The sequence below is a fragment of the Chamaea fasciata genome, unplaced genomic scaffold (genome assembly GCF_029207755.1).
Source record: "Chamaea fasciata isolate MVZ Bird 193981 ecotype frontalis unplaced genomic scaffold, bChaFas1.0.hap1 SCAF_2, whole genome shotgun sequence".
NCBI lineage: Eukaryota > Metazoa > Chordata > Aves > Passeriformes > Sylviidae > Chamaea > Chamaea fasciata.
In genome coordinates this window covers 24,499,725-24,621,620 of record NW_027094087.1, presented here as the reverse complement: position 1 = coordinate 24,621,620, position 121,896 = coordinate 24,499,725, and the positions used below count along the sequence as shown (strand labels likewise).

General features: G+C 45.5%; 3 protein-coding genes and 1 long non-coding RNA gene across 6 annotated transcripts; 1 reads left to right on the top strand and 3 right to left on the bottom strand.

Annotated features, from left to right (window-relative positions):
- The first annotated feature begins 6,343 nt into the window (after positions 1-6,343).
- On the top strand, positions 6,344-67,055 carry ARHGAP31 (Rho GTPase activating protein 31). Its single transcript, XM_066175271.1, has 12 exons — positions 6,344-7,262; positions 42,748-42,850; positions 43,340-43,484; positions 48,067-48,149; positions 48,753-48,860; positions 50,541-50,686; positions 51,989-52,187; positions 53,994-54,118; positions 56,510-56,569; positions 57,403-58,023; positions 58,352-58,674; positions 59,579-67,055. The coding sequence occupies exons 1-12, from the start codon at positions 7,163-7,165 to the stop codon at positions 62,036-62,038; spliced, it is 4,473 nt and encodes a 1,490-aa protein (XP_066031368.1). The 5' UTR covers positions 6,344-7,162; the 3' UTR covers positions 62,039-67,055.
- On the bottom strand, positions 46,859-71,440 carry LOC136284840 (uncharacterized). 2 transcript variants are annotated; one of them, XR_010719315.1, is made up of 6 exons: positions 71,421-71,440; positions 61,005-61,093; positions 60,145-60,303; positions 59,655-59,786; positions 48,787-48,943; positions 46,859-47,946 (listed from the first exon to the last, which is right to left on the bottom strand). It is a non-coding gene; the product is annotated as an uncharacterized lncRNA (long non-coding RNA). The 2 variants fall into 2 exon arrangements; XR_010719314.1 differs by lacking the exon at positions 71,421-71,440 and adding an exon at positions 69,733-69,924.
- Positions 71,441-72,326: 886 nt separating this feature from the next.
- UPK1B (uroplakin 1B) lies at positions 72,327-84,175 on the bottom strand. The gene is made up of 8 exons (XM_066175270.1): positions 84,113-84,175; positions 78,733-78,820; positions 78,032-78,232; positions 76,464-76,538; positions 75,613-75,723; positions 75,150-75,329; positions 74,289-74,372; positions 72,327-73,659 (listed from the first exon to the last, which is right to left on the bottom strand). The coding sequence occupies exons 2-8, from the start codon at positions 78,799-78,801 to the stop codon at positions 73,609-73,611; spliced, it is 771 nt and encodes a 256-aa protein (XP_066031367.1). The 5' UTR covers positions 78,802-78,820; positions 84,113-84,175; the 3' UTR covers positions 72,327-73,608.
- A 12,097-nt stretch (positions 84,176-96,272) lies between these two features.
- Positions 96,273-99,843, bottom strand: TEX55 (testis expressed 55). Of its 2 annotated transcripts, XM_066175268.1 has the most exons (6): positions 99,603-99,843; positions 98,440-98,914; positions 98,108-98,170; positions 97,397-97,461; positions 96,593-96,680; positions 96,273-96,356 (listed from the first exon to the last, which is right to left on the bottom strand). In XM_066175268.1, the coding sequence occupies exons 2-5, from the start codon at positions 98,602-98,604 to the stop codon at positions 96,614-96,616; spliced, it is 360 nt and encodes a 119-aa protein (XP_066031365.1). In that variant the 5' UTR covers positions 98,605-98,914; positions 99,603-99,843; the 3' UTR covers positions 96,273-96,356; positions 96,593-96,613. The 2 variants fall into 2 exon arrangements, with proteins under 2 accessions (XP_066031365.1, XP_066031366.1); XM_066175269.1 differs by having other exon boundaries at positions 96,273-96,680; positions 98,440-98,860.
- Between the last annotated feature and the right edge of the window lie 22,053 nt (positions 99,844-121,896).

Genomic DNA, 121,896 nt, shown 5'->3' with positions numbered 1-121,896 from the left:
ACAACAAAAAAATATTATTATGAAACAGCCCTTATCTTCTACAGAAAGTGACTGTAACGGATGACTGCTGGAGTGAACACCAAACCCACTTCTTTTCTCCCTCCCAGCTTAGTCCTTACAATAAAGATTAATTCTCAGCCCTTCTCAGCTTTGGATCACCATTAAAATAATGCAAAGCTGCTGTTTTTATGCAGTCCGGTTAACCCACAACTTCCTTTTTCTGTGGCAACATGATTAGCAGAATGGATGACAAGAGAGGAATATCTGAAAGTGGAAATACAGGCTGTGGGTGCTGGTTTCAGTGTCCTCTGCATGGTGGTGAGATGAGCTAATCAGAAATTGTACATGTGGAGTTTTTTACAGAGTTCTACCACTGCTCTTGTTTGGCAGAACTGAGAATAGGAGAGACTAAATAGTTTCTTTTTTTATTTTATTATAGGCCTCTGGCTCAACATATTTTTCATTACTGTTAGAACAGTGTTTATAGGCTAAAGGGCTGGGGAAACTGAAACACAACCAGTGGGCTGCAAATGTGGAGGAAGATATTGATACTTGAAACTCTCCTTCTATCTCTTAAGCTGTGGTAATCAAGATCCCACATAGTGACAAACCAAGGGGTGTTTGATGGGATAGATAGATAGATACATCAATAGATCTCCTCAGGATTTACTTACCTAGTTGAGTTTTCTCAGCTCCTAGAGACTTCATCTGTGCTTGAAAATTCTGATTATCAGTTGTATTCACGGGCTGGTAAGACATGAGAAAAAATGGCCCTATGGTTAAGACATTCCCCATGTTCAGGTGTAGCTGATTGGGGTTTTTGCTGGGCTATAGAGTCACAATGTAGTTTTAAGCAACTATATTTTTACTATTAGTTTCAAGTGTTTTTGTTTTTTTTTTTTTTTTTTTTTTTTTTTTAAATTTCTGTGGGCCTCTTTGGTTAGCTGATCAGGTGGAAAAAAGAAGGCAAAAACATTTCCTGGTTTGGTGGGAATCCTTATTGATATTTGCAGTGAGGCAGTGTGTTGAAGGAATCACCTCTGTGACACACTACCTTGCTTGTACTCAGCATAAAGCTGCCAGCTGTCTCTTCGAAGATATTAAAAAATTTACTGGCAGGATGCTCTCAAAAAGGCCTGCGTGACTTTGGAATGTTTCCATCGTGGAAGGTTTGTGGTCTCCCTGCCTCACCAAATGGGTCATCCTGCTGGTAAGATGCTAGGAGGAGGTTCAGACCATGCCACTGAAATGAAGGAAGCTTTTGCTAGCTGTGTGGCTTGTCTGATAGATTTTTTTTCTCTGAATGTTTGTTTTACAAAACTGCCATGTATTACTGAGCTATCAATAGAGTTTTACACAAGGAGACATAAAGCCTTTCTATAATGGTCTTTATGTTGTTTAAATAACAAACAGTTTGAGTCCCCAGTCAAGAATTAGAGATCCACTGTGCTAGATGCTGAACAAATACAGAATTAGACAAATGTCATGGCTGAAACAAGTTTGTGCTCAGAGTAAGCGAATGGAGATATGTTCCTCATCCTGTTTTCTGAATCCAAGACATCTCTGAAAGGACTGTGGACAGTGAGAGCAGGCAATCTGACTAAAAACGTGGTTGCATGTTTTGTAGCTGCGCTCTGTGTGATCAGTACTGCACATCATGTTATATTGGGGTCCTTAGAAAAATTTAGGCCGGAAAAGACCTTTAAGATCATTAAGTCCAAATGTTAACCCAGCACTGCCAAGTCCACCACTAAACCTTGTACCCTTGGTTACACTCTCATGTCATGGGCAGGCTGCCAGCAGCAAGGAGACTCAGTAGCATGTGTGGGGTGCCTCCTTCGTTTGTACTCGAGGTGCTGGGATCTGCAAAGTAGCTGATAAAACAGTTCCACAGGGCAGAGAGACACACAGAACAAGGTATGTCAGGGTGTAGGTCAAGAGGGTGGAAGGCAAAAAGGGAAGTGAGAGCTGAGGAGACAGGGCTTGTGTGGCTGGGAATGGGCAAAATTAGGAACCATGTGTGGTAGGTGCCCTGTGACAAGGATCAACCCCATAGTCTGTGGTCCATAATGTACTCAGAAAAACAAAAGACTCCACACCAGCCTTTGGCTTCACAATACACTCCAGCTTTGGCCACAGAGATGGGAGTAGACAGGAAACTGCTCTGGAGAGGGGCAGGAGAGGAAAGAGAGTATGCTGAGGGGTGGGGAGGGAGGGTGAACTGGCGTGTCAGAGTCTAACAATGAACCGTCTGTGTCAGGAAAACAGACGTATTCGGCAGGGCTATTTTTAGGGGTTCAGATCTCCCCTCCGAGTCTGCCTCCCCCCCTCTTCTGTGCTGAGTGGCGTCTGGCAGATTGGTGGGGATTTAAAGGCCACAGATAGGAAAGAGCTCAAACACAATGAAGGAAACACAGCAGGGAGGGGAGAGATGGGTGCCCAGAAATAGCCTGTGCAATGCCTCAGCCACGGCCCCCAGCTCTTAGTGGAAGGGGAAGAAATACTCAGACCTAATGGCCAAAGCTTGTTCTGCAGGCTCTCAGTGCTTCTGGTGTTACCAATACCTTGTCTGTGAGAACGGAGAGAACTGTAAAGAACTGTAAAATCATTATCTGTGCTGTGTTCATTCACACAGGAGGCTAGCTCGCCACATCCGTTCTCAAGCTGAAGGGCTGGTGAGGCATTGCCCATCAGCAGCGAAGCGGGGTGGGAAGGTGCCCTACCTTCCTGCATGGCCCTCAGTGACAGAGAGACCTTATAACTGATTTTAAATCCTGACTTATATTTACAGCTTCAAAGGGAAGGAATTAAAGTCATTGTCGGGGGTCATGGCTTCCAGACTTGGGCTGTGGCACTGCGGGGCCACTGGCCATCACACTCTGCATATGCTGGCAGAGATGAGGAAGGAATCTCTGTGGAGAAATGGCTGCTATGAGAACCCTGCTTTGGCTTGGTGTTGCTCCTATTCTGCACTCACTTTTTTCTTTTTCTGTTTGTTGTTTTTTGGGGGTTTTTTTTGTTTTTTTGGGGTTTTTTTTTTGAGGGAGAGAATTTCCCCCTTCTTTTCCAGCTCTTTCAACCTTGAATTCCATTTCACTTTCCATACTTCTGGCCTGAGAACTTTTCCTCTCCAGGTTTGCCTGATCTCGTCTGTGAAAGCTTTTCCAGGAGGGGCACTGGCTTACTCCTTAGCCCTGCTCACTCAAACTAGTTCAGAGACTTGCCCTGCCTCCTGGGTTACGCAAATCCAGACTTCGTATTTTTTCCTCTCTGGAGAACATCGCCCCTTTCCCTCAGAAAAATCCCTCGGCTCAGCACTGATTTCAGGCTCTGATATGAAGTGCTTTATTTGTAAAGCCTTCCTTGTTTGGCTCCCGCTCACCTTGCCTGACCTCCTCCTCCTCCTCCCTCTTCTCCTCCTCCTCCCTCTTCTTCTCCTCCTCCTCCTTCTTCCTCTCCTCCTCTTGGCCACAGGCTCCCTGGGCAATCCTGTAGCGACCTCCCCTCTGTCCTCTTGCTGAACCTTATCCTGGCATGGGAAGAGCCACCCCTGTAGCCCAGCCTGCCTGGCAAGAGTTCTCCTGGAGCTCCTCATGTCTTCTTTCTCTCACTGCAGCACACGCCTCTTTCACCCTGCTTGCCATGCCATTTCATTTCTCCAGCTCGCTTCCCTCCATGGGAACAAGAAACTGGGCAGCAGCACAAGGCAGCAGGGCAGCAAACCTACAGCATCTGAAAGATCTTCTGTGAATAAAGTGGGAATATTCTCTGTTGTGTTTCTAGCTTCTCATCCCTGTACTTGTGCTTCAAATACCATTTTTTCTTGTCATGGGGGTGGCAACCTCTCTTCTTTCCCCACTATGGTACATAGTGGTGATGGCTGCTGGTGGGTCCTGCAGCCTGGAGCTGGACACTCAGAGTCCAGGGTCCTGACTGGGATCAGGGCAGCAGACCACAGACCCCAAACAACCAAAATGAGATGGCAGCACTTAATTTCTGTCATCTTCATCAGACAGGAGGAACCATGGCTTCCAAAGATGGCACCAAGAAATGGTGCTTCCAGCTGAAAATGCCTACTGGCCTGTAAATAAACACCACAGGGTTAGGATGACGTGCTGACCCAGCAGTGCTGCTGAGTGCCCATGCTCTGGGACTGTGAGCCTTAAAGCAGTGCTGGGCAAGGGAGAGGAGGGGGTCCATGCTGCACAGGGTTCTCCCCCACCCCTGGAGCCAGAATTCCCTTGCTGGTGACACAAGGAAGCTTTACTCATGCAGGGGTTAATTTTATTTTTTGAATTTATTTATTTATTTAAAAATGAAGGCATCCTCTTTTGAAGACATTCTGTTTGGATAAACTTGCAAGAGAGTAATGGAGAAATCATATCTAAGATAAGGGAGGGCAACGGAGATGGGGCAGGAGTGTGATGTAGAAAGTCACCAGATGAAAGTATAGGCAGACACAGAACCTGTTAGTGATGTCACCTCCATCTGATGTAGAGCAGTGGAGGAGACTGCCACAGTGAGATTAAACATCTTGTTTAGTTCAGGGAGGGAGGGGTCTGCTGAGGGGAGTTCAGGACTTCAAAGAAGATGGTGTGGTTACTCGTCGTGGTGAACCTGTTCTCTCACCACTGGTCTGGTGTGGGGACTCAGCCACAGAAAGGGGAAAGGTGTGGGAAAGGGCTGGTGAGCGCAGCAGCACATGCCTCCTCCCTAAGGGGGCTAGGACAGGGCTTTATCTTCCTACAGAAGGCAGCCAGCCCCCCAGACAGTGGGAGAATGGCCTGGCAAGACATCCAGGTCTAAGCGTCCTGTTGTCTGTGCTAGCTGTGTGAAGTGTAGCCCTTGGCAGGCAGGCAGGATGCACGACGGCACGCGACGACTTTGGCGGCACGCTGGTGCAGGGAGGGATCCCGTGCTCTGACTCCACATCAAGGTGCTGTGAGAAGCCCAGGATAAATTCAAGGAAATTCTGAGTGTTTCATAAGGACTGAGGGTTCCTGAGAACAACCACTGGTCTGGTGGTGAGAGCTCAGTTTTCCTCCTTAGCCTGCGAGTGGGAGCAGAAGGCAGGGAGGTGACAGGCCAGACATCTCTGTGACACATCCTGAAAATCATTTTCCCCTCAACCCGTTAGGCATCAAGCTGTAAAATGGGGATAATGATGATAATTGCAGTGATGAACTGCACAATCGGAGTTCTAATTGCACAAGGTCCCTCACTAGGTCTCTTGGTGTTTTTTCTTATGTGTGAAGTGGTAACATCCAACACTTTTAAAGGGAAAAAAAAGTCACCATGCCAAGAGAACCTGAATTGATTTTGGCACTGGTCAGATCTTAGACAGAGGCTTGATTTCTCAGAAAAATTACTCTCAAGTGAGTGAGGTGGTGAGTTTGCAGATGGGTTCCTCTGCCCCATGAGAGTGCAGAGCCAAGGCTTGTGAAGGGGGGTGGGTTAAGGGTATCCTTTGCCCCATTTCCTGGCCAGTTTTCCTCCAAATCAAAACTACTTCCCTTGTCTTTGGCCTGATTTTTGGTGAAAAGCTGCAATATCCTGTTTTTCATTTGTTTGTTCATTTTTCAACCCAGACCCATACAGCTACATTTGGCACAGACTAAGAGGAGTCAATGAAGCCTTAGGAGAGAATTTTGCCTCCCTGGGTATGCTGGCTGGCATACCCACTCCTGTAAAGCAATCTGAATTTCTGGGGTAAAAAAAAAAAGTGAAGTACATGCAAGAAACCACTCTTATGAGCTGACATATGTGTGTACTGATAACTGGACCAGAAAAGCGTTTGTGGGGTGAAGGGGGCAATAATACAGACAAGGCCCTGAAGGCAGACCTGTCCCATTTCCCCTCTTGCTGTACTGAGTCATTTCAGCTCCTTATCTAAAACCCCTTTGTTGGTCAGGGGAACCTTTTTTGGGAGCTGACTCAAAAGTATGTGAACTTAGATGCCCGGACAGCATCTGTTTCTGCTTGCCGGCGAGGAGGGAGCTGAAGGTTTCCCTCCTTCCCCCTCCCTTTAATTTCCCAACTCTCTGTCCCCTTCTTGCACTTCAGCAGCTCCAGCCTGCATCTCCGTAGAGTAAGGCAGGTCCTGCAGTGACGGAGTCATGCTGGAGGGCAGGAAGGCGCCTTGCAGCGAAGGACTCGGCGAGCAGAGGCAGAGATTTCTTGGAGAGGCTCCTGGTCTCTGCGCTCCTCGGCGGACGCTGCTCGGCCTCTGCCGGGCTGCAGGCTGGTAGAGCAGGAAGCGCCAGGGGCTGCGCCGCCCCGCAGTGATTTCCTCGCAGGCAGCCCCGTTATCTGCCGACTGTCACGGCAAATGCTCCCTCTTCCTTCCCCGATCCCCATCCCTGTTCCCCAACTCCTCTCCCCGCCTTCCCTCAGCCTCTCGCTCACACACACACGCACACACACACACGCACTTTGCTGCCAAAAACCGTCCTCCGCCCCCCTCCTCAGCTAACTTCCTTTCAGCATTTTTGTGAGCTGGATAATCCTAGGATTTGTAAAACGGGGGAAAGGAGAGAGCGACTGAGCGGGAGTCAGGACAGGAAGCTGGTTTCTCATTCCTCCAACTGTCCAAAGCAGGAGGAGGGGAAGGGGGGGGAGCCAAAGAGGAGCCTTGTACAGACTCTTCCCCAGTCCCGTTTCATTAGTCCGTTTGAACTTCCAGTCTCCTCCGAAAGCCAAGAGGAGGACGACCAGCCTGGGACGCCTTCTGCTGGAAGTGGCGACAGCGCGACTGACGAAACCCAGAAGGTGGCTGTGGAGGGTCCCGGGATTGCGCTGAGGGAAAAGACGTCCCCCCACCATCTCCTGTCCCCAACTTGCCAGCTCTGATGCGGGCACCCATCCACCACCCACTTGCCTCTGATGAGAACCTTTCTGGGCTCAGGCTATGATCGCTGCTGCTGCGGGCTGTGGAGCCTCCCATCGCCCTGACCTTCTTCTGCCACAGGAGCAACCCAACATCTGGTGGGGATTAATGTTTCCTTCTCTGGCTGGACGCTGTACGGGACCCCCGATGTTGCTCCCTGGGAGCGGGACACGGGCGGTGGTCTGAGGAGAAGAGCAAGAATTTTGTCGCCCAGCGTGAGGCCGGGGGGAGGGGGGCAAGGCAGGAGGGGGGTGAACCTCTTTTGGGACTAACCTCATGAAGAACAAGGGAGCCAAACAGAAACTCAAGAGGAAGGGAGCCGCGAGCGCGTTCGGCTGCGACCTGACGGAGTATCTTGAGAGCTCTGGGCAGGATGGTAAATGCTTCTTTATTCTCACTCTGGTTGCAGAAAAGCCAAGCGCGTGTCCCCCTGCTCTTACTGGTAGGACTGCAAGCCAGAGCTTTCCAAAAAGCTCAGGGTTAGACAACCTGGAGCTGATTTATCCCCGGGAAGTGGAGTCACTGCCCCATTACTCACAATGAATGAACGATCAGAAGATCGCTTTGGTGATGCATCTGCATGACCCTTGCATGAGTAGTGTTGTGTGTGTGGAAATGACTGGGCTGGGGTTGTCGGGCTGCCTAAGTGTGTAAAAAGACAGCCTGACATCAGTTGTGATGTCCTCTCCCACTTGCCTGGCTGTGGAAGGGAGTAGCAGGCTTTTAGGGAGTCAGGTTTGGAAATCTGAACTGTGCTTCAGTGTTACCTCCTCCAGGATTTCAAAATCCAGCTTAAGTCTGTGAGACTAGAATTTTGGAGGACTCTAGGGAGGACCTGGATTCCAGTACAGTTCCCATGTTGTCCTTGGACTGCTGGATGGAGACAGGACAGGGACTGGGTTATGGGGTGGAGTACAGTGTGTGGTGTCGGAGGCATCTGAGCTAACGTTCACCACCCTCTCTGTTGGATTTCACTCCTTCTCGCCAGTCCCAGGTATTGAATGAGAACACAGTAGCTCAGACAAGAGGTAACTCCAATAAAATAAGGGGGTCCTGAGTTTGAAATGGTCAGTCCTTGATGAGGGAAGGAGCAGAACCTTTTTTCTTAAAGTGCTTTGGATGACAGGAGAAGTGGTTGTGAGTTTGGCCAGCAGAAGAACCTGCAGTTTAGCAAGAGGGAAAAGTAAATACACGCCTGTTACCATCCCTGATGGTAGGTAGCATTATGATCCAGGTTTAGCATTGTGTTCCTGTTTGAATTAACCAATTTTACCAATGTCAGGTTATTTTGAAAAAAAGAAAAGAAATTACTTCTAGCAGCAAAGCCAGCTTTGTACAGGGAGAGCTGTACAATCAGGTCTTTCATTTGCTGATGAGCATGGCTGATGAAGTGCAGTGTGGAACCGCACTGGCAGTGGGATGGACTACATAACAGGAGTACTTTCCATTGCGCAGTGAAGAGGGCAGTAAATGTATCACTAAAATAAAATATCATATATGTGTGTTTATTTAGGTATGGGGGAAAAGCAGCCATTTAACTGCATTGTGGGTTGTCTGTGACAGGTACCGGATCTTTTAACTTACATAGCTCTTAACGGCAACTGAATTGAAATGTCAAAAAAATAACAGACTTAATAAAATAATAGTGCTAATGTTTCTTTACCAGTGTGAGGTGCAGACAGATAAGTTCCATTCAGTGCTACCATGAACCTCTGTGGTGGAGGAGCTATTTACAGCTGTTTACAGGAGCATTGGAAAACAACACAGGTGGGCACAGGCAATATATTCACTTGAAGCAGCAAGGGGAATTTTAAAGGCAAAAACATAGTTGCTGCAGTTGAAATTAGGCCAGAGCAACAAAATCTATTACTTAAAATCCCATAGGTTTTTTTTTTTTTTTTTTTTTGTGTTTTTGTTTTTGTTTTTTTTTTCTTTTAATAGTCTTTTGAGAACAAGAAGGAAAGACATTTTCTCAAATCTCATTTGTGGCATGGTTCACAGTTCCAATGTACTTATCTCCATGCTGAGGAGCAGCGGGGAAGAATAGGAAGTTCCTTTCCTTTATGCAGTACTGTTGTTTGTTCAGTAGCACATCCCATTGCTCAGTGCTGTGGGATCCAGAAATGAAAGACTCAGTTGTTATAGGTTTATTGGTAAGGGTGTAGTTAGATTGGAAGTTCCAGTTATTCAGGACAAGGGGAAAAGAAATGAAAGTATTAGAGATATTAATTTTGTTGGTAGTAGGACTCTCAGGATGAATAGGAATGACCAAAAATGCTGAAGTGATGTCTTGGGGAAAAAAATGAAAGTTGAGATGTCACCAGGACATCACAAACTTGCAACCAAATTAGAAGAGCATTTAGGGTATGAGAGATGGTTGATTTGGGGAGAGTTGAATTGTCCATAAGAATTATTTTCAGTGAGAAGTCAGTGCTCCTGTAATTAGTAAGTTTTATAGAGACATAAAGCTGTAGCTTTCTCTCTGCTTTACATAGTGCTGTGTGTTAAACTGGTGGCATGCAGGATCAGGTTGTTCCCTAGTAGGAAGCAACGAAGTTCTAAGACTGTTCCTGGTATCTGAGAGTGATGAGGAACAGGAGAGCACTTTGGCTGCTGTCCAGCAAACCCTTTGTTGCGGACCTTTCTGAAAGCAGGTTTTAAAATGCACCTGGAAGTGTTAACTGGAAAAGAAGATGCTGTGGGCCTGGCAGGATGTGAGTCATATTGGTTGTGCTTTCCATGCTCAGGTTTGCCTTGCACCATCCTGCAGGGCCTCTGTGTGTGACCAGAGGTGCACAGGCAAGGAGAGGCTGAGACCTGCTCTGCTGGTGCTGGCCAAGGGGGCACAGGGGATGATGGCCAAGGCTAGTGAAGACGATTCAGTTTGGAATTTTCCCCTCTGGGTTCGTTCATGAGCTTTGCAGTTAGGGGGTGCTGCACTGCTTGTGCGATGCATTGTGGAGAAGAGGCACAACTTGAGTCCCTACATGCTTGTGGTTGTTGACGAGCAGCTTGTGCTTTCTGCAAGGACCTTAGTCCCTGTGATGTTGCCAAATTCCAGTGGAGAGAATTATATTCTGCTAAAGGTATCAGCATTTCCTCTCTTTCCATTTAACTCTTTAATAACTTGCTATGGTTGGCTTCAGAGACAGCCAAAGATCCTTCTGTCCCCCTTAACAGATCTGTGTACCTAAGCCTCTCTTAGAAAGAACTTTATGATAATACAATAAAAGCTGCAGCAGAACTACAAAGTATTTAAAAATGGTCAAATAGGAAGACTTTAGCAGGTACAGTGAAGTAGCTCAGGAGACAAAAATGTGATACAAAGCCTTTAGCCCTAAAATGATTCTTCAGATCTGACACAGGTCAGTGTTGATGGGCAGATGTGGATGTCTGGTGGCTGGTTAGAAACTCAGATGTGTTGAATTTACTGTGTTTCAAGTCAGTTCCTGTCAGTACCACATTTGACCCTACTTGGCCTTTTCCTGCTGGCAGTCTCTACACAGACACTGGTCACACTCCTTATGGGGGCAGACTGCTATCAGTGTACACAAGCATTTGAAATCCTGACTCAGGCCACAAAAACCATGACATAAAATCAATGCTGGGTTCTTTGTCCGCTTTCTCTGTTTTCCAAAACTTCAGTGTGCATCTGGGTTATGTTTTCAAGTCTTTCTTTGGTAAGAGGACTAGAAACTTGGAGAAAAAGAAACTTCTCTTCCTCCTCACCATAATTATCAAACAACGGCTTAAATAGCAGCGTGTATGAGGACAAGCTCACATCAGACATAAAAGAATGATGGCTGGCAATACCACTGAGGAAAAGTCTAATTTTACATAGTCCCTCCTGTGTCACTTCCAGCACTGAATCCACACTTGAAGGCAAGTGATCTTTTGGAATATAAAAGCTTAACTAGAAAGCAGTGTCCATGCCCAGACTTTGGACATGGATAGGCATCCATGCAGAAGGAAGTGAGTACTAACGCCTTCTCCTAAAACGTTTTACTGTGCCAAACTTTATTGAAATGTATGAGTACAACAGGGCTAACAGATAATAGTCTTGAAGGATTAACATTAGAGTCATGTTTTGGCCTCTTAATAACCAGCTTGGTTTCCAGGGGAGAAAAATGCACTCTGCCTCTGCTGAAGTCAGTGGGAGCTGCATATCAGGCGCTCAGTTCCTGTAATAACAACAGTATAATTTTCTGGTGACGAATGGGCCAGCAGAGAAGACAAGACACAAATTTGTGCACCATCTTTAGCTGAGGCAGGACACTCTGAACTGCTTAAGAAAACAGTCACAAAGAACTGTCTTGCTTCTAGTTATATCACAGAGTGTTGTAAGAGGAGGGTGTTGTAAGAGTCAAAGCTGTTAAAGTGAGAGGAACTAAATCAATAGGGAGTTTAATATTATTCCCAGTGCTTCTAATATGGGAGATTCAAGCTGGGATTTCAGGTATACAGCCAGGTACAACTTCCACTTTTTAGAATGGACATGCACACAGCATCTACAGGAATTGGATTGTGATGGTAAAGGATAATCCAGTCGTTTGCATAGGAAGTGCTACAGACCTACCCTTGCTTCATATGGTTAGAGCCAGGTAGAACTTGGAAAAAGGCTGAATTATTTCCTTTGTTTTTTTTGTATGCTGGTGTCTAGATGTTGGGCTAGGAGGTGCTACCAGGTCTTCAAAGCCAAATCTCAGACTTAAGAACATCAGATGCCTTGTTCTTATGGTGCAGGTCAGCTCTGTGTGTCTGAGATTCCCCTATTTGCTGGAGAGTTAATTCTGCTGTTGCTGTACCCCTCTGTGGTTTCTTCCACATCTGTTTCCTGCCTGATGATGTCTGGTTGGGTTGCAATGAGCTCAGCTTTTCCCCTCAACCCCCTCCCACACTCCCCAGAGCTCCCTCAGTGGCTCTCATCCTGAGCATGTAGCACCCAAAACACTTTCTATCTTTTCATCTAATGCAGCTTATTGGTTTTGTTTGTTACTTGCTTTAGAAAAAGGGCTACTTCGTTTGAGGTTTGAAGCCACCAACTCCCTTGTTCTCCCCACTTGAGGCTCCTTCTTGCCATGGCAGAGAGAGCAAAGCCTGCTAGCAGCACTCCCTGAGGTTGGGGGGGAAGAGGAGCTATTGTCTTCAAATGTAGACAGGGAGACGTGAGGAAACCCTTACAAGTCCCTTGACTGTAGTATGGGAAAGGAGACAACAACATGGCCAGCCCATGTGACACTCTTCTGTGCTGTGTGGCTGTACAGTGGCTGCTTCTGCCTTGTCACAACTGCATTTAAATGAAAGAATAAGGAAAGTTTTCATTTTGTATTCGTGGTCTCAAAAACATGGTAGCTCTGGCCAGCCTTGGCTCCACAAGCAGGTTCTTAAATGCATCTGAGAGCTGCAGTAGGCAAAGACTTTGCTGTAGCATAGGCAAATAGTTCTGAGGGAAAGCAGTAACAAGAATTCAGCAGTAATGTGCTGGGTACAAAAGGAAGGTGGGCTTGGATACTGCTTGCGTGTTTTGGTACCGCCCCTTAAGCGCACTGTCCTCTGTGTGATTTTGTCATCATGCCTTTCACTGTGAAGCTGCCTTGTCCATATGTGACTGGATAAGGAGACCTGTCACTCAGGAAAAATTTTCTTGCTTCAAGAACAGACTCCCTTTGGAGCCAGTCACTAAACCTGCTACACAGATGTGAAACAGCTTTTCTGGGCCCTGTGGTTTTCTTTGCTCACCCTTGCATGCCTTTTGGGACAGGAGCATGCTGGGATGAGCAGGAACCCTCCTGCATGCAAGTCCATAGCACAAGTGTGTGCCACAGAAGGCTGCATTTGTATTCACTTAGGAGTTTTTTTAAGCTGCCTTTTTTGTAGTGATGTTTCAAAGTAAAGGCATGCCCATATTTTGGGTAGTTGCCTTTGGTTGGCGATGCATGCAAGAAGTCCTAGGAAAACTGCTGAAGAGTCCTTAAAGGCTAAGTGGAGAAAAAAGACAAAGCTTTTTTTTTTTTTTTTTTTTTTTTTAAGTCCCCTTGGAAAAATGAAAATGCCACACGCTTATTTAATCTGCTGCAGAAGAATGAAGAGCTGCTCAAAATCCCACTCTCAAAATTAGAAACTGTAGCACTGGGGATTTCTGTCTCAAGAACTGATCAAGCTGAAAAGAAACCTTTCTGTGGAGCCAAATTGCCTTCAATCTAGATCTCTTTCCTGACCTACCTTACTCTGTGGCTATGCAAACACTTGTCTCCTTTCAAGCAAGGAAGTAGCAGGAGCTGGGAGGAGAACAGGACAAGAACAGCCTCTTGGGCTGGTTCAGAAATGCTTTAGTCCTCTTTTTTTTTTTTTTTTTTTTTTTTTTAAATGTGTGATGTGCTGCTGGGGTCAGATCTACATTTTCACACTGCTGATACGCTGGGAAGCCACATGGCCTGCCCTCTGTGGGATCTATTCCTGGTCTATTCTAGTCATGCAGGCTGTGTGGATATTTCAGGCTGCATCCCCTCATCCTTGTGACAGGGGCAAAAGGGACACTTGAACACTGAAATTTTGGGTGAAAAGAGGTGGGATTGTGTTATTGTACAGTGAAGGAAAGCTGAGTACATGTATTGACAGGTGGAGGAGCTAGGCTGGGCTTTGAGGGGAAGACAGCTCCATGGCATTTTAGTGTCTGCCAAAGCATGTCCAGTGGACAAGAAATGAGCAGCTTTGCTGCCAAAATGGATACTGTGAAGGAAATTATTAATAATGTAAATTCTTGCATTTTCTCCACCCTCTCTCACAAGTGGAGCATCACATTTTGAGTCCCAGATACCAGCTTCTATGGCAACAAGTGAGAGCAAAAAGACACTGGGAACAACGGGAACAGAAGCCATCTGTTTGCTTCTGTTACTTTGCTGTTCCTTCTTGTTTTGGATGATGTTTGTGTTACTTCCTCAATCTGTTTCTGGTTCCTGGGACCTGGATTTTTGTGTCTCTGTGGCACAGTGTTACTGTTGTTTAACATTCATGTTGCAAGCTCAGCTCCTTGTTCTGTATTGACTTTCCACTGCTAGCAGGGTGTGATTAGCAGAGAACTCTTGCATGTTGCCTCCTGCTTTACATTTCCCTTACTGAGCACTGCAGGAGACAGATGTGTGGTTTGCATGCACTGAGCCCCACTTTGATCCTGCCTTTTCCCCCACCCCCTGCAAACAGCATGAATCACATCTTGCCTGCAGATTTTAGATTAGGACACATATTTTGATTTAGCAAATGTTTTCTCTTTGTTGGTAGCAGCTGATTTCATCTGAACTTGGAAACCAAGGAGTAGGGACTTCACCGCTTGTGGTATCACAGCTCTCAAAGTTTCAGGGAAACAGCTGTAGTGAATGAAACATTGGTGGTGCACGGGGTGGATGTACAAACACAGGCTGATCTAGACGTGATGAGCAAGTCAGGGAGACCCCCATTGGTCTGTGCTTGGGTCCCAAGTTTTGTTGTAGGCCTGGTTTTAGTCTGGAGAGCTCAGAAAGCATGCGTCTGTAACTCAGGCTTTGCATATATGACACAGTTCTACAGCAGCAACGTTTGCTGGCAGTCAGGGTTGTGCCAAAAATTTATGTTCCAGTGTTTCTCCTTTAACGGTAATAAGGGAAATGAAAACAGCCTGTCAGTAATGGTATAACCAGCCCTGCTCTGAAGGGCCAGGGTTGGGGTGGCTGTCAGATTGACTGCCCACATCATGGCTTGGGCTGGATCTCTATCTGGAGGGTGATTAAAGGATGGAGAGCTACCAGCATCTGCCTCCAGTCCAGCACCACCAACAGGGTGCCAGATACACTTAGGGCTCTGACATGGAAACCTGCAGACACCTTATTGCAATGCAAAGGCTGCTAAATGGCTGCACTGCTGGTTATTTCAAGGGCAGCTAGTGTTCCTAGCTGCCTACTAGCAGCTCCTTTCCATACATTCCCAGAGCCTCAAGCCTCAGCTGTCCTTTGCTCGCACGCCAGAGCTTTCAGCTTCTCTGCTGATAACTTCAGTTAATGTGTTTTGCATTGTCAACAAAAAAAACCCAAAACCAAACCAACTAAAAAAACCCAAAGCAAAACAAAAAAAGAATCTGCAGTATGTTTACAATGGACACAGATAGAGAACAGTGTAACATAAATTGAATTTAGTGTTAAATGAAATTATGTTGTGCAACTGTGCTGACTGGATTATTAACTTTCATACTTAATTCAATAATGTAGACTCTGTTTTCTACAGTTGTATGAAACCACAAGCAGACTTTCTGATCCTCTGCACCAGTGTGATTGCAGATATGGAAGTACTTAACCATGGACTTAAGACCTACCTTTTTGTCAGATGTTGGGGCCTTTGCATATAATGAAATTATAGACACCAGTACTAACCTTCACCCTCACTCAAGTGCCAGATCACTGCTACCCCTGTGTGTGAGAGCAGGGAGTTCAGTCCCTAAGGCTACAAGTCTTTTGGCATGTAAGTGCACAGGGAAGTGCCAGTCCTCTTCTGTTCCACCCCCCTACCTTGAACATGACCCTGCAGCTGGATTAGATTCCCCATTTTCACCCGAGTGGGGGCCCTTTTGATTTTAACAGTGCACCAAAAGGGGTGGAGCAAAAGTCATGCTTTTTGTAGTTGCCTTCAGTTCCTCCACTTCAGTTGCTTTGTTCCCATCTGGGAGCAGCCACATGGCCTAGGCTCAAACCAGCCTTCTTCCATCCTGACACCAGCTGATGACGTGTGTGGCAGACTCAGTTCCAGGCTGTGTCAGGTTGGCTGGATGGCTGCCTTGACTTAAATGAGTTAATGCCCAAATAAGCCCCATAAGCAGGGTCAGCTTGAGCCAGTTACCCACGACTGTGTCCAGTTGAATTTTGAATATCTCTGCAGATGAAGATGCCGCAACTTCTGTGAGCAAACTGATCCAGCCTCAGACTACCATCAAAGTAAAGGAGTATTGTGTTCAGATGGAGTCTTATGGTTTTTAATTTATGTATCTTGTATTGTCAATAGGCACAACTGAGAATAGACTGGCTCCCTTTCCTTCATTCCCTTCCAGCAGGTCTTCATTCACAATGATAGATCCTTCCTGATCCTTCTCTTACACAGACTGAACAATCCTGGCCTCTCCTTATATGAGAGATGCTCCAGTCCCTAAATCATCTCTGGCCCTGAGTTTGAGGTTGCTCCAGTGAGTCCTTCTTGTACTGTAGAGTCAAAAGCTGAACACAGGACTCCAGCTGTGGGCGCAGCAGTGCTAAGCAGAGGGGAAGGATCACCTCCCTCAACCTGCTGGCAGCTCACCTCCTAACTCTTCTGATGTTTTTAGTAATCTATACAGTTAATAGCAGAGATTTTCCTTGGTATTCCAGATTTTTCTGGCAATTCAGTCAATAACTAATGTGCAATCAGGATGTTGTAAAAGATCCTTTCTGCCTAGCTTAATGCTCTTTCTGCCCTGTTAATGCTCAAAAGGAGCATTAACATCTTTTCATAAAGAGCTCCAGTTCTTTAATGATTTCTGAAATTTTGCTGCTGGTCAGCCCAAATAAATTAATTTATATAATACACTGCTATGCTGCATCTTCTGAAAGCCATCTAGAGCCTTGGCTTAATAGGAAGTTTACAAAAAATGCTTTGAAGCAGCACACCTTACTCAGGTGGTGTTTGTAAGAACTCCCCTTGTCCTCCCCCAAAGCCAGGTGCACAGAACCAAGGCATTGCGGCCAAGCTCCTTTCTGCCAAAGCATGTCCAGCAGACTGGAGAGTGAGAAACTTCCCTGCCAAAATGAATACTGTGGAGGAAATTATTAATAATGCAAATCTTGCTTTTTCTCCACCCACTCTCACAAGTGGAGCATCACATTTCCAGTCCCAGATACCAGCCTCTATGGCAACGAGGGAGAGCAGAAAGACACTGGCAACAAGGGGAGCAGAAGCCATGTTACATCTCCAGCATGGGGATTGAGCAAGGGGAGGGGAAACTCACGTCCCTTTGCAGGATTCTCAGCTGTGTCTGCTGCTCTTAGAAATATGCCCTGAGCAGCTGACTTGGGTTCATAGCAATTTATCTCCAGCTCCTCACTGCCCTCTTCCACACTCAGGGCTCAGCTAACTAAATGCCTTTGGAAATGCTATTATCTCCTGTGCTCTCTGGGGCCAGGAGCAGCGTAGAGATTTATCATCTGGAACAGGAGGCTTTGTTTAGTTCTATAAAGCACAGAAGAGTTAAAGAAAGAACAAAAAAATAAAGGCCAAACCAAATGCAAAACTCATCCTATATCTCATGCCTTTTTTTTTTTTTTTTTTTCCTCTCTGCAATCTGGGAATGTGCATGTATTTTGTTTTGTAATGTCATTAGATACTGTTACATGAGGAAATGGTTAGAGGAGATATACCTCTGTCTCTGGAATAGGCATTGAACACCCAAATTGCCAGGAGACATTCCTGATGTAACTAAGTTGTGTAATTTATCTCTGGAAGAGCATCAGACCAGGTCAGCTTCTCCAATACAAACTTCATTTCAAGGATGCCACTGCTGGTTTTCACTAAACACAGCAGCATCAATACTGCCTTTTTACCTGAAAGATGCTGAAGCTGCTCACAAACTTTCTGTACACGTAGGATGCAAGGCTGAGAATCCAGGCTGGAGCTGTGCCTGTCTATATTCACTGGCTCATCCAAAAATGCTGATTTAGCAGACAGAACACTGGGAGGAAGGGGGTGTGTGTATGTGTGTGTGTGTGTTTATTTGCGGCTGAATATTTCAGTTGGGGTATTTTTGATCCATTGGCATTCTGCATTTACCATCTCAGCAGTGAATGTGACTGTCAGTCCTGTAGCAGACAGGCAGCTTGGCACACAACAGAGCCATCCAGCATGTGGAAAACCCTTTGCTCCTCGTGCAACTAGTGCTGGTTTTTGTGTTGCTCTCCCATTGTGGTGCTTCTGCTGGTAGTGGCAGTCACACCTGAGGAGGTTCAGAGGTGTGATCAGGCAGGGTGAGCTTCCTTCTTGAGCCTTTGCATCTGCACTACAACTTGTGTGAAATAAATAAGGTGTCAGTGGGACTGAATTGTTTACTTTCTTTGTGCAAAATCAGAGGAGAAAAGCTTCATCGTTTTGCTCTTTCTGTTTTTATCTTCTCAGTGTGCTCCACTTGGTAGTGCATTTTCCTTACCCTTGTTCTGGTCAGGTAATTTCAGATACATGAGAGGCTAAATGAGAACAAACTCTCTTGTGAGATTTATTGCATCTTCTGCTTCTAATCAAGCCAGAAAAATAGAGCAACAGACTTCCTTCTGTAATCCTGTTCTCTCCATTCCAGTCCCGACTGGAAACCAGAAGTACAACAAGGAGGAATGCAGGAGAAAAAAAAAAAAAAAAAGTTAAAACAAATGTCCTGGAATCTCTAAGACGAGCGTGGGGTTTGGCCTGAGGTGATGGCTCAGGGGTGCAGAGGGGGTGTGAAGGATTCTCCCTTCTCTCAAATGTTTTCAGTTCCCTCTACTTAGTTGTTTGATTTTTTACCTCCCCCTGTGCTCCTCTCCCCATCTCCCTCCATTTTGATAACTTTATAGCCAGGATGGCAGTATGCACATGTTGCCAAAGTCAATACATCAAGCTTTGTGCCCAAGGCAGGCTTTGGATCAGTAAATGGGAAGAGCTGGTCTTGATCCATTGAGTCCATCATTCTTCCCTCCTGGCTGGATAGTGACTTACATCCTGCTGCCTAAGGATTTCTGTGTAAAGCCATTTTCCACAAGGAAAATTCGGTTCCATATCCCAGTACCTTTAATTTGGAGTCACCCTCCAGGCTTGCCAGAATGTAGATAAGGAATGAAATCCCCTGCAGTCCTGTCTGTAGATCAGGTGGGTGTAGGTGACCCAGTGCCTGCTGTCCTTCTCGGGGTGGCAGGCACCACCCGGTGGTAGAGGCAGCCCTCCGTCACTGCTCACAAACCTGCTTCAGGCGGGGAGGAACCGATGTGACAAGCACAAAGGAGGGCCAGCAGTCCTAATTAGTCCTCATTTCTATCCTGCTAAAATACCCATCTGTCACTCTGCTGCAGTAATGAGATTTGAGAAGATTAACTGGATGCTGCCGAGGCCCCTCAGCATGGCAGCTCAGTGAGTGTGCCGCTGTTCAGCTTTAAGCCACGCTTGCAGCAGTTACACCCCAAGCAGGTTTATGTCTGGTTAGTGCTTGCATGGGAGTGGCCCAAAATAATCTGCTCCAGGAATGGGGTGGGTGATTCAGAAGATGGCAAGCGTAGTACCAGCTCAGTAAAGTTGCTGTCTTGGCATCATTTGGGGAAATATTGCCATTTCAGCACATGGTTAAACAAGGACTCCAATATTTCAAAAAAATCCCTGGTTGGTCTTTTTCTTTCCAAGAGGATAAGGTCTCTTTTACACATGCACATGATGTGCTTTGTCTTTGCAGAAGCAATTTCTGCTGGAGCTAGGATTTGTTTTTTATCCAGTGTCCTAAACTGTCACGTAGTGTTGCTCTGCCTGGCTCAACAGCTGCCACCTCCCAGCCTAGAGGTGGGTGGAGTGAGTCTTGTTTTTGCAGTTTGTGAAATATTTCAGGATGTAAGGCACTCATTAAATTATTGATGTTAGCTCTTGGGCATTAAACAGATGTGAACTGCAGCTCTGGATCCTAAGGGCTTTAGAGGCTTATCCCTGCCCTAACAATGGTTCCCTGCTTGGGATTTTTCATGCAGCTCTTACTACAGCTTTGAATTCACTGCAGAATGGTGGAAGGATTTAGCAGACAGACAAAGGGTGACTACAAGGCTTTTCTTTGCAACATTATATACCTGTGAAGCAAATCTAATTGAGCTTTGGTAGAAAAAGGGGAGAGACACACTCATGTTTTCTTGAGGAGAATGGGAAAAATTAGAAAACTGTTTTCCTGCCTCTTGACAGAACATGTTTGCAGGGTTATGAAAAGATTTTGAATAGTTGTGATTCAAGGAACAGTGCAGGTGCACCTGACATCAATTCTTGTGCTTAAGGAAAGATACTTTAGCTTGTAATGTTCCTTATTTCTATCCCTTTCCCCAGTCCTGCCTCCTTGAAAAGTGGCTGACAGTGGTAGCGCTACTGACTTTACCTTGTGGTGAGGGCAGGGTGGAGGTTGGGACTTTCAATGCAGCCCTGTCTCTGCGGTACTTTCAGCTCCTTGGCCGGGCTGTGGTGGTGAAAAACAGCACCCTGGCTGATGTGGGACAAGGAAGGGAAGGTAGCAAGCATGGCACCATGAGCTGTTGGGATCTCTGGGAAACTTTGAGGGTTGCTTGCTGGTTCCCAGGGGACCGACTGCAAACAAAACTCCATGTATGGCAGGAAAATCCTCTCCCAAGTTTGACATGGGGTGCCGCGGTTGTGTTTGAATGGGAAGCGTTCAAGAGACTTCTTCCTTCACCTCCCCTTGCCCACCCATTCTCCCCTCTCTGCTTTGGGGCGCCGTGGGGGCACAAAACCCTCCTGTTTGTTATGGGGCAGAAGAAGGGTGAGGGCCATCCCTGACCCCTCCTCCCCTCGGCAGTTTGCATGGTAATTAGCTCGTCCCTACGAGACAAGCCCACAGCCCAACAGAGCGGCGATTCAGATGCTGAACAATGTCCAATTATCCCAGCCTTGGGAGCAAGAGGCCACTCCCTGACACGTGGGCTCCATGTCCCTGGCCAGATGGCTCCTCAAACTCCCTTGGCTGGGCCAGTAACACTGCTTGGGGAATTTGACACGTGTCAGCAGTTTTGGCTGAGTGCTTTCGTGAGCTACCAGCAGTGCAGTTGCCTGAAATATTGGGAAGAGCTCCGTGTGTGCCCCAGGCAGTTCCACCCACTGCATGTCCTGTGCTGGGGCTGTGCTGGTGGCTACAAGGGAATGCGAGTGTTCACGTGTGGAGTGAGATTTTGCAGCCTCAGCTTGGCTACCTGTGTCCGTCATCTGGTTTGGTGACCTGCTGGAGATGTAAGCAGCTTATAAGTGCACCTTTTGCCTTTCTCTTTGCATTCCAGCATTTGTGCACCAGCGAAGGCTGAATTGCTCAGATTGGAGTTTGAATTGCATGAAGGTGGTGGCAGGAGTCACATCCATGGGATGCCACAGGCCGTGGCAAGCTCTGCTCCTGCCAATGCCTGGCTTAATCAGAGACCTTAGGGCACTCCTTTCTTTCCCACATCCTACCTCCCTCAGTGATTAAATGATGCTGGTATCATCTTCTTTTCGGTGCAAAGTTCCCATTACTGTTGTTTTTAAATGGGAAGAGTCCTAGCTGTTTTCATCACCCAGTACTGAAAAGTGGGCTCTTGCAGCTCTGGGGAGTGACACGTGGGTGAGAGTGAGGGCAGGATAGGATTGGGCTCCCCCAGCTTGCCTCTCTCAGCAGGTTCCATACCAAGAGCCTCCAAGGGAGGTGTGAGGAGCACCAGGGTGGCATTACATACCCAGAGTGCTCCGTTCTGTCTTGGTGAGGCTTCTGTTCTGCCCCAATACGTGACAATTTAGCTTTGAAGAGAACATGACAGCCATTTACCATCTAACCTCTGGGGTTAGGAAATGGAAAAAACAATTCAGCATGGATCTGAAATAGCAGAAGAGATTATCCTAGACTGGAGCTTGGCCAGGATGCTTCTGCTAATCTTGCAAAAAAAAAAAGAAAAAAAAAAAAAAAGAAAACCAAGCAGAAATATATATTAAAAAAAAAAGCTACAAAGAATTTCTGCAAGACTGCAATCTTCATTTTATAGTCTCTGATTTAGAAGGGAGGATATGCAATAGCATGGCTTTCCCTTTGCACACCATGGGATGGGTTCATTATTGACTCATGGATAGGACTGCCCCCTTACAAGTTGCCTGCAGCAACTTCGATTGATTCAGGTTTTGGGACCAGCCCAACCTTAATTTATGAATAGAAGTTAATGCTAATGCATACAAAGAAACAGATGGGAGGAAAGCAGTGTGGCAGAGAAATGGAAAAGGACACCAGAGGAAATGGATGGGAAAAGGGAATAAGGGCAAAAGTGAACCGGAGAGAAGCATGTGAGGAAATTTCAACATGCTTGAAAGGGAGGAGGTGAAGGTTGGAAAAACTAGTCTGAGGGCAAAACTGACTGTACTGGAACAAATGGAGACTGCTAATGAATGGTGGAAGAGAGAGGGCTGTAAGTGGGAACAGAATTCAAAATCCTGGCATCTTTGTTAGTAGGGGTGGAATAGAGGAAAAGATACTGTTCTGGTTATGGACACCTGAAGGATAGACAGGAGTAAAGGAACATGCTCAAAGTGGCGAGGACTCTTGTTATCCAAAACTCCTCTTCCAGATTTTTACCCAAAAGTGAGACAGGGCAAGAGGTAAAACAATAATATCTGACTCCTTTCAGCCCTTGAAACAAGCTTGTTTTTATGAAGTGTAAGGAGATGCCATTAAGTTACTACATTGCAAGTGATGCATTTTTTTCATCAGCTAACGACATTTTTTCATTCCCCTTTCGGCGCCTAACTGATGTTAAAATGAGTTTCAGTCTCTGATTAGTTCCAAAGTCTGTGGAGATGTGTACAAGAGCAGCTTTTCCTCTCTTGCATAAGTTTTCAATTCTTAATGTTTAAATGTGCTCATCTTCAGCACCTGCTGAAGGATGCGGTGCATCAGCTTCCATTGCTTTGGAAGCCTGTGCTATGTATCAAAACCTCTCTGATTTTACAGTCTCCAGCAAGGTGGTCCTGCTTTTAGATCATTCAGTTCATCCCCTTTGAGACACACCTGTGCAAGAATGTGAACTTAGCCTGGAGCTTTCTTCCCTCTGAAACATGTCAGCCATGTGCTAAAATCAGGATACAGGTCATGGCCTGAAGTGTGTGGCTCAGCTGTGTTGGCTGTGGAGAACAGCAAAGGCAAAGAGATGACTGACTTGTACAGCAGTACTGTAGCTATCAAAATGTAAGGAAGTTTGATTAAGTATGATCTCAACACCCTTTTCCTGCAACACCCTGTGTTGTGTTTGCAAAGTGTTTGTTAGTGTCTCAGAGCCCTTAGAACAGCAAGATCCAGGAGTCAGAAGGACAAAAGAAACGCAGTCCAGAAACCCAATTCCTGGACATATGCCTTTGAGAAATGTGGTGCATTAAAGGATTTTTTCTTTGGTTACTTCCTCTTTCCTTGCTTCCTCCAGTCTTTGTTATTCCCAGCAACGACTTTATTTGCTTATTTGCTTCTTCCCAAACCACTGGACAGACAGGGGCTTCATCAGGGAGCAGTTTAGCTGGAGTGGGCAAAACAATGGGGCTTTAATCAGGGTGCCTCCAGCAGCCACTGCTGGCCAGAGGTTTCTCTGAATTCCCAACATGGAACAGTTGCCTCTTTCATGAAGTGCCTGTGGGATGAGCACAGGATTGCTACACCCAAAGCATTTTCATGCAGCCACAGCTCTCTGAAAGGAAACGCTGCTGAGGACACCGCCTGCAACGCCCCAAGCTACTGGGGTGACCAGCATGAGAGAGTCTTTCTTCCAGGCCTGGGCTGTGTTTGCCTTCCACATGCAATCTGTGAATAGCTCAAGTCTGGAAAGTGTTTAGGAAAGCATCTAACTTTTCTCTTAAAGGAGCAAAAAAGAAAGAGGGAAAAAGAAAAAGAGAATGTCAGGGATAAAGAAATAGTTTCCAGTGAGTTGATGCAGTGTGGCCAAACTATTTGTAATAATTTCCTTTAAATTCCTTTTATATAGAAAGAATTAAATATGAAATCATGAATCAGGAAGCAGTCATCCTGCCAGCCAGTGACATGTACAGAGGGATCAGAGCAAAGTGAGAAAGACACAGAACAGCAGGAGACTTGCAAAAACCTTTTTTAGCTCTCTCTTTTTCTTCCTCTTTTTGTTTAGTGTCCACATTCATGTAGAACTAACATTTCTGACCCAAAAGGAGCTGCAGGAGTCTCCTGCTGTTCCTTGTCTCTCCAATGGCAGCCCTAAACCTTCCTGTCTTGATGTGTCTCATCTGTCTGTGTTTCCTGATGGATGTTGCAGTCCCCAGATGTTTGGATACCTGATTCATCTCAAAGAAGACTGTGAAACATTAGGTATTTTTAAATACCCTGTTTTATAATTGCTTTGTTTAACTTTGCGACATTCTGAACTCATGCAAGGCAATAATAAAAATCACTGCTGTTTTCTTTCAAAGTTTTTTGCCATTACTGCTTCTAAATTTGTGTGCACACAATGGCTTTTGCCTTTGCGCTAGCAAGGCTGTAACATTCCTGTTTCCTGAATTCGTATTTTTCCAATGGCTTTTTTTTTCAAACCCTCTGTGAAGGTTCCAATCAGGAGTGCCCAGGATTTTGTGTAAAGGAGGATGGACGTTACCCAACTGCTACCAAACTGAAGTTAAGAAATTTCCTCAACAAAACCTGAAGTCAGAAAAAACAGACCTTGTGCCTGTTGTCTACAAAGGTCTGCTGGCTCACAAAGCTGACTTGAGTTGCATTTGAGTTTTGCATATCTCAGAATCCTTCTGGATTACACTCTGGAGCTCTCACACTGGCCTTTGCTGTGTCTCAGCCAAAGTTGGAGATGAAGATGCCTCTCTGAATCCCTGTTCATTTCTTGAACTTATTCTTCTCAGATTGCTCTAATCAGGGCTGAATTTGAAGTACAGACGCCTGACTTCAATTTCCCTGAAATACAGGGTGTTCAGCTGCAGGATTTTTATCTGAGACTGTCTCTACCTTGGCTCCAAGGGAAAGGAGAATAAATACTGCAGGCCAGGAGACTGCAGATGCAAAAAATTATAGGCTTTAAAATGTCATTGGCTGAGCACATAATAGATATTCTTCACATTTTATGATTAACTGTTGTGTTCTGTTGGCCAGTGCTGCCTTCCTGATCCAATTTATAAAGGAGTCTCAGGTCAGGGTGAGGCAAGCCAGATTCAAAACTGGATTTCCTGAGAACACCACTATCTTTTGCAACTTTTCCTTAGTTTTCTCTGAGCAGGACAAGCTTGCCTATGTACATCTGACTGTGACTCCCATTCGCTTTGCCCTCTCCCCTTCCATTCGTAGTCCAACAAGACATCATCCACCCAAATATCTGCTTGCAGACTGAAAAACCAACTGGTTTATGAACCAGCTTATGCAGCTGAATCATGCCCAGCATTTCAGATCAAGGGAAGTGCATTATGTGTAGGATTCATACAACTGTCTCCCATCTCTGGCCAGAACCATCATAGACACTGGGATGACCTGAATGCTGTGTGTGAAACCAATCTCTACACGGGGCCATCTGTGCCCAGGGGACCAGGGCACTGGTCTTTAAACCTTGGCAGCTGTATCTGCACTCGATGGATTTGTATTGATGTGTTTCCTTGCAACTCCTTTCATCCGCTGCTCAGGTGGGCCAGAGGCACAGCTGGCCTCACTGAATGTCCCCTGCCTGGCATCCTCTCGTGTATGAAGCTGTGGAATGGAAGGGGATGTGCAAAGCATTGTGGAAAAGTTGGATAGAGCAGGGCTGTACAAGCCAAGACATCCAGTTAGGAACACACCCCTTGTCTGTACATTGTGCCACAAGCCTTCCCTAGCATGAGGCTCTTGTCACTCGGTGTGTCCTTTCAAGCACTCCATACACAGAGTCTCTCACAGTGGGACACAAGCAGTTCAAGGGATTTTCATGCTGTCAGAAAAAGAGTGTCTTCATTTTGTTACTGTGGCTCTGAAAGGTTTTTCCAGCACCTTGCAGCCCTCTGACTCCTTGCTTCCATTTCAGCATGCTGCCTTTAACCACTGAGCTCCTCCAGAAGCACAGCCTCCATGGCATGGGGCCAGCCTCTGACCTCAGTGATACTAGTATAAATCTGGGATACTGCAGCCAACTGGTATGGAAGTACTCAGCTCTGAATGTACAGAAAGTGTTCCCAGCCATAAAGGGACTTGTGATTTAGGTTAGTGAAACAGCAGATCAAAAGCAGCTTCTGTGTGATGGGGATACTTGCAAATCTCTCTTGTGAAAAAGTGTTTCTACAACATCCACACTTTCCCTGTTACTACCAGAGTGAGCCGTGAATTAATTCCAAGGAAGTCCAAGGAATGCACCAGAACTCAACTGATGCCAAGAACGAGAAAAAGAACCAAATTTAGATGGATTTGTCAACAGAAGGTAGACTGTTGTAATTTGCTGCAGTTGACAGTGAAGTCAGTGGTGCTGTCAGCTCCAAGAGAAGTAGGTTGTGTTGGCCTAGGGCACTTCTCAGATTGCTGAGAAACTCTTGGTGAGGCTGGATATGGATCAGAGGAGTGCTCAAGTTGAAACTTCTATGACAGTGTCTGGATAGGAGGTGTTGGAGACCTGGAGACAAGGCATTGTCTGTTTTGGGTGCACTTGGCACAGAATGACCTTCCTTGAATGAAGCCAAGCTGCAGACAAATATGATCTTTTGTGAGACTTTCAGCAAAATTCCTCTTTGCCCAGGGTCCCTTTTTGCTGTAAATGAAGAAAATTAATTGATAATAAAGAGTAGGAAAAGGCATTGTGATAGGAAAAGATTAACTGAACCTGAGAGATGCAGAGCAGAGAGCAGGAAGAGCCTCAGCTCATTCCTAAATTGCATCGCATCCTTACCGTAATGCTTCCCGAGAAAGTGCGGTAGAGCAGCAGTGCTCAGACTTCTCAGGCTGAAGCCAAACGTTATTTCAGAACAACTGAGAGGTCATGACCAAAATTTTGCAGCATGTTGGTAGGCAAAGCAGAGAGAGAGAGAGCAGGACAAAAGCCCTGAAGATCCCCCTTGGTGGAAACTCTTCAGGAGCAATGCTAGGGCAACCCTTTCTGGGCAGTGCAGACTATAAGTGTTTCTTGTGATGGGGCAGAAAAATATGGCCTGTGGTTGGTAGTTGACTCAGCTGATTTTCCCCATTCCTTCCAAGAACTCTGCTCTGGGATGCTGTGACAGCAGGCAGACACATTTTATGGGCAGTTCCCAGAGGTCAGGCAGAGCCTGCTGGGCTCAGCACAGGCTCTCCTGTGAGCTTACAGGGAGCAACATGGGTCAGGAAGGTCCAAGGTCACCTCAGAGCAGTCCTGGGGGCATCTGAGGAGGTCTCTGGGGCAGGATATGCCTGTTCATCCCATTCCTACCCTGACATACATACATGTGGATGTGAGGGAAGCCATTTCTATGTGGAATTCAGCAGAGCTAGAGCAGTCATGAGATCTGAGTTCTGACAGCCCTGCAGTCTGTTGGCTCAGGAGGCAGCAATAATGCATATTTTGGAGCCTTCCTCCAGACAAAGGAGGGAATGTATCTGAAGGGGTGGATATCCATCCCATTATCCAAAGAAAGCCCTGAGCCCCCAGCATGGTTTTCCACTCTGCCTGGTAGCATCAGCAGCTGCTGGTTTGGAACAGTCTGCATGTCCTTGTGTGAGCCAGGGCAGCTGGAGGTGGATTTGTTTTCTGTTGATTTCATGGCAATGTTGCTGCTTCAGGCCACTGCCTTGGTGTGAGGAACAGCAACATCCTAGAGGAGACGCCCAGTGAACTGCTGACTGTTCCACGGCTACCCAATCCGCATGCCCAGCGTGGGAAGTGGTCAGACCACCCTGACGGCATCAACAAAGCCGTCATGTTTGCTGACATTTCAAGGGAACAGAGGAGGGAACAAAAGCTGGGAACAAAAGCTAGGAACAAAAGTCTTTGATGCAGTTTAGAGCTGCAGTTGGAAGATATGGGCCTGAATTGTAAATGGCAGATCCAAGTGCCTTTTTGCTGGGGAGGGATTTTAAACCTCCATCCAGGTCCCAAAGGTGGGGCTTGAGTCTGAATTCCAGGGAAAGAAAATTACGCTGCAAACTGAGTTCACTGGGAAATCAAAATGAAAGGTAAGAAAAGGAAAACAATGGGTAGCTGAGGAGATGGAGGAAGTCAGTAGACAAGGAATGCAAGAAGTGTGGTAAAACTGATATGTAAACACACAGAGCATCTTTTCCAAGGAATTCAGGCCTCTCCTCACCCATCCCCACCCCCAACCTCCCTTCCGTGAAATGTTCAGAAATGTTGCAGTTTCTCCTTAGTTGACCCCTTGGTAGCGTCTAGCTATTATTGTGGTATTCTGTTATGAGACAACCATTCAGGAAAAAAAAAAGAGAAGAAATATAGAAGTGACACCAAGCCACAGAGCACAGGACCAGTTCCAAACATGCCCAGGCACAGAGCTACTGAAGTCTGGTCTTCTGGCACAAACTGACTTCTAGGACAAACAACCCAAAAGGTTTCTCTAACCATCTGATGATGTCTGATGCAAATCTCCTGAGGTTTTAGCCTGTGTGTTCAGGTTTAGGGTAGAAGTTTGGGTAGGGAGATTCTTTCTGGTTTGGTGGAAGTTTGGGGCAACTTGATCCTCTTCCAGAAAAACAAAACACATTTGTGTGAGATTTTCAGCTCAACTTTCTGTGTCAGTGATTCTGACAAACCAGTCGCAACCTCTGCATAGTTTACCAGCTTCTGAATTTTTGAAGGTAGGTTTCTATTTGCCAGGAGTTGAGATAGAAGAAAACTGGCTCTTAACCTTAGGTCTTCCACTATCTCAGTGTATGACTCAGGCTGCCAAATCATTCCTGTTTCTCCTGTTTGCACCTATGGGATGAGAATGATCCTTATCCTCTGTTAATTCATGACTCCTTGCCCATGGCTTAGATTTTTGCTGACAGAAGCAAAGCACATTTTGTGAGACTGTGCTGAGGTTTTATCCTCACAATGGGGGACGTGACATACAAGCAAGACTTCAAATGAGGGGTTTTTGTGTCCTGGGGGTTGAAAAGCGAACCATAGGACACTCATCTCCTTTTTTCTCATTCACTGACAAGAGACACATGCAATATTCTGGGCTTCAGCTTGCAAAGAACAGTGCTGCTGTCCTCAGAAGTGTACAGGGAGGAGCAAACACTAGACAGACATTGATGATATCACTCAATGTCCATTAGAGCTGGTTCCTGTTTTGCTCTGTACTGTACTCCATCTTCCCCTACCACAAGACTTCCTTTCATCCAGAACTGGAATATAAAAGGAGAAACTACCCCTAAATAAAATTTCACCAGAAGGTTTAATCGCGTTAAAAATAATGATAAAGGAGTGAACATATTTCACCTTCTAGAAACAGTGTATTTGGTGGTCAAAAAATGGAACAGAATGCATGCATTCTGGTGAAACATTTTGATTTTGTGACATGCACACTTTCCCACTGGAAAATCTTTCAGCTGGATGATTTTCAAGTGGTCTTTCTTCCCACATGCTTTAGTATCCAGTTTAAACTCCAGCTGCTGGTTGTGGTTGTCCCTTGCTGTAGCGAGTGCTGGCACTTATGCTTTCCTTTAACACAGCAAACTCTTCCAGGGAATCTTTCTGTGGCTTAACAGGCGTCACCTGATTATGGCACGGGAAGGCCGGTGAGATGGTTTTGCCTTTGTCTCAGTGGCCGGTGCACAACCATTCCGTTCAGAGCGATCTCCTGATGGATTTTGAATATCCAGGAAGCTCGCGTCCCACCCTCTCCCTGAGAGGGCAATTCTACACGATAATATGTCTCAGTGTTAGGAGGTTTTTGCTGCTCTTTAATATCCTCTCACATTTTCATTCACTGGTAGCTACAAGCCCTTGCTCCCACAGAGGCAGCTGTTTCCCTCCATGTTATGCCTCCCCTGTGCAGACCACTACTTCTGTGCCTTCGTTTCTCTCCTGGTCATTCGGGCCAGCTGTGCCTATTTACCACCAGCGCTTTGTTCTTCCTTGCTAGTTAATCCCTGTAGGTCATTAGAGTTTCTGCTCCTTTTCTCTTCCTCCTCCCCATATGCTGCATGGTATCCTGTTTTCCTTGTAACTGTAGCCACACTGCGGGGCTGAAAGACTCAAGGATTTTTCCATTAATAATCCCCACGCCCTTTTCCTGGTCAGTACACTGCTTAAGAGGGATTGAGGTAATTCATTCACAAATAGCAGGCGGTACTTAGAGAGGGGGAGAGCGACAGGAAGATGCCGGCTCGGTGGGGTCTGTTTCTCTTGTGTGACCCTTCATCCAGGGTGGTTTTCCTCCTGGAGCAGCTCGTTGTCCCCCATCCCACTGTCGTGTGTGAGCACTGGCACGACTCCGGCTATGGGAGGCACACCTTCTGTGCTTGGGAATGTTTGCTCCAGTGTCAGCGCTGGAGAGAATGTAGGTGGGCTTTTCTCCTTCGCCTCTTACACCCTCACCAGCCGTTAAGATGTTGCAATTGCACCTTGAGTAAGAATTTCTTCTGGTGAGGAAAACTAAGCCCCAGTTCGCTCTCTTGCAGCTCTGCTGGCTCTGCCAGACTCGGGGCCACATCTGCTGTTGGACTACAGTTCCATACAGCTGGAATAATTTTGTCAGCCTCTGTGGCAATTCATGGACAGAATTTGAAAGTATAGTCCTTTGCTAAGTTACTGCAGTGTCACAGGAAGGCATCTAGGCCACAGATAGGAAAAAAAGAGAGAAAAATCACATTATAACAATATATTTTATTGGCAAGTACCTGTGACTCATCCCAGAGGACCATTAGGAGCAGTAGTTCTAGACAGTCTGCTAAGGGACAGGTCCTGTTCTGGTTATTGCTGTGCACGGCTTAGTAAACACCCTCCCCACCTGTTTGGTTACAGTGGTATGGACATGGTATAGAAAATGCTGGGGGGCTCTGCTTCCCCAGTCAAGGGAAACCCTTTCTTGCTGGGGTGCATGTCCTGAGGGGACCCAACTCCTTGCTCTGTGAGGGAGGCCTTGGGACTCTTGTGGCTGAAATCCTGTGAAGGGCAGGCAGCACTGTTGCCCTGACTGGCTGTGCTCCTCGCCCTCTGCCCTGCTGTATGTCCCTGTAGCCACAGGCTCCACAAGTGTTTCTTACACTGTGCAGCAAACTGCAGATGTCCTGGTGGGAGATGGGACAAGCCCATCAGTTTCTCTAAAGGGACAAATGCAAATCTTAAATTCCATGGGGCTGGGGGAGTCCTGAAATGATGTCTGGTTAGGTTTCCTCTTCTCGGCTGTGGCAGTGGCGCACACAATGGCAGTCTGTGGAGCTGAAGTGATTCAGCTTGGTGTCAGCTGTGTTCTGCACATTTGTCACCCATTTTCTCCACTTTTGGTGAAACAGTGCTGGCAGTGGTAGTGATTCCTCCATTTGAGAGAATAAAAAAGAAGGCAATAGTCTGGTGTAAAGGTCTTGGCATTTCCTACAGCTTATGACAGCGCTGCTGGAATGCAGGGGCTGTGGCTGTAGCTATTCTATTGTGAGCTTACATTCCTTAGCAGTGGGAAATCAGCAGCTGTAATTAGTCTCTGATGTTCTCTGCTAATAAGTGATTTTCTGGTACTTGCAAATACCAGCATCCCTAAGACACATCTGTATTGTTTTGACCTCTTATCTCTTCTCTCGCCTTCTCATTGAGAGGGTCCCCAGATGTTCTCCAAGACTACTTGGAAAAAAACCATCCACCCCTGCTCCTCCCTATTACATCCCTTTCTCCTGTATTTTTTTTTTTTTTCTTTCACGGCCACTGTGAAGGAAAATGGTTCCTGCTAGTCCATGGAAAAGGACACAGATGCCGTCAGGAAGCCCATTTGCTTTGGGAGGAAGAGGGACCTGACATCAACAGGAAGAGCTGTGCAGCAGATCTGCTCCTGCCTCTCAGAGAGGGGGGCCTTGAAAACAATGTCAGCTCACAGTTTAGGACTGGCCAGCAGGAAACGCATGCACCCTGGTGTTTGCTGTGCAGAGGAAATGATAAGCACTACCTGGCCTGACTCGGAGCAGAGATAGCATGGGGAAAAAAAAAAGCGGGGGAGGGGGAGCGGGAAAGTTGTTTTTCTTCATCCTGGTTCAGAGCCTGTCCTTTGCAAAATGGAAAAAAAATAAAGAGTGAAATATGGAATATATCAGGAATCTATTGGGGGGCTTGGAAACCAAGGAACACAATTGCCAAGTGATTAGATTTACTGCTTTAGTAACTGCTTGATATTGGGTTTTTTCCATTATTAGCACTGAGAATGACCCTCAGTTTGATAACCCCTGGCATGCATATTTACTGAGAGGTGAAGGGAGCAAGAGGCTTGTATCCCCTGTGGAACTGAGGGGATTTTTTTTGTGCGGAAAAGACATGGGGACAGTGCTACCACTGGGAGCAGAAGGACCTTGGGAGCACAAAGAAAAGTATTGTATAAATGGATATCTTTCCTGACTTGTCCTTACTAGGTGAGGGGACACCATCATGCTGTATATTTTATTTAGCTTTATTTCTTTTCCTCTTTTACCAGTGTCTTTACAAGCAACATTGTGCCTCTCATCACTGGCCATCTGACAGATTTAGTTTCTATTTCTGATGCCCTTACACCCCTGGCAGGTAGTTGCAGAGATACAGACCCTGGAGTTTAGCCTTGGAAAACCATTCCTTGTGCTCTGAATGCATCTCAGTAGTTGTGTGCTGACTTTCTGAGGTGGAGGTGGGCAGACACAAACAGCACGGCAGGAAACATTCCAAACAATCCTAGCCCAGCATCAGCCTCTAGAAGGCTGGGAGGTGTTGTGACACCATCTGCAAATGTTGTTCTGCCTCCTTTGCTGTCCTTGCTGTTTCTCCCAGGCTCTGGAGAGCGAGCAAACTGCCCTCTTGCAACATATGTGAGCACTGATGTGCCACAAGGCTGGCAGATGGAGCAGTGCTGTGCTCCCTGCTGTTTCTGCAAGAAGCCCTGAAGGAGCAGCACCACATCCAGATGTCTGAATCAGGCTGTTCAGCAGCTTCTTCTCGAGCTCTTTACCCTCCCTGTTGTATGGAAAGGAAAAGAAGATCCTTGTGAACATGGCTGTAAGAGTACACTTCAGAGTACTGCAGCCTCTGAAGATGAAAAAGTGTAGCCAATATGACCCATATGCCTTGGGCTGCCCTTCTTAACTAAGTGAGCACTCAGGTGAGTGAAATAATATCCACTGAGACTTGTGCTGGACTTGCTGATGCAGATATCCATGCATGCTTGAGGAACAGCCCCCCAGACCTTGGCTGTGAGTGCTTCACCCAGCAAAGCCTTCAACAGCAACAAGCAGGGCAATGCTACAACAAGCAAGAGCACCAGCATGTCATGATGTATCCCCCAGCCCTATGACACTGGCCTAGCATGACTTTCACATCTTTTGACTTTGTTAGGCTTTGATTGACACCTCATTAAAACCCAGCTATTTCTCTAAGGAGAGTTTCCTGGTAATGCACATGAAACCTCACACATGCACACACGTACATACATAAACAAATTTAGCTGTATGTGTAAAAATACATTCATATGTGTATATGTATGCATACACATTTATTTGCTGATATACATTTATTTATGTGTAGAGTTATGTGTGTCTGATCAGGTGCTGCTGCTTCTGGCAGAATTTTCTCCATGTTTTTTGGACGCAGAAACTGATCCCACAGACTGTTGTGATCGTATGCCCTGGGCACTACGTAGGATGGGTAGAACAGCACCTTGTTTCACCAGAAAAACACCAGCAATCTGAGTCACCTACAGCTTAATCCTCTTCAAATAAAGACTGACCTGTTTTCAGCCTCCTCTGAGCGGGGTTGGGAGGAGCATGTCTAGGTGACCTTCTACTGCCTGCAGAAGTCTTCGTTTTCCACTTTTTGTTGAGACTTGCACCATCATTTTGTGCCCCTGTAAAGCTGGTGAGAATGCTTCTATCATTCATGTATCTCCTTTGCTTTTGCATGCCACAGTAAAAGGTAAGAGGGAGTAGAGCAAATTGATTTTTTTTTCTTTTGTTTTTTGTTTTTGTGGAAGATACTGTTGAGTCCAATGGGACTTTTTCTATGAGTGTGTTTCTTTGGGTCAGGCCCAGGCAACCTGGCAATGAAAACTCTCAGTCTAAATATATGCTCAGCAACTGAGCAAAGATGGAATGGATTTGGTGCTGCTTGGCTACAAATCATAGTGACTGATTATTGCTAGTGCCTTTGCATGTTTGTTTTCAATCAGATTGACATCATAAAGCCTTATTTACTTTTTCGCAAAAGTCTGTTTGCATTTGCCTTTCACTTCTCATTTGCAGCCGTTATGGGTTTGCATTTGGGCTCCTCATCTGTCTGCCTGTGATATGTAATGATCCTCAGCAATTTTTCCTTCTCTTTGCCCTAAGTTGTTGAGTGTCTGTAAAAGAGCCCATTTGAAATAACCTCTGGAAATTGCTGTACCGCTCTTGACTAGGAGAGCCCTAGAGGCAAGATCAGTGAGAGGCCTGAGTGAAAGAACATTGCTACATAACCTAGTGTCAGTCTGCATCACTCCATAAGTGTGACAGAGGCCAAAAGAAAAAGAAGGGAGAAGATATAAATAAGTGCTGTGAGATTCAACCATACCATTTTTCTTCCACATGAGAGCTTGGTCCGGGACCAGCTTCTCTTTTACTTTATACCTTCCTACCTAACGATAACCTGGGCTCTCAGTGGGGTGATGGACTCCTGTTGTCTCTTTCACACAAATGAGCTCATTGGTACTGCCATCCTGAGTTATCTGGCACAGCTGGATGTGTGCTTCAAAGGTTAGGAGTGGGTGTCATGAATTCTTGTGAATGTGTGACGAGCATGAAAGGAGAACCATGAGTGCTGATGGACCTCCATCCTCTCCTTGCACATTTGAAGGGGCAACAGAAATTTCCAGGGGAAAAACAGCAGAGAGAACTGCAGAGCAGCCCACTTTGCTGCAGCATGTGTGTTCATGAGATAACATCCCAGTTTCTTGCTTCATCCTGTCTCTTCCCCAGCCTTCCAATAGCATTAATTTGGGAATTAGTTGCTTTGTCACCACTATGCCATCACTACAAAAGTGAAGTAAGGATCTGTTGAACAGTGAGAGATCATTACAGAGCAGCATATATACTGCAGGCAGATTCCATGTCCTCTAGAGATTGCTACAGATTTCAGTGTGTGGAGATGGTATTTGTGAGAGGCACAGTACAAAGGACTTCAAAACTTTAACTAGTCACTGGTATTTTTCAGGTGCACATCAAGACCTAAGCGCTCAGAATTTCCTTCTAACAGCCCCAAAAGTCTGCCTTATAAAGAGAAACCTGGAATCCCTATTGCCTAGCACACTAGAGTCCAAGTTGAAAAGGACTAAGGGACAAACTAACACTGACAGCCAGGTAGGGAGCATTGATCCCATTGAATTGCTGCTCTCCTGATTCTGGGGTCCTAAGAATCCTGTGTAGGAATCTCAAAGTCTCAAGGGAGATTTTGGTTTCTGCACTCTTATAACAGTCAAGAAGCATGTGTTAAAGCTTACAAGTTGCCTCCAGAGTAATTTTGGGACTGTAAAAAGATGAACAGGTGGCAGGCCCAGGTAAAAGATGGAAACTATACTTGTTTTTTAACTTTCTTCTGAAGCTCTTTTAAATGAAAACATGTAGATCAAAATCTGGTGAGAGGAGGAAGAAACTTATGGAGTCCATATAATTTTGTTGCTTTGCTGCCAGCAATTAAGTGGTTTAGCATGGCTTATTTTGGATTCTGTGCTTAAGAGGAGAGCAGAGGAAGAAAGGAAAGCATGATACAGAAAACATGCTATAACTTGTTTATTGATCTGGATGAAGGACAGTAGGCTCTCAAGAGACTTCAGATGAAGCCTACATTACTGGCTTTCCATCCCATCACCCAACACTTACCTGGGCTCTTCCCTGGCAGGCTGCTTCTCCCAGCTCCCTTGAGCTGCAGCATCGGCATCACCCCAGTTCTGCACTCCATCCGCTGGTGCAGCCTTTGGATTTGCTAGTGATTTTAGTATGTCACCAGAATCAAGGTCAATGGCAGAATTCCTGTCTTACAGCTTGCTTATCATCCCACTATCTAGGCATTTACCAAGACAGAGGTCAATTCATTACATGCAGTTTCAAAACTGTTCTGATATTTTCTATACTTACACCCGAGTCCATTTCCAGAAACAGCATAAATTGTCCAGTTACTCCTATCTTCCCAATTACTTGTGCTGTGGTAAAAAAAGTGCTGTACAATATCCCCCTAATCTGCTGTGGATCAGGGCTGTTAGGATTTGAATGGTTAGCTGAGGACATGCACAGCTCATTGATCTGCTGGCCAGTACCTGAGCCACTGTTTTCCGAGGTGGTTGTACCACAGTCATAAAAGTTAAGAGTGGAGATATCCTGTTCTGTTATCTGTTTTTTTTTTTTTTTTTTTTTTTCAGGAAATTGTCAGCAGGATGTTTTCCTAACAAAACTATTCTAGTATTTAGTGCAACCTCTTTCAAAAGTGCCTGTGTGACAGAATTTGCCAGCCATGTCAAGGTAAAGTCACATTTCAGAGGGGCACAGTGACCACCGGGGCTGAGAGTCAGCACTCAGGGTCTGCTTTGGCAGTGCTTTCTCTTAGGCTTTCTTTGATGTGTGCTGTCTATGAGCCAGCCAGGTCTGCCACAGACTTTTTTGTTCCTGCTTCAAACATCACAGTTGTCAGATCTGCTTTGGAAAATCAGGAGTTCCTACATGTCTTAGGTATGTTAGATGTAAGCTGAGTATCATATCCATGAGGGAAAAACCATGCTTGGTGGTGGTGCTATTGACTTCACCCAAACTCGCAGCTGAGCCTGCAGGTTTTGTTGAAATGTGTGTGGCTGAAATCAGAAGGCCACCTCCCAAAGAGCACTCAGTGTTTCCACTTCCCACGCAGGCCATGGAAGGTGATGGCTCGCAGCTTTTGACAGATTTGAGATCTGTTTTTCCTACATTTTTGCCCTCCAAATCACAACTGTGCACAGGATGGTGCTTTCATCGCAGGGAATGGCACTGTTGTGATAACCTTTGTGACATTGCAGGGGCATTTCCCACAGAAGCAAAAGGGAGAAAATACATGAAGTGTGTAACTTACACAGTGAATCTTTTTTTTTCTTTTTTTTTTTGTGCTGTCCATGTGGACAGGATCACCTTGATGCCAACCATTCATCATTTTAAGCTGTGTTTATGGCAGCTAAGGGAGAAAAGCCAAGGTGAATTGTAACAAGTTGGTTTGGTTTTAAGCCTGTTCGGTGCTGTTTACCTGTCTCATGCTGTTTAAATTCAGGGGCGTGTGTGCATGGAGGGGTTGTGGCAGCTTAGCCACAGCTAACAGCCAAATTCAACACTGGAATTTGGGAGTAAGACAGGTTTTGCCTTTTTTTTTTTTTTTTTTTTTTTTCTGTGAAATGAATTTAGTGTGAAATGAATTTAGTGCTGGTGAAAACTATGCACAGACATCCTGGAGACCGAAGCTCTTTGTTATTGCATCATTTATGTCCTGACAGGGCAAACCATCCCCTTTCCCAGCTCTGCCAACTTTATCTCTGAGCAGGAGAAACCCTCTGCAGGGATTTTGGATGCTGTGGTCCCTTCCATCCCTGCCTGCTGCTGACAAGGAGACAGTGGAAGGCAAAGGAAATGCTACGTGGTGGGAAGGCAGGATTTATCCTCAGCTGCCACTGGTTAGGGCTGTGCACTGGCAGAAAATCTGGTGTCGTGTCTGATGTGCTGCACCAGGGCTTGGGTGAGCTGCAGGGAGGAGAGCACAGTTTGATCTGCTCTCGAATCTATTTCTCAACCTTATGCCTAGTGAAAATTAGGCAATGTCAGCAAAAAAGTAAAAAAAATATAGTGAATCAGCTTTAAAACTCGTGATTTACAGTAAAAAGTCAGGAAATACAAAAAAAATCATATCAGAGATACTGATGATCAAGTATGTTGCCATTTGTAAAATGTTGTTCCTTTCCTGTGATTAGGAGGCCAACTGAAAACATTAATTTGTTCTGTTTTGTTATTTTTTGGTACAAAATAACAGCTCCTTCTTAGTACACACTGAAACACTTTTTAAAAGGAAATATTTCCTATTTTAGTAATTTAAATTGAAACAGGAGACTTTTGACCTTCATTGTCATGGTATTGACATAGCATGATAGGAAGCATGCACTGCTATTGAGGGTAACGGAAGAAAATTTAAAAAGTACTAATGTATAACAAAACCAAAATGATGAAATAAAAATGCCTGCAACGTTTTTCTTTTTATGGTGCAGGATTTATTTTGGGGAGAAATTAAAAAAAAATCCAAACTATTTTTTTTTACAAGTCAAAAATCAAAAAAAAGGTGTTCCAGGTGAAATGAATGATCTGCATTTATCCTTTCAATAGCTGAACTAAAATTGAAATAAAATTAGAGAGGACATGAAACCTCCACCATGTGGCAAAAACCAGCTACCAAGGAGGCCCTGAGCATCTCTGTTGCAAGTACTTATCCTTACAAGGAGTAGTCTGAGAAAATAGCAGAAGGATAATGTAACAAATTAAGCCTGCTGCTATTCAGTCCAGTTCAGTGCAGGGTACCCTGAACACATGGCCCAGTCCAGGTTTGCTAATTTACTGTCTAACTGGGCACTTATTCACACTGACTGCTTAGGGTGTCTGACTTAGCAACCTCTTCCCTGGGGTCCCTGTGTAGCCCATGGAGACTCAGAGTTTCTTCTGGAAGGTGGCACTGAAAGTCACAGGACATTGCCTGCATCTCCTGCTGGACCAGCCTCTTCCTTGCTCTTTCCTGCCTTTGGTGGGAGGCCAGGAGGCCATCCTTCCACTTGGTCACTTTGGATGGTGTCACTCCCTCTTTTCTTAGTGATCTCTCCTGCTTGGGCTGCCTGGGGATTTAAATAGGGACATGCTTAAAGATCTCTGGAGATTAGATCCAAAATGCTGAATCTAGTGCCAGATGAAGCCTTTGTCAGGCAGGCACCTTTATTGCTGGTGGGGAGGTTTGGTGGGTGGGAAGGGACAGGACAAGGGAGAGCCAGCAGTGCTAGGAGGCAGGAATTTCAGTGAGGATTGCTGCCACTGGAATCTGGGGGGATCAGAAAGAGGACAACATGGTGCCTGACCCAGCCAGAGTAGCAGATGTGTAAAGGAGGTGACACGAGCTGTTGTCTTGGAAGGGACCCTGGTGAAGGTGCATGTCAGTGTACACTGAACTTGGAGGTGATATCCAGTGAGAGTGGAACGAGTTACTGTGACTGCCCTTCTGGTTTATTTTTGTCTAGGGGAAGAGAAGTATTGTCTTTTGTGTGCAGTATGTTTATAACTCAATTTCCCTTCTGACTGGTGCCTTGCTCCATGGTCTCTTGTCCTCCTCCATCTGGTTTCTATTGTAGTTTTAAATGAGGACAGTTTGGCTGTCTGGCAGAACAAGAGGGGTCTGTGTGACACCAGCTGCCCCTTCCAGCTTCTAAGCCTTCTAAGCTTCCAGCGCAGTTTTAATTATAGGAGGGTCAAGATTGGACTCCCTCCCCGCCACCTCCTCTCTGTGCCTGCACGTACAGCCCCTGCTGCAAATCCCCATCCAGGTCTGATCTTCCTTTGGGAGAGACCCAGCCCTGTGATTTACATGCCCTGTAACTTTGACAGAGACCTGTTGTAAAGCACATGCCAGAGCCTGTACCTTCCTGCATTCAGGGCTGATCCCAGCCTCAGTTCATCAGGAGCCACGTCTGAAATAATCCTACCAGCTCAGAAACTCCTGGAAGAGGGAGAGAGCAGCTCAGTGCTGCTCTAACATCACCACCCCCAAAAGCCCAAAAGGCTAAGCTTTGTACGAGATCAGAGCTGCTCAGGAATGCCAGAGCTACATGTCCTGCTCAAAGAAAACATTTATTGTGCTCCAGTCCCATCCAAGTGCTGCGTTTAGGGGCTTGATTTGCAGGAAGTTGATGTAGTCCCTTCTCCTCCAGAGATCTGAGGTCAAAGTCTTTAATTTTCAGTTGCAAGTGAAAAGTGTCCTATGTGGACTTTTTTTTTGACATCACAAAACTGCCACAAATTTTGGCATAACTGACTGCTTCTCTTCCTATGAGCCAAAGACCTGGTATGGCAGGAAATCTTGTACATGATGAGTGAAGGGCACTGGCAGAGGTATGTGAAAAGCCCAGAGTTGGAAAAGCAAGGAAAAGTGCAGGGCTGCAGTAAGAGATGCTGGCTGAGCTCAGTGCATATTGTCTATTTGCAATCTATAGGTTGCCTCTGCTGTGGAGTTTTTGCCCACTTTTAAAAATTGGTTGAATTTTATACATTTGCTACAGATTGTTCCCCTCAGGCTCCTGTTTTTTGCTTACCAATCCTCAACAGATGGATCTAGCCTTCTCTTCTTCTGTATAGGGGGTTTGCTTACCTGCCTGAGGCCTCTTGACCTAATTTACTCCAAGAGAACTTAGAACTCAGCCAAAAAAATTGTGTGATTTAATAGGTTTTACTTTCAAGAGGTCAAATTAGTCACAACAAACATCAGTATCTGCATTTTCAGTTGGTTTTCTTATTCTTAACACTGAGGTCTTAAAAGGTATCTAATAAAGGATGCTTTGTGCATGGCCCCATTTTTGGCAGCCAGGCACCATCATATGAGGCTTTTCTCCATGTAAGACTGTTAACCTTTAAACAAACCTTGTCATATGGCTATCATGATCAAATATGTTCTCTGTTCAATTAATTCTTTTTTCAGGTTGCATGGAGTTCAATGGTTTCTATTCTCTCACCCAGACAGATCTGAGGTGGACATGGATATGCTTAATTTTCATTTTTGCTGGTTATATGTCATTTACTCCGAGACCCCTGCCAAGAAGGAAATTTTAATATGCCATGTATGCATAGCTTCTACCATAAAGATGTTCAAGCCTGATTTTCCAGAAATGGAGATGGGGCCTGAAGTAATTTGTCTTTCTCTTTTTTTTTGATTTTTAGCATTCTCATTATCATATGATCTGAGTTCCCTACTGCAGTTCCAGATAATAAGGACTTACTCAGAGCTAGGAAGGTCCTCTTTTTTGGATGTGTCACTTGGACTTTTCTTGGAAGGATATTAAGGAAACTTCATACTACTCTTTTTTTTTTTTTTTTTTTTTTTTTTTTTTTCCCTCTGTCTCCTTCCACACCATTTAGCCCACATGGGAAATAGATGTTGCATGCACTGAAAGGAATGCTTCCCAGGTTCTTTCCTTTCTGGAAGGCTCTGATGCGCCCTCCCCTCCAAAGTCTTTGAGGAGGGAGTACCGTAACTCTGTGACTGTTGTGGACAAGGCTTTGACTCTGCAGGCTTCACCTGTTCTCTTTGCAATTTCATGGTTTCATGAACACTGTTGCAGGCTTAGGGCCTCTACCATGGGCTCCACGCAACAACTTGAGGGTCTTGAAAATCAGCACAAGGGCTTTGAGTGTGACACAACATGACCAATATACCCATGTTATGAGTGCCTGCTCCAAAAACCCATAAAGTCAATTTTTCCCTGCTGTTTTGGAGAAGCTCCTTTGACTGAGAAGAATTTGTCTGTTTAGACCGTTCAGGCTTCCAAGTAATCACTGAGACTTTGTGTACTCATGCATTTGGGTTGGCCAAAAGACAAGAGAAGGGACACCCAAAAGGACTTCTTCTTTACTTCCCTCAGCAAGTCAGGAGGCAGAAGGGCAGCACTTCCCTGACTGACTGGCTCAGTAGTAGAGTGTCACTGAGGTAGGTACAATCTTGTAGGCCTTCTCACCAGAGCCTTTGCCTTGCAGTGCTTGGCAGGGACAGGTCCACCCATGAGCTGACTCTGGCCTCAGTAGCTCTCATGAGAAAGAATAAAATAACGAAAATTGACAACGTACTAACTGTTTTTGTTCAGGCTATCATTGGAGTGCTGTCTTTGGACGCTATCTGATGAAGTACATGTTAATATGTCATTATAGTCCTGAACTTTGAGCAGAACAACTCAGGGAAGGTCCAGCCAGAGGCATTGTCTCCAGGGTGTCACGAAGATGCAGTAATTGCTATGGTCTAGCTTTCCAGTCAAATCTGTGGCTTAGCTGGTTTTCCCTCATACAGCTTTTGAAATGTGTAGCAGAGTCAGCATTACAGCAGGGAACTTTTGACTTGTGCATTTACTGACTTTTCTGCCTATGGCTGTGTGAAGCAATGCATTAAATACACAGTAGTTTCTAGCACCTAATAAGGAAGGGCTTTCTTACTGTTATTGTTATAGCTTGGGTTGTTATAGTACTGGGGACAGGGAGGCATGATCTGACCAAGAGAATGGGGGGTTCTTATACCTATATAATGGGGAAAAAATAAACATATACTTTGGGTCCAAGTCTGGATGTAAATGTTGTGCCTCAGGCTCCTCTCTGCTTTAAGACTGGTTAAGTCTTTGTCTAGTTCTGCTGATGAAGTTCTTTTGAAGCCGATGTCAGGTTTTGTCAGTGTGCAGATCTAGTCAATATTTGAACTTTATACCCCCTCAGTGGGATTTATGAGCACTAAACTGTGGGTATGTAGGCTTATATGGAAGTGTGAATGCTTCTCTGATTTTTATCCAAGCCAATGAGACCTTTTGGCACAATTCAGCGAGGCTGGAGCTCTATACTGGGGAGGGTGGAGGTTCCCAGGACCTCATGCTTTACCACATGCTTTCAATTAGAATGAAAGAGCTTCTTTTATTTTATTTTGGAAGGAAAAGGAAGAGAGGGAAACCCTACCTTTCTTTCTGCTATGTTACTTCAGGGTCAGTCACTGTCATATGTCAATGAGCGTTGCATGGCATAACCACAGCATATCCTCACGACCACTTCGCAGGGGTTATTTTTGATTTGCCCTGTGTTTCTCTCATTGCTGTACCTTTCCCTGCATCCACAGAGACCCTCAGCTGTTTTTTTATGAAGCTGTCTCCTCTGTGGTGACTTGTGGGAGCTGTCAGTGTGTATTTATTGGGCATCTTGCTTTGCTTTCCTCTCGTAGTCCCTTACGTGCTGAAGAGCTGTGCCGAGTTCATTGAGACTCATGGCATCGTGGATGGGATCTACCGGCTCTCAGGAGTGACATCCAACATACAGAAGTTGAGGTAAGGGCAATGTTTGGGACTCTCAGAGGGATTCAGGGACATTGCTCAGTACCTTTTTGGTGTTAGTCTTTCAGGTACAGACTGTGGCCAACACAGAGCTCCACACTGATGCAGAAGATAAACTGTCTTTGAAGTTGGTAACAGGGGAAGACAACATTTTAGGGATTAGCCCAAAAAACTCCTATATCTCCCTCTGCATCGATTAGTGGGAAAGGCATGGAGGGTCTCAGCACAAATGCTGAGTTGCTCTCTCTCACTTTGGGACAAAGCAATCTCTTTAAATCAGTTTGAGGTCCACTCCCTGTGTTAGGGATGATGGAGACTAACTGAAATCTCAGGGACTGAACTTGGGACACAGTCTGGGCCAGCAGAAACATCTCTGCTTTCCCATTTGTATTTTCTTTAGCTGTAAACGATTACATAGGGTGGAGTACTGGCCTGCTACAGCTCTTTTTTCACCCATATTGTTATGTTTCCATATTGTTTCAGACAAGAGTTTGTTTCTGACCAATGCCCAGATCTGACAAGGGAAGTTTACCTCCAGGACATCCACTGTGTGGGGTCACTCTGCAAGCTGTACTTCAGGGAACTGCCCAACCCTCTCCTCACTTATGAGCTCTACAAGAAATTCACGGTGAGACCCTTGGCTATTCTTGTTCCTCTCCAGCAGTGTGGATGTGCTGCAGATTCCTCCATGACAGCTGTTTGGGATTCACTCCAATGTCCTGGCTTCTGGTGCATCTATCCATATAAACACTTCTCAGTGCTCTTCCCTTCTCATTTCGTGTTGGCTCTCTTTCCCTGTCCTTGTTTCTTTTCACCATTTCATGTTTATTTCTCTCAGTTTGTCTGCTGTTTCCTCCCCTTCATCTTGCTCATTTTTTCACTGCATTGCTTCCCTGCTGCCTCTTTTTCTCCCCACTGTGCACCTCCTCCCAGCACTGCTAATTCTCTTTCTTTTCCTCATTACTGTCCATCACTGAGAATCTTCTGGGTCATCTGGGCTTGTGATCATAATCACAGGGGTGCGGTTTCCTCGTCCCTGTCCCTCCAACTGTCCCTGACACCTGCGCAAACTGATTGCCCAGCCCATGTGTAAAGCGTCAACTTTCCTGCATCTGTCACATTTTTCATACTATTTGTAGGACCGCAGATGAGGATACCGGTTGTGCCAGATACGGCATATCAGGTCCATCACGATCACATTATAAATACAAATGGCAGAGGAAAGTGGCAACTGGCCAAGCAGAAATCTCTGACTTAGTTTAAAGAGATTACAATTCAAAATGTAGTTACTTGATTCTGGAAAACAGCCATAGATTATATGTGGATACAGTTGGAGCTTAGGAGCAGACTGCGGGGGAGCAGAAATATAAGACCACAAAGCCTGAATTTTTAAGAGACTTGGCTAATTTTGATGACAGATAATATTTTATTAAAAGGTGGCACAGCAAGCTATGCTTGTTATTAAAGCTGACTGTTTCTCAGCACTCCAAATCTGCTTTCAGTTTTTTTATGACACCAACAAATTTACATCCCATCACTGAGGCTGAAATCTTGCATGCTGAAGGTATGCACTTTCAGCTAAAAGAATTCACCAACTTCTTAAGATAACTGGTGTGGGGGATGGGAAAGATTGTTTTCTCAGTGTTAGAAACATCCGTCCTTTGTTAAGAATTTCTGTCATCCTACTCTTTCCCATTTGCTGGGAGGAGGAGGCGACAGCCATTGCCAAAAATGCCAGAAGTTGCAGAGGAGAAGTTCTGCAAAATCAGGTGTTGCTGTCTTGGTTGCTTCAATCCCGAATCAGGCACTTCCAAGTGACACTGCTGTGGCACAGGAGGCACTGGGAGAGATCCATGGGGTCCTCATGAGGGGATGCTCTCCAATGACTCCCTGCTGCCTGCTCTGGGAAGAGGCATCATTGCAAGGGGTGCTTGCTGTGGGGTAAAGCCAGATGGGACCAGCCCAGCAGGAACTTGCTGTAAGAAGTCAGGTAGTTGTTAGGGACATGGCTCTGCTGGGGATCGTGGGGTGGGGAGCAGCTTGCTGGGCTGCCTGACAGATGTGTCTTGCTGTTCCAATGCCAAATTTTAAGTAAGATTGGTCTTTGTTTCAAGGTGATGTATTGTCACATCTTCAGGGAAAATCCTGAGCAGATTTGAAAAATAGACCTGTATCCTCAGGATATAAGGATTCTGAGGATATGGGGTACGATTGCTGGAGATAGTCAGGATGAATAGGATCTTGAAAATATAGGGTATCATTCAACCATTCACTGTAACTGATGAGTCTCATTCTTGTTGGAGCTATTTGGCTGGTGTCTTCCTGGCTATCACTACTGATTTATGAAAGAAAAAATGCTCTAAAGGAAACATTAAGATTTAGATGGAAACTTTTTTTAGGAAAGAATGTTTGCTGAAAAGTGAAGTTTTGGGATGATGACTTGCAGATTTTCAGTAGATACATTTGCTAAATAGCTTTATTCAAAAACAAAAGGAAAAACATTTCTGTAACTGAGTGTTTCTTTTACAAGTACTCTCTAAAGGAAATGTTTCAACATTGCATCAACACATCCAACTTACATAAAATATCTTTCAGAAAAGGGTTAAATAGCTCCAAATTTAAATTTTAATTTCTGTATCTAATGACTGAGTGTGATGCTTTTGGTCAGCCTTGAACAGTTGTTTTCTAAAATCTTATGCCAACTTCCCAAAATGTTATCACTTTGGGTTGACCTAAAAGACTTTTTTCTAATCTCTGGCTTTTCAGTTTTTCCACTTAGCCACAAAATCCATTATTCATGTAAGCCTGCTCAGCAGGGATTTCTAATTGGTAACCCAGCTGACAGGAAGCACAGTCAGATACCAGGAGGAAAGAAAGAAAAAAGACCAATTCCCCAAGGAGCAGAAAACCCACTAGGAGTGTGTGTGTGCGTGGGGTGTCTGAAGAGGGAACAGTGGCAGCTGTACATCAGCAGACGAGTGCTGGTAGGAATAAAGAACACATGCTAATCTCAGCCTGACCGAGCCAGAGCTGTCTCTGAGTTGGGATAGGCTGCACTTTGAGTCACCACAGTGATTCAGAGATTTCTGTCTAAGGAAAGTCAAATTCTTAATGACTAGGGAGCGGTTGGCCTTTTGGTCATCACTATGTCAAGTTTGCAGGTGTAACATCGTGGTCATGACCTCACTGGCTATAAATTTTTGCCAGATGATTGCCATCTTGTATCCTAGTGATGGATGGTTGTTTCTCAGGACAGATAAATTGACTGTGCTTGGCTTGTTCTAGCCTGGGCACAGAGGGACCATGTACTCCCTCAGAGCAAATCAGCCCCAAGCTTACCTTCTCTCTCTGGACTTTATTCCACTTGTTAACCAGGGCTCATGAATTGTGCACACCCAGAATCACTAGTGGAGTTAAAAAAAATCTTAAATGGCATAAATTCATACCATGATGAACAGATAATGCAGTAAATGAAATTATTGGTTCTTCCTTGAATTCTGTATTCCGCTGCTGTAATCTGCAGTTTTGGAGGGCTCCTCGGATTTCAAAAGCACAGCTCATGTGGGTCAGACATGCGGCTCAGAGGACTGAACAGGTCATGACCTCAGAGAAGCTAGTATTCATTTGCTGTCTAATCATTAGGTCTTTGAGACCTGGAAGGTTGAATATGTGAGTGAAAATGTGCACCAGGGGAGAAAATATTATGTACAATCTAGATGAAATCTAATGCTTTAGGTGTGCCAGTTAAAGTTTTTATTTCTCTCAGTCTCCATCTTTGGACAAGGCTATTCAACTGGAAACATTGTATTAAGATTACAAGAGCTCTTATACTTTGGATTTCTAGGCTTTTTTTTTTCTTTCTTTCTTTTTTTTTTTTTTTCCTTTATTTTTAAGGAGCCATAGCCATGTGTAAAATCACTAGAAGGAGTTCACCTGCCTTTAATTTAATTTGAGCCAACCAAATACATGTGCATCTCATATATACCTAACTAGTGAGCTCACTTGATCTGCCATCACTTCTCTGGCCTGGACACTGGCAATGCTTGGTCAGCTGATGGCTGTGGGTGAGAAGTGATCTGCAGGGGAAAGGGCAGTGACAAACCAGCAGTGGTGGCATCATCACGATGGGTGCTGTAGTGACTGCTGCAAGAAGATGCCTCTCCAGCTGTGGTTGGTAATTTCAGGTTCACAGTGTTTAAGCAACAGGCTTGGGAAGGGTTGTTTCCTTCCTTCCCTTCCCTGGCAGTGCTGACATCTGTCTGGAGGCAGAGCTGGTGCTGGAAGTGTGGGTCACAGCATCTTCCTTTGAACTCGCTCCAAGCTCCAGTGGCAGTCGGGTGGGGAGGAGGAGGTTCCCAGACAGTCATGTACTATTTGAACTGGCTGCTGGCTTGTCCTCCCCCAGCACAAATATTGAAAGGGAATAGCTGAACAGATGAATACCAATGCAGTGAACTCCTAGGAATGCTGACAAAAGCTTCTCATGGCTCTCTGAGCTCTTGGTCTGTGGAGATTTGCCCAAGACTGAGATGTATAACCTTGATTCTGTCTAACCCTGAGTATAAGAATTTATTAATCTGCTGGGCAGGGATTCTGCTAAGGCTTCTTCCATCATGAAAGATGCAAACCCACACAAACAATCCCCTCAGCTATGTTCTTATGAGAGTCAAAATATTGCTTATTTTGAAGAATAGGGAACATGTATATCCACGGTGTTCTAATAACACAGAGCTTGAAAAACACATTTTATTTTTAACAGGTTATTTTTGGGGGGTGTCATTGCTTTTTGCTTTTCCCATTATTTTCACTTCTCTCTTTCTCCTCTCTTTCTATTTTCCCCATCACTACCCAAGTTAAAAAAATGGAAAAGAACCAAAAAATACTGCACAAAAAGCAAAGCAAAACAAACCAATGCAAGCCAAAATCCCCCCTGTAATTTGTAACTGGAAGGTCTGAGTCCTTGAATGCCCCTCTCCCATAAATACTGACCACTGTGTCTGAACAGCTGGGCATGGTGTTCTGAAACATGGAGTAGCAGTGCAGGAAATCTCTCCTGTGCAGGGGACACGAAGAAACTTCTTCCAGTGACTCTGTAGGGTAACAAGAGAGCATTCCCTCTGAGACAGGGTGTCTTGTGTGACCCTTCTTATCCCTCTTCCTTTTCCCCTGAGTCCATAGCCTGGGTGTACTGTTTCCTTGTATCCCTGCAGGAAGCAGTGTCACGCTTCCCTGAGGACGAGCAGCTGGCACGAATTCAAAATGTCATCCAGGAGCTCCCACCATCACATTACAGGTAAGACTGTGTCAGAGGTGCTGAGGATCAGCGTGGTGACCTCACCTTGGTCAGGGAATATTGCCTGAAATAGCTCTGGGATTAATTTCCAGAAATCAATTTCCAAAAGCTGACTCACCACTTCCAAATCTGGCAACAATTTAAATATCATTGAACAAACCTTTGTTAGAGACAGTACAAGGACTCCCTAGTGCAGTTGTACTATCCTCCTTCGCTGAGTGTGACCACTGTGGCACCCTTGAGCAGTGTCCTGGGTGCGGTAAGGAGATGATGATCTGCTGGAGGGGCTTGAGCAAGAGCTAAGAGCTCAGCCTTTACAGAGTCCCATTCACTCTTCCACCCATCTCCTGCCTTCTTTGCTGCCATCATGCTAAGGATAGTTTGGTTCATGCCCCACCCTTGGCCACCCCGGAGCACAGCTGTTCAGGTGTCCCCTGCCATCCCATGCAAATGCTGGTGCTGTGTCTCCTCTGCCCTGTGGGCACTGTTGTGCCATTGCAGACACTTGGGGAGGGGACAGGGCTGGCTCTGAGCCTCGCTGTCCCAGCAGGCAGGCACTGGTAACATGACATATTTTTCTTTCTTTGTGTGAAACCACTGCAGAACGTTGGAATACCTGATCAAGCACCTGACTCACCTGGCCTCCTTCAGCAACATGACCAACATGCACACCAGAAACCTGGCCTTGGTGTGGGCTCCAAATCTCCTCAGGTACAGTAGAGATTTCCTCTCATCCAGAGCACCATGGTGAGCTCCAGGGGGAGTGGCAGCATCTGAGTCTGATGACCCATCACCTGAGGGAAATGCAAAGAGAGGGGAAACCCTGAATAACTAAAGGCAAGAGCATAACAAAGCAAACAGCTTCTCTTCCAGGTTGAATAATCTTAGGTTTTACTGCCAGCGTCCAAGGAAGCTTGTGGGTTTGTGTGTTTCTTATTAAAAACAAGTTGTTATTTGCAAGTTGAGCATAGATTTAGAAACAAGGATTTAACTCATGGCTTGGGAATGTTAATGACATTTCTGATGGTGCCAGTGCTTCTGTAGCAGGGCAGTGAGAGACAGCAAGGATCAGAAGGGAGAGAAACAGGGCAATAACACTACAGACCTGTTCCCACATCTGCTTGTGCAAAAGTGAGATGAGCTTGCTGGGCTTGAAATGGCAGCCAGTGTCAGATCTCAAGACCACCAGCTAGTTTTTCATGTTTGTTATGCCTGGCACTCTGCTGTGAAGAAGCCTGGACTAGATGCACGCAGGGGTTTGGCTGCTATTCTGTAGAGCTAAGCAGAACAAGAAAAAATAGCGTCTGGGAAAAAAAAAAATTGTATCTTGTCAAAATTCCCTTTCTATCCATCCAATACCCCTGCATTTAGAAAAATGAACTATACAGGGAAAGTCTACGACTGCAGCTGGGCAGGAGAGGGGTGATGGGAGAGCCATCAGGATAGCCCTGGGCTGACAGAGGACGTTGGCTAGAGAGGTACAGCATGCTCTAAAGAGTTATCTCACCCTTCTGAATCCCAAAAATGGCAGAGCAGGTTCTGAAAATGAATCAAATGTTGACTCTATTGAGTAACATAAATTGGGCCTTTACTACTGAGACATTTTCATTCTAGCATCTGTCCTTGTCAAAAAAAAAAAAAAAAAAAGCCTGTTTTTCCTTTGCAGTCTTTCATAAGTACAAGTCCTAGGGAGGAAGAGAAAGGAGCAAGCAATGCAACAGCAGTCTCCTTACAGGGTTATCCTCTTGGCAATGCCCCAAGCTGTTATCTAACACACCAGTCATTAACTTTACAAAGGATCCATTGCCCAAAGATAATTTCTTCAGCAACACTTTGGCATGTCAAGATAAGGAATGTTCCTTTGCTGAGAGCAAGATTGAGAATGTGGGAGCACAGTGGTGGGCAGAAAAGAGACTATTGGGGAACGTGGCAGAGTATTGTAGAAATTGGCATGGGGAAGACCTGAGTAGGGTCTAAGGGATCTCACTGAGAGGTGATTGAAGCATTGAGTAGGGATCTAGAAGCAGCATTTGAAGGCTCCTGTGTTGTCTTTCAGGCCTAGCATTGAAGCAGCTGAAATAGGAAAAAGGGAGAAGAATGGAACTTGGGAGTCACAGTTTTACCTGCTGAAGAACGTAAAAGCCATGTGGGGAAAATAATACATTCAGGAAAGGAAGTGACAGAGGTGGCAAAGAAAACAGAGAAAATAATTTTTAAAAGACTGAAAAGACAAAGAGAGGATGAGGGTCTGTGAGGGAAGGAGAGGAAGAGGTACAGCAAGAGTGGGGAAATCATCCCTGTTGCCTTGCTTGCAGGGAGAAATCTGGTCTGTCCTTGCCAGGGGCTGTGTGTGGCAATGCTCACTACTGGTACCTCTCTTTCCTCATGCAGGTCAAAGGAGATTGAGGCAGTTGGCTGCAATGGGGATGCAGCTTTCCTGGAGGTGCGAGTGCAGCAATTGGTGATTGAGTTCATCCTGAACCACGTGGATCAGATCTTCAACAACAACAGGAAAGCCAGCTCTGCAGAGAACATTGGTAGCAACCTCCCTGAGCCACTTCCCGTGTCACTTGCTGTGTAGTTCAGCTCTCCCTTCAAATAACATTATAAGCACAGTAACCCTTGCTATCACCACAGACTACCCCAAAGATATTTTGAGCCCTATATCTCACTACTCTTGTCTTCTTCAACGTTTTATTTTTGGAAACTAGCCTCCTTTAGTGTTTTCTCACGTTGCCTTATGTCTCATCTTTTTGCATGATCTCACATGGCTTAACCCTTTCCACAAAAGGAAGACCACCTGATTGATTGTCAGTTTTGGTGTAAGATTTCTCTCTAAGTCCATTAGCCACAAAAGTCTCAGCTCTTTTCTCAGATTCCCCCAGTTACAATTCCTCATACCAACAATACCTGCCCTGCAGCCACTATTTCCACCCAAGTCAGAGGTCACACTCCCAGGCACTCCTGGGAAAAAAATTAATCTTGTGCTCCAAAAACTTTTATCTTGTTCCAGAGGACACTTTATAAAAGAGATTTATTTTTTCCTGGGACATCAATAGTTTTCAGAGATGCTGATTTTGCTGTTTAGTGATGGTTTTGTTGGCAAAAAACTGGGAAGTGAGAAGGCATGGATCCACAGTGACTTCACATAATTGCAGAAATATCCACCTTCCCATTTTACACACTCAAAAGACTTCTGATGCCTTCAGTACTCAGGCAGTATCTATCTTTCTGCTTTTCAGTCCTGTGTCAGCTCATTCTATCCATCTTTACCTTATCATGGCTTTGCCTCTGCCCCCCTAAACAGACACTTTCAGTTCCCTGGGCTATCAGTGACACTACTTTCTGTGGCCCTGAAATGGATTAGAAAGTCAAAGTAATGCTGGTTTTTAGAACAATCCCCCATCCTGGAACAAGACAGGGAGGAAGATGTGGAAGTGAGAGAAAGAACTAGGCACCAAATTTGGATCAGGGACTGAACTGCTTCAAAATTGGGGGAGGATGGGGGTGATATGGAGGAAGGGAGTGAGGGAGGAATAAAGGGAATGTGTGACTCCTGGTGGTTTTCAGAGACACCTCCTTCACACAGAAGCATTTACAGCAGAGGAAGCAAATCCACACAACACAGCCTTTGGCTGGCAAGCATGGCCCCTGCTGGGAATGTACTCAGATGGATAAGGTTGCTGGGGAGCTGAAAGGCTTATCTGACAAAAAGCCTTTCTCCCTGCACGTGCCACTTCTTCCCCCTCCACAGGAGATGTTCCAGTCAAATAAAGTCATGAAGCACTTGCTCTCGTCTCTCCTCACCCCAGGCTGGAATGTATTTTCTTGTTTTTCAGAGAGCGCATCAGTTGTGAAAAGTTTGACCCTGCCCTCGGCCTCCCTGCCAATGAAACTGGTGAGCCTAGAAGAGGCCCAGGCACGGAGTCTGTCTGCATCCCACCCTGCTCGGAAGGAGAGGAGAGAGAATAGCTTGCCTGAAATTGTGCCTGTAATTGGGTCCCTCTTCCACACAGTTGTTGACCTTCCTGACAGCAAGTAAGTGCCAAGAGGAGTGTAAAGCACAAAAAAAAAAAAAAAAAAAAAAAAGGTGCAGGTTCCTCAGTGTGATTGGGAATGGTTCTTTTGTTAATGTGATATCCCCACACCTGCACTCATCTGAATCTACAGCCACTATCCAAAGAAAATTCTGTGTCCTTCTCAAAAGAGGCAGAGCTGCTCCTGAGAAGAATTTCGGGTGCTGAGTTCATAGCTTCACTGGTTCTCATCTCTCCATCAGGGCAGAACATCACAGACCTCCTACAGGAGGAATTAATTGTCTTTGCATCCTTGTGCCAGCTCAGATGTTGGCTAAACATTGGATGAGTGTGGAGAAGGTTAGGGCACAGCTCGTCTACGAGTTCCATCTGCTGGTGGCTGGTCCAGGGCATGCCTGGTGCCACAGACCTGCTCCAGCTTCTTCATTCTCCTGGTTCCTCTGCAATTACAGCCAAGCAGGAAGGCTCATTTTCACTCCCAGCATGGAGAGATATTTACATAGTGGCACCTATGCCAGCTATGTCTATGCCAGGAGAAGAGTCCAATTACAGCTGAGGTTGCTGCAGTTGTTGGCACAGCTGCCCAGAATAAGTATTTATCTATTGGTCTATCTAACTGGTAATATATAGCCACTCTACTGCCTGGTTCTAATAGATTATAGCCTCTGCAGCAGGAGGCTCATTAATCTACTGACCCAGAAAGCACCAGAACAAAGATATTTATTGGCACTTGATATATTAAAGCAAAAAGGAGTCATCTAACAGAATCCTGGCAAGAGGATAACCAGCTTAAGACAAAAGGATGTATTGTCCCTCTAGAGTGCCTTCTCATTTGAAGAGAAAAGTTCTATCTCCAAGATATTAATCCCATTTGTAAGACTGATTTGTAGATTTGTACTTCTCTGTGTTCTGATCCGAAAGAAATGCAGAAATATGGGGATAGAAGGCCCAATGTGAAGAGCAAGACAGTGAGATAAGAGAATTCTTGCTCTGAAAGAGGGGAGATTGGAGGAGGAGTCAGAATGAGTATGAAGGAAGTGAAACACAGCTTCATGAAGATATATATATATATATACAAGAAAAAAATTGCATTAGGACAAGCAGCTTCTTTCTGCAAAAGCTGGGATTTCCAAAGAGACACAGGGAACTGGTGTCCCACTTCCTCTGATAGTTACGAGAAATTAATTTAGTTCCCTTAAACCTCTTCTTGTTTGGTTAGTACATTATACTTTCATATGAATATGTAACACCTGTGATTAAATTAATGTTGGCCTGAGAATCATTAATAGCTATTTTTCATTGAGGAATCCTTCTATTTTTACCGATAGGTATGGTCTTTAAGGCACAACTTTGTACGCTGAGAAATGGTACCAGTTCCATCAGTTCCCTGGAATTTATTATACATTGTGTCATTAAAACCTGTTAAAAAGGAAATTTTTCTTTGCTTTATTGCAGCATAGTCTGAGCCTTGGAAACCTCTCCTTTGTGGAGACAAGTATGGTTGATTGCTCAATCACTGTTGCTGTAGCATGGTGCCAGAGCCTACTATCTGAAGGCTTAAGTGTCTTTCCATCCATGAAATAGTTAAATCAGCAGTATGGATAAATCACTTTCAGCATGATTGCTACCTATGTAGCCAACAAGGGTTGCTTGTATAGCTATGCCTTGTGTGCTTTAGAATTAAAAGAGGTGTGAGAAGAAAAAAATGGAAAGTGTTGAGGGGAGACAGCTCAGAGGCCTTTGGAGGATATTAAAAAGGTAAAAGTCTCTAAGGTTTGGTGACCACCTGAGCCTTTTTTCCTTCCAGGAGGAAATTATCCACCAAGTCCAAGAAATGGAAGTCAATATTTAATTTGGGCCGCTCTGGCTCAGAATCAAAGTCTAAACTGAGTCGAAATGGGAGTGTCTTTGTAAGGGCACAGAAGCTCTCTGGTAAGAACACACTTTTCAGCTGAGTGGTTTGTTCTGAGGCTTTTTCTTGTGTTGTTTGTATCCACTTGCCACTAATGCCATGGACTTGAGATAGTCTAATGGGGTCATACTTACTGCCTGGTTTCATGCACATCTCATTTTCCTGTGATGGCAGGAAACGCCTTTCCAGGAAGATTTGATGGACAGCTACAGTAAAAATTGCATTTTGGGACCTGATGAACGGGCTCCTGTTGTCCAGTGGTCAAGGCTGGGGACAAGGAAATGTTATGTAGCTTTGGATTAGCCCACTATTCCTGCCCAGCCAGCCTCTGTCTCCTAAGGCTCATTGCATGGCACTGGGTGAATGGCTGTCATTCTAGGCTGTCCTTCCACTAAAGGATATTAAAGAACCAACTGCAGTCAGTATCTTTGTGAAGAACAAGGCACCAGGAGTGCCTTCAGCTCTGGCCCTCAGCACTTTGAGAGAAGCCATTGCTTTTGCAGAATTTACAAGAGTGATGTTGTCTTTTCTCCTGGTTGTAATCGCAAGTTTTAACCTCTCCTGGGCTGCAATCTCTTAAACACTCTGCTTCCTAGAAAATCACATGGCAGTGCCAGTTCCCAATGTTAAGAAATGATGACTCAAGTTTTAAAAATCATGAACTGGACTTAAAAGTAATCACATTTTTAAAAAGAAAGCACGCCCTTTTAATTTGAATTCATAAAGAAATGTTTTGGGTTTATATGTTCTAGATTTTTTTAGTATCTCTAAGTCAAGGAATTAACTTTCTATAGGGAGATGAAGGTGCATTTTTTCTTTATATAATCTCTTGACTCCAGGAGCTGGTGTTTGAGGACCACTGTCTAACATTGCAAATAAAATAGTTAATATTGGCAACATGAGCTACCACCACATATAAGAGAGGCTGTATTTGGATCAGAAATGAGTGTGAAGCCAAATGCTGGATCCAGTTCTTTTTGGACCCCTGCCTTCCTCATGTTTTGCATGTACAGATGGCCTCACACAGTGTGCCCGTGACAGACTTCACAATAGTTCTCTATCCTATTTTGATCACGGGATCACCTTCTCACCTTGATAAGGAATACTCTGTCTCAAAATAGCACTAACCCAAGGAGGCCCAGGAATGATGGCAGCCCCAGTGATCGTGGAGGCTGAGCCTTGTTCCAAGGACAATACTGAGTGACGGGGGCTGGAAATTTTCACCAGCAGGACACACAAATGCACAGCCATGGGCAGAGTTCTCAGCACTGAAGCAGTGCCTTTCAGAAGCAGCACTTCTGTGCTGCTGTGTTACATTTTTCAGTGCTCTCTGCTTACAGCCTGATTGTGAGGGAACAGATGAAGTTGCTGCAGAAACTCAGCACATGCTTTAGCACGGCTTGAGTCTGTGCACACAAATCTGTAAGTGACATAAAATGTGACTTACACAGCTCCCCAGCTTGAATTCTGTTCCTCCTGCAAAGTGGAAACAGTGCTCAAGACATCACGTCTTATGAACGTAAAAAGTAGCCAGGGCTCCATATAAATGTAAAAAGTAGCTGGAGTTTCTCCTGTGCTCATGTGAGAGCCAGAGCCAGAAGCCTCAATTATATAAACAAATGAAGTCCAACAAGCATGCTGACTTTCTGTTTTACCTACTTTGTGCAACTCTGTAAACAGCAAACTTTACTCCCAGACATTTTCCAGATCTCCATGGGCCCTTTTTGGGCTGCCAGAGACTAACTTACCTTCCTTGCCAGCTACATTTCCCTACCTCCCTTCCTTTTTCAGAGCAGTAACAGCTGCAAGCTTCCGAAACCTCTCAGGAACAGACTTGAAGGGTGTATAGTAACAAATGACAGCTTGTTTCTGGACAAGCAAGTCCAATGAGGATGGCCAGCAAAACAGGTCACTTAGTGCCCTCAGAAATTTCCCAGAGTTCTTGCTGGAGGCAGGGTATGCTCACATCAGCAAAAGAGCTGGGAGTGCAACGTAAAAATAACCCAACATTTGCTATCAGGAATGAGAGGTGAGAAGGCATTTATGTCAGTTTAGTTAAAAAGTCCCACACAACCAATAGTCTGACTAAGTCAGGGAGGGGAGTGGCACATGACAGCTTTGGGGATGCTTAACTGCTTCAGAGTGGAGGTGGTGTTGACTGGCTGGGTTAAGTATAGCTCTCCACATGTCCAGCAGGTGCAAAGCTGTTGTTAGCACTAGCAGATCCCCAGCTGTGTGGACAAGTGTTGTGGGTAATAAGCCATGTGGTGTAGATACATGGGGGAATGCTTGGAAATGGAAAATGTCTGCCTGGCATGCTTGTCTATATGTATGCAGCCTTTGATCTTTATGGGCTGAGGCCTGCAAAGCAACAGGATCTGATACCTGCTTCTAAAACTCTTTTTCCACAGAAAAAGCAACTATTCGGCCTGCAAAGAGCATGGACTCGTTGTGTTCCCTGCCAGTGGAAGGTGAGACATCCATAGCCTGCCTATACTGTAAAGGGGAAGGATTGCAGCTCTGCATTTTCAGCAGCATGGATCACAGAATCACAGAATGGTTTGGGTTGAAAGGGACTTGAGAAATCTCCTTATTCCAATACCCCTGCCACGGGCAGGGACACCTTTCACTACACCAGGTGGTACCAACACTTGAACAAGCCTTGAACACTTCCAGGGATGGGGAATCCACAGCTTCTCTGGACAGCCTGTTCAGTGTCTCACCACCCTCAATGGATGAGCAGTCTGTGTCTATCTCACCATCTTGTGTGTCTTCATATTCTAATGCCATGGTTGCTGATATGTGTCCCCACCTCTGTGTGTGTGCATTTTTGACTCTTTTCTGTGTTGTTTATCTCAGTGCATTCACCTGAGAGTTACCACTGTGCTTAGCTACACCTTTATTGGCAGTTGGACTGCTTTGATTTATTTCTTGGTTATTCTGGACACAAAAATCCCATCTGCAGACGAAAAAGGCTTAATAAAGCCGACAAAGCCTGGCATGTGCAGTATGTGATAGCCCTAGACTTGGCTGCATCTGATGGAGAAGGGTGTCTAATAAAAGTCTGAGCTGATTTCCACTGGAGGGTATTCAGTCCCATGCTGCCTGCCCATTTTGAAGGAAGCCCTAGGGCTTGAGCATAGAAGGTCTTCAGTGCCTATTGTCTCCATCTCTCTGGGGGAAATGTGAGTGTTCACCAGGGCAGGACTCATCCCTGGAGGGACTGGGGAGGGCTCCTCACAGAGGAAGTTTGTCTGCTAGTGCTTTGCTTCCCACTGACTTGCTCCTATGTTCCCGTCTCTAGGGGAGGATGACAAAAGCAGGTTCAAACGGTCAGTGACTACTGGAGGATTCTTTGTTCCCACCAAGATACGGACAGGAGGCCCAGGCAGCTCGTATGACCTCAGCAAGGAGAATGAGTGGGAGCGGGAAGGATCTGCCATGGGGGCCAAAGGAAGTTCAGAGCTGGGTGGGGAGAAAGGCCTTCCCCGGATACCGCAGGTGAAGTCACCCCCTGAGCAGCTGAAGGTTTTCCGGGTAACAGAGGATGCTGAAAACGAGCAGACTACAGCCAAAGGAGTGCTCATGTTCTACACCTCTGAAACAGCCACCAAGTCAGGCTTCCCAAGCAGCCTCTTTCCCTTGGAGGCCTCTCCTCATCACCAGAGGAAAGCCCTGAACATCTCAGAGCCATTTGCTGTCTCTGTCCCGCTGAGGGTATCCGCAGTCATCAGCGCCAACAGCACACCCTGCCGTGTGCCCTCCAAGGAGAAGCATTCCCTTTCCAGTCTAGAGGAGCTGTCTTCTCTGGTAGAGAGCACAAGTCCCTCTGCTCTGGAGGCAGGGACCCACACAAGGACAGAGCAGGGAGCAGATCGCAAGGAGAAACAACCAGGGCCAACCCTGCCAGTGGCAGCATCCAGAGGTAAATTGTGTTAAGGAGGGGGGTGTGGATCCTCAGCTGGGCTGCTGGAAGTGCCCTGCAGCTTGGTGGTGTGAAGGTTTCTCCAGCCTGAGCTTGTGGCAGGAAGGAAACCAAGCTCTAGCAGGGTGGGTGTTTACTTGATAAGCAGGTCAGGGTGGTGCTTGTTGCAGAAAGGAGCCTGGGGTGGTTGGTGACCTCCCAGAAACATCTGGTTGTGCCTGGAGGGAGCTCTCTAGCTTTGCTGGTGTTGGCTCTTGGCAGCATTGCTTTGTCCCAGGACACAAGTTTTCAGTCTCAATAGTTACATTCGTTTGTGTTTCTGATGCAGGCTCTCATCCTGAGGAGCTGGTGGCAGCTGGGAAACCTGAGTCCTTAGAAACGCCCCAGCCAGCAGCAGATAATCAGGAGACGTGTGGGCAAAGCAGCTGCACAAGCAGCACCAGCACCAGCCCCAGCAGCCCCCAGCTGTCCTCAGAGCAGAGTCCCACCTTGGAACAAGCACCATCTTCAGAGTTGCATAAGGGACCACTCCCAGCAGGCAAAGCAGAGCAAGGACATCTCAAGATGAAGGATGTCTCCTCAGAAGGCAGCTGTGACCAACAGGAGATTGAGATGGCTAAGACAGAAGAAGGATCATGCCAAAGAGATGTGGTAAGGAAGAAGGCATGAGAAAGGTGGGGGGACCATGTCACTGTAGTGACTGGGAGGTTGTTTAAAGTTTCATTGTGTGTCCGTAGTCGTGAAAACTCAGCCTATAACTTAGGCAAAGCAGCACGAATAATTGACCATGAACTGATTTATTTCACTTCTGTGAAATCACCATGTGGTGTTTTACCTTTATGTAACTACCTAGTGTCTCCTTTTGGTCATCTTTTTCTGTAACTGTACAATTTCAGTCTGTGCCATCTGTCTGCTCTGAGACTCTCCAGATGTGAGACTGTCCAGATGTCTGAGCATTTTGACCCGTGGTCTCTGAATTCCCCTTCTATTTTTGCTGTCCCATTTGTACTGGACAGCCTGAACTATCTCTTTTACTTCCATTCTCTACACGCAATTTTATTTTTATAATTTTTACTATATTTTGCCTCCTCTGTATCTCTAGCAAAGCCTTTTCACCAAGTTTCTTACAGTGATACTAATCTCTGGACAGCTATTTAAAGATCTGTTGGCATATCTCCTTGAATAGATTATTCATTCGAGTTTGTGTGCAGTTTGGGAATGCATATTCTCTGGCAAGGCCAAGTGAGCCTGAATGGGAATTGCTGAGAAATGGGCTGGAACATTCCAGCTACTCATTCAGCTCGCTATTTCAGTGAGTCAGTCTGTCCAGGCCTTCTTTTGGCTGCACCTCAGACCTTCTCCCTCATAAACCCACTTGTTTATAGATCTATTTTCTTCCTTGAACTGGGAGCAGTCTGTGTGTCAATGTTTCTATACCTGTGAGTGTGCTCATCCAGGAGCCTGGCCATTCGAGAAGGGCTGTGTGGGGAAAATGGAGGGGTATTTATGGGTAAGTTGTGAGCTCCTAAGTGATGGGGTTTCTTCTGATTTTCAGACTGAGGAGGACGCGGCAAACGCCCTTCTAGAACCACTGTGGCCAGAGATACAGCAGGAACTGAAAATTATTGAACCTGAAGAGGAGCTCTTGCTCTTGCCAGCAGCTGTCCCGAAGACAAGCCCAGTTTCAGAATCCTCTTCTTCAGTACAAACAGATAGTCTTTCCCCTGGCCCAGGGCAGAATCCAACACTCGCTGAGCAGAAGTCTGAAAGCAGAGCATCACAGTTAACTCAGGTGCCTTTATTTGGTGCCACTGGCATGGAGCAACAAAACAGCCTCCCCAGCTGCCAGTCTGATGCAGTTGCACAGCAGAGTGGTGCATCAGCCCTACCGAAACTGGTCACTCTTCCAACGGGCTCAGCCACTCCAAAGAACCACCAGGCAATGGTGGAGAGTAGGAGTGAATGTCTCACTCCTACCCTGGACTGGAAGCTTGATGGTCAATCAGAATTTAGTGAGATTGCCACTAGTGATGGATTATCTTGTTCTGAAGTAGCATGTCCAGAATCAGAGAAAGAAAAAGATGGCACCTACCAGCCCCAGAGGGAAAAGGATGATCTTACCAGAGTCCAGGGTCAGAGGGAGAAGCGTGAGATAATGACTACTGATGAAAGGGACACATTCTCCTCCAAGGCACTGAGTGGAACTGGAATCCAGGAGGTGAAGGAAGGAAATGCTGTTACCAGAGCCCAGGATGCTGCTGACCAGGATGATGAGGATGCCTGGACAGATAATGTGCAGAGCTTAGAACTTGTGGAGCCTTGGGAGGATCACCAGTGGGTTACAAGCCCTCTCCATTCCCCCACCTTTAAGGACATTCAGGAGAAGATGAGCCAGGAGTTTCACCCACAGAGCCAGAGAGCAGAGACAGGCCTGTCTCTCAGACCGCGGTTCAGTCGCAGCCTCTCCCTGGACAGTAAAGACACGGTGCTGAGTCTGTGGGCTACCCCATTCCCTTTCATAGATGCCACTGACCAGCAGCAGCCATGCAGTGACATTCTGCATTCAGTGACTTGTGAGCTGTCCAAAACACAACCTATGTCCCCCTCTAGTTTGGGCAAAGCTATGCAAGATGAGAACGGCCCAAGTCCTCCAGAAGAACCTTCAACACCTGAGTACCCCCTTATCAGGGAGAAAGCACCAGGTGAGAAAGCGGGACCCTCCAGTGTCCCTCTTTTGGAGACAGAGGGAAAGAAAGTGCATGTGAGCAAAGAAAACCCTTGGAGCCCAAAGCTTGAGTTGTCTTTGCCATGCCAAAATAGCCCAGGCAGCTCTTTGCAGACTAAGGACACAAAGGAGGAGTTATCCATCTCTCAGGACACTGCCCTGGGAGGAGGGACTGTCACCAAACCATTGTGTCCTGCTGCAGAGTCACAGCTGAGTAATAAAGGTGAAGAAACACCTCGAAAAGTAAAGACCAGACCTTCATCCCTCAACTTGGATTCACTGCTCCCAGCTCCAGATTTCTTCACATTTGAGAGCCTGTCCATGCCATCTGCCCATGGGAACCTCCTGTATGGGCAGAAAGAAGTAAAAAGCAGTGATTCTGTCCCATCTCTGCCAACACACTGTCCTGCTGCTGGCAGGGGTGTTCCCTGGGTGTCTCGTTTCAATGCCCCTGTGGATCTAGACTTGGATTACCTGGCAGTGGCCCATGCCACCACTGGCCGTCGTAACTCTGCCCCCGTCAGCGTGTCAGCAGTCAGGACCTCCTTCATGATTAAGATGTGCCAGGCTAGAGCAGTGCCCGTGATACCGCCCAAGATTCAGTACACCCAGATCCCCCAGCCCCTGCAGGCTCAGAACGCTGCTCCAGCTGCTGAGAAGAAGGAAGCAGAAGCCAAGCAGGCCACCAGGCAAGCTCCACGGGTGGCATGGAGCCACCTGGAGGCCCCCAAGAGCCCGCTGACAGAGAAGAAAGCCAAAGCAGAGAAAGAAAACAGTGACCCTGCTCAAAAGGACTCAACCTGTCCTTGGCATGGCAGCCTGGGCTCTCCACTGGAGCCATCTCAGTCCAGCCATCACCCTGCTCTGGACGCCCCTGTTCTGCGCAGAAAGCGCACCTCTGGTGGGGAGACAGCTGGAGATAACCCACAGTCTTCAAAGATAGAGAGGCCATCAGGGTTCTCCAAGCCCTCCTACAGATCTAGGCCCGGGAGGCCCCAGAGTCTGATTCTCTTCAGTCCCCCTTTCCCCATCATGGACCACCCCACCTCCTCAGCAGACTCCAGGGTGCTGTTGTCACCCATCAGGAGCCCCACTCAGACCACCTCTCTGAGCCCCATTTGTGGGGATCTGTCCGACCCCGCGCGGACAGCACCTGAGGGGGTGACGCTGCGGAACAAAATGACCATCCCCAAGAATGGCCAGAGACTGGAGACCTCTACCAGCTGCTTCTACCAGCCCCAGAGGCGCTCTGTGATTCTGGATGGACGAAGTGGGAGGCAGATTGAGTAGCAGCTGCTCCTCCTATTCGTTTTCTGTGGTGGTTGAAATGGGAGTGTCTAAGACCAACTCTGTTTCCATTTTGCTGTTGCTAAAACTAATCTGTGCAAGATGGACCTGAATCCTTCATGGTTTCCTGCAAAGCTTTTGCTATGAAAGGTCACAGTATCTTTGTCTTGCTTTTCATTCCCCTTGTCGCTCCTGCCTAGTCCCTCACTGTCTGCTTTTTTATGGTAAGCCAGTCCCAGGGAACTTGCATTTCTCACACCTGTTTTCTAACAAGCCCTGTGAAAGTCTCGTTCTCTCTATGGAAAAAAAGGAAAAGTAAATCTCTGTATAATTAGAAAATAGGGCTGAGAGGAAACATTGTTACTAAACACTGCAGCTCAGGGTGCAGGGGCACAACATCTGCTGAGGAGATAAGTCCAGATGTTTGGGAACTCCTACCATTGTTTCCCAGACACCAGTGAAGAACTTTCTGATTTACACAATGTAAATAAACAGTGCAGGAGACTGGGGATAGCTGAAGAGCAAGGTGAAGCTGGCATGAGCAAATCACACAGGATGTGAGACAGCCAAGGATGTTTCAGTGATAAACATACAGCCTGAAGACGCTGCCTCCAGCTCTCTTCTTGCATCAGAGATGTGCTCTTTTCCAGCATGTGCAAGGGCTGGAAAGAAAGCAGCTAGGAAAATGCCTAGTGGTTCTTTCAGTCTTCCAGGTCTTGCTCACGAGTTTTGTGTGCTCAGTCACTCCTTCCTTGGGCACACAAGATCCTTGTGGCTGAGCTATGAGTGTGCAGCTGGCTGCCCAGCAGTAGAGACCCCTCAGGCTGAAAGCAGTGAAAGCCAAGGCAAGGTCATAACAAAGGCCAGTATAAGCTATTTTCATCATTGCTTAAAGCCAGGTGACACCTCTGCAGCTGTCTCCAGCTGAGCTCCATACTGCCAACAGCAGACAAAAGCAAGAGGATCTTCTTATCTCCGTGTCCTTGGGCTATTGCCCTCTTGAACCCTGAGTATCTTTGACCCTTGGTCTTTCATTGCCACTGTGTGGCATGTCCCCAGGTGCTTCTTCTCCATTTAAATTTAGTCGCCTATGATTTTACCCTGTTTCTTTGGGAGTATGGCTGGTTGTCACCTCCGTGGACCTCAGTGCTTTCAGACTGAGTAGAGTATGGTAAAGAGGATGATTTGTGGGACTGCAGAACAGATCATGAACAAGTCCTGAGAGGGGGATTTGAAGTGAATTAAACTCTCTCCTGAAGGGAACATTAATGTTACAGGCAAATAGGTGTTCGGATATGCAGCAGCTGCCATGGGAATAGAATTAAAGTTTCCTTTATAAAGTCTCTAACTCTGCATTCATCCCAGGCTCATCTATTGCCTGATCTATGACTGTGGGCAATGGCAAAGTCAGGTACAGCCTGTGCTGTCTCTGCAATTTAAGTGTCACTGGTGACTACAGAGGAGACAGGAACACAGGTGTTGCTGCCAGCACTGAGATTGTCCCTGTAATGTGCTTGCAGGGGCCATCATTCCTGGAGATCTCTGAGTCTGCAGGTCCTCACATGGGTGTGATGGGCTATAGTTTGAGCAGTGAACTGTTAGGAAGTGCTATAGCCACCAAAATGAGTGTCAGCCAGAATTTCCCAAAAGTTGTGTGTTTAGGTCTTTGTTTTGTGAAGTACTGGCAATGTCCACTGGTTAGTAAACTCAACCCATGAGCTCCTAGTCTGTACTGACTGTGTCACTTTATTAGTGCCATTGTGGCTGGAGGGCCCTGAGCCCCTGCGCACAGTGCTTCCTCTGAACTCTTTGATTGCTAAAGGAGAGATATGCCAAAGTATTTTTGAGAAGTTATGGACCCACAAATGCAAGGAATATATCTTCAGCCGAATTTACTCCTTCCATTTCCAAAGGGAATGTGCAAAAACAAGAGGGCTTTTCCTTGTCACCAGCTGCAGTCTTTGATCCTCCCCACCACACTCTTTATTTTTGTATAGTGCCACATGGAAACAGAGCAGAGAACTAAGTCTGTGCTGTCAGTTTCATTGAGGGAGATTATTAAACCAGATGAGAGCCTGGAGTTCTTGTTTGGGTCCATGTTCTTTCACAGGCAGCAGCCTATGTTTTACCTGGGCAAGCTGTGGACAGCAGGCCCAGATTATGCAGCTTCATGACAATTGTATTGTTCTACTCCCAGACCATAATATGCCTGTGCAGCCTCTTATTAAAACTAGGGAATTTCCAGTCCTTCATGCTCCTCATCGTTAACACAACTCCACACTGCATTCACATGGCACTGCCTCATGAGAAAGTTTTAATCACCGTGGCTGGGTTAATGGCAAAAGGAAGGTGCAATACGAGGCATTGTGGTAAGGTTTTAGAGGAAGTAAAAGTTGTGGAAATGATGCCCAGGTTTTTCTGGCATCAACAAAGTAGTTTACTTTGGACAAGGACTTACAATCTCTCAGTTCCTAGGAGTTTTGACTGCCAAGGCACCTGGAAGGGAGCTAGAGAAGCTCACAAAGTAATGCATCAGAAGGAGAAGAAAATGTGATGAAACCTTGGCATGTTAAAACTATTTTTCCCCCTCCTTATTCTCATATAAGCTGATGTATGAACAAGAAATGAGGTCTGGCAATTTGTATATAGTACACTGTCTCAACTCTTAACAGCATTCCAGTAAGTAATAGCGCTTTTGGCGTAAGTGGTGAAACTCCTGCAAGAGAAAATTATTAGAAATCTTTACTTGATATTAAAGATCAGCCTCAACTAAAATCTGTATCCAGACTATACTTTTTTAGGGTGTTTCAGAATTTGAACTCAGATCTGGGTCCTGGAGAGGTGCTGTAATGATCTCTCTATTTTGTAGCTTGATCCAATTTTTTATCTACAATTTCACCTGCAGCCTTCGGCTGATGTATCCAGAGCACTTAAAATAAAGCCCAAGGTCCTGCAGAGATGAAAGCATGTTCTTAGTTGCAAGGTGCCCTGTTGCACAGGTGTAATTGTTCTCAGCTCCAGACTCAGCCTTCTGTGGAGCCTGTGGAGCTTGATGATGGATGCATGCTGATACTGGTACCTGCAGTCAGCTGGAAGGACCAGAGCTTGAGACCTGGACAGGGCCAGAAGCCAGATGCCACCTCCCATTGAATGGTGCTGACTGGGTGGCAGGAGCTTCCTAAGATCCAGCTTTACTAAACTATCTCCAATGTCAGTTTCAGGCTGAGACCTGATCTCTTTTTCATCTTTCTTGCATTTTTCTCCTTGGTTTTGGGTTTGGTTTTTATTTGTTTGTTTTTTGGGGGTTTTGTTTCTGTTTTTCCTTTGTTTATCTGTGGAGCATTATGAAGCGGGATAGATTTGATTTATGGAAGATGAGTCTGGCCCTGGAGAGCTAAGCTGGTTTTTCTTGGTATTATTGAAAGGACCTTCCTAAATAGACTAGCTCATCATCTGCAGCTCCACAAGGATCACTTCAAGGACCCTGCAGTACATTTCAATTCTCCTGAGACTGTGAAAAGTAAAGGCTGTTCTCCAGTTTGCAGATGGCCCCAGTATCAGACATGACAAAATATCCTCAGCATGTGTTGCTTGTGGGCTTTTACAAGTGGAAGACAAGTGAGTAAATTTCACTTATTCTTCCCATGTAGTCAGAGGGCTGGTGCAGCTTCTCTTAAATGTAGCTCAGAGTGAAATGGCTGAGTTGGCAAAGGTGAGAATCTCTGGTGGAAAGGAAGGACATGGATAATGTTAGCTTGAGTGGGAGCTGCCTCACTGGCAGGAGGGCAAACAGAAATGGAGGTTATATTTTACCGTATAAACCCCAGTCCTCTGGGGTGTCCATCTCATGCTATCACTGTGGAAATACTGAAGTACTTATTTTTTCACCTTTAGAGCTTCAGAGGAACTTAAGTCTGTATTAGAGAGCATCCATGAAGCCTGCAACATTTTCCCTCATCCAGCGTCCAAATGGTGCAATCAAAATTTTTTTTTCTTTCTTTATGGATTCTGAAACACCTGTAATGGTGAATATTTTTAAATTTTATATATATATATGTAAGATCATTCTATGTAAATGTATTAAAAAAAGGAAATGTAATTAACATGAAGGAATTGCCTAAATAGAATTTTGCACATCTGTGAAACTTGGGCTGATGCGTGGAACTGTTTTCTGCTGCTACATTTGCAGCACTGAGAGTGCGAGATCAAATGGCTTTTTGCCCACAGAGTAGCTAATTAGTTCTGGTTAATCTGTGGTGGGCAGAAGGACTGCATGTGCCTTCTTGAGAAGAATCTTGTCCTGGGAAAGGAGGGATGAGATCAGGGGAGACCAGAGTTCAAGGCCTGATTTAGCTTTCCGCCACAAGCTTCTCTGCAGCCCTTGAAAATGCAAACAATCTACTGAAGCATATACTACCTTTCAGGCATGCCCAGGTTTTGCAGTTGTCCTTTTTGCTTTTCTCTATCTCTAGGAAAAAAAGAATAAAAATCTCAAGGGGTGGGGGAGTAGGTGCAGCTGATCCCTATTTTGTTTAACTCTTGCTTGCTCCTAAGTGATGTGAAGGCTTGGTGATAACTAATCCTGCTCCAAGCAAGGAATGGAAAACTTCCTATTGAGTTCGACTGGAGATGCAGTAGGACTTTAACAGCCCCGGAAAGGAAGGATGGCAGAAGGCAAGAACTTTCTGAGGGCTCCATACAGCAGTCCAGACCTTGGATCTTGTGCTTGCAGGCACTAGTCCCCTTTGAAATATTATTTGCTACCACGTCTACAGAAGGGCTGGAAGCTGGACACTATGAAGAGAACTGTCTCCATCCCACTGGCCCTGGTTTTGTGATTATTTTTCCTGCTAGCTCTGAAGAATTGCAGTTTTGTTAAGCTTTTTTTCTCAGTGTGGACTTGCCTGCCTCTGTGTGTGATTGTTTAACAAAAAAAGAAAAGAATGAAAAACAACAGCCACAAAAGAAAGATGTTTTGCCAGATCTCAGCCATGAGATTAAACTGGAGTTTTTATAAAAACAGATCTGTGCCCTAGTGATGTCTTGGAACATTTTAATTTTCTATAGATTTGGTTTATGAATACAGTGCAAATGCTTTTGTCATCCTCTGACATAGAGTTTGAGCCCCTCTTTTGTTTTGTGAGTGGCCAGGACACTGATCTGTGTTTGTGTGGGCTTTGATGGTGGGGACTGAAGGTTATGGCTGACCACACTCTTTTCTGATTGGAGGTTATGGGAACTGCAGTTGTTCTGCAGCTCTGAAAATGAAGTGTGGGCTAGGAGATTTCTGTAGAATTACTGTTATCTGAAATGCTTTAAAATTTTCAAGGGTAAAATAATATTTTTTTTTTTTTAACCATTGCTAGTTCTACCAGGCTGAAGTTACAGTGATGTGCAACCATGTACCTCTCATTTAGCACATCTCCTGCAGAATTCTGCCTTGCCTGTGATAATGCAGAGCAACTCAGAGTTGAGTATGAAAAAACTTTATGATCTTCGTGCTTGTACTAGGAAGCCAAGCTGGAACAGGAGAAATTACTATGAAGGCCTCTGGTGCATCATGTATACACTTCTCTTGATTTGTAAAGGACAAGCAAGAACTTTAACAAATTATGAATTTAGTTCCTTGGCTCTCATTGACCCAACCTCTGAGCTGTAGCATGGAAGTGAATATTGTTATTATGTGTCCCTTATTCCATCCTGGGATCAAAGAGGGAGGAAAAAAAAAAAAAAAGGTGTGCTTGTAGCCTCAGTGGACATATCTGCTGTGCAGCTTGCTCACTGTTCTCTCTAAAAGGCAGATGAATCACCAGGTTAAATGAAATATTTTTTTTTCCTACTCAGCAGCTGAACTCAGGGCTTGACTCCCTTTCCTACCTCCTTCATGACTTCAGTTTCCCTTTAGGAAAATGCCTGGGCTGTGCTTCCTGCTTACCATGGCAACTGGCATACAAATTGAGAGAAAAAACCATGTTTGTTGAACTCTGGAATTGTTGTTAGCCAGAGCCAATTATTAGTGCTGTATGAGAACCAGTATTTTCCTATTCGTTGTGCCACAGAGTCTCACAATGACTTGGCCATAAGGCAAGGGGAGAATCTCAGACTGCCCCACAGCATTCCCATGGTTATGAAAATTAGGCCAAAGGGACACTGCAGGCCTGCTCATACTCCAGTCGGCTCTGTGCCCTAAATCAGGGTACTTAAACACATGGAATTGCTTGAACACTGTTTCAGCCAGTTTCTTTTGCCTGCCTGACTCAGGGCAATGCCCTGTGTAGGTTTTATTGGAAGCCACAGCTACAACATTTTGGATACTTTCAGTTAAGCCAAAACCAGGATTAAGCAAGTTTCAAACCTTGCTGTTAACCAGGAATCAACCTTACCCAGCACCAAGGAGATTTTGACACTGATGTCTCATGCTTCCTCACTGCAACACAGGAGTCCAGCAGCTCTGGGCTGCAGGACATCCCACTGGTATCCCATTGCTATCCCACTGGATGGGGTTAAAGGTCAGCTGGCAGTGAAGGGGAGGCAGGCAGTGCAGGGAAGGGGGACTGGCACAAGGTACCACCACCAACAAAAAGAACAGAATCATAACAAGCCAAGACAGAGAAAGGCAGTGAGATTTCTGAGTTCATTTTCCATCCGGACAGGATAAATTTTCAAAGAACGTGCCTCACAACAAGGGTAAAGGATGAACAGTTTCAGGGTTAGAAATGAATGGGATCTGCAAAGCTCAGACCTGCCCAAGTCCTGATGCCCTCAGAAGTTAGACACAAGTGTTAAACTTGAATGTTTGCCTCACTCCATAATTAAACAGGGTAGGAATTTTCATATGTCTTACTAGCAAACTGCAGTGTGAGATGAGCTACATTTTGCAAACCTAGACAACTCCTAGGAATTATGTTTACAATTCGGGTCCAGATCCATCCCAAAATGGGACCTGTTTTCTTCCATAGCACATCTGCTGCAGAGGGTACATTTCTCTGTCATTTAAATCCCTTATCTGAAAGGACCAGGAATTATTTTAATTCAGTGAGAGGAAATGACTTAAAAAAAAAAAAACCAACAACTTTGTAGCTGCTTAAGAAAGAACAACCACAAGGCGCACAAAAATGGGAACAACTGGAACTGGAGAAAGAAGAATAACACACATGATGATTATTCAACAGAGGAAGTTTCTAGATAAGTAAAACCCAAAAAGGAAAAAACCCAACACCCAACAGCCATAAGATTGAGTTGAGCCGGTCTGAAGAATATCAGGTAACATTTTCTTTCCCTCTTCTGTCATAGGAATCAGGAAGAATGAATTAGAAAAAAAGTTCTCACAAACTGTTTTTTGGTTGTTTTTTTTTTTTTTTTTTACTGTGAGAAATTTACTTTAAAGACCAAGGCCCAGACAGTGCAAAAGGACTAGGCTGGTTATTTACAGGGATTTTTTTAAGTGACTTTGCTTTAGAGTATCCAGCCTCCATGGCATCCACAGAATCCTACCGAAGGTGAGCATTGCTTTGAGAAAAATAGAGAAGTCCTGCATTGGCCCACAGTTAGCAACAGCCCTGGGTAGCCAGAGCAGCTCACTGCTCATCACTTGTCTCTCTTGCAGGGTTTATCTCAACTAGTAATTATGCAAGAACTGCACATGACCCTGCCTGTGATGTAACTTCACCTCGAGAGCAAGTCAGAAACACCCTCACCTTTTTTCCCGTCGAGGATAAACCCTCAGCAGTCATATTCCACTCCTTCCAAAGCAGGATCTCCTAAAGATAGATGCCTGAGATAACAGGGAGAGCTCTTGCAGGAGGTTCCCAGCATACCACACGTTGCAGGGGATTTCCCCAGTTGCCAAGGAGGGCAGGGCTGCCAAGGGTTGGGAGGAGGAGGATTCATTTATGAGCTAGTTTTAGGTCATTGGTGCCAATAAACATTTGCTTGGCATGAGTCCCTGTTGTAAGGAATGTGAAAAACTAAGATGCCAGGGCAGTGAGCAGGAAAGGGAATAAATCACCCAAGTCAGAAGATACTGAACACCACTGTCAGCCTGGTTCCTAGTTTTCCCAATGAGGTGGGTAGCTGGATGCAGGTGTGGCACATAATGGCCACTGTATGTCGTACATGAACCAGCAAGGTAAAGAAAAACGGGGCCTGAAAGGGTCTGTGCAAAGAGGTCTCACGCAGAAGAAGTGAGGGGAAAGGAGGAAGGGGTAGAAAAACTTGTTGGAAAAATGGGGTTGAGGCACAAAATACACAAAGGCAGCCCCACATTGCCCCATAGCCTGAAGGAACAGACACCTTCAGTACTGCCAGCAACAAACATTCAGTAGTGTGAAAAACACCAGGTTACATTTCTGTGTGTGTGGGAGGGCAGCAGCTGAGGATATGAGATTCTTTTTGGATCAGAGGACACACCACTCCATCAGCTATGAACAGAGGAGGCTTCTCAGTGAGACTCTTGCTTTCTCAGAGCTCAGAGTATTGCAATAAATTAATAATCTAAAAATACATTTGGTAACTCCACGGGAGAATTGAAGTGTGCTTTTATTGCCAAGAGAGAACTGTGAATATTCACACCTGCAGAGAATAAATGCAGAGAGCAAATCTGCAAACAAACCACATTACTTTTACCTGCAGCATTTTTTTTTTCTTCATCCTGTCTTAGCAGGATGTCTTAGTCCAGCAATTCTCATGCACACATGCATATTGCCTGTTCTGAGGACCATGTACATCTATGCCTTCAGGAAGCAATCCAAACAGCTGAGAATGACCAGGAGTTTTTTATAAGTCTCAGCTGACACTTAAGCCTGTTCACCACCATTCCTGTCACAGACTCCATTCCTTCCTCACCCTTTCCCTGGCACCCCAGGTAATTTCAGAAGCTGGAATCAACTTTCAGAAGCACAGCTTTTCCTGGTTTTTGAGCAGGATTTTTCATGACCCTGATCAACATCATTCTGTCATCTGTCCAATCCTCTCCTTCCCCTTTAGTTCAGGCAGATAAAAGCTGGGTTTTTCTGGATGCACTGTGGCATGGTCGGCACTTCTGCACAGATCCACCATTGCCTGGATCACTTGGTTACAGTTTTATTTTTTCAGTGCACAAATCATAAAGTGCAGTGGGAGGGAAAGGCTTAAGAGGCAGAAAGCAAATTTGAAGAACCCAAACCGAACTGACTTGAGCTGCCATTTATGTAATAGGTCAATGGTATAATTTGCAACTGGTTGGAGCACTTAAATATGCTATTTAAAGTATTCTCAGTTTCTCTTCTCCTTCAAAATCCTGCATTTTCCTCTATAATAAATGCAGTTCTGTAATCATACCACATTTAGATGGAGCAGAAAGGTCTGAAGCAAAAGACCAGAGGAGGAAAATAATATTTGATCTTACCTGCTTCTGTGGTCCTACAGTTTTCTCCAGGCAGAATGTTCAGTGACATCAATATTCTTACTGGCCTCTAGAAAGTCCCACAGCCAGTTGTTTCACTCGTTTACAGAGCTGCTTGAGTTTCAGAAAAACCCAAACAAGGGGCCCTTGTGCAGGAGGGCAGCTATCCAGGACGGCTGCCACGACCAAGAGTTATTGGAGGCATTTGGCCGAGCAAGGACAGAGTCTCTGTGCCTGCTGTGTCCTTCCTGCCCTGTTTTTCTCCTCTCTGCTGTTGCAGTTGGCAGGAATTTGCAGTTTCTGGCAAGTAGCAGAAAACCCAGTCTTTGCCATTGCTCCCTAACTGTGGCAGATGCTGATTCTCTTTAGATTTCTTTACATTTAGGTATTACTGTAACTTTCAGCAGCATAAACATAAAGACACCCTACCCTACCACCAAAGCTCCCACTCTCCCCCTCGAAAACCAAACTCTAACCACTGACATACACAGTCTGCATGGTCAATCCATGACTCAAGTCTCACAAAAAAGTACTGAAGACTATTCTCCTTACGGAATTTCTCAAGAGTCCAGAGTCTCCAAGACAGTCACCACAACCCTGAACCAGGGGAGTGGCTGATTTGTAAGGATAGTCAATTCTGAAGGCATAGTCATACAGAAAACTCCTTCTGTGTTGCAGGGACCCATTTCTTCCTCAAGATTTTAACCCTTGTATCTGCCTCCGCCTCTCCCCCAGCACTCTGGCAAGGAACTATTTGGCTGCTGAGTTTCTGTAGCATGCTGCATCTTGGTGCTTTAGCAGCTCTGTTACAGGATATTAAAGCCTGTCATTGTCCTGCCCCACATGTCCCAGATGCAGACCTTTATTATTTACCCTTCCCAAAGACACAATCTTGAACAAGAGAAAAAATTCAATTCTACCTCATTTTAATTAGTATTTTGGTGAATATACAAAAACAAAGAATGAAGGCAGATGGCAAATATCAGGACCTGAACCAGTATATCTTTGGAAAAGGCTTCGCCTTCTAACACTCTACAGAGGAGCACATTTCTCACAAAACATTTAACTACTGAAGCATTCACAAGGAAAGACACCAGCTCAGTATTGGCCAAAGTAAACAGCCTTTATTGAACTCAATGAAAACTGCAAGCACTGATGCAAGGACTGGGTTTGGTTCAGTTATCTCCTTGCTTGCAATTTTCTCACAAGCGTTACTCACTGCCATTATTTGCCTTTTGTCCTACCTGATCCAGGGATGTGGAAGGGGAATGACATAGGGGGTGTGACCATTTACACACAGGTAGCTGAAGCAAGAAGCACAAGAAACCAGGAGCATGAGCCACCTTTACAAAGGCAACTACAGCACAGAACTCCTTGTATTCTGCATGAATTCTAGCCCGTAGATATATGAAATCTTGTGCGAAGTATGTAACAGCTTTTTTGAAGGAGTTGCTTGTTAGCAAGTGGAGCTTTTCCTGGACTGGCACTTCTGAAGGTAGGAGCACATGCAGTAGTTTCATCAGGGACAGGAGGTAGGCTTACATATAGGCAGCATATTGCTGAGGAGTGAGCTAGCCTTTTATTGGGCTTGACTAGCAACAGACCTTTCATCTGTGACGCGTTTTTATTGCTGACACACTTAAATGCCCAGAGAATCTGCCTTATTCTAAGGCTAGGGTGACAGAGACCAGCAAGAGAAGTTGAACAGTAAAATATAATAGAGAAGTCTGCAGTCTTCTCCCTTGCAGCATCTGTCCTTGTTGGTCACGGGAGGTTACAGTTTTGCTCACATAGCCCTTGCTGAAGCATTATAATTTAAATTCAAACTAATTTTAGAGACACATTTTCCTGGAGCAAGTGCATATGGACATTTTCTTTTCTGATGTCATCAGAGAACAAATCAGATCGCTTTTTTTCTCATCTTATGCTCCAGGATTTCTTGCACAGTGAAAGAAGGATTGTGCCTCAGCCAGGAGGCATTCAGACTGCAGAACAAGGGGCAAAGCCGGGCCAAGAAGATTCTTTTCTGCAGTCATCAGTTCTTTGCATCAAGTTTTTGGAGGGGCAAAAGTATATATGGGAGAGGTAGTGGGAAAACTTCAATCCTCCATGGCCTGAGGAGAATGGAGTGGGAGATAAACAAATGCAGTTTCACACGGCTCTTCAGGACAGCACAGAGAACACCAGGCCTTCAGTATTCAATTCCACTCCAATAGAACATGGTGCCAAGGAGGACGCAGAACTGGAATGACAACACTATTAAGTTTCTCTGCCCCCCATATCCTGCTCTCCACCTCTCCCCCAGCCCCATTTAATCCTACTGGTAGGAGGGAGCAACAGTAATTCTTGAAAAGCAAAGACTGTTCAGGCAGAGGAAGCTTAAAGTTTTTTTTTTCTGCACAGTAACTGTACAGTAAAGAAAGAAGATATGTGCAGCTATAACTGTTTGACTGTATCACTCATCTCACTGGGGTTATCTGTCATGAAGCTGCTGAACCCTGAGTACTGAATATACTCATACAAAATCCTCAAACTACAAACTGAATTATCTATCATCATGAACCAATACCCTTCACAAAGAAGGATCTGCAAGTTGTGTTTGCTGTGTTGTATTGCTGAGATGGCAGAAGCTCACAGCAGCCCATGGCAGGCTGGAAGGCCATCTAGTTCCTCACCTCTGGAAGCCAGAATGGAGGGGAACTTGTAAATGTAGCCCTGAGTGGAGCAGGCTACAGGCAGATTTGTGATGAATGAATGACGATAATCCATGGACATTTTGAATGCGTCAGTCCTTTCATCCACCTCCACCCAACTGGGTGTGGAATAGCAAGAAAAGAGAAGAGGAAATAAAGGCAAATATTAAATACTTACAATCCAGCAGAGGATGGCAAAGCCAAACCAGGCAACACCCCAGGCATGTGTGTTCACTGGCCCAGAAATAGCGTCATAACAACCCTGAAAGACAACCGGGAATGACTCAACACCAGCCCTGAGCCTGCACTGCAAGGTGACAAACCTATCCACCCCTGAGAGAGGCTGAGGTGGCATGGTGGCATGCTCCTCTCCTACTGCAATTTAGGTAGCTCAGAGGGTCTCATAAAACCAAGCTAGAGCTACAGTGCTTATTGACAACTTGCAGATTACCTACCTGTTTCTGGCTCCAAATACAAAGTAGACCCATCTCAAACTCTTCAAGGACAACTTGCTGTGCCATCCACTTGCCAAGTACACTTAGATAACCAAACACAATTCTGTTGACACAGAATTGACCTCCAGAATCAAGAAGCTGCAGGCAAATTTGGAAGCTTGAATGCCTTCTAGAAATGCAAGCTAGTGCAGAAGCTGATGCTCATGACCCAGCAACCTGGTGTATAGGACGTGATGGTCTACTGAAAAGTTCCTCCTTGAGAAGACCTGCTGATTTGCTCTCTCATGTTGTATACACTCATCTTTGGGCTAAGCTTGATTTAGCTACTGTCCATCATGTTAGAAATGTAACTTCTTACAAGTGGCTTGGGAAATTTCTCTCTCCATCAGCCTTTATCCTAAAAAAATTCCTGTCCTGTGTTTAGCAACATGGCAAGCACTCTACAGGCATTCCGTCTCCTCCAGAAAGCTTTTGAACACCTGTAGCTTACAGTGAAGGAGAAAGGCTATTCATGGTCTCTTTCCCTTCCAGCAAGGTGCTTTTGACTGACATGTGCTAACTGAAGAAAGCAGAGATGACCTTACATTGCTGTTATAGTAGCCAGGCACTCCAAGTTTGCAGCCATCGAGGCTGACGGGAAGCCCTTGTGCATCCAGGACGCAGCACGTTCGTGGCCAGGGGTAGTCGGCGTCGCTGTGTGTGAGGCGGAAGGCAGACTGGTACTCCTGCCAGTCAGAGGGGCCCTTCACCCCACAGCAATGGTTCTGCAGGGACAGAGAAGGGAAGGGTCTTTGTGGGCCCAGGTCACAGCCCTGCACACGTCAGGACACTGCTTGGGCACTAATCACAGATTTATGGGAGAGATCTTTGAAGCGCCTGCCTTTGACAGTCTGCTGTCCGATAAACGAGCTAAAGGGGGAGTGTGTCAGAACTTTCTTAAGGTTCAAGGCTGATGCCATCCTCTTTCTTATTGAGCAGCCCCAAGGAGGACTTGAAATTCCAGGCTTGCAGAGCATTTAGTAATTAGTGACTTTTCAGTGTTATTACCTGAAGCATGAGTTCATCCCATGCCTTTGTGACCTCACTGTCACTGTTATTGGCCGGCTCTGACTTCTGATATCTGTCCAGCATCTGCTTCAGGAAGAGTTCTGGAGTGAGCTACAGAAAGAAACCCAAAAAAACACAACAGAGAAAAATGCAGAAACTATGTAAATAAGTGGCCATGTAAAGCAAATACAGGGTTATTTGGGGGAGGATTTGTTTTCTTGTTTCAGTGTCCTGCTGGAGAACAGGAATGTTGCTTCTCCTCTGGTTTTACACATGAGAATAAAGAACAGGATTTGAGGAGCAGAAGCAACAAAAATGAAGATCTCAAGCAGGCACTACTAGATGTAGATCACAAGAGCTGTGCAGAAGCTATGGATTGCATTTGGTATGTTGGAACTAAAGCACCACAAATAATTTCCCTCCCCACAGTATCTCCAATAATCCACGTAATCTTTCCCTCACCAGTAACACTGCCTGGGGCAACGCTGAAGATTTGTCTTCTCTGTGTATGATAGAATAATCAGTTTGTAGCTGAAAGACTAAACACTGTATTGATGATTCAACTAACCCACGCTATTATTTCCTTAACTACAAGGTTGTAAACATTTTAAAATGTTAAAAATAACAAAACTGTGTTAGAGAGAACAAAGTTATTTCTTTGATTAGAATAATGATGTTGGAGTTTTTCTTTATGGGGTTGTCTTCTGCTCAGCAGTAGGCCTGTGAGCTTACTCTGTATTACCACATTTAGTGTGTGATAAAGGATTTTACACTGAACAGGATGACTGTGTGCCCTAGAACTTGTGTTTCCCAGCGCAGCTAAAGGATTATGTGAGGAAAGAAATACTCACAGAGTCTCGGTGAGTCGCTGCTGTGATGCAAGAAGCCATTTCAAATGCAAAAGTGATCAGCATCAGAATGATATACTGTGGGAGAAAGAGAGCAGAATTAGTTCTTGGAGAAACAGTTCAGCATTTTTTTCAAGATTAAGCTGGAAACCCTGCTTGATGCAAAGGTGGCCAGGCTATCATATTCCCTCCCACCCAGCCTGAATGCTCTTGTAGCTTTTCCCTGTGCTTGTTTCAATTTGTAATCTGCTTTCTTGAAGGTAAATGACTGGAATTGTTCTCCATCTCACAGACAAGATTTCATCAGAACCTCATGGCATTAAGACTCCCCTGCCTCCACGGAAAATATTTTTTCCTTTTATTTGTTGCATCTAACTGACAACCTATGTTTGTGTCATGTGTCCTCCTTTCACTGCTACTTACCAGCTATAAGCTTTTCACCGGGAAGCTGTTCACTCCTAGCAGGACAGATTGTATGTTGGGGAAAGGGATGATGCAGCTTAGGGCATCATTGAGATCCCCCTGATTTTTCACCATCCAATTTCCTGAACACTCTTATACTGTGAGCAAAGATCCTTCATAAAAACAGATTCCAAGGGTCACCTCTCATAATCTCTTTTTCTTTTCCCTTTCCAGCATAATCCCTTTCCGTATTTTCTTTGGAGCTCCCATGTATCTGTTCCTCCATTATGTTTTATAATGCTCTTTTCTGATTTAAGGCATTTTTTTCCTACTTACCCCAGCTTCTGTCCCTTGTCCTCTCTCATGTATCCTAAGCCAGAGCCTTGGGTTTCAGCCAAGATACCAAAATTCAGAGGTAAGGGAATTCTATTTCCTCAGCTGTTTGCTGACATATTCCCCAGCCCAAGAGTTCAGATCTCTGAGTGCCTCTTGTCTAAAAGAGACACTCTGCAACCCCACAGTAATCCACGAGAGAGCTCATTTCAGTTTTCATCTCTACCCTTCATTAATGCAAGTACCAATTAAGTTTTGCCACTGCCAAACTAAACAACTAAGTAAGACGTTATACAGAGATTTGTCCACATCTTAACATTGTCCTTGGCTTATCCAAAGCTCTGTCCCCACCCCTGTAATTTCTGCCTGCCTGCTGATGTCTTATGTTCTTGATTGCACCCATATTTGTTATCCTGACACTTATTAATGCCTTGTACAGAAGTCACTACTTATCAACTCCTAAAGTGAACAGTGTATGACAGCTGAAAAGCAGTAAGGGGTGGGGAGAAACAAGGATCTAAACCACATCCCAGCTATATGTGATTGCACAAGTGCTCCTGCATTGCTTCAGGGCAAGGTCAGTGTCAAGTCAGTCAAACCTTCACTGTGGCTACCTCCATTATTTCCCTCAGCCTGGTTTGGGAGCTTCTCGTGCATGAGTCTTCACAGGAGTCACTCTCTGGGACACCACAGCCATGATCAAGAAGAACTTTTGGCTCCTTATCAGTATAAAAGCTGTCTTTGTTCACTGGTTGATTCCCAAGGTGACCAGGGACACTAAGGCAGTGTTTGTTCTGTTTGGCAGCAGTAGGAAGGGCAAATTTTGCTACACTTACCACCAGCAGCAAGGTCCTGCTGGCCTTAATGACTGCAATGATGCCAAGGATAGACAGAGCAAAGAGTGCAAGGCCGACAAAGATGCCGATCCATGCAGCAGCGTTGATGTCACCGTTTTCTGTGGCCTTCAGCAGAGGGTTGAGACCGTGGGGGTTAGACACAAAGTAGATACACTCTGCTGTCAGGGCAATGCCACACATCTGGGAAGCACAAGAAACCCATTAGTTCAAGGTTCCCCAAAGAAATAGCAAAGATAGAAACAGGTGTAGACTGCTTTTCTTTCCTTCGACTTCCTGGCAAGTGAGAGCTACCCAACCTCTCCTCTGCCCAGCTTTACAATCTCTTGTATTGGGACTGCTCAGAAGATTTCAATTCTCACCCAGCCTTGATCTGAGATGGCAGGCTTACGACATGAGGATGTTAAGAAAGAATTCCATCACTATGGAGGGAGGTGGCAGGAAAAATGTTGGTCTGCTCTTGCTAACAATTCTAAGGTGTTCCCCCTAGCACCCATCTTGGTATTGTGGATCTGCCCCTGCTGTCCCTTTCCCACCCAAATGATCATCTAGGAGAACTCTCCTTATCCTCTTCTTTCATGCTATTTATGCGTGGACTTCACATATGAAGAGGGAGAACTGCTGTTTTAAGAAGCACCATACTGGAGGGAAGCCTCCACCCATACTTGTTCCACTTCACTTACCCCAATGACCACATTCCCAAAGACTAACAGACCCTGCAAGATGTGCATGCAATCATCACTTTTTGCCATCTTTAATTCTTCATGCAACCTAGAAAAAAACAAACATAGTCTTCAGTTAAATCACCGGTACAATAGGCTTCACTCAGAGACAAATTATCCATGAGGAAGACAGACAGAATTTGCCAGCCTGTCTGTACACCTCCCAACTCTTGCTTTATCGTAGTTTCAGAGGAGACCTCCCCAGGTATTAATGTGGTAACTCAAACTCTCCTTGATACTTGAGCTACAGAAGACTGGGACCACTTTGGGGGCAGCTGTTGTCTTCAGCTCCCTTTTGGGTAGGATTTTCATCCTGACACCAGCACTCACAACAACCTCAGCTCATGGTGTGTCATTTCTACCTGGCCAGAAACATTAGCTACATCTGGATGGAGACAAGTTCAGCACTCTCAGCTCACCCCTATTCCAAAGGAGACAGTGTTCCTCCAGGGCACGCTACCCTGGGCCATTTTGACCAGCACCACCATGAGACTGAACCGGTAACCAGGATGCTCCAGCTGTATCCCACACAACATCTACAGCACAGGACTTTGCTAAGAGTAGCTCCATCTCCCACCCGTGCTGCGAATGGGAGCTGAATCCCCCAAGTCAGGTGTCAGGGAGGAAGAGAATGAGGGAGAGGCCAGCTCAGGTTGAAGTTGGCTCATGGGAGCCAGGCCAAGTAGTCGGACTGAATTCTTGAGAATGTTATATCCTGCAGTCTAGAGTCAGGTACCCTGCCTCAAATTCATCCCCTTACAGAGAGATCAGCATAAAGGCATCAGTCAGAGGTGTGAGACCTCCTGGAGAAAGAAGCTTGGACACTAAAGTCCACCAAGTTTTTCTTTCAAAGGGATGGAGCACATGTGTATGGAGAGGGTAAGGGGAAAAAAAAAAAAAAACCAATCCTGAGACAACTGCATTTACCAGGTGGTTAAGAAAATATAAATCAAGAAAGAAAGGCTGCAGTGAACCCAGCTTGAGCAGACAACAGGAAAAACTGCTTGAACGTCCTTCTTCTACCAGAGTACCTGCACTTGTGCCTCTTGGGCCACTGACTTCACAATTCTTCAAACAAGCAGTTGGGAAATATGAACAGACAAAATGAAGGGGAACTTTCTGAGGAACAGAGCATTGTGAGACCTCTCTAACAATGCCACCTCCTGTCTCCTCGGCAGCTGCCCTTTTTGGGGTATGCAGGACTTCCAACAGTGACATATGAAAACCAGGCACTTCCTGACACTCTTTTTGCAGTGGTTTGAGGGTTAGGCATGCAGACATCTCCAGTACTCTCACCATTATATCAGCAGAGTGCCTAAGTATTTCTGTATGATAGTATGTGTAGGAATTTTTAAATAATATGTGGCCATTATTTTGAAGTGGAGAAGAAATTTTTAGTCCCAGCCAGGTGTTTGGAGGCCAGACCCAGTATACATGAAACTGTTTGGCTCTGTATTTGAAAATGGCAGGCTCGTGAGGCCAACCTGGATTTCTGTCCCTGCCAGACTTCCTCACCAGGGTGTCCAGGGCCTGTCTTGCAGGTCAAATCTGAGTCTGAGAAAAGTTCAGCCACGTATTTTATAATACAACACTGCAGAGCCTGCCAAAGCTAAGATAAATCCTGGTCCTCCACTCATCTGAAAGCCGGAGAGACCACTGCCTGGCTCAGGGACCTGTGTGCTGTAAACTCCAGAGACATTAAAAAACCCTTTAGTTATTGCCATCTAAGGGACATCACAAGCCAAGCAGCAGTCCAAAAAGCAAGGAACTCTTCCTGCTTGAACACAGGCACTGGAACTCTGACTGCTACGTGGGAAAGTGGGTCTGCTCCAGTTGCAGTGCATAAAGCAAGGTTGAGTGTGTTACCCTGTTCAGTGTAACAACAGCTCTCACACCTTGTACATGGGCTGTCCATCCAGCCCAAGCTCTTGCCTCTCCACAAGCTGACTTTCTTCCTTCCCTTGGCAGGCAGAACCTGGTTCACTCCTGTCTCCCCCTGGGCAGGTATTATTGCAGCACCACAAGCTGAAGAAAGCAAGCCCCTTCTCTGGGGGGCTCCTATGTCCAGTGGGCTACTATGCGTTTGAGGAAAGCTGGACACGGTCACCACCACAGTATCAGCTGGAAAATGGCAAGTCTCCAGGCAACCTAAGGTTCTGCAGTACCTTAATTAAGTTCAATGGGATTGCAGTGCAGGGGGAAGCAGAGAGGAAAAGGGAAGGAAAAAAGGATTTACTCTAGACCTAAAAGATGCCAGTGTTGCCATATTTCTATGAATTATCCCTCTGCCTCCAAGCGATTGGTGCCAAAAGAATTCATTTCTTGGTGTCCACTTTATTAACCTGTGCCACATGGGTCAACCCCTTGTCTGACCTCTTCTCCCTTACAGATGGTCCAGTATCACCATCAGGGATGAGAGACCAGGCAGGTGCTCCAAGGCCATGAGAACAGCTGGGCAGCTGGAGAGCCAATCCTCCAGCGTGTCCCAGAGGAGAAGCTGTGGGAGATTGGGAGCTTTCCACCTGCTTCTCATGCCTCGGAGATGAGCTGCATTCAGCAAGAATGCAAGAATCGCACAGCACTTGGCACAGATACACGACCACACAGGCAAACTTGGCTGGTGTGCCCGAGGCAGGCTGTGCACAGATGTGTCTCATAGGTACCCCCAGGTGTGACAGTGGTGGGCAGCCCTCCTCCCAACCACCAGGCCAGCAGCCTCTGCCTGTGGACACAAATGTATTTGGAGGTAGAGGAACCTTCTTCTTGGGCTTGTTAAAATTAATTTTATGACCCAAATGCAGTTTCCTGGGGCTTCAGGGAAACCCCTGAGGAAAGTGGAGTTTCAGCTGAAACCATTATCCAAAAGTTCCACATAAGAAGACAGCCAGGTCCCGGAATTTCAGCCCTGACCTGGTGCTCCTAGGCATATCCTAGAAACCTTGCAATTTACATGTGACCTATCTAGGCCTGAGGTATTCAATTATCACTACCACAGTTTTTGCTTCATGCTCTAAGCAGCTTTGGAAAGGTGTCTATTGCTCTCATTGTACCAAAACCCCCTGTGTCCCTACTGAGGCACATACTTCTTATTCTACCTGACATTCTGGTCACAACCAGTACAGCTGGTTGTAACTCCTCTCCCTCTCCCTCTCCCTCTCCCTCTCCCTCTCCCTCTCCCTCTCCCTCTCCCTCTCCCTCTCCCTCTCCCTCTCCCTCTCCCTCTCCCTCTCCCTCTCCTCTCCTCTCACAGGGGTCCAGCTGAGCCTGCCAGAGCCCAGGAGAAGTGGTAGCCTTGCCTCCCCCTGGTACCCCACAAACTGCAAACAATGAATTATTTCCATGCCTTTGAAGCTCTCTTGACCTCCCCTCACTTCCTTTACTCTTAGTATCTCTGAGACCCTCAGCACAACTCTAGGAGATGAAAAGGAAGCTCTTTTCTGCAGAGGCTGGCTTCTGTCCTTGTATTTTAGGTGATAACCTTATGCAGGCTTTGAAAGGATGCTCTTCTGGTAACAATTCCTGGATTCAAATGGGATTTGGAGTCAGTTGAGCGCCCCTCACACACACTGCACTGGTCATTTTTTGAAGCCTCCACACCCTGTTTCTTTAGGCTGGGACAGGATTTCAGCCGCCTTACAGATGAATTCCCGCTTCTTAGGTGACCTTTATGCTATCTCTAGCCAAAAAAAGCCACTGGATAAGAATTCATTTGGCATTGCCCAATACAGACCCAGGTAACATTTTGATTGCCTTGCGTTTTGTGCTAGTTATCAAGCACTTTGACAAAGGGTCCTCCCAAAACATCCCTGTGAGCACGATTTGCTTCTAAGCCCTGCCCCTGGAGGTTTCTCAGCACGGTGGTGGGGCCTGCGGGGGCTTCTCATCACCCCGTGCTACCCGCCTTTCCCTCAGCGTCCCTGCCCAGGGCGTTGCATTCCCATGCCCTGGTGGCAGGAGGCAGAGACAAAGGATGCGTTTGTTTAATGACTCACGGGCTCTGCCCGCCTGGGCTGAAGGGCTCTGCACCACTCGAGCGCAGCTGAGCAAACGCGGCCGCTCGGCAGCAGGATCCTGGTCCCTGCCCCTGCAGCCCTGCGGGGAGGAAGCCTGGGCACCACCCCTCCTGTCCAAGCCCAGCTGGAGAGCATGTTCCTACAGGCAGGAGCAAGATGCCTGGGCTAGCCCTGGGGTGCTGATGGAAGTCATCCAGGTGGAACCGCTGCCAGAGGTGCTGTGCCAAGGCAGTGCCGGTGCCATGGGAAGCCTCCGTGAGCCGCAGACCTGCCCACCCCAAGACCTCCTGTGCACCCCGATGCATCAAGCAATAAACTTACTTTAGGGTTTTTTTTTTTTTTTTTTTTTTTTTTTTTTTAAATTGGCTATAATGGAAAATGCAGCCCCTAAGGACTTAAAAAGAAGGTATTTTCCAAGTGCTTGGGACACCTTGAGAATTACACAGTTTTTAAGAGGATGTAATTTAATATGTTAACGATGAATCGCTTGAACTCCACTGTAAGAAGCCAAATGTTTTACAAATGTCAGTTCATCATTTGTTTACTTATTTTAAAGCAAACATCTCCAGTGGACACAAACCCATGCACTCCTCCTGCCCTGCTGGGCTTTTCCCAATGTTCCATCTCCCCTGAACTGCAGCCACCTCTGACAGAAATCTGCTTGTGTGCTAGGAGTCAACCACACTCAGAAATGGAAGAGGCAGACAGTTATTTTGTGCTACCAGGGGAGAAAAAAAGAGCAAAAAACATAGCTCAGCATCAAGCAGGGGTCACAGACTAATTAAGTTTCATTTTGACGAGATTGCTATGAAATGAAGCCTGTGTGAACAGTGGTGTGGCTGGTAAATCATCGTCAAGCATAATTACCTCAGAAGTAGAGCTGGGAGGTAGGTTTTTCCTCTCTCCTTTATTAGTTCAGCACAGCCAAAACAAGAGGGTTTTTTTTTAACTTTCCTATTTTCACAAGTGAGGGGGAACTACAAGATTTGTCTTCCTCTGCAACAATTTTTCCTTTTTTTTTTTTTTTTTTAACACTCAGATTTACAACAGATTTAATTTTTCCATTCCCTCCTCCCCAGTCTTTAGGAGAAAAATTATGAAACTAATTAAAAGAACCATAGAAAAACACAGCCTGAGGTAAGAAAAATGAAACAGTTAATAATTTCCTGCAGTTAACCTTTTCCAGGTACCAGATTCCCACACACCAAACACAGTCCAGGGACTAAAATAAAAAATATGAAACATAAAAGCTGTCTTTTCTCCTAATAGACACTTACGGCTCACATGCCTCTTTAAGAGGAAGACCATGACCAAAGCAAGGCACTCACCGCTCTCTTCTCGTGATGCTTCCCAGCAGAAATCCCAACCCACCTGCAAAGCTGAAAAGGGCCCTTTCTCCCACCGCTGCTGCTCTTTAAAGAGCCCAAGTTGCTTGAGGAATGTGCTGTGTGATTGGTGGGGTGCCCATCACATGAGGAAAACTTTTTTTCTAGCCAAACCTGTTCCCCAGTCAGTCCTCCTGGGACCGGAGGGTGTCTCTGTGATTCTTAGATCATATCGGAATGTCGTTGTGCTGAAAACACAAAGGTTTAAAGAATTTCCATTATTATACTCTCAAAAGGGTGGATGAGTGAGTCACTCATAGAGGTACTTGAACCTTAAAGAGGATGGGCAAGTTGGAAGGACGTAAATATACAAGGATTGCTGGATCACTGTTTGAACGTAAGTATAAGAAGAATGTACAGAATAGAAAAAGAAAGTAAATTAATTTTAACATTTTCATTTAATTATGTAGCATGTGAAAAATCCAGTGGTTTGGGTTGGATCTATTTTTGTTTTATTCAGCTTGGGATTATTTTTGGAAACAGAAGTGTAAGTGTTGGCTACTCTGCAAGACACTGAATGACATGAAAAGTAGGGAGAATATTCCATTTCCTTGGGCACTCTGGATTTTTCACACAGTCAGTCCTATTAAGATGGAGAGAAGTCAAGCACAGCTATATATACATTAATTGGCCTGTGTTGAACTGAGAACAGCTAAGGCTGAGGAACACTACAGAAAAGGAATGTCTCTCACCTTCCCCTCCCTCCCTCATTCCAGCACAAGTTTGCCAAAAGTCATGATTCCCATTACTGCTGCCTTGAACATGTTTCTGGCAAAAGCACAGGTGGTTGTACTTGTTGTTCTTCATCTGCTGATGCAAAAACCAGCCAAATAAATAAGGGCTTGGGAAGGGTAATGGGAGTTCCATGATGTTAGAGCCCTTCACAAGTAAAAACAAACACAAAAGTAACATGTATATGTCCTATCAGTGGCCATCCTGGCAAATATTTTGTGTGCAATTAGTGAGCAATAGTTCTAAAGTCTTATGGATCTCTTGGTACTTGCAGACAACTGAAGGGAGCTCCTACTCTCCCATGAGATCTGTGTGAGATTTAACCCTGAAGAAAGGACAGTACTTTTGGCATTTCCAGTTTCATGAGGTATCACAGCCATAAGCAAAACAAGACCCAGCCATTGCAGCCAGTCTGATCTAGAGAAAGGGACAAGAAAATAGTCCCTTGGGGTCCTCAAGAATACAGATGCAGATTTGTCTAAACTTAAATGTTTCAGACCTAGTTGCCCACTAATTTTGCTCCCTACAACCCATGCAGTCTTTGGTGCAGTTGCCACCCCATATTTCGGCAATGCTGGGTGGGACCAGATGTTTCACACCAGCTGGTGTCCTGGGCTCTAGGAAGGCAGGCTGCCATCATCATTGTTGGACACTGAGAGCAGGTGGCAGGGGAAAAAGCAGAACATCTATCTCCTGAGCACCACAGCCGGGCTGATCTTGGGGCGGTGATTAGACAAAAGCCTGCCATGGTAAAACACCCCATCACATCTCAGCAGGGAGGAGAAAAGAGGCTCCAACTGTGGAAATACTGTCTTGGGAAAACAAGATGAGGAAAGAGAGAAGAGGGAAGGGGAAGCTGGCAGTGAAATCCATAGTCTTGCCAATCACCAGCACTGAGAGTGGCTGCTGGGAGAGAACCCTGCTGCAGCTGAGGTCTTGCAGCTCTGCAGCCCTGTCCAGGACACTGCAAAAAACTGTTAGAATGAATCCTTGTTTGGGCTGGAAGAATGGGTTATGCTGGACTGGGTGGTGGTCACCCTTCAGCTGCCATCACCATGTGGCTCTCACAGTTTGTTAATCTGGTTTAGAATCTGGGTAAGAACACTTTTTATGATCTCTGGAGAGAAATTTGATATTTAAAAGGAGAGGCTTGGGATGGGGGTTTTGTTTGTTTCTTTGCACCTCTTTCGGTGTGTGCCAACAAGGTCAGACTATGAATTTACATGAATGCCTGTTCAGAGCAGAGGGTCAGACAGACCATGTCTGGGGAGGGAACACAGTGGGGCTGACAAGCCAGTGCTGGGAAGCCCCCATTCCCAAAGGGGTACCTCCAGTGGGGTGCCACTAGCTGTTCTAGCCTCCCCTGTAAAGGACTGTGTCTGTGCCAGCCTACTTCAGATGGACCAACATTTCTGTACAGCCAGACCTATACATATGTGCAAGCTCTTGCACATGTGAAAGGTCCAGACTCCTTAGTGCACACCCCACACAGAACCATATGTGTGTATGTACAGAGGTACAAACCCCTACATGTGTGTGCTTTGTGTATCCAGCCACGGGTCCATATACGTGCACACCTCTGCTGTGAGTAAGTTTAAGGCAAAGTGGGACCTGGGAGTGAAGACATGCTGCCATTTGGGGTTTCATCTGCAGGGACAGTCAGTTGCTGAGGCCACAGCCTGGCCTATTGTCAGATGGAAGTGGAAAACGAAATTTCTCAGGAGATCTATCGGTTATTGCAACATCCTCAGTGGGTGACGAGCAAAGTTAGAACATGCCTGTCACAAAGTAGTATGCAGTGTTTATTCAAAATTGGCATGGAAGGCATGCTGGGGGATGCCCAAAGTTGCTGAAAAAGGCTGATTAGATGTTGTGGTTAGTTCCAGTGTGTTGGTTCCACTCTTGACCTCTAATAATACTTTCCCGCCTTCCTGAATCCTTTGAATTTCTTCTCTTCACAGCATGGAAATTCTGATTTAAGGCTGAGGTAATATGAGAGCGAGGAATTAGGGAGGGAGCAAGCACAGAGAAAGGAAAAGGAGCTTGTGGTCAAAGTAGCAGACTCCCAGGAGTCATCTCTGTGACCCTCTCATGTCATTGTCATGACAGCCATCCATGAGCACGAGGTTCCTGACTGCATTTGCGATGTTGCACAGTAAGATCAAAGCTCACAGTTGAGGGACTGGGCTTAGGAGATCCCTTGCCCCTACCAGTGTGGCTTCAGTGTTGGCCAAGCCCGTGCTCCCGTGCACAGGTTCAGCTTGACACACACTGTCTGTCTGTCCCAGGGAGGGGCCTTTTTTGATGACTGTCCCTCCAGTGTACGGTGGCAAGTTCACAGCAGCAGTGCTGGGAGTGAAGCCAAGCAACCCTGCTGCAGCATGCTGCAGAGGAACTGCCACCTTCCCTGGCAAAGTCCTGACCTCATCAGCTGGGTCAGCGACCTACTCCTTGAGGGCACTGCTCGCAGAGGTCCCAGCCCCAAATCCTGCCACCCAGCTTTGTTCCTGCATTCCCGGGAGGGCTGTGAACAGCTGCTTCCCAGTCCGCAGTTTGACCTTCCTTCCCTGGGCCAGATTTGGGTTTGAGGCTCGTGTCTGCCACCCAAGCCCACCACGTGCCATGGCCAGCAGCCAGCTCCTCCCCAGGGCAGAAGGGAATTCCTAATGGCTGCCTCTTCTCCCATCTCAGTGCATCCGCACAGGGGGTGAGGATGCAGGCGGTGGGGACAGATGTCCACTGTGCCTCTTGGGTTTGCAGCTGGCCTGGCCTCCTGCCAGCCTTGCCTCCTGCCTCCCCAGTTGAGTCGTGTCTTTTGCTACAGCTGCCTCCCCCTTTTGGCAACATTTTTGCCCTTTTTTCCCACTTCTGTACCTCACAGCCTCAAGCGAGAAGAATAACTGTGGGGTGCAGAGAATAAATAAGTGAACACCACCTAGTGAGATGAGGGGAGAGCAACTCTGTCTCTGAAATTGTTTACTAAACAGTGCTGAGTGTGGGGAGACAAATGGCATACCATGAGCAACAACCATGGGCTAATTATAGTGGGTGAGGATAAACCACCCGGCCACTGGGCTGGCCACCCCAGCTAAACCTGCAAACATATAGGCTGAAAAGCAGAACTGTATGTACATATTTAGTATGATGTGGAATGCCATCAGTAACTTCCATCTGAAACCTCAGCTACCTTGGCAAAGAGCATTACAGAGAACACAGATAGAAGCACCTTTGTGATGCTGGTAATCCTGGGGTTTTGCATTTAAGCAATGATTATGGTACTGCATTCCTCATTCCTAAGAAGAGTGCTTATAAGGCACACTCTCAAGGACTGGGGTTTTTTAATATTTTGAGTTAAGAGAAGGATGCACCTTATCTTCGCAATTTTGTAGGGTAGCTTTATTCATGAGCTTATAACCATGTCTGTATTTTGGAATCATTAAAACTTGCAAATTTGGGTGGTTGCATAAAGCCCAAACTACTGGAATCATGAGAGTGCACAAAAATCTGTTCTTTCAGCCTTTCAGAAGAGAATGTTTCTCCTGACATGTGAGCAAGCAGAAAGGACAAACAACTTGGAGAAAGCTGCACTGTCTGGTAAAGAGCTAAGGTCAGGGAGGGAACTGCTTCCCCAGGGAGTTTTGGGCTAGTGCTCATAGTGATATTTGCACGTGTGTGTAAAGGCAGTAACAAATTAAATCTCGGTACTGTCCTGCTAACAATTAGACCAGCTGCTTTTGCTCCCTTCCTCAGTGGTCTCAACCCCAAAGTCTAGAGAAGTAGTGGATTCTTGTAAAGATTAATCTCTATTGGCTGCTACTACTGTTAATAAAGGAGACCATCAGGGTGCCTTCTTGTACTCACTGAGAGAGTTCTGGGCTCTAAATCTGATGCTAAGGACATCTCTTACTCTGCTGACTACAAAGGAAATTTGTAGGAGAGCCTCAACACTTGCCCAAGGCCAATTTCTGCAAAGGAAAATCCAGACTGAAGTATCTGCATCTTAGAGCTGCTGGTCTCACCCAGGTCTTTTAGCAACCCACAGGTCACATTTTTGTACACACAAGAACCAGAAGATAAAATAAGCACGGAAGAGCATGGGAGAACACAGAGGCCAAGCTCTGCCCTGACTCCCCTCCCACCAGCAGGAGTTTCTCCTGGCAGGGAAGGGGAGCCAAGCCCAAGAGTGATGCTCCACAGCCAACACCCTTGATGGCATAAAGGGGCCAGTAAAGGGGACATGGTGTTCTCTTGCATCTCATCTTCAGATGAGGGCAGGCCAGCTCACTCTGAAAAGCAGCCTGGCCACAGGCAACCATAGAATCATAGAATGGTTTGGGTTGGAAGGGACCTTAAAGATCATCCAGTTCTGACCCTCCTGCCCTGGGCAGGGATGCCACTCACTAGACTAAGTTGTTTAGAGCCCCATCCAGCCTGGCCTTGAACACTTCCAGAGATGGGGCATCCACAATTTCTCTGGGCAACCTGTTCTAGTGCTTCACGACTCTCTGAATAAAGAAGTTTTTCCTAACACGTATTCTAAACCTGCCCTCTTTCAGTTTAAAGCTATTGCCTCTTGTCCTATCACTACCTGCTCATATAAAATGTCCATCTCCCTCCTTTTTGTAAGCCCCTTTTAGGTACTGGAAGGCTACAATGAGGTTTCCCCTAAGTCTTCTCCAAGCTGAACTACCTCACCTCTTGCAGCCTGTCTTCATAGGAGAGGAGCTCACAGGGCAGGATCACAGGAGGATAGAAATCTCTCTGTGCCTTGGCAAACAATTGCCTGGGATTTGCAGAGACCTTTGGCAGGAGAAAAGACTTTGAAAAGGCAGAATTTTTCTGTTTGTCTTTTAGACAGCTTCTTTAAAAGGCTGTCCAGGGAAGATCTACTAGAGAGTGTCTCTGTATTGCTCTTGGTTATGAAACCTGGCCTCTGAAAGATTGCATATGTCAGTGTCAATACAGCCATTAGGATGCGGTCCCAGCTCCTGAACTGCCTTGGCACCATGATGGTCCTTTACTACTGTTGGTTCAGTTGAGTTTCCCCTAACAGACTGGGAACAAGCTGTTCTGTCTGGATCTAGTGACTGCATTGTTCTTGCTACACAGTTAAAAACCTCTCCTCCAAAATCCACTCTGGCAGTCATGAGCCATAACATGCTTCAAAGAAGAGATCTTGTTTAGGAACATTTACTGCTTGTTTGCGAGGGGCCAAAGAAAGTTGTTCACATTGATTCCAGCTTATTGTTCAAGGGTGTTTGGGGATACCTCATTCCTCTCAAACCCACTGCTTGCCTCCTCTGCATTAGCTGCATCTGATGCAGGAGGCCACAAAGGGCTGGTAGTGGAGCACTGCCATCTACATATGGTTGCCTGTCAGTACCCAGTTTCCAACACACTTGCTGCAAGCATATGTCTCATTTATCTCAGCATTTCCACCATCCACCTTGCCAGAGGGCTGGAGCACCCAGGAGAAAGAGGGAGGACAGTCAATTAAAGCTGCATCACAAGACTTTTGGCAGCGGGAGGAATGGAGAATAGCAGAGGGGTGTTGGCTGGTGCAACACCGCAATGGAAATAAATAGCACCTGCCTCAGGCGAGTTTATAGTGCTCCCGGGGTGACAGCCTCTGCCTTGGCAAGGGTGTGGTTGATGTCTCACACCGACTCATTGCTTTAACAGAACTGTAGGCACTGTCCAAAGTTCTTCCACTGAAACTCTTTCAAGGTTCCACTACCTAACTGGAAATTTCGCTGAGAAATCTGAGACTCGGACCCTGCTGTGCACCTGGGGTCTGACTCAGCCAAGACTGTACCGAGCTGTACCTGGGTTTCGGTTTCAGGTGGATGACGGAGGAGCTTGTGCTTTAGGCCATCCAGCCCTTATACACAGATCTTTTCGCCTCTGCTTGTAGCTACTCCATGGCTACACGCAAATTCATGCCTCTGAACAGCCTTTAGCAAAGGCTCAGCCGGTCTGTGCTGCCCTCTCATGGGCACACATAGGAGAGGTTACGTTTTATTCTGTTTTTTTACTTCAAGATGCTTTAAAACCTGCTACTCCAACACCGTTTTTCCACGTGTGATTTCTAAAAAGCCAGGAAGGCTTAGAACAACTACTAAGAGGTCTGTGGAAGCTAACTAGGAAAAGTTATTTGATCTGTAGTTTTGCTGGACTCTGCTCAGCTTCTCCTTTTCTAAAGGGCTTTGCTCTTCATTTACAAAGATTTAAACATCTAACAGGGCAAAACATAGGGAGCTGTTGCTAAACTTCTCCCAAATGCACTCCTGTCTGCCAAGGCAAGCGAATATTGGCATCATGGCATCACATCACGGTCAAGGAGTCTCTCAAGATAGCTCTGTTTATGCTACCAGGGTTTCAGACAACAGGGCCAAAAGCTGGGTTCACCGATGGGCAGTGCTTGCTCTCAATACTGTGGGGTTTCAGCAAACTAGCAATGCTGTCCTTCACTGAATCTCCTTGCAAGGAGGCAGGATACTATGCTAGACCCAAGGGTATGCTTAAACAATAGTGGGAGAGAGCTGGCATCGATCTGCTCTTCAGAGGAACTGTGGTGTTTATGTTTATGTAAATTTGAGTCACCGTTAAAAACCTTTGAGTCTCTGACCATTTGCCTGCATGCAATACAGCCTTCTCCCCAATGTCTACTCACCTGTCCGAATTCCAAAAGCTCCTCAGGGTGGGAACTGTTTTTCTTCAAAGGCTGGTATGACATGTTTTTTCCATTAACAAACAACTGCAGTGTTACACATGCCTTTATTCACTGGTTTCCTGTTTCATGCCAGAAGTTAAGCTGAGGGACAGGAAGGAGGAAGGACAGAGGTCACCTCTTTTCCTTACACACTCCCTAACCCTAACATGGATCCTGCCTCCCAGTAAATAATAATTTTTAAGGTTGGAACACATGATTCTAAATAAGGCATTTGCCTAAAGACTTGTAAATTTATAGTGAAATTTCCAGGGCAAGTGTAAACTGAGAGTTGCATTCCCTTAGCTACAATGCTTCCTTTTTTATATTGAGAACTGCACTAGATAGCTGTGCACCTTCCTAAGTCTGGCTCTGTGCAGCCCTATGTTCCTCCCCATCTCAACTCTTTAATGATAATGAAAAAGGTGCCCATTTTGGTCTCAAAGTGACAATGTCAAAAAAGGAAATGAGTCTATCTCATTGTTTGTTTCTTTCCTGGTATTATTTCACTGCACTTTATGAGATGACACCAGCAGTTTCTCCTCTTTTCTTCCCTGGAAGCTAGTTTACTTCAGACTCCTGGATGAATAAGCTGTGGAGATGTCCTTCCTAGTGCTTGGGAATAGTAAGGTCTGTGACAAAGGAGGGTGAGCTATTCCCATCTATGAGAGGAGTTGCATGAGGGATTGAGATGATAGCCTTGAGGGAGAAGAACCACTCCATTCATTCATACCGGGAATTTCTAAACCAGACCAGCTACTGGGGTGCCCACAGGCAGTTTCCAGTGTTGAATTATACATACAGAAATCCCTTGCATCTGCTTTGCCTAAATTAATCTGTTCTGCAATGACATCCAAGCCCACTGCCTTTCTCCAGGAGATGATGAATGACTATTCATCTAATCCATGTCTTTTCAACAACTCAAAGTTCTTCTTTTCGTTATTGTATGTCAAACTGTGGCTGTGAGCTTTTGGTGATGCTGCTACATCAGTGTTGTCCATAAGGACAGTCCCCCAAAAAGGAATGCAGCCATGGATAATAATGCCTGACCTTAAGGAAATGTTTCTTCATTTTCTCTTGCATTTCATCTGGATGAAAGAATGGTCAAGAGAAGCTTTCCCTGGAATACAACCAGGAGGCATGTCAGACAGAGTTTGATCAATTTGCCACAGTATATTCCCTTTCCAAGCACTTCCACATTCTCCAGTCTTCAACCGGAGCTCTCTTTAGCTAAGCTCTTTGTTGGACTTTACCCAGAGGTTATTTTCTTCCATTTCAGACATGAAAGCTGTTGCTGCTGCCTACTATGAGTTCCATACGATTGTGAAACTTTGAAATCAATGGCATTTAACTAGCTTAAAGTTGGTGTTATGTAGCAGTGATTCATATCCAGTGAGTCACAATGAAATGTCTCATGCTGTAAGCAGCTGCTCATTGAAGGGAGATCTTGTCTGTGCCCTCCACCTAAGAACCAGAGCAGAGGCTGTGTGAACTTTTCTAAGGATTTTTAATCAGCTGTTACACCTTTTTTTTCCCCCCATTGGGGAAGATTAATCAGGGAAACCTTATAAATATGATTGTTTAGCAAAAGATTTTGAAAATATGAAACCTATAATAGAAATGGAAGCTTACTTTGAGTTGTAGGATACCGAGTTTTATTTACTATATAATCTGAAAACAATAGCCTAGCCAGCTAAAGGAGAATCCCTTTTGATTGAACAATACCTTTCTGCTGGCTAAGGAACCAAAGGTCAATGTAGCAAAACAGAAAAGTCTGAAGAGTAGTTTTTAGAGTTTAAAATATAACATAGTATGGTAATGTAGTAGTTCTTATAGGCTATATGTAGATTCTATAAGATTTTGTGTCTTGTATTGGTTGGTCACTGTAAATTAGAATATTCACCACAAAAGGAGATATAATGCATTGTAACAAGGGCCTCGCTCTCTTTTCCCTCTATTCCTGGCTCTTACTTCTACTGCTCTATTCCCTGCTCTCTTACTTCAACCTCTCTATTCCTAGCTCTTACTTCGACGTCTTTTAGCTCTTACTTCTACCTCTCTTAACTCTTACCTCTTCCCCCTGCTCTCTGACCCCTGCCACCTGGCTCCCTTCTCTCTTAACTCATACCCCCTTGCTCTTCATCTCGCTCTCTTTGAGACTTTCCTTCAGCCGAGGCTGGTGGCTGAAGGCAAGGCCCTTTTTACCCACGACCCATGCAATAAAACCACGCATTCTAGAATATCTCAGGTCAGCAGAATTCCTTCTCCCTGCCGTCCGCAGATGATCCTACACCCCTCCACTGGTTAGAAGCAGTAAACAGGCAACTTCAATATTGCTTGGGGTAGCTAAGTCTTTTCAAGTTCCATACAGAGATGGCAGAAAAAGAAACTGATGTTTCGGTCCAAGCAACCTATTTTACACTTTCCTCCTGATTGGCTCCTCTTCATCCTACTTCTGGAGGAGCACAAGGTTCACAACAGAAACAGTCTGGGCACCATAACATCATGCCATTTGGCAGACGAACTGGGTGTTGCACCTCTGTGCCTGTCCATGGATGAACAAAAAAATCTCTTCCTTAAATATAATGTGTTTTGTCAGTACCCAGCTCATACTGCAGAGGAATCATCCTTGGGAACTACAAACTACCTCCAGCTTCCACACCTTCCACTTCAGGACTTATCCATTAGAAGTACACAGAAATACACAGGTGTGGTTAAAAAAAAAAACAAAAAAACCCAAAAAAACCAACCCCAAACCACCCTTTCTAAAAGAATGCACTTCAGTGCACAGCCATTTCCCTTGTGGAGAGGAGAAAGAGCAAACAACAGATGTTAGTCACGTTGCTTAGCACTCTGGAGAGCATTCAAATGTACATTCACAGCACACTGTGACTAGTGTGCTATAAGGACTTATATGGAATAGTTTCGGTTACACACGAGGAACTGCTAATTCCTTCTGAGCACTCAAGAGGAGAAATTTAATGACAGTTTAATGTCATGTTGATAAATGTCCACTTACAAAGAAGAAATAAGGATCCAATGGTTTTGGAAAGAAATTGTGGAAAAGGGACAGTCACTCTGGAATTTAGACAACAGTAAAAGTTTCCATTTTTTAATCTAACTTTTCTTCTTTTCTTCAGCACAGAAAAGCCTTCTTATATACAAACAGCAGTGCCTTATTGTGAAGTAGATTTTTTTGTAGAGCTAAAGTGTATTTTTCAGAATAATTCTGAAGCAGATCAAAAAAATACAGCTGTGTGACCCTATTTTAAACACCATAACCTGCAAACATTCTAGAGGATGTTTTTGTGTTTTCATAAAATTAAGTTCAATCATCTGGGAGGCTTGAGGTGAAGGAAGTGACATTTCTCCTTAGCTCATGATAAGCTCCCTAAGATTTCTGGTCGAAGTCCTTGCTCAGGGACGATATACCCCTCGCCCCCCCGCCCCCAACCCGAAGTCTGTGAACACTGAAGGATTGTCCTTGGCGACACTGCCTTCCCCAGTCTCATGCCATCTACACATGCCAACTCCAGGCCCACAGAGCTTGTCCTGGGTACAACCTCATTCATTTCTAGAAAACTGCTCCTCAAAGGAGAAAGATCTCTCCTTAGTAGGAAGAAAAGAAGAGAAAACACTGTTTCTCTTCTTTGAGAAACAGACAAGTGCTCTCTCTTATGTGTACTGGGGAGGACTTCTTGTTACCACACAGAAACTTTGTTAGCATGAGATGAGGTGGCCAGGCTACCAAAGGAAAACTGGGGCCCTGAGATTACTGAGGAACACTGGGTGTACGGCCTCTCTTGCAAAACTTCTGTCACCTGTAAGAAGACTGCTTTCCAGCTCATTTCAACCTACCTGAGAGAGGAATTAAGGATCTTCCCTTGCATAACTCCCTTAATGCTGACATGAAGTTGAAGGCATATACTTATAGTCTGAGAACGTATTACAGGTCAAAAGCTTTTTGTAAGTAAAAGAGAACAAAATGCAATACCCAAATGACAGAGGCAGGAAATGCACAGTGAAGGCTGTACCCCAAGGCTCCCTAATCCTGTTCTACAACAAAATTCAAAGACATGTCAGCTTCTCCATCTCCTGGGACAATGTGCTGACAAATGACCATGGAGATGAGAAGGCTTCAAACATTATCTTCATCTTCCATACATTTCCTGTTCCCCAGAGATACATTAGGGCAGGGCACATATACATTGTTTTTCAGACTGATACATTTTTGGTCAGGAATTTGTAAGCAGAACAATCTCAGATTCTCAGTGTCAGATTTTTCCAGTTGCTGGAGATAAATTGGGATTTCAAAAGCATCTCACTGCTGCAGTGGGACCTAGATGCCTAAGTCTACATTAAAACTCTTATGGAACCAGTGAAAATTTAATCTGAATCTTGAGCCAACTTTAGGTTCACAGTAACCTTGAAAAACTCCCTGCCCTGAATGACAGGGGTGCTTTACCTGCCTTCCATCTTGAAACACACGAGTTAACTGATCCTTTTTGAGAAACTCAGATAGGAAAGAAACTCATCTCATACACAGAATTTGTATGCCAAATACTTGCCCTGTTATTCCCAAACTTTTGGTGCTCAAGCTGTGCTGTGTAGAATCATACAACCCAATCACCATACATTATTTTTAAAAAAAAAAGATAGATGGAAGTTTTATGGTGCTCTCTTCATAGCCATAGAGACAGTCATTTGGGAATACATCACCATTCATCAGGAAACTAGAGCACTTGCCTAAAAAAGAGAAAAGCCTGCAGTGACATAAAAACCCTTTCTGGTATCTACTGCACACAGACAATCTATTAAGCCAAAATACAGTATGCTCGGTTGCACATTTTCAATAATTGTCAGCCAAGAGACAAGAAGAAGTTTTTTTACAGGGTAGAAACAGACACTTGGATAGTATGAAAACAAGGACTGTAAGTGTTTCAAAAATCAAACAGTTCAAATGACGTGTTTGCGAAACATACCTTGACTCTTAATTCTCTGGGCTACCAGTTCTTGGTTTTGGTTTGTTTGGTTTTCTTCACCTCCCACATTCCTGAGTGACAATGTTTTCTGAAAGCATAAAGGGTGTGTGCAACTGTTGCTTTACTGTTCTGGTCATGCACTGTACTTACAATGATACAGGCAGGGCAACCCCAAAAAGCAGAGTGATCACTGTCCAGCAGCAATGGTTAAGTGTGAGACAGTTGAATCCAGTGTGTGGAAGAGGCAGAGACAGCTTTTTGCATTAGAGGAGCTCTGGGGGCAGTGGGAAAGCCCAGACACAAAACTATCAAAGTATTTAGATAGGCATTGGTGTTGCTGCATTACTGGACAAGGTAAGCCACCAATGCAGCATGAAAAAAGAAGGCTGTGGGTTGTCCAGGGCTGCATTTTAACTCTACTTGCTTCTGTCCTTGCATTGTCTGAGCTGTGAGGTTTCTCTGCACTAAAAGGCAGAGTCTGCAGTGGCCTAAATGAGATTTATGCATTTATATCCATAGAAGCTCAGCAGACCTGCCTCTTCAATATGTGCCATATGTGCAGACCCATGCACACTTAGATCTCAGTCTGTGATTCTAAACCAAAACTCGGTTGCAGGATCTAAACCCAAGGAGAAGCACAAGCATACAAAACAGAGAAACCAGGCAAGAGACAGACAAGCAAATCTTTTCCAAGTTATTGCCAATGACTACATGGTGCTGTGAAGGCATGGTGTGGCAATACCACAACAGTAAGGTCAATGGGGGCCAAAAGGAGTGCACAGACCCTCTTCTAGAAACACCTACGCATCTTCATTCTCTTCTGCTGGTCTCTCTGGTTCTGCTTGCCTGGCATCTATCAAAGACTGCACCTGGGCAAAAGGAAAAGGAAAAGAGTCATTTGGGAACTTATTTACTCTCACACTGATGCCCAGAATTGACCGTGCCATTCCTCTGGGGTTTTGTGCTTGGTACACCATGAACCCAGCAGCAAACCTCAAAGATGGTGCCTCTCCTGACTGACTAGAGGGCAATGAAGGATGACATTCACTCTTTCCCGCTGTCTGCTTGCTTTCTTTTAATCTCCTCCTTCTCCCAGGAAGCAACCCACACCTCTAACTCACTCCCAAACTATTGTCTCACTTCACTGACTCTGAGTTACCTGTGTTTTAATACCCTGCAGGATCAGCAGAAACAGCTCTCTTGAATAGGGGGTCAGAGTTTGGGATAGAGGCAGTTAGAGAAGGGTCACAGACACCTCTGTCATTAGGTTTCCCTCACCTCTCAGGTAATTCCAGGGCACATTCACCCCATTCTTCTAACCACCTTCCCACACCTTTTCTCCCTCTCAGACCACACATGGTCCCTTGCACCCCAGGCACTCTGCTGCTGTCTGTGCTTTTCCTTCTCCCAAGACAGCAGACACACAGTCAGAGAAACAGTCCTGGGCCGACCATGATTCTGGTGTGCCCAGCAAAGCTGCGTCTGTCCCCACAGAGCCCCAGCAAGGCACCCTACCTCCTTCAATATGAATTCCAAGGGGTCATCAGGCTTCTGGAACAGCAGTTTTTCTGTGATATCCTGAGACAGACAGAGGGAAAGAATATTGATCCTTGGATAGATGGGTGCCTGCATTTCCTATTCCAATGCCATCTGCATTTTAAAAAGCAAGAATCTCTTCAGACACCAAAGATGATCAAGGGTCCCTTTCTACTGCTTTTTCTTAAGTCTATACTTAAGAAAGCACAGGACAAGGGGAGGTCTGGGGAAGGCATAATTTGCTTCAAGCTAACTTTAGGCCAAGCTTCTCACATAAGGCTGTGGAAGGAGATAAGAAATACATATATCACCTGAAATATCTGTAGAATTTTATGTTCCTCCACATAATTCATGGCGGCTTGATAGGGGTCTCCAAAAGCCTCTGGGTTCTCCACTGAATCAAATGTAATCTCTGCTGCTGACAACACAGTCTCAACGGTGTTACTGCTATCCTGTGTGGTTTCAGAAGTGTACATTTTGACTTTGAAACATGGAGGTTCACCCACAGGTGATCTGATCTCAGGTGAGCTTTCCCTGGGTGCAGGCTACACAATGAGCAGGAAGTGGTGCTCAGAACATGGTGGTTTCTTGACAGCCAGCTGGCCTGCAGACACTGGCAATTCCACTACAGATGGCTGGGCTGCAGATGCTGGTGCTTCTACACCAGGTAAGTCATCCAGCGATGGTGGGGATTCAACTATACAGGTGTGTGGTCCTCAGGTGGTTCAGCAGCTGGTGGTACACAGATTCCTCCACTTCAGATTCTATATCATCATTGCACCCTTGCTACAATATTTAGCAGATAAGGAACAAGAGTATTTTAAACATCTATCTCTACAGACTAGACACAGCACATTACTCCATCCTCTGCAAATATGCTGCAGCCACATTTAAAGCATTCACTAATAGGGTTTATTTCTGTAACTGGCCCCATCTGCACCCTCTGCATGATCTCTATTCTACAGGAACTCTACTTAAGCTGTGGCCCAGGCCTTCAGAACTGGTCTGAACTCTGCAGCAGTTGTATCTGTTCCTGATCCTCACTGACTAGTTTTCCTAGGGTGACTCTGAGTGCATATTCTAGGTAGCTTTGTGTCTATGGAAGTCCCTTGGATGGATCCCAGACCCGACTCATGACCTTTCCTTGCCCATGACTCTTGGTGAGCCTTCCTATGCGCACACTGCCTGCACTGTGGTTGCCCTCAGCTCCTGCCTCATTCCCTGCTTGGTGCAGTCCCAGGTTTGCTCCCTGACAGCAGCAGCTGAAATTTGTGCAGGCTTTACCCGTCTACCCCTTAAACAGCTGACCGTGGACTGTGCTGTATCCATGCCCCACACTGCCATCCCTAGACCTGTGAATGAGTGCGGGCAGTCTTGCCCTGTTTCTTCCACCCACCCCGAGTCCCGGTTGCTGCAATGTTGCCTGAAGCGGGGTGCTGGGGGAGGACCGAGGGGGAGCAGGAGCTGAACCTACCCCCCTGGAACTGGGAAGGACGGTGTTGTTCCTGGGGACAACGGTCGTTGACAACGGGGTTCTCTTCGTGCAGAAGGGAGGCGGTGGCGGTGGGAGGCCGGGCCGGGGCGCTCGGGGGCAGCCAGAGAAGCGGGGGGAGCGGTTCCCGGCCGAGGCTTTCCCTCACCTGCCCCCGGCTCTGCAGGGAAGGGCAGGGGGCGCTTCGCCCCCCGCCCGCTCCGGCTCTTTCTGCCGCTCGCCGCTGGCCGTAGCCGGGGGAGGTGGGGCAGGCGCGGGAAGCCGCGGCGGTTGCCGGGGTAACCGCGGTCACGTGCCTCGGCGCTGGCGTCACGCGGGCGGCCATCTTGGGTGAGGGCGGAGTTGCAGGGCAGGGGCCGGCGAATGCCGGAGTTAATCGGTGGGAAAAGACCTCCGGGATGAACGAGGCTAGCCGGTGACGGAGCGCCACCGTGGCAGCTGGACCGTGGCGCTACGTGCCATGTCCAGTCTTTGCTTGGACATGTCCAGGGACGGTGACTCCACCACCTCCCTGGGCAGCCCATTCCAATGTCTAATCACGTTTTCTGTGAAGAAGTTCTTCCTGATGTCCAACCTAAACCTCCCCTGGCTCAGCTTAAGACTGTGTCCTCTTGTCCTATCGCTGGTTGTCTGGCAGAACAGACCAATCCCCACCTGGCTACAACTTGTTTACAGGTGGTTGAAGAGAGTGATAAGGTCCCCCTGAGCTTCCTTTCCTCCAGGCTAGGCCTCTCCCAGCTCCCTCAGCTGCTCCTTGTAGGACTTGTGTTCCAAACCCTTCACCACCTCTATTGCCCTTCTCTGGACTCACTCCAGCACCTCAATGGCTTGTAGTGAAGGGGCCCAGAAGTGGGCTTGATTCAGAAGAGACAGGATTTGAGGTGTGGTCTCCCCAGTGCTGAGTACAGGGGGATGATCGCTGCCCTGGTCCTGCTGCTCACACAGTTCCTGATACAGGCCGGGATGTCACTGGTGATGGTGCCTGGCACTGGCCCTGGTCCTGACTCTGGTTCTGGTCTTGGTTCTAGTCCTGGTCTCGGTCCTGGAAAAGGACATGTCAAAAAGCTTGTACAGGGAAGCAGGGAAGCAAGAGATAGGGTAGTAGAGTGCCGAGAGAAATATTTCCATGTACATTGATGTGAGAGGTACTTTCTCCTGTCCTCAGTTTTACACTGATCCAGACAGTTGGTGTTCTGCGTGATGAACTTTGTCAGAAAAAGCAAATAAACAGACTGCCAGTTTTCCCCAAAGAGGAGATGAAAGGATAAAGATAAAAGCTGTGCTGGGTTACCACAGTAACCAGCTTCTGACATATTCTGGTTCATGCTCCAGTCTGACAAGAGCTGGGTTTGAAACAACTGGCTGAAACTGCCATGGGGGCTTATGGGGATGAGAGGAAGGGAGATACAGGACTTCAAAAGCTATTCTAAACTTACAGATGTCACTTCCATTCAGAGCAGTTCACTTTGTGTGTGTTTTTCAGGTTATGCCATTGGCCTTTTAAGAGAAACAGCTGCCTCACTGCTCCAGTACCAGGTATATGACAGTGCTGTCCATATCCTCAGCCACGCTGACCACTCAGATCATCTTGCACTGGAGCACTGCTGTTTGCGCTCATGGGATGCCAGGTCATTCCCTCTCTGATCCCTTCTTGCATCTCCCATTTCTCCCTGTGACAGTGATGGTTCCAGACAGCGTGGGACTGCCGGCTTTTTGTAACTGCTGATGCAGTTTTATCTGGTGGAGGCATTTTGATATCAGTTGTATGTTAGGGTGGTTGTGTGCTGAGCCATCCCAGTGCCGTGTTCTCCACAGCATGACTCCCTGCAGGACTTCTCCCATGGGTTTCTCCTCTCTATCCTCTACTGGACGGGACTAAGCAGCTCTCAGCTGCCTGCTGGCTTCAAATAGTGTCGTGCTGTGGGTAAATCTCGAGCCCCATGTGTTCCTTTCATCTGTGCCTCATTGGTAAACAGCAGATATCTCCATTTCCAACCTCACTGCCTACTGCAGGGATCTGGCTGCTGGGTCTGGAAAGCTAGGATTTTGCACAGGGAAGTAAGATGAATGACTCTATTAAATAAACATCACTGCTCTGTTTATTCTTTCAAAAGAACAGATTAAAAAAACCCAGAAGATGCATTTTAAATGCATTAAAAATTCTGAGCAAAATAATGCCTTAAATACAATGCTCATGTAAGATAAATCACATGGCTTTTTTCTACACAGGCACATGGAAAGCAAAACCGTATTATTATATCATTATTTATATGGCACCATATGCTAAGTCTGGAACTTAAAGACTTTGAAATAAATAAGAAAACACCAGCTGCAGATTAGCAATACACTCCTTTATTGGGAGTCACTGTGTAACTGTGGCTATCATTCCTGCTGTTAAGTTAAAACTTAAATAAATTGTCAGAGAAATAAGATAGCCATTAGAGATTCAGTGTCTGTCTCCTGGGGACGCTTTTTCTAACAGCTGTAACAAAGACCTGCTGCTGGTTTTGTCCTATCTCTGTAGTAACTCACTGCATTTGTCCCTGCAGTATCGCACAGTTGTTCAGTAGAGATGGTTGAGCTGCTCACTATAAATAATGTTGGTTAACAATGTGGCCCCTTTTGGGTTAATAAATTATGCTCAAACCACTCTTGAGCCTCTTTGATTGGTTTCTTGCAAGTCTGCAGTGGAGAGTTGGAAGAAATCACTTTCCACAGACTGTTTACTTTGAATATTTCTTCTTATTTTATTGAGCTGTAAATATACATACAAAATAGCCAAATCCTTAAAATGCCTATCTCAAATTCCGGTCGTCTCATCCGCTACTTGAAAATCATAATGAGATGCATGGGATGAAACATAAAAGGAAATTTAAGTGTCATTGCTTAAAGGGGTAGAGAGCCTTGGTCAGCACCAGCCTGGGGCATTTGTCCCCCTCCTTTGTGCGAGATTTGTTGTCCAAAGCCGAGGTTTCTCCCAGGCTGAGGCTGGTGGCTGGAGCAGGGAGCTCACCGGCCACATGATCCATGAGCTGTGGCTCCCCAGTCGATACCCACAGCTGAGGGCCTTGCAGTTCTCTGCATGCTGCAGCCCCAAAACTCTCTCACCTGTGGTTTTGCATAGTTGCAGCCAGACATAGTTAAAGCCTTCCTGGGCTCTGGTGAACAAAGAGCAGCTTTAGGTCACGGGCCAATGATCAAAAACGACCCCAGGCTGTGGGACAGAGGCTTGGGGTCCTTGGAGATACATCTCCGCTCATCTGTGTCCTGACTGGTGACCGTGTGAGGGTCATGAGGCTGCCCTGCACATTGGTTCCTTAACTCAGTGGTGGGTTAATTGTTCTGCCCTCGATCCAGAGGTTTTTTGAGAAAAGAGCAGGCTGGGAGGAGAGCAGGTGTTAGTGCAAGAGAGTGGAGAAAGCCAGCTCCTGCCATGAGGTAGAGGGCTGGGGTGCAAGGGGAAGAGAGGTGGCTGGGGCTGCATCCAGACTGCTCCTGTACCAGCAAACTTTGGTGTGGGTGTGCTTCTGACAGCGATGTTGACGAGGAGACTGTACCCAATGTGTCTGCGCTTGTTCAGGTGGCTCTGAGTGTTTGTGTGCTGGCAAATGCAGCTCTTCCCCCAGCATGTTCCTGCAGCTCGGGCTCTACCCGCATTTCCCAGCAGAGAGCAGCAGAGCCTCGTAGCTGCTCGCAGAGCCTGTGAGTGCCGCAGCCTCCGAGCCCTTCTGGCAGCGCTTGTCTCCGCAAAGCACGACAGTAAACCTTCGCTGAGCTCGCGGGCATGTCAGGCCTGTCAGGAGCGTTGGTGTGGGCAAACAGAAAACACATGCTCAATATCGAAGATTCGGGGCTTTCCTGAAAATCAAGATGTTTGCAGAAATCAGTGAGACCTTTCTCGAAGGGGTGTTCTCCGAATTGTCTTTCGGCTCAAAGTTTGCTGGAAGGGAGTGCCTCAAGTATGGCTTCAGAAAGTGGGGGCAACATGATGAGCAAACCTCTTTCGTAGATGACCTGCACAGACTGGGTTACACCTCGAGGTCTCCTTCAGTCCAGTCTTCTTCAATGCAGGAAAGAGACATGTTATTAGCTTCTGTGTTTGGAAATATTTGCTTTGGGAACCTGTTTAGCCTACCTTAGATTTAATCTTTTCTGTTAAAAATAAAATTTCAGCTGACTCTTGTTGCCTCATTTGTAATGCTACCAGGAATGTTACTGGAGATAAAGATGAATGAAAACTGTGGGGTAAAGTTTCTTTGCCAAGGTGTCAAAACTAATTAATTTGTGTCTAGTTTAGATACCGTTCTCAAGGAAAACAAGACTTTGTTCCCTGTTTGGAAATTTACCTGCCATTCCCATGGCATTTAAATAAGTCAAATTTGGGATTGTATTAGAAGCTCCTCAGCAGCATTAACTGGGACAGGTTTTGTCGTTCCTTAATTGTCCCACTGTAGTTCCTGAAACTATTATGATTTTATTTGTTCTCTTGGAAAATAATCACAGACCTTCTGGGAGTCCCAGTCCTTATAAAGGCAGAAGGCTTAGGTTTGGTCTCATCATCACATGGCGTGAGAGGAAGGGGATGCTGTGTTCTAGCTGAAGTCCACAGTGAGCCTTCATCCAATCCTGTCTCCATCAGCTGTGAAACCTCTGAAGGAAGGAAAGGTCCAGACATGAAGTTCAGCTGAGGGAGTGGTGCCTGTGGAGGATGTTGGGTGTAAGGACAGCAGCTGGGTACTGGGAAGACTCCAGTTTGCCTTTTTGCTCCATCCTGTGAACAGTGCCTCACTGCTGTGCTCCCCTCTGCTGTGAACCCATCCCTGGCATTGGAACAGGGAGGCAGGCATGGTACGGAACAGGATTTTGGAAGGCAAATGTGTCACGCAATGGCGGCAGGGCCCTGGGTAACCCTGTCAGTAGGTCCCTATTGAAGAGGCTCTAATCCACAGATGGTTGTGAGGGGCTTCTTCAAAGCCTTGTGGCCAGAGTATCCTCCTCATCCTCTCTTCCCCACACCCCCTTATTTTGCCTGTATGCCAAGCTAATCTAAATATGATGCAGACCACCTTAGCCCTGGGGTCATTCAGCAGGCCCTACAGCCTCCCACTACACCCTCTAGGTAGGATCTGTCCCTCTTTATTGATGCAAATGATACTTTTGTCTCTGAATCGTAGCTGTACGTGGGAAAGGTGCAATTAGCTCCTGCAAGGAGCCAGGCCTGTCTGCCTTCCCTTGTTTAACAGAGGCTTTAATTAAAGACCCCCTGATGCTAGAAAGGCACATTAATTATTCATCTGAAAACATTTACATAGAGTCCCCCGTTTCGCTTCTTCAATAAATTATCAGCTTCACATCTCCATAATTCATCGAAATGACTAAAAATACATTGTCTCAGCCTCCATCACCTCCCTTTTCACTTTGTCTATTCCAACTGTGATGGGTTCAGTATCTTAATGTGAAGGTCTCCTACTGCACTTAAGTAAAAAGGGAGGATGGAATACGAGGGGGAGAGGGAAAGATTTGTCCCTTGATGGTTGTCATGCAGATGGCAGTAATTTTTGTGTTTTTTCTTTCCCACAAAACTGGCATGATCCTGAGGTTAGAAAAAGCTCATCGACTACTTCTAATAACGAAAAATCCACTGAGAGGAGGAGAAAAGATGTTTCCAGGGGCAGAAGAGGTCTGCGTTTAGATGGTTGCTATGCTCAGGTGTAGACAGCCTGTGTGATCCTTAGCCCAGCAGTTAATCTCCCTAGATCATCTCTGTACCTCACCTGTAGACCAGGCCAGCAGTTCCCTCTCTGCCTGGTAGAGGGATGCTGCTTTACTAATTATAAGCTGCTTCAATATAGGTGTGTGAAAGAGGAAAAAAACATATAAGCTTAGGCAGAGAGAGAGGTTTTGCAGCAATTCACAACAAAGATGTCACTGCAGGCACAGCTGAGGGAAAATTCACTGCAAATGGTTTTCACCAATGCATTTCACTTTGTGACAAAGGAAACCATCACAGGAGAGAGGAAAAACCCAGTCCTCTGAAGGCTTGTTTACACGGGGACTTAGGATAAATTAGTGTGAGGTGTGAGGTAATGTGCAGAAGTTGAGGTGCACTTGACCTCTGTGTGAGGGCTCTGATACAGGAGGAAAATGGCCATGGTTTGCAATGGCGACAATTAAACAAAAGCAAAGCAAAGGTCACTTTATCTCCAAATATCCATGCCGGGCTTAACATGCTTTCACCTGCACTCATTTCACATCTTTGGTAATTTACCTTAACTTTCATAAATGTTGGAGAAGTGCATGCTCCACCTGGCTCTGAATAACTACTGTTCCTGGAGCAGTCTTGGTGCCTACAGAAATCGGACCAGATGTGCTCTCCTGGGAGCAGGGGGAGCCAGCTGCTGCAAACAGGTGATCTTCTAGGATGATGGGTGGAAGGGGGCAGGAAGGACATTGGCAACTTTCTTGGGATACGGTCAAAGAGGGCATTAGAGAATGAACCAGGAAAGGAATGCTGACTTCAGAGGAGTTGGCCCACTTACCTTTAAAGGTTCAGTGTTTTCAGAGGAAAATAAAAAGGTTTATTTCTGGCCCTGAGCACACTCAGGGGCTAAATCTGAGACTAAAAATGGGGTGAAACTGATTACAAAGACAGTGATACACTTATCTGAAGCATTACTCTGTTGACTTCTGTGGGGTTTTTTCTTTCTCTTGTCCTTGTTGCTGTTTTAGATGGGCTGTCTTGGCTCAACAGCGAATAATAACATGGTGACAAAAACCTTGTCTGACCATGAGGATATGTCTAAACCGTGGGCACTGCTATCTTAGAGCTGAGAGACTAGAAGCCCTTCCTGCATTCAATACCTTGATTATATTTACTGTGATATAAATATCATCTCTGGCTTACCAATTAAATTATAGTTCGGATTATGTTATTAAGGGATCTGAATTAACATTCTTCTGGATGTAAGAGAAGCATGTTTTTGCAGGCAATAGTTAAAAGCTCCCATCCTTTTCTTCCATCTAAACAAATTGGATTAAAATTTTCAGTAGTGAAGTTTTTTAGCACTCATATTGTCTATGGAGACCCCTTAAAATTGTCCAGGCCATGGCTTTCATCCAAATGTATGTAAGTATCATCTTGAGATACCTCACTCACAATTCAGCCTTTTCTGTTAAATTTGTTTTGGCCTTAACATGCTTTGAAGTAATAATCAGTGCTGTGTCTCCAGAGGGATAGGACAATATGTAATTGGCTTAAACAGAAGGAAGATCTTGTTAGACATTAAGAAGCCTTTACTAATGGTACAGTAATTAAGCACAGGAATAAATGGCTCGAGGCCTTCTGCCTGTGTAGAAGTTTGGATGAACACACTGAATCTGGTCTTCTCCCACAAGAAAAGCAGAGATCATTCTTTGCAGTTTCTTTCAAATTTATTTTCTCTGGTTCTGCACATGTCCACTAAGCTTTCTTGCCAAAAGTGGCTATAGCAGCATTTTCATTGCCACCGCATTGTCATTGAAAATGCTGCCCCATCAGTGCCCCAGCAGAAGAACAAGCTGAAATAACAGAATGCCAATGGGAGCATCCTTTCTTTCCAAGCTGGCAGGGGCAAGCCATTCTGGAAGGTGATGTACATCTCCCATAACCCATGCTCCAGCTTCCTTGGTTGAGCCAAATTGTCTTCCCTGCTTGTCAAATGGGAGAAGTGTTAACACTGTAATTAGAAACATTAAAGCAATCAAAATGAGCATACAGGCATAATTAAGGCACTATTGGTTTATGTCCCCTGCAGGCATTCTTTTAGAATAAATGACTTTTTTGTTTAATTTAAGCCTCTTCCAAAACATCACTAAAACAAAGGGGCAAAGGAGTTTCTATCCATGTATTCACTAGTAAAACTACTTAGTTTTCAATCTCATAACCTAGTTTATACTGGTAAAATTTCCCGGCACTGACAAAATTGAGAGGGTACTGCTGAATAAAGAGCTTAGCTTGATAAAAGTAATAATTAATAAGTTGGGTCTGGACAACAAGAGAGACTTCACTGGCTCTGGATCAAACCCTTCATAAAAGAGGAATTAGCTGTGCTGTGCCGGTGTTGGACATGAAGTTATGAAAGTGCCATTTTTTCCTGAGAAGGAAAGGTACCCAGAATAATTAACAAGGCTGGAAGACTTTTTTTCCAGCCTGTATGGGTGAAAAAAATGAGAGATGAAGATCAGGAACATCGAGTGAGTATGGAGGAGTTGCAACTCTTCTGCCCCTCTGTAAGTCTGGAGTGGTGTTGCACTGTGAAAGAGGTTGAGCCGCTCTCACAATGCTCACTGGGTTAAGCCTTGGAGAAGTAGATGTTCAGCTCTGACTTGCTGAGGCTGAGCTGTCTGCAGAAAGTAGCCACAGCCTGTCTCTTTGAGAAAGATGGGCCCAGCTCCATGTGTCCATGTATATGTGGCATGGTTTGGGTGCTGACAGAGAGGCACAATTGCCACCCATTAGAAATGTTCTGCCTCTTGGTTTCTCATTCTGCCATAGGAATGCTTTTTCTTGTGAGCCTGGTAGTTGTAGTGGCCAATTCAGCCCAAGAAAAGGGGTTCAGGGTTACCCAGGGCTCAAGGCAGAGTTGCTTGCACACAGTGGCTTAGTACAGAATGGGAGTATGCGCATCCAAGTGTGTGAATATTTTCTGCCCTGGATGCCTTCAGCTCACAGGAAGGTTGAACGATTGGAGAACTGTCATGTGGACTTCATTTGAGGTTGGTATTAACCTTCCCACTGGTGGGAGGTTACAGTTCCTAGTGAGAATTCCTAATGGTCTGGGAAGAATATTCAAGTTTGACCATCTCTGCAGGGATTTGATTCTACAATGTGTTCTCAGAAATATGTCTTCCTTGTGTCCAGTCTTCCTTGTTTTAATGAACTTCAGGTCTTTGATTTATCCTCTGATGAGATCTCATGCAAACCCTCAATTTGTCTGGTATATGCAAGAAATGTGACAGAGCCAGCTAATGGTGGTGCAGATGGAAGAACATGGCCACTTTCTTTGAAGGCCTGCCTTCCTAACAGGTTAACAAAGCCCATGTTAGCACTGCGGGGTCACTATCCCACTCATGGCTATTCCAGACTCCAGACATGGTGCTTCCAAACTATATTTGCCCATGAGCCAGAAGAGTTACAGCTCCACAGATGGCATCTCCCACCACCAGTTCTTGGACTTGGTTGCTGTGAGCTGCAGGCTAAACTCATCATGTGTTCCTTCACACAAGGTAACATGACAAGCAACAGGTAACTGCAGGGCACCGCTGCAGCTTCCTGGTCCTAGGACTGACCTCACAGGTACCAAGTACCTTCCATCAGGATCTGAATGTTTCTGTGCTAGGCAGCTGAGAAGAGATGGCAGCGTAAGCCACAGAGGTAAATAACAGACTCTGAGTCTGAGTTTCATTATAGTTCTTCATGCTAAAAATGTGCCATGGTAAGAGTCAATGGATGTACACTTCCTCCCCAAAACTGACTACGCAAGACATTCAAGGATAATTCAAGGGAAATTTTTTGGCTCTTATTTGAGCATGCGTATGAAGATTAGAATGGTGGAAATGACATTTGTCTTTGCTCACTCTAGCTTTGGGTAAGATCTCTGCAGTCAAAGAATGACTGGAGCGAGTATGTCCCTTATCCCAAAGCCTTTGCCCTATTAGTGAGGCTGCTGCTTCCCCTGCTTGCTTGGCTTAGGTTGCCTGGGTTAGGATTGCTGAAGTTCCTGGATAGGGAAAGAAGCAAAGGCGAAACTTCATACAGGAGAATCTCCTGCAGCACGTCTGCAGAGGGGCACAAATGCCACTCCTCTACCTCACTTTTTTGTCCCTGTCCCCAGTGAGTGTTGCCACAGCTGACGTGCCATCTGTACAGAGCAGACTGATAGCCCTTTCCCTTGCCCCACGCCCTCTGCAGAGGCAAGGGGCTGGCAACTGGCTGAAACAGACGTGCAGAAGGACAAGTTGAACGTCACAGGCAGCACCAAGAAAATCCATCTGAAACCTTGCTCCATATGGGCAAGTGCAGTTCCAGCTGTTCAGCCTTCGGAGTAAGCTGGCTCTGAAGCTGCTGCTACCCTGGTTGTAATGCTAGGCAAGCACAGCCCCATCAGAGCTGGTGAATAGGGGGAAAGCAGCAGGGGTAGCAGCATCACGCTGGTACAAGGAATCTCGTGATGCTATTGCTCCCCATGATTATGCTGTTAACAGCCAAGCAGGGTGGAGTTTAATGAGCAAAGGTAGATGAGAAAAGGAAAACAACTGAGACAAATGATGTTTAAATGTGATGGCTCATTAAACAAAAGCTCTCTGCTATGTTTCTTTCCTTGGTAGCAACAAAAGGGACAATGGCCATAAGTAAAAGGCAACCCACTGACAACAGGAAGGATTTATTGAAAGTAGCACACTTAATTTAGCTGCTCCAGCACGAATGAGCAGACATATTTGGCATCAAGTAACTCAAGTGAAGGGTTTTGCAATGTTTTTGTATGAGGCAGAGTGCTCTTTTCTGCCCAAACCCTGTGAGCTTCTTGCTATTTGAATATCAAGGACAAGTCCTGCTTTTCTTCATATCTGAATTCCTGTTGTCTTCAGCAGATGTTTTGCAATGCAGAAGTTAGTGTAGTGTGGGCTGGAGGCCTCATACTAATGTGTCAACCATCTTGTCTGGCCTGGCTTAACAATACCTGCCTGTGGGGCCTTGATCCTGACTGGATACTGTAGCTTTTACTGAACTGTAGGCCTCCACAGATTTTGAGAAATTATGCTAATCAATTCTTCTTAAACAGACAGCAACAGCTTCACTAGTGTCCTTCCTGACAGATGTAAAACCACTTCCCATAGCATCTGTGTAATTGAGGCTTCACCCCCACCCCAACTGGGCAACTATTCCAGTATTTCACTGTCATTATCCACCTTGTCAGTATATTGCCCCCTCCAGTCAGGAGATGGAGGACAGAGTACTTCCTCCTTCTTTGCCAAAGCCTGACTTTCAATTGTGTAGTAGATTCCCTTTCAGCTTTCAGCAACATGTGAGAAAAGATCTCCAAAATGTTCATCTGTCTTAGAAGGCAAATGGCTACTCAGCATTTGTAGAAATCATGTGTGATTTTCTGCCTAAAGAAAGAGATGCAGTATATCTTATTGAAGCTCCTATTCTGTTATTTATGGGTCTGGTGAAGGCAATAGTCTTCAGACATGAAATATCTGATGCCCCAGGAGCTCCCACCATTAAGATCTTGAGCTGAGAAGATCCAGCAAGAGTGGAGATAGATCCCTGGACTTCTTTGCCAGTTCAAAATGTGTCAGGAAAAAGAAAGACTGAGTACATGATCACTTCTGACATTAGGAAATCTTGGATGGCAAGAGAATGATATCTTTACTGCTCTTTTCTTGTTTTCTGCATGAGCAACTCAGCCTAATCAGAGATTACATTGTCCAGTACTGGAAAATTTAGTCATTTGGATGCTGTAGAAAGTATGCTTCTAAGTCTCTCCATAACAAAAAACAACAACTTCAGAGCAGATGCAGAGACATGAGCTTTAAACCCCCTATTCACTGGCCTTTTTGAAGGTCACGTGCCAAGGAACTAACACAGATTCTAGTATTCCTGTTGAAATGGTGGCGCACAACAGCAGTGGTTTTGTTGGTTGTGTTCTGCACATGACTGCGCCGACATCGTAAACCACAGTAAAACAGATAACTTTGTTCTGTCTGATGTAACAGAAGGTCTTCTGTCTCCCACATATCATTTGATCCAAGAGGGATTGAACTGATTTGAAAGCAGCTTTCATCAACACCCTCTCTGTTCCAAGTGAGGAGCTTGCACCATTGGAACTACCTATTCACAAATCTTGTGGGAAGGTAGCCAGCAAAATGCAGTGTCCATACAGAAAATGCTTATTGGTTGAGAGATGGCAACTCTGTGGACAGGAGAAATGCTGCTTGAGACAATTTATCTGCAGTGAGGAGTTTAAACATTCAATTCTCACAGCCATTCTGCTGCATCTCCTACTTAGTGGATGTCAAAATGTTGCAGTTGAGCAACATCTCATTCTGTGCATAGAAATCAATGGTCTGATTGATTGCCCTCAGACTGGTTTTTGTTCAAAATTGCTGAAGCCCCATAACCTGGATGACATGAGTCAGAGAAATTAAAGCCTCGCTGTTTATGATGTTATAAAGCAATCTGAGTCTGCAAAAGAATAACCTACATATTTGATATCAGGGCATGTTGTGTTTGCTGTTGACACTTTGAAGGCAGATACCTAATGCTAGAGCAAGCTACGAGAAAAGCAGAACACAACAATAAGGCAAGGCCAACTGAATATGCAGTGACTGGAGCATGTTTCACCTTAGAATCTGGCAATGAGTGAATTTCCAAAACTCCATACTTACAGCAAGATTTACCTCCAACTGCATTGCTTAAGTGTGGGTATGTGGAAAGCTCTGACACTGCAGAAATCAGCAGAGATCCAGCCAATGCAGGTGGTGCATTGTAGAGTTGTACTGCTCTTTTTAGACATGGTAGACACTGCTGAAGGGTTGAATGGCTCTCCAGAGTCTGCAGCCTGCATTGACTCCTTTTCTGTTGACTATAAGCAGACCTTTCACCCCAAGTTCACGTGCAGGTACCCACAGTCCAGACTGCCACATCTCACACCGGCTGTAAGTACAGACAGCTCTCACTCCTGAGCTGCAAACCTCACCTTGGTGTGTACCATGTCAGTCAATAATAAAAGCAAGCAGCTGGAAAAGGTGGTTGCCAAAGAATAATCTCCAATTCCCTGGGAATAATATTAGTTTAGTGTTTATAGACCAGTCCTTCCACCTTATTTCACACCGTAAGGATGTAGAAAGTACTTGGAAAGTGAGTCTTGAGTTGGAATGTCTTCTGAAGGGTATTTTCACGAAACATTCAATCCCAGAAGTCAGGAATGTGTAAATGTATATATAAATGTCTTGCTCTGAAACCTTTTGCCCACTCTGTCTATCTTATAAATGACTTCTTCACCTGACTTTGCTCTGATCGATTTCCTAGGGTTTTCTTAGTTCTTTCCAGGTGGCCTCTCTCGAGTTTCACATCTCCTGATGACCACATTTTCTTCCTGTGTCTATTGAAGGCAACAACCACTATATCTGCTCCGAAACAGCTCCTGGTGGACAGATCCAGGGAGCTTCTCATGACAAAGAGCAATTTGATGTTCATACACATTATGCTGGCATGTAAACCCACCAAGTATGACCAGAAGAAATGGGACCTGACTGTCTTCATAAATTTCCTCAAGTGCCTGGTGGGTAGCAGAACATGCTCTTGCCAATGACCTCTGAGATTGCAGTATAAAATTAACCTAAAGCATCTAAAAAGCAACTGGAGGGGAAGGATGTATTTTATGTCAATTCAGTCAAAAAGTCCTCAGAATTAGTTGCCTGAAGTGTTTGGGAAAGCTGACAAAGTATAATGGCACAGAGACTATTTTCTTGCTTCTCAGCAAAGACAGCATTAATCGTCTGGGCTTAATATAGCCTTCCACATGCCAACTGGGTGCAAAATTATGGCTGGTATTAGAAAACCACTTACCATGTGGACAGGCTTAAACTGCAATAAGCTGTGGGGTGTGGATGCAGATGGAGTATGCCTAAGGACAAACCGTGACCTTGAGAATTGTATGCCATGTCTCTGGAGATATAGTGCCTCTTCATTATGAACCCTGACAGACATGGAGCTCTTCATCAGTGGTGGGGCAAGGAAGGACTTAGATTTGGAGCCAGGCTTGAATTTTGCAGTCCAGGTATATCTGGAGATGTCTGAGCATGAGAGATTTACTGGAATGGGTTGTATACACCGTTATAATATCTGTATTCATAATGTATAGGTCAATATACATCAAGAGTGTGTCAGAGAGAGAATCCACAGCTTTGGATGTTTGCAAGAACAGCATGTATAGAAAAAAACCTTCCATTTCTGTACTCACCCTGGCTTGATTGATGTATCTTCTGCCAAAGAGTTATCCTTATTTTGATAGAAAAGGAGCAGAAATACGGCTGAGTATCTCATCTGAGACTTTGTCTTAGCACTTGAAGAATCCAGAGTTTATCAAATAAGGTCAAACCCTTTAACACCCTGCATTGTAACATCTGTACAACACAGCTTAGAGATTGTTGTTCTGGTATTACTACCTAGTAAAGTGGGCTCAATGGTGCAGTGCTTATATAACACTCTTTTTTCTGTGCATGAATTGTGTCTCAATCCTGTTTTTCTGCCAGTAGATTTTCTCGAAAGTTATTAATAAATAAATGTAACTAATAAGTTTCAGGTTGTGCAATGCATTCTTCATTGTTCTACCTGTAGTTGGCCTCCTTGGTTATGCAGCAATCTCTCTTGGTGGTCTCTGATGAGAAGATTAATTTTAAGACCATGATAATAAATATACTGTCATTAAAGTCTTTCGGACAAATGTAAATCTTTGCTAAAATTAGACGACATTCAGTGCAGCATTTCCGCAGTTATCGAGACACTGATATACAACATCATCACGCAGAGTGAGTCGAGCAGAAGGCTGATTCATGGATCAGGATTTTTGTTAATCAACCAACACTAGTATTTAGGTAATTATGTCTCTACGGGATGTTATGACATCTCTGTCTTACATGTAGTGCCAGTTACTGTGACAGCTTCTTTTTATAACTAAAATATACCTTTCCTGCCTGAAAACATTATGATAATTGTGGGAATGTCTCTTATTACTGAGCCACCTACCACTTGATGAAAATGACAGAGCTCAGCTTCTGTGAATTAATGCTGAAAGAACAGAGGAGACTAGCTATGGCTCCTCATCTGGCTGCTGGAAGCATGAAAGGTGTGGCAGCAGGGCTGGAACTGAAAGAAGCAACTACAAAGAAGGGGAAGTGAGAACATCCCAGCATTTCCAATTGTCACCTTCTCTTTTTAGCAGCCAAGATGACTGCCACTGAGATGCACTAAGCTGAGGGGCTGATCCATGCCTCGCCTTCCAGCTGGAAAAGGGGCCCCAGGGAAATGGCTGCATATTGTGCCACTGCTTTGCTGTTGCACCTATTCGGAGGCAGGAGCATCCTTTACTGCTGCACGTGTTCTGGTGCAAACCCCTCTCCTGGCCACAGCCAGGAGGGGAGAGCTGACTTCATGAAAAGCAGATGCTGTGCTCTTAATGTCTTGTGTTGTTGTTACCAGATGTTTTGGTTTTTAGTTTTACTGGGGATCCATTTTCCTTCCCAGCCTGAAGCTGGGAAGCGTAGCTTTGCTCCTCACTGTTAGGCCCCCGTTTGGGCTGTGAATGGAAGGTCAAGCCCTGTCTCCAGGCCACAGACACACACTGATCTCTGACCCTCTCACTGGCAATCTTCCAACAAACTCTGCCCCATGTTCAGATTTGGGTAGAAGTAGCCTTATTGGCATGCCAGACCTCTGGTGCACACCTTGCAAAATCTGCTGGGGTCTATCTGAATGACTAAATAACAAGGCCCAAGGTGCTTTCTCTGAGCTGCAGTGCTGTAGGTGTGCCGGTGTTCATCTGAACCCTGGCGGTTCAAGGCTGCTCACTGTGCTTCTTCCACTGGATGATACCTCACCATTCCTGCTTCCTTCTCCCTTTTCCGTTCCATCCCCATGGTACGAAAGACTCCTTGGCTTTTAGGTGGGGCTAGGTCATGGCAGATGTGTGTTCTCCTTTGAGACTTGCCCACTGCTTGGCTTAATTAATCCTGACACATTGCAGTTGCTGTTACGGAAGAAACGTCAAGAGAAATTAGACCAGCTGGTAGCATGAAAACTGGGGAAGCGTAGTGCCTCACTTTCCTGGATAAATTTGATTTTCTTTCCTGGCAGGGACTGTGGGGGCCTGGATGGCTGTGAGCAGAAGAGGCTGACCAGTGTCACCTGCTCTTGCCACAGTTGTCTTGCACCGAGATCCAGCAAAAGGACAGCAAGGACCTGTTTCCCAAACAAGTCAAGCAGAGGATCTAACTAGGAGCAAATGGCATGGCAGGGCTTTCCTGAGAACTAGGACAGCCCTGGGATTTGGCTTGGGTTAGGGTCCTGGTTACCTGAAGCATAAGGCTTTGAGGAGCTCTGGGTCTTTGTTGAGCTCCTCAGGGAGGAGACAAACACTACTGAATTGTTTCTTTATCTTCTTTTATTCTATCTATGAGCACCTTTAGCAGCTGTTTCTCACCATTTCCTTCCCCTTTATATCTATTTACTTGAAGGTTTTCATATACCAATCAATTTTGTGGGATTTATCAGCATCTTTCATGCTTTTTTTTTCCTTAAAGCAAATAACCTTCATATTTTGATGTTTCATTAGACCATCACATCTGAGCTCTTTCTGCAGTGATCTGATTTAATAAAACGAGAAGCCAGTCTAATAATACACAGTGCAGCTGCACAATGTGGATGCGTTGTGAGTGTGTATTTCCCCCATATGAACATCTTCCCCTCTGTGCTCTCCTGTGGCGCATTAGTTTGTAGGTCTGTAGATACCACAAACCTGGAATAGAATAGCCCTTGCGGGGAACTGGCTTTAACACTTAAATATGGCCCAAAGTTCAGGAGCATTTTTTGTGCTGTCTTGGGGATGCATGCAAATAAATTTTCACCTCTGCTTGATGATTGGCCAAAAATTCTTTGTTCTACCAGACAGGCACTTACTTTCCAAGGGCATGCTACTCATATTTATGTAGTAAGAACAAGACCTTTCCATGGCATAGTATCTCTAGCTTGAGAAGCTCAGAAGTAAGTTTGGCTTCAGGTAGGATAAAAGGGATATTTTTCTCCTGTTTTGAATACACAGATTGCACATCCTGTTGCGGTGTTGAAGATCTCACTCCTGATTTCTGTGCTGGGCTCAGTGCAGGAGCACTCCTCTGGGACTCCTCCAGGGAGTGGATCATGAGCTGTGCTGCACCAAAGAGCAGAGAAAAGACCAGGGACTGAGAGAGGAGAACAGAGAGGAGGAAAAAGAAGGATGGTTTTATGAGGGCCATTCCACTCCTTAAGGGACAAACGCCTGCCTGCAGCAGACATTTTGGTAGCTGTGATGGCGCTGTCAGGTTCTTTGCATTGCACCAGCAAGCTCCAAACTCAGGGGTTAGTCTAGGAACAGGGTTACCCAGGCCAGGAGGTTATAGGAGGCAGCAAGACAGTCACAGTCTCTTGCCCACTATACCTATTTGTGCAAAAGAAAGCTGGGCTGTTGTTGGCCAGTGACAGCCCCTGTGACCTGCAGCAGTCAGTGCATTGTGGTTGCTGTGTGTCCACCAAAGCTCAGCTGATCCCTGAGAGAACAGTGCCATGGTCCTGTTGCTCATCTCCATCCTACTCCATACTCCTTTATCCCCATCCTACTCCATACTCCTCAAAAGGTCACAGCACTGCTTGTTCTCTCTCTCTCTCATGGTCAGGGAAAAGAGGGATGTTCTGCTGTGCGATAGAAGACTTGGTTTTTGGAAACAAGCCCTTCTCTCTCAGTTTGGGCCTGATCTGAAGCTTACTGCACATATCCAAGGTGTAAGAGGGCAAAGAGAATGGGATTTGGGGACTGACCCCGTGTCCATTCATTTTCCCTTCACCTTCAAGAGGTCCTAGTCTAGAATTCTAGAGATTAATGGACTGAGTGTCACCAGGCTGTACAAAATGCATGCTGTCTGTGGTTACAACAGGTCTGCCTACCCTCTGGGTGGTGTGTTTCCAGTGAATTTATAGGAGACCAGAACCCAGTTGGCATCACTGCTCCATGGGTCCTAGCATCCCTTTCCTTTTTGGGAGAGCTTGAGAAGCTGTGAGCTTGAGGAAGCAGTCTCTTAGCCCTGTGTGGAGAGGGGTGTGTGTTTGCACGGTCCTGATCATGCTATATGAGGTGGGAATGCACTGCTCTCTGGGTCTCTTCCACGTATCAGGCTACTGCCTGAGCTGGGGCTGTCTCATGCTGAGGGAGGTGTGCACGTGAGGCTGCATTTTTTTCCACAAATCATGTGTTTTACACTGACCTAAACTGCCCACAATTTAGTTTAAGTCATTTCAACACAAGCAAAGGATGGCTGTCCTAACTCACCTCCACTGTTGCCCTGTTGGAAGTTGCCAGCCCTGCACAATCTGCTGGGCAAGATTTTCAGGTTTCCTTCCCTCATCCAAGTTGTGCACAGTCCTCAAGCTTAGCTCACATCAACCATACTGATGGCTTCAAGTAATGTGTTGAATCAGTAGCTTGGATTTGGGAGGTTCCTATGGACTGGTCTCCCAGCAGTTCTGTGTCTGCTCCATCCCTGCAGAGCCAGGGAGAGGACACTGAGGTACATTTGCTCTTCCACTGGCATGGCTGAACCTGAGTGAAGGCACCTCTTCATTGCCTGAGGCCTTTCTCACTCACAGCCTTACCCTGGTTTAGTTAAAGCATCACAATCCTCTCCCTGAGCTCTCTCATGTTAGTCTAAAAGTGTTTTACATCTGCTTTTTAATTCATAATTTCCTTACAGACTTAACTTGGATCATCATAAGCTTTTCTCAATCCTGTAGAGTACAAGTGAAGTCAGGAGGGGCTTCAACTAAACGCATATTACACCAGCACAATTTTATGGGTAGGCAAGCTCTGATAAACGTGACTGAGGACATGTGAATATTCATAGCCATTAAAGTCAAAATAAATACAGTGTGGGTGATCTAATACATTCAAACAGTCAATGCAGTTGCAGGAAGTGCTATCAGTGTCCATGGACAGAAAGACAAAGTTCATTCAAAGAAATATAAACAAAGTTTTTTCACCCTGCATTATTCACCCAACCACAGGTTCTCAGGGAAATCAAGCTGTTAATGTCTGGAATGGGAGAAAGCAAAGCAAAAAGTGCAAGAGGAATGGAAACAAAGTATTTTTTTTTCATGTTTTAGCTACTGGGACTAAACTATTAAACACATTTGCTAAGGATGGAAGGATGTGAGATACGAAGCCCTCAGGCAGGAGTAGCGGTACACAAAGATACCCCTGGGGCTTTTCACTGTGCCTCTGAAAGGTGCTCCAAGGATGGTTTTCACTGGACTCACGTGAAAGAAGGAGAGACACCACCGCCTCCCCCCCCCCCCCCCCCCCTTTCCTGTAGGACTGCAGATAGTCGGAATGGAAGGATTGGTACCTGGCTGTGTCTGGAGGGAAGACTTACTGATGGTTCTGCTGTCCTCATACTCATGTTCTCGAATAAACCACTAGAAGTTAACTATCATTAGTGTCTCAACAAATTACAAAAAGGTTTGGGGACCTGCCCCTTTGGGCACTTTAGTAAACCTGGACCGTATTAGACATCTTTTAGAAAGTCAGCAAAGTCTTTGCACATTTACTTCAATGTTATTAATTTACAAGGGCTACTCAATTAAGAGAGTCCACTAACTTGTGAAACTTTACTTATTTACACTGCTTCTTGGAGAAGGATTTTCTTAGAGCATGATGATGATAAGCTTAGGCATTACAAATCCTCTTGCTGCTTTTGTCAACAGGCAGTCTGAGAGCATTAATCAGAGAGATGCACGCTTCCCAGCAGTGGCTTTGCTCCAGCTCCCTGCCGCTTCCCTGCTGTGGGGTATGGTCCCATGGGGCACCAGCTTCCCTCCAAGTCTGGGGGAGCTCTGCACACTGGCATTAGCTTTTACCGGGGCTGGGGACCCTGTTTGAAAGGCAGCAGGAAATTGGGATGCTTCTCATGACTGCTTTTTAGGCAGCAGTAGGGAGGAAGCTGTATTTGCCTCAAAAGCAAGGCACTCTCCCCAAAGCGTGCGTTTTGGCTCAAGGCAATTTTCTCGCACCATGCGTGTCTCCAATGCAGGAAGCTTCATCAGGGCAAGATGCGGGGTACACTTGGGCTTCAAAGCATGCTCCAAAATCACTTTTCAGACAAGTGAAAAATTGCAGTTCAACTTACTGCTGCAGAGAAGGGAAATGGGAGTGCAGGGTGAGGAGGTCTGGGAGTATTGTGACCTCCAAACCCTCCAGGTCACCTTTAGGGATGTCCCAAAAGCTCCTTGTTTGTCTAGGAGCCTCCAAGTCATTTCAGGCCAAGTCAGTCATGCAGCTTGGTGTTACTCACACAGGAAATGTGGTAGGTAAATGCTGCTACTACTCCTGGGAGGTGCTTGTATACATTAATGGTATGAGGAACTTGGCACAATTTCTGCCCTGCCCCAGCCCAGGGTGTTATTTTTCCCTCTATCACTGCTGCAAGAGATTTAACAGGGATGATTTTCTCATTCCAGATAGTTACTGAGATTTTGCTCTGGGCACTTGGTGAATCCCCATCTCCCTGATGTGCAGACACTGTGGGTACATGAAGTGTGAAGTTTGAACTCACCTGGCAGACTGGGACAAGTCCTTCATCCATTATGGACTCACTGAGATGGTGCTGGGAAGGTGGATCAGTGGACTGACTGCTATGGGCAAGAAAGCCACTGTCACAGGCAATGAGAAAGAAGCGTAGCATCCATCTGCCTGAACAGGCAAATATTAGACACATGGAGAGTTTGACACAGGTTGTGTAGCAGTGAATTATTGCCCATTTTGACCCTTTGTCCAATGTCTGCTTCTCTGGCTACTTGGACTTCTTTCTGTTTTATTCAGAGCATTATGCTGTGTATTGACATTTGCCTTCTTTGAAAGCTGCAGGGAGAGGATTACCCACTGCTTTCCTACGTGGAAAATGCCAATAATGTAATTGAATGCAGTGGGTTCTACCTTCACTAGGAGCTGAAGGGCTTCACAAGCATGTTATAAGCCTGTTGGTAGCCTTTGCTGCCCTGAAAGGGTTTGCTTCTTAAAGCAAATTGATTTCTCCTCTGAGTCAACATGAAAGCAAAGTTCTTCATCGTTGACTATTCTACAGGTGCTTGTGCAAAATCTAATGAACGTGTTAATGTGCAATGCCATGATGTTGCTAGGAAACTTGTGAGAGCTAAATGAGGAAAGGCTGTCAATAGAGGCAAGTGGCAGGGCCTCAAAGTTTTCCTTTGCAGTCCTGCTGATGGTTATTATTATATAAACAGGGCCAATTGTAACACTGTGTTGGTTCATCCTCTGGTGACAGCAGGTCTGCTTAAAAAGCAGTAAAAGTGAATTTTTAAAAGGCATGACTCTTATGGGTTTTGATGTTCTTCCATCCCAGATAAGCTTTACTACACTATCTGCTTCTGCAAAGGGTGGGTAAGTGCCTTCTGTCTCAATGTGCTGATGAGGACTTTGCTCTGCCTTGTTTCACTGTGCCTATTTGACACTCACTGGTGACAAATCTGAACCAGCCTGTGCAAACCTGTCTAAGCCCCAAGTTGGGGCAGTGCTTTCCCAGTCAGCCTGAAAAATTTTGTGAGCTCTAGAGCACTGAGGGAGGTGATTTTTGCCTCTAGCTTTGTCTATCTCCAGTGGGCCTCTTGGAGTTTAATTTAGCTCAGTGATGATATTGAATAAGAGATTTTTTCCTCTCTTTGTGGTGTTAAAAGGCCTATTGTGTCCAATGGATGCAAAGTTAGCAGTGGCTGCTAAAATCTTATGTTCAGAAGAGACCAAGAAACTTTTGGCTCAGGTTGCCTGTGGGCACACTTTAATGATCTTCTCAAGTTAACCCCTCTTGCCTTTTCCTCCTAATGGCACATTGTTTCTGAAACAAGTGTTGCTCTTCATGCCATTGCTAACCCTAATAAGCAGCCCATTTTGCTTCTTCTGAAGGTTAGGAAGTGCTGAGCTTGTTCTCTTTCGGAGAAACATTAAACTGTCTATGTCATGTACTTTCCAACTGCCGAGGAAGTTAGGGCTGGCAGTCCTGGCTTCCTCCCAGCTGAAGCTGTGACATTCTGCTGCTTTAGCTTTTCTTCAGCTTCTTCAGTACATAATACTTCTCTTCATGTCATCACTTGTTGCATTAATTTTTATCTTTTTTTTTTTTTTTAAGAAACACCTAAGGAAAAAAACCAAACTGACTAAAGAAAGTAACAAAACTCCAGCAGCAAAGGTTTTCTTTGGATGTAACTGCTTGTTCTCTCATCTAAGAGTGACCTGCAGGTGCTAGCTGTCAGCTGGAAGGTCTTTGCTGTGGTGTGATGTGTGGATGCGAGCAAGCTGCATGCCAGGTAAGCTTTGTTTTGGAATGAGTTGACAAGGGAGTTGTTCCTAATGTGTCCTGAAGTACAAGTTGTTTATGTGGCTCATCCTGAAGAAGCTCTGATAACCTTTTAGCCCAC

Excerpts from the sequence above, each read along its gene's own strand:
- TEX55 (XM_066175268.1), bottom strand. The coding sequence starts at position 98,604 with ATGTACACTTCTGAAACCACACAGGATAGCAGTAACACCGTTGAGACT. Across the intron at positions 98,171-98,439 it reads AAATTCTACAGATATTTCAG|GATATCACAGAAAAACTGCT; the intron begins GTGATATATGTA and ends TGTCTGTCTCAG. Across the intron at positions 97,462-98,107 it reads TGGAATTCATATTGAAGGAG|GTGCAGTCTTTGATAGATGC; the intron begins GTAGGGTGCCTT and ends CCTTTTGCCCAG.
- UPK1B (XM_066175270.1), bottom strand. The coding sequence starts at position 78,801 with ATGGCAAAAAGTGATGATTGCATGCACATCTTGCAGGGTCTGTTAGTC. Across the intron at positions 75,330-75,612 it reads GGGATGAACTCATGCTTCAG|AACCATTGCTGTGGGGTGAA; the intron begins GTAATAACACTG and ends CTGTCCCTGCAG. Across the intron at positions 74,373-75,149 it reads CTGGCTACTATAACAGCAAT|GGTTGTTATGACGCTATTTC; the intron begins GTAAGGTCATCT and ends GTTGTCTTTCAG.
- ARHGAP31 (XM_066175271.1), top strand. The coding sequence starts at position 7,163 with ATGAAGAACAAGGGAGCCAAACAGAAACTCAAGAGGAAGGGAGCCGCG. Across the intron at positions 50,687-51,988 it reads CAGCTCTGCAGAGAACATTG|AGAGCGCATCAGTTGTGAAA; the intron begins GTAGCAACCTCC and ends CTTGTTTTTCAG. Across the intron at positions 58,675-59,578 it reads GATCATGCCAAAGAGATGTG|ACTGAGGAGGACGCGGCAAA; the intron begins GTAAGGAAGAAG and ends TCTGATTTTCAG.